The following is a 144,179-nucleotide window of genomic DNA, read 5'->3' as shown; positions in this document are numbered from 1 at the left end:
ACACACTACAGATACTTTGAGACCAAGTGACAGCCAGCAAAAAGGATGAAAAGTTATGGGCCATGAAGTTTGTCGTGCATAAAACCACCTTAAGTCTGTTTTCTAGCCCTCAGCAGAGACACACCCCAAGTGATTTGTCTTTAGATACACAAAGCAATGGATGAAGCCAGGAATTACAGCCAGGCTATAGCTGAACTCACTGAGCCAAGGCTCCTGACTTGCGCGTGGCTTCAACATGTGCTCCCATACACTGGGAGTCTTTGCTGTTACTGCAGTATCTGCAGTGAGTGTGCCTTACTCCAGCACAGCAGCTGCAGCACTAGGGGTTTTGCAGGGAGCTGCCTTGAGCCCATAGTTAAGACCCCCTGAAAGATTATTTACCGCTTGCTTAAAAGCTGCTAAACTGCCCTTGATGGTTTGTTTGCAGCTGCAGTGAAGCATGGGCCAGCAAGCATGAGCGATCAGGGCAGGGTTGGAAGCTGTACCTGGGACAACATTTAGGCTGCCAGGTACCCAGTAAAGGTTATAAAGTGCTTTGAGTGGTCAAATCCACTAGAAACCGTGTTCAGAGGAGGGAGGGAGGTTGTACTTCGTGTATCATCTTCCTCAGCCACCTAGAAATGACCAGCCACCAAACAACCAGTGCTTATTAATAAACTTGCTTAGGGAAATTGGCTGGAGCTTACTTTTCATTGTGCTGAATGAATGGAGCTAAATATAATCCAGAGCTCGTTTTGCTGGATAACAATGCGAAAGAAACTTCCTGTTCTAGCAGAAATCCCTGAGTTTAGAAGTAGGAGTTTCTCTAGGCTGGGTGAAATTCTTCAAATCTCAAGAAACGGTAAGGTCACTCTCTAAATTCCTCTCTCCTCCCAAATAAAGATATTATTTTAATACTCTGCGTGAAGGGTAATGTAGTGTCTTTATTAGAACTCAGCTGAAAGCACAAGATGTTTTAATCAATGAGCACTCAGAAACAAAGGTACTTCTTGGCTTAAGACCCAAATTCAATAATTATTTTTTCAGCTGAACTGGAATAAAGACATTATTTAAACATGTATCTGTCATCTCACACTGCCTGCGGCTTGCTGCTGGATATCTATTTCTCAGGAGCACTGTGGCAGCTCCTTATGTAAAGGGGAAAAAAAATATAATCATTTCCTCGCATGACCTCATTGGGGATTATGTCTCCTTACGTCTCCTTCCGTGGAGTACCATGTCAGGAGAGGGTTTCAGGTGCCGACAAAGCCCGTGGTGGGTGTGCAAGTGCACACTGGTCTTTGCAAAGACGCCTGTTTGTGTTGCAGATTTGCAAAACAAAGGGCCTCAGTGTTTAATTTTTCACTCGGTGCTAAATGAACCACAGGCCTGCTGGGCTGCAGGAGAGAGGGGATCGCTGGAGAACCGGGAGCTCAGCAGCAGCACCACTGCCAGGGCTGGGACTCAGGACATTCAGTGATGTAAAAAAGCTTTGATCCTGCCAGGCTCCTCTCCTTCCTTTTGCCATCGGTTACGCTACCAACCCCTCAGCCTTTCTGATGAGTTCTCCAGGAACAGCTTCGATCCCCCAGTGCTGCCAGTGCAAGCAACCTCCTTGCGAAGACCTCTGCTCTAGGAGAAAAACAAGGAGCTAATCTGTGAGTCCTTTTTAGCTCTGCAGGTTCAACACCTGGTCTTTTCCCTTTGTGACAGTGCCACGCATAATGGACCTGAACCCAGTATTGACAATAAGTACCGACCGTTCCTCAGCTCAGGAGGCTCCTGCGCGCGTAGCTGCAAGATGGCGTTGGGTTGTGTTCGAGCCCCGCAGGGCTGCGATGATTCCTGTTAGAAGAGGTGTTCAGGGAAGCCAGGTGAACCACAGTTGTTGTGAGTGGGGTGGGCACATAACGCCTAATGGGTGGTGGAAGTTTTAGGAGCCAAAGTAAGAAGATTTGGCAGAGCATAGTGAGCCCCTTGGTCCTGTTGGGCTCCACACACCTGGGGCCAAGACACTGGGTCAAGGGGTGCAGGCAAGGAGCAGGCAGGAGCTGGTGGGGTGTAAATGGAGTTTGTCAAGGGTTGAGGCTGGACTGGCCACTAACGAATGACAGACGCTCTCTATTAACCCCTTTCCCCTCCCAGAAGGGGAAGGGAGAGAGAACAAGGGAGGGAGACTTACAGTTTGGAAAAGAAAACTAAAACAGCTTTAATGAAACAATAACCACAGAAGAAAAGATAGTAAGAAGAAAATAATAAAAGATATACGATATGTGCAAATAGATAAAACACCAACACCAAACCCAACTCCCCCCACCCTGATGACGATACGTCACCACCACACTGCAGGGCTGGCACTGGGGCAGTCCCAGGCTGGACTCGGCAGCAGACAGGGACGGGATGCAGCAGCTGGACTCAGGCACTGGATTCAGGGATGCACGGATCGGGATCAACGACAGAAGAACAGACAGAGTCCTCCTCAGATGTCGGCCATCGAAGAAGAGAGAAAGACCCTCGTGATCCCTCAGCTTTATACTGAATATGACGTGTATGGGATGGAACACTCTGTTGTCCGGTTCACTCCTCCCTGCAGGTGTGACCTTTTTAGTGCTTGTGACCCTTTTCACTCCCGGCACCCCAACACGGAGCACAAGATCTAGCAGTGACCTTGGTTGCTATAAGAACAAGTATAAGCCAGGGCCTCTCTGCATCCCATTCCTGGGTGCGAACTATAAACATCAGGCCTTAGCGCTGCTGGGAGCAGTCACTGACTGGATAAACATGCTGCTGTTTCAGAAAGTGCAGTTAGGTAGAGGAGACTTAACTGAAAAGTTAAAGCACTAAAACAGGATTAGTTCTGGTTTAGCCCAAGCCAGGACAGAGGTATACGTTGGGGGTGAAGAGGAGAAAGAGCAGGAGGCCGTGCCATTGGGGTAGGAATGAGAGAAGTGGAAAACAAGAGACACGTTTGGTACCTGATGGGTGTCTGCCGGTGATCTCTTGGGTGTCTGCTGTGCGGGAGCACTCCTTGGGAGGCCATGGGCTTGCTGACCTCCTGTGCCACATCTGTAGGGCTTGTGTAGACAGATACTCTGTCGGCAAGATTTACCATCAGTGCAACAAACTGTTTGCTAATCCTTTGCTTCTGAAGGGCTGCAGGTGTATACACATGACAGACAGATCACCTCACCCCCCACCAGCGAGATCTGGGGTGTTGCTGGTCTTTTCAAGACTGGGCAATAGCCACACTGTGATGGAGCACACCACTTAGGGGAGAAAAACACCTTGGTGGTCTTCAACGCAAGGCGGCAGCACTCAGGTGCAAACTACTGCCTTTGCTGGACCTTGAACAGAATTCCATGTGACCTGAACCTGCAAGAGAAACTCAACATTACCAGTTGTTCCTGCAGCTCCAGCGAGCTGCGTAGTTGGGAGCAGCTTTGAAAAACTGCCTGTGTGCTCTCTATATCTCTATACCAAGTAGTGTTTGACCTCTCAACCTGCAGCATCATCATGTGGCACTTCCCCTCCCTGTCCCGTGGCTGTGGTTCTCCGCAGGGGATCCTCCACACGATGTAGCACTGAGGAGCTTCTGGCATAGGGTATGGGGTGTTTTTCACAGGGGGGGAGTAGGGGGGGTGCACACTGTGGGGCTACTTCTGCCCACTGGGTGATGAATATGTGGGCTGGAGCTTGGGTTGTCTCCTCAGATGGAAGCTGAGATGCTCTGGCTCGACCACGGTCCCTGAGTGTGAAGACAGTTGAGGGCTTGAGAAAGGGCATGCATGCTTCTGTCCACAAGTAACTGAGACGACTTTTTGTACCTCAGATGGGCCCTGCAGAAACCGTCGAGCTCCGAGGAGCGGCTGGAGGACTCAGGAGCATTCATGCTCTCGCCCTGTGCTTTGATGCTCTTGGCTAATGAGTTAATCAGCTGCTTGTTGTCGCGCCTGACGGGAAAATAACAACAAACACAACCAGAGGATGAACTGAAGAGAGCAAAACATTTTCTGGCATGTGCTCCTTTGACTGCAACATCAAAGATCACATTAAGATTTTTGTAGAAGATTATTTCCCCGGGTTTCTTTAGCTCCAAAATTATCTGGAGTGTCAAACCCCATTTGCAGGAAAACCTTCTGGGGAGGAGGACGCTGCTGAAAGGGCAAAGATGTTTAATATTTCACGAAGGGCATGCACAGACTAACGCACAGTTCTCAAAACATCCTCATTAAAATGCTTTAATTAACATTGGTTCAAGTACTAGCAGACATGTAGCTTCGTGTGTCTCAGACACTTTGGGGGTGCTGGGCACTGCACAGGTCCCCAAGGAGCACCCTTTCCCTCTCCCAGGGGAAGGATGCGTCTCGAACCCCCTCCCAACGCCCTTTTAACACGGGATGAGTTTCCTCATCTTGAAGAGCCAAGAGATTTTTTTTACCTGACCACATGCCAGCGCAGTAACCATTCATGCAAAGCAAACAAAGTCAACAGTGTAAAGGGAGCAGCAGAGATGATCTTTTTCCTTTCAGAGGCTATTTCAGTTCCCCAGTGCCATAATCTCATTAACCGTTTACCCAGCATCCAGACCAGGCACCTTCCTGCTCCAGCACCAGGAGTGCTCCTCTGTCCTTGGCGGCCTTGGCCTCCTGTCTGTGTTTTTGGAGAAGGGACAAGAAGAGTGCGTCAGACCAAGCTGGACAGGGGCAGAGCCCTGTGCCCCCAGAGCAGGGGCACAGCCTCATTTCCACAAGGTCATTTTGTTCCTTTTCTCGCTCAGGTTCTGAGACAGAGTGCCTTGCATTTCTGAAGAACTGGGCTGATGCACTAAAGGAGCGATGTAAGGAAAGGTGGGCGGAAAAATACTCCCTGTGTTTACTATTCCTTCGGGACAGGAAGGGTTTTGGGGCTCTCGAGGCAGTGCCCTGCTCTGGGGGTGCGTGGTTAGGCAAGGGCTGAACATTTGCAGCAGCTGTGGGATACCTAGTGTTGCCCACCCTGTCCCTGTTGACGGCGCTCGCTTCTGCTCAGCAGCTCCAGCCTGCCCTGATTCCTGCATCCACGCAGACTGAAGAAAAGGTCAAGGACTAAACGTGCTGCCAAGACCAACCGAATTTGCCGATGGCGAGGAAGCACCCTTTGCCACTGGCTGCTTTATCTGCGTGGAGAGAAGAGAAAGGGTCTGCTCTCCAGGTGGCGAGCTGCTGCCCTTCCCAACCATGGCTGCCACCCCACAGCAAAGCCGCGGGGGAGCTGGGCAGCAGCTCCTTTTGCACAGCCCAATTTTTGCAGTGATTATTAACCTGGACTGGAGTCCCACTCCCAGCAGCTTCCTTTGGTCAGCACTGACGTGGCAACAAGCTACGGTGAGTCAGGTCTGCCGGAGCGTGCACGCCGAGCAAGTGGCTGGACAACGGCACCCCAGCGTGCAGATCAGCTGGACGATGGCATCCCAGCGTGCAGACGGGCTTGCACTTCAACCTGCAATAGATACGAATCTCCATTCTAGAGAAAATGCATTTTAATTATGCAAACTCTATGCGCATTTTTAAAATATAAGGAAAGAAAAACAGGACCCTGTCTTATCTTTTTGTGAAATCATTATTCGGTTTGAAATACGTGGATAATTAACAACATTATCATGCAAATTTAAGTGAATTGAGCTGGATGAATTAAAGTGACTTCACCTACCTAGCCATAAAAATTGCAACACGGAGCTGTCGCAACGAAGCTCTGAGCACTATTTTTAGTGCAGCACTGTAAGAGAGGGCCTGTGGGAGGGCATCTTCCAAAGGAATGCAGACAGTATCTTTTAGGAGGAATTAATCCTTAGGAAACCATTACTAGCTCTCACGAATGACCGAAGGATATTTTTCTGACTGGGCTGGAGTTTATACACAGAGCACCACATGAACTGAAAGAAAATCACGAGTCATTGAATTTAAGGAACAATTTACTGAAGCCAAATTTTCAAGTGGTCCTCCCTCTCCTCCTTCTCCCCCAGCTCGCTGTCCTTGGGGCACACCAGTCCTTTATCAGTGGTAAAAACAAAGTAGAAAATTCTTTTTTATTTCCTCTGAATGGGAGCAGTCAAACTTTTTCAGAATTGCAGCTCTGCAAAGATGTCATCTCATACTTTTAGATGCATGAAGAACACCCACCTACTGAGATCAACTCATTCCTGCTTCCTGTGATTCTACAGCGTTGCATCTTCAACCGACAGGTTTCAGACATCGGCGCTTGAAGAGGACATGCACAAACATCTCCCCTCATCGAAAAAGACCAGGTTAACCCTCCTTAGAAAGCAACCATCCAAAACAGACCCTTAATGCTCTGGTGATTTTTCCATAGACATTTTGGGCAGTTTTTTGGCCTGTTCACATGTTAAATTTGACCTCTGTGAGACAGTCACACACCATACTTAGGAAATACCTCGGCCTGGAGTAGGGTGACCCCTCCTGTCACCCCTCCTGGACACCGACAGGGATTTCTGGCACATCTTCATTGCATTATGGCACCAGTCGCAGAGGCACGACATCATGGCTGATTGCAGATGCTGTTTTAATGAACGATGTCCTTAGAGATTCACAAACAGCTAAAACTGGCTATTTTTTTTCCCTCAAATACCTATAAATACATAAACTGAGTGAAGGCCTGTCTAGGCCAAAATGTTTCATTAGTACCCCTAAAGCATCAAAATCATTGTCACATAAATTCATTGTTCACTGGTATATAAAGTACTTAGCAGCATCGCCTTTGAAAAAAGTCATAAATACCATATAAATGAAAAATTTTAGATAAAGTTTTGGGGTTTTTTAAAAAGTCTCTCCCTCATTCTCCTCCCCATGCATATCTTAATGCAAAAATATTTGACCCCAGGTGCAGTATTCAAGAATCTTTAGATAAAGGAGGAAATTATGTGCTGCTTCTTACAGCAGCAACGGGATCCAGGAGTTCCCATCTCCCTGAAAGCCACTGGGACTTTGTTTGACCATGTGACTTCAGAAAACAAGACTTCAAAGCCTTTCAAAATTGTACATTTGAGAAAAATAAATAAAGGCCATAACCAGCCCAATGTTTTAAAACATTTAATGACTTTATGGAGCACATTTCTATTTATCAACCTTACCCAGTTCTTCAAAGGGCGAGCAGTGGTGGTCAGTTTGGCCGCTCATCCCTAGCACCAACCCTTCCTTGTAATTTTGCCTCCCGCTTGTTGAATCTTGCCTTCGATTGCACATCCATAGGGAAAGACTTACATTTTCCTGTACGTCTGCAAAACTCCTGCCACAATGCCTGAGCCCTCTAGATGCTACAATAATAATAATAAAAATAATAATTATGAGCACGATTCCCAGTGCATGCAGTGTGCAGTGAGGTGGCCAAGAACCCTACCATGAGCAGCCTTGCAGTCTGTCATCTAATTACTGGCAAAGAGGGTGGAGGAGGACTGGCTATAGCAGGGGAAGAGGGAAAGGCTCTTGGAGAAAACATGAGTGTTTTACAAGGTAGAGTTGCTCTCCTCACCTGTGCTTAATGAAGGTGCTGCAACTGAACACCTTTACGGTATCACCCCAGAGAAAACCCTTTTTTCCTGCTGTTTGTGTGGACTTTGAGGTCCTTTTCTGCTGCCAAGGGATACCCACAGGCTGACTTAAGACCTCAAAATGTTCTGAAATGCCAGGAGAAATCACAGGGCAGCAAACATACAGAGACTACCATGTTGTCAGGAAAGGACAGGCAGACCTTAGAATCATAGAATAGTTTGGGTTGGAAGGGAACTTCAAAGGGCATCTAGTCCAGCCCACCTGCAGTGAGCAGGGACATCTTTAGCTACATCAGGTTGCTCAGAGCCCCATCCAACCTGACCTTGAATGTTTCCACCTCTCTGGGCAACCTGTTTCAGCATCTCACCACCCTCATTGTAAAAATTTTCTTCCTTATATCTAGTCTGCATCTCCCCTCTTTTAGTTTAAAACTGTTACCCCTTATCATACCACTACACTCCCTGATCAAGAGTCCCTTCCCATCTTTCCTGTAGCCCCGTTTCAGCACTGGAAGGCTGCTGTAAGGTCTCCCCAGAGCCTTCTCTTCTCCAGGCTGAACAACCCCAACTCTCTCAGCCTGTCCTCATAGGGGAGGTGCTCCAGCCCCTTCATCATCTTCACGGCCCTCCTCTGGAACTGCTCCAACATGTCCATGTCTTTCGTATGCTGGGGACCCCAGAGCTGGATGCAGTACTCCAGGTGAGGTCTCACCAGAGCAGAGTAGAGGGGCAGAATCACCTCCCTCAACCTGCTGGCCACGCTGCTCTGGATGCAGCCCAGGATGCCATCGGCTTTCTGGGCTGCGAGCGCACATTGCTGGCTCATGTCCAGCTTCTCATCCACCAGCACCCCCAAGTCCTTCTCCACAGGCCTGCTCTCAATCCTTTCGTCCCCCAGCCTGTACTGATACCTGCGGTTGGCCCAACGCGGGTGCAGGACCTTGCAGTTGGCCCTGTTGAACCTCATGAGGTTCACATGGGCCCACTGCTTGAGCTCATCCAGGTCCCTCTGGATGGCATCCTGTCCCTCAGGCGTGTCAATCACACCACTCAGCTTGGTGTCATCTGCAAATTTGCTGAGGGTGCACTAGATCCCACTAGCTTATACATTCTTTCAGATGGAAACATGATGCACAGGGTATAAGGGCAGGTGCAGGAGATCTGCCTTGTCCTGAAACCCTCTGATTTATCACACCAGTGCAAAGCATCCTCCTAGCACATGGCCAGTTGACCTGGCACAGCTAAGAAATCCCACGTGGAAATCCAGCAGCCTGAGACACAGGGCAAAAGGGACCATCCTGGTCATAAATATAGCTCTGTGTTTTTGCAGGGAACTGAGCTACATATTTCATTTAGGAGGGAGAGCTGTGAGGGAGCCAGGGGTGGTTTTTTTGGTTTTGTTTTATGGGAAAAATCTGCAATTTTGGAATTTGTTTTCCACTCCAAAGCAGGTAATACATTTGTCATGGATCTCAATTCCAAAATTGTTTAACTACAGGTAAATCAAAATGTTTGGTTTCTATGAAATCTGATGCAGGCCTTTAAAATTATGCATTATCTTTTTTTTCTATAAGACTGAAAGACATTGAACCAAAACATTCCCAAATAGAAACTAAAATTGCTCTTTCTTGTTACCCGTTTTTCCTATTTAAATGAAATTTTGTCCAATTCAAAGCATTTCTACAAAAGAATTCATTTCTCAACATTTCGGCACTTCCAAGCAGAAAAACACTGGTCCCAAAGTTTCCCATCCCTGGTGCTGTTATTGCACCACTGCCGGAAAAGCCCCAAAGCATCCAAAGCTGGAGCAGCTGGGGACATGCAGCCACTTGTGCTGGCAGCAGCTTTTGGGAATGGTCTGCATGTGCTGGCACGGGCTCTGGTTGGACACGCTGGTATTGCCTGGGCTATCTGGAGCAGACACCTAAGCATCCCCCCAGAGCCCTGTCAGCAAGGCACATGTGGCCAGCTGGTTTCTGTCACCACAGGCAGAGCCGGAGGACACAGCAGCCACAGCTGCCTCCACACAAAACAGTGCCCAGCCAGGCATTTCCTTGTCTTAACAAATTGCCCCAAAGTGCCCCTAAATATTCAGTTTGTTGGAAGGAATTGGAGAAACATGAAGACATAGGATGCTTCTTGCTGAGCTGACCAGAAAACTGTTTCTGCAAAAAGTCACAGCATGATCCAGCACGGCAGCAAAAGGTGAGAGGGAGATGAAGGCGTGACAAAGCAAGTGTTTTGCAGTGACACGTTGTCCTGGAGTGTAAATTAGGAGCTGGAAGGGCTCAGTGACAGCCCAGCACGCGCCAACAGCAGGGTCTGTGTGTGCATCGGGAGCCAGAGGCGACAGCCCAGCCTGCAGGACCAGCTGCTGAAGTGATGCTAAAAGGTAGTCTAAAAATAAAGAGCTTATCAGGGCGAGAAGAGCCAAGTATTTCATCACTCCGCCTCGATCGATGACTAGCAAAGCATGGCCTAGGAGGATTTCTGTTTTGTTCAGAGTCATGTTCTGAATCACAGTTTGCTGGGCTTGGGCAAATATCTTCTGTTGACTTAAGCCTTGCGGGAACATTGGTGCGACTGCTTGGCTGCACTGTCCACCACCCACCGGCGTCTCTGCTCCTTACAATGCAGGACAGAAAAACACAGCATTTTCTAGAGAAAGCACATAAAAACCTCGGAGCCATGGCTGGCCCAATGCCTGTAAGAAGCAACAGGTTTGGGGTTTGGTGCTCAGCTCCCCCTTGCCCATCCACCCTGAAGGGAAAAGCAAGCAAAACTTCCCCTGCAAGGGAAAAAAAAAAACCACTTCAGCTCATCTGAGCGACTTGACTGACTCTGTCCCAGACAGATACATTATTTAAGTGACATTTCATTGAGGACTGGGGTAAGTTTGATTCTTAGGGCCTCGTGTCCCTGGGAGACAGGCAGAAAAAGGGCAGGGAGAGGTGCCTGGCAGGGCGAGGGCAGCAGCAGGGCAGCGCTGGTGGCAGCAGCCACTGCTCGACCCACCATCCCCGCAGGCAGGGCTGGCTGCAGGCAGGATCCCGACCACACCGTGCAGCTTCACGCCCAGGTCTGCACCAGGCTGGGACAACCTCCATACCCCTCGTGGCGTCGAGCGACAGCCACTCCCGCAGCTCGGCCCCTCCGGCTGGTTTTACGAAAGCTGAGCTGAAGAACCCTCCAGCCCAGCTGTGCTGGGGCGCCCACAAACCCCGGGGGACGGCACTGGCACGGTGACACGCTCACCGCCGCCACGGGAGGCACGTTGCCACTGCGCTGGGAGCCCTCGCCGTGGGAAAGCCTTTGATCTAACCAGATCTCCCAGGGCCGCCTGCCGGACTCTGCTTCCACTTCGGTACCTGATCTTGTAAACATCGGCGCCGCCGCGCACGCAGAAGCCACATCCTGTCAACCCCTTGTGCAATCTGCAGGGCCATCTCCTTGGCCACGACGCAGGGGGGGTTGCGACACCCGGGGAGCAACACGTCTGCGTGGGGCAAGGCAGAGCTGGTTCCCGTCGGGGCGCGGCGCCGGCTCTTTGCACCCGCACGCACCCGGGGTTTTATTTTTCAAGTGACCGAGGCAGGCTACGTGCATCAGGAGATGGTTTCTGCGAGTAATTCTCCTCTCCGCAGGAACATATATCTGACTTTATAATTCATGCATGCCTGGGAAGTTCAATCCAGTCCCACTGGAGTAGCAAGCTCAGTGGGAGTTTATTTATTTAAAAGAGTGCATGCAGTAGCATGGAAAAAAAAATCAAATCTATCAGAAACCATGAGTCTTAATCCTAAACCAGCTTTGCTTTTCTTAAAATATGGTCTAGGGAAGCTGCTTTTAAAATGTGGCTTCCATAGAGCCTTGGCTTTTGCATTGCAATCCCTACAGAACGGTATTATAGCATAATAATTAAAACATTTACAAAATGAAGATAGTCTATGGCTGATCCAAGTTTCTATGGAAATTTGGAGGCTGTGGTGTATGCAGCTGTTCCCATCTAATGCAAAGGTTGGCTGTAGCTCTACTTCTGAGCCCATTTGCAACTTAGGGATAATTTATCTGTTCTGTTTACACAGTTCTCAGCTTGCACAGCCCTAGAATGTAACTTTTCTATGGTTCCCAAGCAAAAAGGTGTCTTACCCTCCTTGCTCAGCCTAAGCAATTAGTGTTCTCAAACTTAATGAAACGCCTCTGCTGAAAGGTGTGGGTGTCACAGCCATTGCACTGCATGAGATCTATCAGAACATCAGACGCATCAGACAAGTTTTGGTGAGCCCACCCAGACCAGAGGAAGCTGAAAAGAAGGCAATTGCCCCGAAGGATGAGGCCAGCAGCTTAAGGACAGTATAAATATTTTTCTAAAGCTGTGGGCATCTTTGTATGAATTGCCATATTAACACTTCTACAGGCACACACAGATCAGGGGAGTGTGTTGGGTGACAAAGCAAAGAAACACCCAAGGAAGGACCCTAAATGTTACGATGAAGGACTTTTTGGGCGGATACCACTACCTGGTACCTTATAAACCAGGCTGATAAAAAGCTGGACAACCTGCATCTGCTTGTGGGGGAGCAGATATTTGGTACCTGCTCATCATCATGACATGGTGATGTTTTACATTCACAAACTTATCTCCAGTGAGTCCTTGGCTGATCTAAGCAGTTTTCATTTTGCAATGTTAAATTTCTAATGAAGAAAATAGTAATAACCTCTAAGCAAAGAAAGTTTGCCAGTAGAGCAGAGCTCCAGCAGCTACGCAATGGCCCCAGGAGTGCAAAACCTTCAAGTCTCATTGAAACAACAGCGTGAAAATCTGCTTTTTACAAAGCGAGAGGAAAACTCTGTCAGTCAGGAGTGCACAGAAGAAAATCTTTCAGCTGAAGCAGTGCAGGAGATTCTCAGCCTGAACAAAAATTCACTGAATGATTCCCTTAGCGTTGGTTTAAACTCAAAGACAGAAAGACATAAAATCTCAGTGCTTCACAGTAACAATAAAAAAATCTCAACCAAAAAGAAGCTAAAACGCACAAGAAAACCCCAGACCATTATTTTTAATTCCTGCTTGTGTTTAACGACTGCAGGTCAGCTGAGTTACAGTCGGGATGGAGGTGGTGATGGCTCAAAAGTATCATTGATTTTAGAGAGCAGCTGTACCCAGAGGCCCTCAGTCATTTCTCAGTGAAAATTATTTGCAAATAAAGACAGGCATCCCAAGACATTAAAGAGCCAGTCAAAACACAAGGGAACTCAGCAGCTGAGATAAGTCTCACTTTATACAACAGGCCTTCACTTAAGAAAAAAATCATTTTGCCCTGTCGTTGAAGGAGCCCCTGTCTCAGACAGCTTCAGCTCGAGCGGCTCCTGCAGCCATGCTGACGGCCAATGGCCAGAAAGGGAAGGGCACGTGGGGACCCTGAAATCACAGAAGCAAGATCCCAAATCACCTCTTCTAGCAGAAAAAAAAAAAAAAAAAAAAAAAGGCATAAAATGCCTGAAATTGCCCACCCCAGCCTTCAGCCAAGCCACAGATGAGGGAGATAGGGAAAAACTGCTTTGTGCTCAGGGCTCGGTGGGGTCAGCTGCACGTCCAGAGCCTGGCTGCTGATGGAAATACCTGTAGGAAAAAGTGTTTGCTGCCATCCCAATTAGTATCCCTATACTAATTTGGCTTATGAGTGATATTGCAAAGGGTCGTGCCAATGGAGAGAAACTCTGCTGGTAAATTTGTGTGCGGGGCTTGCGGCGGGAGTGCTTATCTTCCCCTGCAAGGGAATGGGCATGGCATTATTCGTGGTAATTATGGGGCAGTTGTTTACTTTACGTCGTTCACTTTACGTTATTCTTCAGTGTTTATAAAAGACATTCTGAGCAGAGGAGTGATGTTGCATTTTTTTGTAGACATCTGAGTATAGAAGTTTCGAATACATATATTTGGTAGTGCAAAAAGATGTCAGCCAGGCTGAGACTGACCTCCGCTTCCCCAAAGGGCAGGATCACAGCTCGGCGTAGCCCCAGCAGACACAGACACCCGGAGATGCTCTGATGAAAAGCAATGCCCCATTGATCCTCTGGCCTCCACTGACTTGTGGCATTGGGAGTAAGGATGGGATTTTGACATGACACAAGAGCGATTTCCTAGAAGACAACAAGATTTGCTGAGGGTTTGTTTGCAGGAGAACAGGTGTCTCTGTGTCCATGCCAGGGTTTGCAGCAATAAATCACTGGTTCACTCAGATGCATTCCTTATTCCCCATGGGAGCCCTGTTGCTAAGTCACACAATTATGTCACCATGGAGCATCTACGATTTTTTGTAGTTTGTTGGGGTTTTTTGTTCCCCAGCAGACGTTCTGGGCATACAGGTTTCCTTAAGCCAAAATCTTACATTTCCAGTTGGATGTTAGCTGGATTTTGGTCATCGTTTTACCTGCAGCCTGGACAGGCCATGAAAACATGTCTGCATATAGTTCTGCTGCTGGGTTATAACACTGGTCACCTCTGTGAGAGCTACTCCCTCTCCTTTTTGGGACAGGAGGGAGGACTGGGCTTTCCACAAGGCTGCCACCCCTCCTGCATCTCCCAGCCCTTCACTGGTCCAAGGGCAGGAGGGCAAAGCCTTGTCCATAAGAGTCAGCTGTGGAGAGGTTTGTGCAGAGCTCTGGGCAGCATGAGGGAGCTAAAAAGGGGCAAGAGACTTTGCTGTCCTTCCCGCACACTGAGTGCTCAGCTTGGGCCGAAACACTGTGCTGAGTCAGAGATTTACCCCAGTGCCAGTTCCTGCAAGAGAACCAGGTCCTGATTGTAGCTCGGCTGTTAACATGCTGCTCCTGTGCTCAGGCAAATCAAAGATAAAATATTACAGGTTTTAGTAGAACTTTATCAATTTTCAGTGATCCTACATCAGTTCCTGATCATCATCATTATAAACTGCAATAACAAAACAAGAATTAAACTCAGATTTATCTTAGATTAACCAACAAGTCTCCTTCAACACCTTAAGAAATCCATTAGAAACCAATTTGCACAGTCTGCTTGCTTTCTGGTTTGCAGGACACCACCTCTCTCACCCTTATGGCCAATTTTGTTGTTTCTGCGATTACACTGTTTTAAACCCGGAGCCTAAAAAGCTCCGCGCATGTTTAAGTCTCTCCCTATATATAAAGGCTTTGGATTATTTTTTTTTTTAATTATTTAAATTCTGGTAGAGTATTTTCGTTGTTAACTACTACTGCTACACACATTAAACCAGCTCTGAAGTTAAACAGCAATTAGAGCAAATGTTAAGATCATCAGCCACTCAGGTCTATTAAAGCAGAAAACTATTTTTGAGGCAATCCAAGAAACACAGCCCACCCGGCCAAGGACAACACACCTTCCTCGTAAAGGCGCAGGTTTTGTGCAGTTAACGAGCAGCTGCAACTGACCGCTGAGCTCAGAAGAGCCCGAGCGCCAGCTAATAACGCAGCTGCAATGTAGATGTATTCCGGGAGCAAACCGCGCTTCGATTTGCTTTCCCCTCCCCAAAAAAGGGGGTGTGCGCTGTGTCCAGCTATACTGTGAGCGCGTACCCCCGTCCAGAGAGACACAAGGGAAACCTGCTTACAAAGAGAAAATTGGAGCCAGACCTGAAACCTTGACAAGATAGGCACAAGCTGGGATCCAGGAGTACACAGACTTCTCTTGCAGAACCAGCCATCCTCGCCCCTTGTAGCTTTGGCTGGGATTTCCCCTGAAAGGGGAGATCCTTTTTCTGTCATGTACAGAAGGCAGAGCACATCCTTCACCAGGCTGTAGCACTTGCAGGGCAGAATGCATTCTTGATTAGAAATAGACACAAATTTCCAATTAATTTACAGCTAAAAATGAGCTTAAAGAGATCTTTAAGACATCTTTTTAAGATGTCCTTTTTTCTTCTTCTTCCTTTGGTCCCCTGGAAATTTAATAAAAGAAAAACCCAGTTTAAACTGCTAGAGTGTTTTAATTCACTTCAATTCTCAAATAAATCCCAGACTTCTAAGAATAGGGGCAGCTGCTGTATGTTCATCCCAGCTGAAAAGGCATCTTTCAGGCCGTACTGTAAACTGCCAGGGTTCATTAAGGAGAAGGCTACACGAACAGCCCTTCTCCCACACGGCTGCTCTCGCCCCATGCTGCCAAGCACCGCAGCCGTGGTGTTGCTGGGACCCGGCCTCAGCAGCCCCAGAGCAAAGGGGTGTGAGGGCAGGAGCTGCCTGGTGTGAGATCCATGGGAGCTCCTTCAGCACGGCGGGAGCCTGTGGCCACGGTGAAAGAAAGGAGGCTTTCTGGTGTGAAAATTGACTTTACAAATAACTGTTGGTGTCATAAATACATTTGCAGACCCTCACAGGACGCCTGTTGGGAAGGAGGAAGGAGCAGGATGTGCAGATGCATCCAGGGCACGCTGGGAGGGACAGGGGCTGAGGCTAACGTAAGCACAACGCTCATGAACATATAGGTTTAACCATATCTGGAGCTTTTAAGCAGCTGCCCTTAAATAATTCAAACCACATTCTTTCAACCCTACATCTATTTTAACATTTTTTAAATTAAGGAATACAATGTAATATGGTGCAATATTTTAACCTATTTCTTTACCGGGGCTCCTGGGTTTGCCTCCTCCTGCCTCAGGCAGGCCCCTGCCATGTTGCCTGGCACTTGCACACCAGGCTCCTTGGAGTTTAGTCCTGCAGTCAGCATCCATCTTCCCCTCTCCTGCTTAATCAACAATTTTTTAAAATACTGATTCTGCAGTGATTTTGCCATTTTTCTCTGAAATGAAACTGTCACATGAAAAGAGTAACTCATCGGTTGTATCAATAGGTGAGAAAAAGGATGGAGACCGCAGAACAGCAAACTAATAAAAAACAAAGACACCAAAACCATCCCTAAAACAGAAGGGAGCAGTATTGGGTAGGGAAGAGATAAGTACCTTGTTCTGTATATTCCTCAAGTGCCTTTTCCTTTGGGGGGGGGGGGGGGGGGGGAAGAAGAGATTGATCTGGATCTTAATACTCTTACAGGGACATTAGAAGATCATTACACTTGTAGACTTTCTGTCTTCCCCAGTCCATTAACATCCCTTCCCTACACCTCATGCAAGATTTCCCTGGAGACGTCACCTTCTTTCATCACATCTGTTATCTAATAAAGACATAAGAGAATTTAATAACAGACTGCACAGGGGAGACTTCTGTTCAAACAGTCAAAGTTGCTGCCGATGTGTTGTTACTAGAGATGCTGAAGGAGGATAAGGGCAACCAGGAAACCGTGGGGTGTTTAGTTTTGGAGGTCATGCCAGTGAAGCCACTGATATCACCCCAGCCAGCCTAGACTTTGTATGAAACAAGGCACAAAAAGCTTTTCCAGCCTTTCTGGCTTCATCTGATTGAGTCTAGTTCCCCATCACTTGGGTCTACACATTTACCCAACTTTTTGGAGGGGGGATACCCAGGCCAAAGGATCCTGAGACAACAGAGCAAGTGAAGGACCACAGCGGTCAATGTGAACTTGCACCCATTTCAATCACATTTGCTGAATTTAACAGAATATTCCTGGATTGCTTAAAAAATCCCCTGCCCTGGGGAGAAACCAGCCCCAAAAGGTACGTGGTTGGTCTCGTACTGGAACACGTACTTGCATGAAGAGCACAGTGCTTCTATGGCATCTCTCTACCAGCTCTGATACGGTTTCCACAGCCAAAATTTTCAAGAATGACCATTGGTTTTGGGTGCTCAGATGGAAACATCTTGAGAAGCTAATTCTTTTTTTCATCTGGAGGTGAGCAAGCATTTTCACAGCAGCGGTCTTGTATAAAATTATCTCAAGTGAGAAACTGAAAAACGAAGGTTGCAAAAATACGTTACTTTTAAAAATTGTGGCAAGCTAAAATAAAGCATGCTGCATGATGGCTGGGCCTTGGTGTTCTTGTGTGGCTTGTTCATGCAGTGCCTGCCAGATCCTTTGTCATGCAACTCTAGTTCATCTTTTACAAATCCATGTTCACTTATTCATTTTGCAGAGACGTACTGGAACATTTTCTGGAAATGCTTTTATTGCTGGTGATGGGCAACCGGCTTCACTGCAAATTGTGTATGATTCTTCTCGGGTGTGTGTTTAAATAGAGAATGGAATAAGCCAAGTATAGAGAGATGCTTTGTTACAAATACATTATATATACCGTGAGGTAAATATAGATGAGAAATGGAAAGTGTCTATTTGCTGAGAGCTAAGCCAGGTACGCTAGGGCGAAGCTGTGCCCTTTAGAGTTCAGCTCCCAATTTTGGCTCTAGTTTGCCGAGGAGCCACGACTCCTGTATTTCACAGTGACTTCATGCCAAGTCTAAATAACAGCAACCTCTTGCTTTCCACAGCCCCTCAGCCCCAGCCATGTAAGATGCAAACCTGAGGCTGCGAGGCTTTCTCCCTTGGGATAAGACCTTTTTGAGTAGTTTAAATGCAGGCAGCAGGGAAGGAGTAAAATTCTGCTTTCAGGATTTCAGGATTACAGTAGAAAAAGTGACACTGTTTAACATAAAGAGAGGAAATACACAAATTAAGGTTCTAAACTGGATTTTAAGAGATTTCGTCTAATTTTCTCCCTGATTGTGTCTGACCGGGAGTGAATTGTTTAGCCTTGATGCTGATGTACATACGAAGCTGTGAAGCTCAAAAAAATTTTGTGGCTACATGGACACTACCAGATGCTCCAATACCACTCTCAAGAGGAGTGACATAAACCACAAAATACCCCCTTTTAGCAATCAAATAACATAGTGGAGCCCTGGAACAGCGATTGCTGGCAGGACACGATGGCCCCTCGCACTCCTGGCAGGGCGCAGTGCAACACAAGGTGCTCAGATAAGGGCTTAGCCTCCATGGAGTTGCAGTCATTGCTGTTTTTCTCCTGCTTAGTGAGAGTTTACAAGTGGTACTGTTACTTTTTAAACTCTTTGACATTGAAGATTTTGGTAATAAGCTGTTTGCTATATCCCATATATATTCAAGATATTGCTGGTAGCTGCACCAAGGTTATTGGTAAGTAAATGACTCAAGACCCTTTCACTCCCCTTTCCCACTAAATCTGTGAATTCAGTATTTACTATACTAAAAACATCTCAACTTTTGCGTTTCAACTATTCAACATAAATTGCCAGATTTCTTACGTGCTTCAGGAGATTCCTTCCAAAACAGAGTAGGGACGGGATTCATTTCCGAGCTGTTTGCTTCCAGCAACGTAACCATGTATTTCTTGTTCCTGCACAGGCTCGTTGTTGCCTCCCTCGTGCTGGTCTCCCTGCACTTGGTGTCCTTATTCTGCCTCTGGAGACCTGTCCTCGTGCCATACAGACCTGCTGCATCACCCACTTCTGCAGCTCCAGAGAGTCCCCATCACTTTGCTGCTGGAGCCCTGAGCCACAGGGAAGAAGACATTTGCAAAGTCCAGAAGTAGTCTTAGGGAGAAGAAAGGAAAAGCCGAGAGTTGGCTACTTGGCAAAGGCTGTCTGTGTGTTTGCTGCTGCTGTGGAAAATGCCTGGGAGGCACCATTAACTCATAAGCTTGTTGCTATGGGCTGGCTGGTGTCCACACCGCTAAGGACCAGCACTTTCTGAAGGGCACTGGCCACCTTCACGCTGTGCAGCACTTGGCCTGGGTCTCCTCTGAGCTCCTGCAAGAGCCCCACGAACCACGGGTCAATAATTATTGTATCAGGGACTTCTTAAAATTTATTTTGGAATTCTCCAAATAATGAAATGACTGGATGGCAGCCTGCCAGCATGATGTTTTTGCAGCAGGATGTGAAGGTGTTTTGGGTTCTGCAGCGTGGCATGGAGGTTGGTGGGCATGAGGTCTCCTGGGATGGCTGGAAGGCTGTCCAGGACAGAGCCTGGTCCAGCTCATGACAGGTTCTTGCGTCTGGCCAACCCTGGAAAAAAGCACCGTCAGTCCTGTCGAGGTTTCTCCTTGAGAGAAACCAGTTAGTTTGCTCCAGAGCAGAGACAGGAGGGAGCTCATATGCATGCCGCAGAGACAGCCGGTGAGCAGAGCCCTGGGGGGAACAGAGGCAGCCAAATTGGCTGTGCAGACGAAAGATGCTTTCATACCCCCAGCGTGGTCTCACCAAGTGAGATGCTAAACACAGAACAAGCAGTGTGAATTTTCCTCACCCATTAAAAGCAGGATCAGCACGGCTGGTCCCCGCTTGCCCGCTGCTGTCACAACCATGGGTCTGGAGGTGTCTCCAGCACGTGGTTTCCAGCTGCCATGAACTCCTAGAGTTTTGCCAGATGAGGACAATCTTTGTGCCTTGGCTCTGCAATTTTTAAAAGTTAATGCAACTAAACAATAATTCTTTCTCTTTCAGTTGCCCTAGCCTTTGATTTTTGGGCCTGTATAGGGATTTAGGCTCAGTTTTAACCTTAAGATGTAAGATACATGAAACACTCCCATAAAAACAAAGTAAATGGCACACAACTGACTGATTTCAATAGCTCCCCCATCCCATTTATACTCCGTGTTTTGAATAATGCAGCTCTAGCTGAAAAGCAGTACGAGACAGCACTATACTCTGTCATACATAGTCTATTTACAGCAATACATGAAGATGTTTATTTTAAAATACAAACGTAATTACAAAGGTATAATTACAGATAAGACTGTGCCTCTTTGAGCCACCTCAAATTATAGCTTCACATTATAACAATAAGACGGGATCAAATTAATGACCTTGATTAATTTCATTATGGAGCAGAGCAAACGCCACTCGGCACGGGATAAGCTTACGCTGCCTGACCTCATTTCATCCGTCCTCTACCCCTGCAACAGAGGAGCACCTGATAATGCATCAGGTGAGCCTTTCCTCCCAAAGACGTTGCTAAGCAATCAGCTGCAGGGTTATAAATGTTGAGTGCTTAATATACAGTACATGGGAGCAGAGATTAACTTTATTTTTTTTTTCTTTCCAGGTATTAAAGGATGGCTCAACTGAACTGCACTGAAATAGTTTGGAATCAGAAATCAGCCCAGATTCAAAGCAGTCATCAGTATTTGTGTACAGACTGAACTGATTTATCATGCGTGCTATGTGCCGAGTTGCAAAACTTGCTATATTAGTGATTTAACAGGAGGAACAATTTGATTTGTCATTACTAATAGGGATGTAACTAAATTAGTCTCCCACATACTTTATGCTGATGAGGTCATGCTTAGATTTCCCTTTGTAGATTTACATTCTCACTAGCTTTAATCACAGCTAAGAAACATATCGCATGAGTAACACTATTATGAAATATTTTCAGAGGGGTTTAGGAACCCAAGAAAATCATAGAAGTCAAAATCAAAGATAAGCTTTAATATTCAACGCCCTGTGTTGTACATTTGATTAAATATTAATTCACAGCAATGTGTTGGTTACTTACAACCAAGCTCTCTTGACCCATTTGAAATGCACAGTCACGTATATAAACTTGGCATTTGAAAAAGGACAGGTCAACGCTGTAGATCCTGCTTAAATCTTTCCTACAGTTCTTGCTTAATTAGTGGCCTAACCCTACCCTTGTAAGTGGTTGACTTGATCGCAGTTGTGGAGTTAGGAAAATATTGCTGTAAGACAGATAGGCAGACTTTGAAAAAATGCAGAGTCTCTCTGGAATACTTGAATTTTACTTTTGATTTTTCTTTAGCAAAGCAATGAGGAATGAAAGAATGGCAACTAAATTCTGGTTTATTCAAAGAATTTGACTTTTACTACCAATGGCAGAACTGCCATCCTGATGGGAGATTTGGCTGCTTTCTAGTTAAAAAGAAGAAAAAAGAAGCAGGAGGCTCATAGCACAAGCTGGGAAGCTGTAACATCTAAAATACAGCAACACACCTCACCATTTGTCTTCATCAGGGAGAAGACATTGCAGGCTAGCAGAGTGCTGTCCCTCCTTCTGCCCTGCACCTTCTCAGAAGGTACATTACATCCTTGACCATGGCCAATACATCCACAACCATCAGTGAATGATTTGCTACCGTCAGCCCCTGCTTTGACCATCAAAGTCAGCACTGGGATGGAGCCACCTTTTCTCCATCCACAGCCGTGGCTCAGTTCCAACATCTTGCACTGAAATTTCTTGAAGATTAGGGAACTGGAACATCTCTCTTATGAAGAGAGGCTGAGGGACTTGGGGCTTTTTAGCCTAGAGAATAGAAGACTGAGGGGTGATCTTATCAGTGCTTATAAATACTTAAAGGGTGGGTGTCAGGAGGATGGGGCCAGTCTTTTTTCAGTAGTGCCCAGTGACAGGACAAGAGGTAATGGGCCCGAACTTGAACATAGGAGGTTCCACCTAAACAGGAGGAGGAACTTCTTTAAATTAAGAGTGACAGAGCACTGGAACAGGCTGCCCAGAGAGTCTGTGGAGTCTCCGTCTCTGGAGACATTCAAAACCCACCTGGACACTGTCCTGTGCGACCTGCTCTAGGTGATCCTGCTCTGGCAGCAGGGGTTGGACTAGATGGTCTCTGGAGGTCCCTTCCAACGCCTACTGTTCTGTGATTTTTGCTTGTGCATTTCATTTGGTATCAGTGCTTTGATCTCCCCACTTAAATTCCACATTAATTCAGAGCTCCCCTGGGTGGATGAGTTCACAGTATTAGTTAACCTCTTCTGCTGGAAGTCTCAAATATGATTTAGAAAGAATTCTATGCATTGTGACAGAAACAAAAAGTCATCCTTAATTAAAACTATTAATAAAAAGGATTCCTATTCTTAGACTAACCAGAATTCAGACACCAGCTCTTTGCACTATTTTTTTCACTGAATTAAAGCAAAATTTCAAATTCTGTATGATCAGCCTAGAAGTCTCCTTTCTGATCAGAAAACAGAGCATTTTCCTCAATACCATAAAGCACTGGTGAGCAACAAGCTAGCTAGATCCTTAAAACATTTAGATTTTGATCCTTCTTTGGGGAATAGAAAGTGAGCTGCAAATTTTGGGAACACACAAATTTCATTAGTGCTGTCAATTTGTAAATGGTTTATTGCTACTTTAAGCTCCTTTTCCTTCAAGGTGTTATTGATTGGATCCACAAAGGGATTGAGCTCAAGTTTTGCAAAGAGCCTCTCAGCTGCTACCCACAGATTTCTGACTTCTTACCAAGAACATGCTTGTGGGTGCCCGACCACCTAAATCCTGGCAGTGCAGATAGCTGGAGCTTGAGCTTTCCACCTCTCTTCCCAATAGTTTAGGTATGCCCCAAGCACAAAAGGGAGTAGATGGTGACTTTATCACCCAGTGCCAGAAGAAGGCTTTTTGCTGGTGGTCACTTCTACATAGGACACCAGCCTATACTTCTTGGTGGTTTTTGTTTTGTTGTTTTGTTTTGTTTTAATCTAATTACATTTTAATGTTATATTTCCAGGTTCCTACCTGTAACCAGTCAATTTAATGCTGCAAGCACTAAGGCCTGTGCTTGGTTTCATGCTTGTCCTTCTGCCCCCATGATTCTTGCCAGCCTGGTCCTGGGCAGGACCAAGGCCGCTGTGGAGGCTGCGGGGTCAGCCCTGCAATCCTCCAACCCTGTCCACAGGCTGGCAGAGCCCAGAGCCCACACCTTCTGGTTTGGGATGAGTCCTGCAGGTGCTGGACCATTGTGTGAAAGCAGGGAGCATCACCACTAGCACATAGAGCATCATCGTACCACCGTGCTGCTAAGGTGCACTGAATCCCAAGTTAATTCCACTACCGATGTCTCCTTGCCACCTCAAGGGAAAAACAAACCCCTCCTTTGAGTGGACAGGGCTGCCACCTGCAGGCACCCCAGTTTTCCTACATTGTCAGTGGAGAGAAGAAAGCGCCTGTGCGAGACAGACTGCAGGCTCCAGAGATGTCGGACCGGTCACGTCGGACATTTATGAAGCCATCTTACGGAGTCAGGAGATGGCAATTTTGGCACCTCAGTTAAGCAGAGGCTGTATGCTGGAGGCCTCTCTGGGGTTAAGGATTTAATCAGGGAGCAGGGTGGTTATTTGCTCCGCAAACTCAGCCAAAGTACTCTCAGGGGTTTTCTCTCCAAGGCCCAGGTTCAGGCAGGACCCTAACTCCCCCCCCCACCACCACCCCCCACCCCCCCCGCCGATGTAACACTGTTAAATAAACAAGGACCTAAAGCATTTCCACCTCCCCCAGTGACCACAGGCACCTCACAGACCCACTCCTCCTTAACTGACTTTCCTCTGGTCAGTACCAGACCCCAGGTTCTTTTTCAGTGCGAGTCTTGCAGAAGCCTTGGCGTTGCCCAACAGCGCCGGGTTCCCACGAGGACCGGCAATGAGCACAGCAGGGTTGCGACAGGGTTTGTGGCACCGCGGTGCTGCATCAGAGCCCGCGCTGGCCAACGCCAGGCGATTTGAGCAAGAGGAAGCAGCCTCAAAAACATCAAATTGCTGCAGATTTCTCGAGAAGTCAGTGGTGAGGCAGAAACGAAAGATGCAACCAAGTACCCAGAAATTCACCCTGTCAGCCTATAGCTGCCTTCAGGCCACCGCCTCTCTCCTGCCTGAGCTGGGGGATCATTAGTTTTATCATGCACAGAGCAGCTCATTTTTTTGCCCGATGTCCTGGGCAGCAAAGTAGCAGAGCGAGAAGGTAGAGAGGAGTTGTGGTGGGGCTTGCTGCTCCTGCCATCTTACCTGGTGTGGTGGCCAGGGTGTTTTCTCCACTTCTGTGACTGCAGCTGTGTCCTGGTCCTTTTGCAATACCTGGAAGCGCAGTTCAGCAGCAGTAAGGAGAGGGGCAAGGAAAGGAGGGAGCCTGCCAGGAGAATACAGGAGGTCTGCGGTAGGAACGAGAAACCCTTCAAATGTTCATGTCCCACCAGAAAGTCACCGCCAGCCTCTGCCATTCAGAGAGCGTCACTGGGAGATGCACCCTGCGCAGCCACCTCTAGCAAAGGGCTGTTCCTACAGAAAGGTGGCTCCGAGGGTTTATTTTTCTTTCCTAAATAACTGATATGGGGAAAAGGCAAGCGTGACTGTGGGATTTCCAAGGTCCATGGAAACACCACCGTTTTGGCATCCATTTCTGTGTCATGTGCAACATGGGGAAGACAAACCCTGATACCTTCACACCTTTTGGGCTGTGCCTTACTCCACAGGTGGCATTTTGGGCATTGCCTGTAAGGAGACGCTCCAAATGAGCAGAGGTGTTATAAGCCATCACCTGGCAAACAAATGAGTGGCCGCTTCTCTGTTTACCCAAAGAACAGATTTATTCTCCCACCCCCAAAATATTGGATGAGTAAAAAGTTTCCCTCAAACCTCACAGTTAGCATGATCTGACATCGACCTATTCCCAGAAGAGATGCTGTTTTAACCCATCTTCTCCTAGCCTGGCAGTAGGAAGCCCTCCCAGCAGGAGGCCTGAGGTCGATAGCCATGATGTTAGCAAAAACAGAGAGAAAAAGAAAGATTTTTTCCAAGCCTGCCCCATTTTCATTTTTCAATAAAAATTATGAAGGACATGAATTTTTAGGCAACCATCAAGTAAATTCACTAAACTGGCTATGGGACTCAAATCTGACTGTTTTACTTGCCTTACCTAAAGCAAATCTTACCTTTCATCTCCCCTGCCCCTTGCCTTGCTCCTAGTTTTCTGTTGGCTCTGGTTTCACCAACTATGGTAAATTTTCCTTCTCTCCCTGAGCGGGTTTCTTGTTTGCCAAGGCTTCTGCTTCTTGTGCTCTGCACTTTTGTGCTAAAAAATTCGTGTGGAGAGAGAGAGCTGAACACAAACCAACCAACCTTGTGGGGTGGTTGAGGACTCCAAACCCAAATCTTCATTTGAACACGCACCACCGCATCTCTTCCTGCAGAAGCAAAGACCTTCTCAGGCAAAATTGCTTCTGGATGTCCCCACTTCGCACCTCGTCTGTGGACAGTCAGAGCAGGGATCGGCCTGACCCCGACATTAAACTTCAGTGGAACTTCAGCTGAAGTGGAGGGCGTCAAATCATAGCATCAAACGAGATAACGGGCTACCCCCACCTCAGTCTTGGCTCAAGGTGACAGCATTTCTCCATCCCCTGGAGATGAAAGGTAGAACCGTATTGCACCAGAGCATTACAGAGTGCGCTTTGCCCACCAGAACAGCCTTTCCAGCTGGTGCTTTGCTACCCTCTTAATCTACATTCCTACGTGCACAGTTCTGCTCAGCAATAATCTTATATACAGTCTTCAAGACACGTTTTTTCCTGTCTGTCCCAGGGTTTATGCAGTATTTCCACTGCTCATGCTAATGGTACAGCTCTCGGTCACACACACACCTCTTCCTTGCTCCCCTCAACGCCGTCACAGTCCCTCTCACACTGAAGAGCCGCGTCTCTACACCCAACAGCAGAATAAACCACTGCCAGCAGGATTTTACCACCTTATGTGCACAGACTGTGAATGTACAAAACCCATTTTCTCCAGTTTGTTTTAAAACATTCAGTGCCCTTTTTTTTTTTTTTTTTTTTTTTTTTTTTTTGATTTCATGTGGTTGTGGCTCAGTCCTCACAACTCAGCTCCATCATCTCACTGGGGCGGGTTCTCCTCTCTTCACTGGTGAGCTCTGTTGTTGCAGCCAGGGTCTTGGTGCTAACGCTAAAGGAGTTTTAAATTCCCTTTCCAGCTGTCCTGAAGACAGAAGATTATGGAGGTACAGAAACATAAAGGGGGTGCAATACACTCAGCATGCAGGGATTTGAAAAGCAAGTATTGAAAGAAACCTTGTTCAGAAATATATTTCTGAAAAAGAAGAGTCCTTCTTTTAAAAGGAGCGAAGATTTCTCATCCCATAAGAGCCTTCATTCATTGCAGATTGGCAGCAGTCCTCCAAGGGGAAATCAGAACATAAATGGCAAAATAAATAATTTTTCTCCACTCAAAATAGGCCAAAGATAAGAAAGTTATCCTTTATCACATCCATGCGGTAAAGGTCGTGCCCAGCCAGTACAGACCTATATGTTCAAGGGACAGTTACACCATTTAATTGGCTGATCTGGAGGTTTAGTCATTTCTCATCAAATGCAGTCATTTCCATAAAATAAAACAGTAATAGAAAAGATGTCATTTTATTCCTGTCTCAGGTTGAGGGATGGGCAAAGTAACGCTGTCAGAACTGTCCCTTTGGGTTTTGTTGAGAGACAATTTCTTCATCCTTTCCATGCCGGGGGGGTGGTCCCTGGGGCAATATGGCCACATCAGGACAGTGCTGGGAGATGAAAACCCTACTGCTGTGCAAATGCACATGCACATGTCTGGAGCTGGGGTTTTAACAGGCAATTTTCCACCATTTTTAGCTTAGCCATATCCACAGGTGTTAGGAAAACCAGTGTGAAACTGTCCTCTGTCCTGCTGGCTTAGGCCATATTCGTTGCTCTGGCTGAGGAGATGTCCCTCTTGCATTGTCCTTGCAGGGGGTGGGCTCGCTGCTTCAGGTTGCGATGGGCAGGAGGAAGAGGGGATGCTCTCCCAGACCTGAGCTGGGGATTTCCCTGAGGAAGGGCAGCTGCGCTGGCCTTCAAACACTTTTTTTAAATAACATATCAAGATTTTTTTTTTTCAACCCTGTCCCCATTTTAAAGAGAAGTCCCAGTGTAATTTCCATGCTAATCAGATGAAAGCTTGCAAAATAAATTTCCTTCAAGATGTAAGGGCATGTATTAAGTTAACTCCTTGCGACCTGTGACTCTGCCAGTGATACACACCATTTAAATCCATGCAAATCAAAACCTTGCCCGTGCCACAGGCAAATTCTTTGCTTTTCCCATGCTGCTTACATGGAGCTGGTAATGTTCCATGAGTGAAGTCTTAGTGATGCATTTCAGCAATAATTCATATGCTATACATAATTTAGGACCTCTCTGCAGTCCCCCCCGTAACGCACGTTGTACAATGTGTACACACAGGGCCAGACGGCAGCTTTAAGGAGGCTCCAGGCATAATCCACAGTATGAAGTTTGATCCATCTCCAATTTGCACCTGCCAGATCATGCAGGGAGCTAATTGGATTAAAATATTGTAATTACAATTTCATTTACGTGCGGTAAAACCTTGGGGAAACATTTTAAATGGCAGAAAAATTGAGGATGCAGTCTCTGAAGTCTGCTTCTTAAAAGCCTAATGCTCTCTCCCTCCTTCGTTGCCTGAGATGGGAGTTTTATTCCTAGGAAAAGGTGAGCTTGATGAGTGATGTGTGTGTAGCCAGTGTAGTGCACAGACCACAAAAGACTGCTTGGTTTGATCACGGTCATATTTATCAAGACTACTTGGATGCCTTTAGTATCATCAGTCCATGGTGACAGGGACCCAACTCTCCCTGCTGCGCCTACCCAGTCAAAATTATCCTTAAAACACCTGTAATGGACTTGCCTCTGGAGTCCAATGGACAGCCGGTTGCAGGGGTGACTGTGAGTCCAGAGGAGGAATGGAAAGACCCTTTTTCTTGGGCTATTTCTTCTCCACAGAGATACAGTCTTGAGTTTTGGGGCCAAGAAGCTGTCCCTGCATGCCCCAAGGAGGGTTAAACCAGGAGCAGCACCCAGCCCCACAGACCTGCCTCACAAGTGGGACACACATCCCCAGGCGGGGCTGGAAACCCACCCACCTCCCAGTGCATCTCCCAGGAGGGCATCCACAAGGTCCACGGCAGCCCAGTGCTGCTGTGCCCTCTGAAACGGCGGGGAAGAGGGATGATGTGCTGCATCTCTGCGGATGGATGTCACCAAAGAGCAGGGAAACTACAAGCACAGGGTGCCACGCAATCAATTTCAGAGCCTAACGAAGCAGAATACAAGAGAGGCCAAAAATAACACAAACCCATGTCTGCTTGTACCTAAGTGGGTGCTCTTTAGGGGAGATAACTTTGCAGAAGGCAGCAGATTTCCTTGGCAGATTTACAAGCCAGACCTGGGCTTTCTCCACTCCCGCATCAGTTGAATACCTCAGCCTCAATCAGGTATGAAGGCACTCCTGTCAACCGGGTGCTCAACAGCAAGTTCTCCGTCAGAAGATGTCTAATTAACTCCCGTATTTCTTCTGTGACTCTGATTCAGGAATAAACAGTCACAGCCATGATGAGAAATAACATATAATGTTGCAATGCTCTTGTTTCCACAATAGCCTCAGGGTCTGCTCTGGTCTCCTGTAGAGCTGCCATGGAGCTACTGATCCAAAACAACTTCAAGCATCACTGAATGGCCAGGCCTAAGCGTGTAGAAATTTCATGTGTTCATCAAGAGCAGAAAGGTGTCAACAGAAGAATAAATATTACCCTTACAAGGAAGAAAAGTGGAAGGAAATTCCATTTTAGGGAATGTATTAATCCTTTACATAAGGACACGAAGTTTTGAAAAGTCTAGTTTGTAACTCAGGCACAGCTCATGTCAACAGTGAAGCACGGGAGCACACCAGGGCAGCTTCAGTAGCTGCCTCAGCACGTTGCATGACTGTTGGCAGCCTGGAGCCTAGCGCTGACACACTTACCTGATCTCAAGGTTACAGGTTTTTTTGCAGCAGCCAACTCAATAGACAATACATGGATCTGATTTTCAAAGGGCAAGCACCCCACCCAGTCTGGAAACTGGAGACTTTGTAAGACATGTCCCATTAGACAGGCAGAAATCAATGCCTCCTCAGTCATTAGTCACTCTGGAACCCTCTGCCTTGGTGAGTCAGCCAAGGCGCCTGGCATACCTGGCAAGCTGGAAGGGAACCTGCTTTTGGGATTATTTTTTTTTCCACCACCCTGAAGTTTCCAACTTGAGCTGCACAGGCAGCAGTCAGCTTCCCTGGGAAACTGCCTGGCAAGGAACATGACATGAAACCCATTTCTGGTCTCACCGTGTCACATCTAATGTACCTAAAGACTATTTGGCTGATGAGTTCCCTCTCTCCAAAAAAATCACAAACAATTCTCACCAAAGCAAATTATTTGATGATTTTCTGTTAAATGCACAAGTCCAAAGGAAAGGAAAAGAAGTCCAAAAAGAATTTGCTCTTACCCATTTTTTGCTGGGATATCTCCAAGAAGGGCAGCACCAAGGACAGTTGTGCAGAAACACACCAAACACCGTTGCTTCAGTTGGATCAGAAACAGTTTCCATTCACACAGTTCCTCCAGGCTTTAAGTCAGCCATGACAGGCCTAGCCTGGATTTCTATTCTCCACCTGGCCATCTCAGAACGTCATCAGGTCTGCCCCTTTCCAACAGGCATAGCCTGCTAAGGACTGCAACGGAAAGCTAAGCAGCGCAGTTCTTGTTACTAGAACAACTGCAGCTGCTGTGGACACAACATGTAACCGTGTCTTACAGCTGTGACCGCCTGCTGTTGAATTCCCTTACCTTAGCTGGACACCATGCGAGAATTTCAGCCTTCCAGGTCTAAGCACTAATACACCTCTGTGCGCAGTCAGTGTGTTCTCCCCAGGCCTGGAGCGTCCACAAATCAGCAACCATTTTATACCCCCGCTCAACAGGCTTTTACCAATTCTAGGCCCCACTTGTGCTATGAACGTACGTTCGGTCTTTCAGGTCTCCACACTTGAACAGTGTTGATACAAAGCTCACTTTGCTACAAAACCCAAAGCAGGTCAATGGAAATAAAACTTCCAACATTTAGGTGTTGAATGCACGCTAATCATGCTGTATTTTTGTGAGCCAAGGGATACGACCTAGGTGGTTCGGAGAGGAGAGCAGCCCATCGTAGTTTCTGTTGCCTTAGTTTCCTTGAGACACAATAACAATTGTCCATTTCCATAGTACAGGAGCTTCTGATTGTCCAGCAGAGCTGCTTAGGTGAGCATCAAAGCATACGAGCAGGCTGACAAAACCCTGAAAAAGCAGGGGAGCTCAACACATCAGGGCTCTCCCTGCTCAGCTCGGCATCACTATGTTGGACCATTCAGTGGCAGAACTGGCTGGGAACCATGATACAGTGGACTCACTGATCATGGGCGGCTGCGGAGCCAATGGCTGTAAAACTTCAATGTGATGTTATTCCAGAGATCCCAGCACCCGTGCTGGTGGTATCCTAAGCATTGTGCTCAGGAGGATATGACTGCTGTAAGGCAGCATCTGAGTTTTATGCTGTGATAAGGTTTCCACCACTGCTGGCCATACTGAGCTCCATAGCCCTACCACAGGCCCTACCAGGATCAAGGAAGGGATCGTTTATTCACAGATGTGATGATGCTGTGCAGGTCAGAGCTTCTTAGCACTGTTGCTTTGCCTCACCAATGACACAGGCCTGCCTGCTGTGCTGGCTGCCAAGCGACACCGGAACAGCTCTTTAAACATCGTTAAGTCTTTAGCACTGCTCAGGAGCAGCCCAGCTCTTTCCTTTGTGCTGCAATATACCTCAGTATTTTGTTTTATGATCCATAGCATTTACTTGGCCATGAGACTTTCTCCCCTCCTCTCCTTGAAGGGTGTCAGGGAGATCCCCAGGAGATTGCTTCCCTGGAGAGGTGCATTTGTATGGCCACCCATGAAACGTGCCCTCCTCTTGTGATGGGACAGGGAAAGGTGGTGGCATGCAACTGAGATGTGAAAAGGATATTCTTTAATGTCGGAAGAAAGACATGGCAGCTAGAACAAGACTTACCTCAGCCTCCCCCTAGGGGTATGCCCTGCTCCAAGCTGCATCAGACTCTTGCTATTTCACAGGGAGAGACCAGCAGGAGGATGAAAATTCTGGTCAAAAGGACATAACTGGCCAACCCTGGTCCTCTGTGCTTTGGAAAGGACACAGACGTGACGAGAGAGCCACTGTCTGCTATCCTGCAGAGGAATTTCACTTGTGGTGTGAACTGTCTGCCTGAGCACTGTGGAACGGATTGCTCAAGGTTAAATTGGATTAAACTGTTACAGCTCCACTTTCCCACGTGTGGTTTAAATTTAAACGCTATAAATTTCATGGTGAGTTATTAAAACCTTCTTGGCAAGCAGAACACATCTCTGAAAGAAAAAAAAAATTTCTCCAAGTTCACAAACCCACAGGGAGGCCTTAAGTCAAGTTAACAGTGGTATTTCCAAGCGGAGGGGAAGGAAGAGCTGAGGTATTTAATCAGTGGCGTGTGAGAGCCCTGCAGAGCCGCCTGGCTCTGCTCTGCCATGTCAGCTGCTCACCAGGTTTTCATGGTCAGCGCCTTGGTCCTGCATGTTGAACCCAGCAGCACAGATGCTTCTGGAGCAGAAGCTGAGCCCTGCACCGTATGGCGCATTCAGAGACAGCAGGACGTTCTGGGCGGGATGCATGGAAATTTTTGTAAATACTTGTCAGCATAAATTAACAAACAAGCACTATGGGAGGCCTTGAAATGCCATTCTTCCAAGAAGTCCCATCCTTACAGTTTCTCCTGGTATCACCCAGCCATGTGGTGGTGTTTGCACGGGGTGGGTGTAAAACGTCACACAGTTTCAGTAGAAGCCACGCAAAGATGATCACAAGCATCATGCACAGGTATGGCCAGTTCTGCATGGCTAATGCTCCTTGCTGAGCTGGGGAAGCCCTCTGAGAAGAACATCTTGCCCTATTGCTCCCTGAACCTACTATCCAAAAGCCATAAGGCAGACCCTGGCAAGTGCAGTAGGAGAAACAAGTGGAGAACTGTAAGGAAAAAAGGCCTAGACCAAGTGTTTGCGGCAGGGCAGCAGAAAAGCCCACCTTTCTCCTGCTGCCCACCCCAGGGGAGGACATTAAATGCCACCAGCCTTGGCAACATACTCATTCTGTGGTCTCCAGGCTCTACATTAAGCCTCAGAGGACTGAACTGCAAAACGTTCAGAGCTGGTTTCTGTTCTCAGTGGTCACAACTCAGCAGGAGCAGCGCTGGCCCGGGCTGTCCTGCTCCACGCACTTCCAAACCTGCCTGATGGGTGCTGCAGTGGGAGCAGATGTTCACAAGCCACAAGCTGGGGTATTCTTGGTGGCTGAGCTGTTTTCTAGCCCAAAGCCTCCAGCAGGCTCCCCCATCAGCCCAGGCGGGCACGGCTGTTGTCTTTGAGAAAGTGAAGTGCAAAGCTCCTGCCCTCGTCCTCACGCAGCCAGCAAGGAGGTGAGGCAGCCCCACGCACGGCTGGCTCTGTGCACAGCTCAGCCACGGAAACCGAAGAGCAACCCCCTTGGGCACCGCGTCTTGGCTGAACATCCTCAACCGCCGGTTTCCATTTTGAGACTTTTTGAGATTGGAAAAACACGAAACCGCCAGCTGTAATTCCAAGAGGATTTGGAGGCCCGGCTGCTGATGGGACTCGCTGCCGTTTCCCCCGTTAAAGGCCGCAGCCAGCGCCGGGGAGGGCAGGTCAGACAGAGATGGCGAGGCACCAGCATGGGCTCGGGGGCTGGCCAAGGACCCAGCTCTCGGGTCTGGGCACTGGCACCCCTGCGCTACGCGAGCCATCATTATTCAGCAGACATCGATCCAGCCCTGCGGTCTGAAGTCACCGAATAGAAAAAACAGCTTTTTGGAGTTTTTTTTTGTTTTTGTTTGTTTTGTTTTGTTTTGTTAAGGCCGGAGGTTAATGGGTCTATAAGGGGCTGCAAGCTGCAATATTTGGGAAATGTTACCCCCTCTCCTGCGTCCGCGGGCACAGCAGCACCCCCCGGGCTGCTCCCCCCGCCCCGGCACTGCGCCGGCCGGCCGCACGGTGTCACACCGAGCCTGCGGCTGCCCGCCCGCTGCCTGCCGCCTGCCCGCCCGCTGCCCGCCCGCTGCCCGCCGCCTGCGTCCCCGGCAGCTGCTGCGCAGGGGCACAAACCAGGCACCTCCACCTCCGGGCCTGAGGGACGCCCGGCGCGGGGCGACGCAGCCGGGAGCGGGGCGACGCGGCGGGGAGGGCAGCCCCCGGGCAGCGGGGAGGGCAGCCCCCGGGCAGCGGGGAGGGCAGCCCCCGGGCAGCGGGGAGGGCAGCCCCCGGGCAGCGGGGAGGGCAGCCCCCGGGCAGCGGGGACAAGCGCCGGCTGCATTTTGCCCCAGAGGGATTAGAAACGAAAATCAGAACTGCGGCTTTTCTCCCACCCGCGGAAGCCGCTCCCTCCCCAAAAGGCTCGGCGGCTTCGCGCTGCAGCTCGCGGTCTCCGATGGCTTCACCGAAAACGTTACAGACCTGCTCACCTGCGCGGCGAGGCAGGGGGGCAGCAGGGCCGGGGCTCCCTGGGGTGGCATCGTGGGGGGAGCGGAGCCGCCCCAGTGGCCAAACCCCGCGGCCGCCGAGCGCCAGCAGCCCCGCGGCCTTGCCGGGGCCGAGAGCCCGAGAGGACGGCGGGACCCTGCTACGGTGGGCGGTGGGAGAGCTTTCGGGAGCTGAACCGCTTGCCTTGGACCCAAAGGTGGTGCTTGATGGTGGAGGACGGAGGCTTTAACACTCCTGAGTGACAGTTAAACGGAGAACGCGAGGACTCGGTACTCGCCCCTCTGGTGCAATCAGCTTCCACGCAGCTCAAGCACTTGACCTAAAAGTACAATTGACCTGGCACAGCCAAAGCCCGGCGCTGTGACAGCAGGGAACACAGGCTCGTTTGTGAAAGCACTGCCTTCTCCGAGCCTGAGCTGTTAAAGGAAGAGAAACTACGATTTAGCAAGAAGACTTGGAAAGAAGAGCTTTGCTGCATTTTAAATGTGAAATGTTTGTTTCGTTGGGAGATGACTTTGGGGTGCCAGGCCAGGCCTTAAAAATACTCAAAGGCCCCAGTGGAGAAACTACAACAGAAAAAGAAATAAACCTCGTAGCTGTTGGAGGCAATGCAAGAGCAGCAGGTCGTGCCCCAGCAGAACAGGGTGACGGGGGCTATCGGTGGAAGTGGGAAGGAGGGAAAACATTTTAGCACATGGCAGACTTGGAAGAGATCACGCAGGTCCATCAGGGCGCTGCAGAGCCTCTGCGTACCTGAAACACCCAAGGACAGCAAGGAGCCATGGTGGGACTCACACACCACAGCAACAATACGCTGACTCAGCAGCGCAACCACCCACTCCCACGGGTATGGGGCCACCCGAGCACAGTGCTGTGCCAGCAGCTCCGGTGCCCGGGTGTCCCCCAGAGGAGCCCATGCTGGCACAGGTACCTCTCATACCGCGAATCAGTGCAGGCAACATTTCACATGGAGGGCTGGTGAAACGGAGATAAAATGTGTTTGGAAAGAACAAAACAAGCCAACAAGGGGGCTGGGAAAGCTGAGTGGCCTGGGAAGTGGGAGATGGCTCGGAGGTGCTTACACAGCCCGGCATCCTGGGGGCAAGCCTCTAAGATGCTTCCCTGAGCAGAAGGGCAGAGCCAGCCATTACCAAGTGCAATTAACTGCTTCATTAATACCTAAGCTACCAATCTCTGCTGTGTTTACCCAGAGAAAAGGCTGATGTCAAGACACAAACATCATTCTCTAGACTGCAGCTGCGACCCGCACCCTCCAGCCTGGCACGGTGGCTCTGCTCTCCAGCCAGTCCCTGTGAGCAGATTTCAGACGTCCTCCGCTGTTTCAGGCACGCTGACACCACACCAGCGAGCCAGCACTCAGCACCCTCGTAAGCTGAGCCACCCTGCGATGGCAGTCAATACCTGCTAAGATGGAGCTGTAGACCCAGACAGGAGTGATGGAGATGAGAGCAGAATTCAGCCTTCAGAGGTCCACCTTGACCACCAGTGCCTGTGCTTGACGTGTCCAGAAGGTCTGGGAAGACTTAACAAGCCAAATGAAGGCCAGAGACCGCTTTTAGGATGAGAGCAGCCTGCCAAAGCAAAAGGGAACCTACAGCACACTGATCACTCTCGGAGGACCAGGAGAAGCTGTGATTTTCAAGCTGGAACCCAGAGCCACCACAGGCCTCAACTGACATGAAGCAACAACCCTTCTTTTACAGGAGCACAGATGTTTCCCACAAGCTCTTTTCTTCCCACCAGACATCTCTAGATGAGGGTCCAGGTGACAGGCAGAAAGCAAAAGGTCCTCTGGCATGCAGAAGGAACAGGGATGATCAACTCCAAGCTTCAAAAGGCCACTAAAACGTCAGAGTCTGGAGACTTCAGCATCTCTAAGACCTTCAGTCTACTGAGATTAAAGGTCCGAGTACAATCCAGAAAACCATACTTACCTCTGTGATGAGGTACAAGCAATTTATGAAAGGCATTATTCATGGTTGGTTGACATAGCAGGATGGGATGATCCAATCTTGTGTTCCCAAGTCCTTTAACTCTTCTGTGGGATGGAGATAACATATCTACAGCGGTGGCATAAGCAGGACCCATGTGATGGCACATTATCGTGCTGGTACCGTGGTTAGCAGGGAAAGATAAGGGGCACTCTACCTTGTGCAGGGTCGAGGAAGGAATTGCTATACATCATCCTATAGACTCCCCTGTGGCACAGAATTGCAGCGCCTCTGCCGTGGGGATGCCCAAACCAATGCTCACTACACTCCCTTCGGCTGAACATCTCTGAAGACATGAGAAAGTGCCCACAGGCTGGGATGGGGGCTCAGCAGAAGCAGCGGGGGGCCAGCAGCCCACTCCCCATGCTCAGGCAGGGGAAAGGCACAGCTTCCCACTCCGGTCCTTCAGGGCTGGGTGAGAATACAAGTAAATCCCTTCGGTGTACGGCATTTCTTACGTCCTCTGTTGTACCTCACCATAGTGTCTGCGCAGGGTTGGCCACTGTGATCCATGCCCGGTTCCTCAGGCAAACGAGCATCATCCTCACTCTGTGGTGGGGAAACTGAGGCACAGGAAGGATTTGGGGCCCTGATGCAGCAGCCCTGGAAGTGGCTGCAAAGGCTCTGCCTGAATCCCAAATCCCAGAGCAGGGAACACAACTCCCAGCTCCCTAAATCCCAGCTCGCTGCCTCCATTGCCCAGGGCCCAGCTCCAAGGGCTGGCTCAGCTAAGCAGAGGAGTCATGTCCAGCAGTTGTGAAGGAAAACAAAGAGGAAGGATCATTTCTTCTTTAGCTGCAGGCTGGGTTTGGGAAAGCGGTGATTTTACACACCCAGCCTTAGCTCAGTTGCCACACGTGGCACGCTGATGGTACCCGCAGCCCAGCTTGGGTGTTTGCAGGAGTGATGCTTTCAGCCTGATGCCAGCCTTGATGAGCGCTGTGGGAAGTCACAGACAGCTCACAAGGAGGGGAGAACTGCTGTTGGCAAACTGGGAAGTGGTTCCTTTAGCTGGTTCTGAATAGTGCATAAGGAGATTTTTGTGGTTGGGGATTTTTCCTCCCCTCCTTTAGACACTGGGCTCCCAAATGGCAGCATGTTTTCCCCACTTCCTTTATCCATTACCTCTCTGCTGATCCTTACAACAGTCCAACGCCAGTGTGACTCCAGCCCCAGCGCAGGATTAACTCCAGGGTGAAATAGGGGAGATGGGGAGTGCAGAGTAGCTTTGCCTGTGATGCTGCATCCCTCCTGCACATCAGCCCGCAAAGAAATCCCTCTTCTTGGTAATTCCTGAATTGATTTATAAATTTGAGACCACCAGGACGAGCACCTCCCCTGACCTCTGACACAGGGCAGCCCCACTGAGCGTTCATTTCTGCCTTAGCCCCGACACAGGAGGCCACACTGCTGCGCCCGCAGGAAGCCCCTGATGTGGTGTTAAATAAATCTACTAATCGTAAGCAGAGTTCCCCACAAATATTAGTTCACTCTTTCAACAGCTGATTATCCGATAACACAAGAATCAGCAGCATCTCTCTCATGTGGATTTGCTTCAGTTGGCTCCACTTTTGCCCACTGGTTCCCTTTAGACACCTGCCAGCCAGCCAGAGTAGCCCCACTTATCAGATTGCAATTAAGTCTTCTCTCTGATACAGTCAATAGATTGCAACCCTCGAAGATGTCCAGTCCCTTGGTCATTCCCAGGGCTTCTCCCTCACAGCAAAACACACCAGGAACGTTGGTTTCAGCAGTACACTAGCTCAGCACCTTCCCCCATTCAGCTACATCTTCCTTTTTGCCAGGTGCTTAAGCCATTTTATAAATATCACAAATAAAAGCAACTCTGCAGAGGCTCACGGAGCTGTCAGCGCTGAACCCCAGCAGCACGGAGAGCAGCAATGAAGATAGGATTTGGCAAGAACCAATTTCCTCTGGCAACGAACGCCGTGACAACATCTGAACCTTGGGAGGGCACTGGAAAGCCTCCAGGAGCAGCATGCCAGGCAGACTGGGTATTCTCACACCGTGCTGGTATTCTCGATAGCTTGAGCTGTTTGTACTCAGAAGAAGGGCTTTTGGAACTGCTTGATTTGGGGGTAATGATTTTTCTGTTTTATACCAAATTAGTGTTATTTAATGATTGGTATTTATTTACACTATGCAATTAGATCACTTTGAGAATTGTTGCATGAATGGGAATTCAAGATTTTTAAAAACCCTTTTCTCTTTTCTTTTTTTTTTTTTTCCCTTTTCATTTCTTACTGCAGCAAGCAAGCAGAAAAAAAGATTAAAAGTGTAATCAACAAGCAAAAAGACAACAGCCTCTCTGTCCCCCTCCACCTGCCAAGGACTAGTATTTCTGTTAACACTGGGTGGGAATATACAAGTAGCATGGATTTTTTTTTTTTTTTTTTTTTTTAACAAGTAGCATGTTTTGGTTTTTTTCAAGCTGCTTGAAAATACCCTCAATGCAGCAGGTAAGACAACACCTCAAGCTCTTCCTGGGATTTAATTTTAGCAAAACAATGGGGAAAAAAAAAAAATCCCTCATGCTCTGTCCCTTGGGCTGGCTGCTCCTTGGCTTCTCCCTTCAGTTTGGCCAGGTCACAGGTCCCCAGCTCAGGACTGGGTGACCTGGGGGTGTGTGCCTATCCATGACTGAGGCTGGCTCTCTACTGGAGTGTTTTTAGCGAGCACCATCAAAAGCCTCTTCCTAAGAAGCCCTTAAGCCTCCACACCAGCCTGATTTTTGGTTTCTTTACTGCAGCAACTACTTTGTTCTTGTTCCAGTGTAAGACAAAAGTTGCATGGAGGCAGCACCGGGATGCAAGATCGCATCCAAAACCTCGGCTTTTCACAATGTAAGTTTTTGAGACGGACACTACAAACAACCGGCCATGTTTCAAATGCTGCCTACTGGGAAGAAATACTGGAAGTATTTTCCCCAAGACTCAGTCCAACTCCAGTATTATTCCTTTAAACAGAAAGAAGTTAGAGAAAAGGCAGAAAGCAGAATGTGGGGAACAAATGTGACAGAGAAAACCTTTTAGGGCTACAGCTGGGCAAGGTTTGCCTACTTTGTTCTCCAAGCAAGGCTGATGTCCTCTCCTGAAACTAACTCTCAAAACCACAGCAATTAGAGGCTATACATTTGGTCACTGAATGTCTTTGTGGCAGATTTGTATTCTGTTCCAACACACTTGGACCAAATTACTTAAAATTTCTTATTTCTTCTTTACATTACATGGGGAGTATAGCAATTCCCTTCATTATTTTTTAAAATTGGGGAAGAGTTATTTCTAGACAAAGGTAAGTTAGAATCACTGGCTCAAACCTTTCATTTTTGTTCCACACTAGAGAGACCATTTCCCTCAGAGATCATCCATCCACATTACCCTTTCCACTAGCTACAAGAAGGCCTCCTAGACAAAAGCAGGTGGTTCAGAAACCAACATCCAGGACTTTTGAACTACTTGGGGTTCACTTTTTCTGTATCATCTCTCAGTGTTTGAGACTCAAAGGATCGCAGGGTAGTTCACTTTTAAATATATTTATGAACTTGCAGAAGTGATTATTTTTCTGTTTATATCTTCAATTATTCATCTCCAGCTTTCTGCAGATCAGTCAAAGAAAGTGAAATTAGTTTTAAAAAACAAAACAACCCCAAATCAGCAGGCTTTACTGCTGCATAATAAACAGAAAAGCTGCTAATGAAGCAACAATCACAAATAGTTTTGGCCAGAAAAATAATTACCTAACAAATGCCTCAAAATTTGATCTCGGAGGCTCCCCAAACACAAAGGAAGACAGCATGGTACAAGTCCTTTACTAATAAAGCCAGGACAGTCTCACTGCTCTTAACATTCCTGACACACGATTTCTCACAACTGAGGATCTCTGTCTGGGACAGCCCAAGGCGGAGCCAACGTCCCAGGCCCTGAAGGGTAAGGGACAACTTTCTCCAGACTGTCCAAAAAGGCCGAGGCATTTCAGTGTCATTTTCAGACACATCTTTTAAAAAAGACTGACGTTGTCAGCATGTTTAACAAGACATCATCTGAGAGAAGTTACCAGCCCAACGCTATTCAGGACTATCTATTTCTTCTCATCACCTTCCCCCACACTGACGAGCCCCTTGGCTTGTCACACAGCCCAGCTCCGCTAAAAAACTGAAAGGAGGCTACTGCTGAAATATTACCTATAAAGCAGTCACCTCAAACACCCTCCCTGCTGCTGCCTTACTTCTTTATTATTAACTAAAGAAATAAAACAGTCATGGCGGTAACAACTTTCTATTGCCCTGTGAAGAACTATGTAAAACTGCAAAAAGATGTAAATCATAGAATCATAAACTTCTAGAGTCAGACAAGAGTTTAGTGCTTGCTTAAGTGGTATGAGTGCTGGGCATGGGGTTATTTTCAGAAGACAAAATCTCTGTAATATCTGAGGTAGTTACAGCTAAATGCAGGCTGGCTCTGCCATTCCCAGGGACAGTGGCCCCTTTGCATCTCAGGCTGCATCAGACACCTTGTGCTCATGATAAAAAGCAGATGGCAGCATGGACGTGAGCAACAGCCCCTTTCCAGTCGCCTCACGCCCACGGGCGCACACAGCCACCCCTCGCTGCTGCTCAGGAGCGTCAGGCAGGAGGCCTGGGGGCCCCGGTGTTGGCTGCATCACTTTGGACGCAGAAGGACCCTCTCTTTTGCAGACAAGCTCAGCCAAAGCCCTAACAGGCTGGTAGTTGTTTGCAGAGAAAAACAGAAGAAAAACCAGCTTCATAACTTTGAGTGAAACATGAGGGAAAAATCGTACTTTACACTTCAGAGCCTTCATGTTTAGTGAAAATAAGAAACGAAATGAGTTCATGAAAGACTAATTGCCCAATCTGTTTTATGCATGAGCCCCAGCATTCCTAGCGCATGCGGTTACAGCTTGTTTTCAAAGAGACCAATTATTTCATTAAAACATCATCTTCACACTTCCAGATTTGCTATAACAAGTCTTCTCCTCTTCATCCTTCTGGCCTAATGGTTTGCCATGTTTTGGTTTAAGAGCAAAGAAAAGAGGGCCAAATGAAAAAAAAGCAGTCCTATCGCGGTATCTGTAATGTACTAACAGCTATTAAAACCTGGGATGTAGGATCCATCCTTTCTCCTCCACAAAGCAAAGGAATACTGCAGGACTTTAAACACCATGGTGCAAGACCCATGGCTGCTCAGGCAGCCAGGAAGGACCTGTGTGGCAGAATGCTCTCGCAGGTACAAGGACACCAAGTGAGGGTTTGAAACGAGCCTGTGCCTGGGAACTTGAAGGACATGATCAGGAAGCAACAGGGATGAAAGCTCCTTGAGTTGTCTAATATTGCCTTTAATATTTCACTATCTGTGAGATACCCAAGGAGGCTACATAAGGTACCTAGTTTAAACACAGCAGAAACTGAAACCTGCATGGGGTAAAGTGCGAAAGAGGGGAAGCTAAAGAACCCTCAAAAGTAGTCAAAAGGATGTTCACAGAGAAGATTTCTTCCAGACAAGCAACATAAAGCGTAATTCAGTAAAATGTTATCATCACAAAATAGAGTTCACAGTAAGCATCTGACTCTGCAGCGTAAATCTTGGTTACAAATGAAGATGTTTGAGCAATCACAGCCCCTCTGACGAAGCACAGAGCAGAAGCCTCTGTGCCTGCCTGTGCAGGAACTGGAGTGCTGCAGTCTTGGCACTCGCTGGAGAGATGCTATCGGGGGTTGCCACGGAAACGGGAGGATGCAGCCCCAGCAGCTTCGACTTTGCATAAACTGACAGCAAGTTCAGCTGAGATGAGACAGTGAGAATGCTGGTGGTTTCCTCCAGCTCCCAGGCAGGAATGTGATGGGGCTGTATTTGAAGCTTTCCTACAGTCAAGGCTCCTGCTTCCACAGCCCGCCTTTCATGCCCCCCTGCCCCCGTGTACAGGCACAACCGCACACGCATGCATCCCATTTTCCTCCTCCTTCCTCCCAGGTTAGAAAACACACAGAGGTCATTTTCCTCACCCATTGCTTCCATCCAGGTTCCTCCTCAGAGCTGCTGTGTGACAGCTTTTAAGTACTTTTGAGCTTTCTGGACACAGGTATTCTCTGGAAGCAGAAGTATTTTTTTTATTGATGTTCCTTTCGCTGCAGAGGGAGCCCTGCTATCCTACCTCCCTTTAGAAACCTGGAGAGAGCAGGAAACGCTCCGTGATTTGTACAGAGCTAGAAAGGATCACTTCAGAGTCCACTATGAATTTTTCTTTTTCCTGAAAACAGCCCTGATTCAGAGGGAACCTGTCGTACAGCAAAGTCCAACACTAGGTGAATTAATGCCACCTTTGGCAATGTTGCTCTTACCGTATTATCCCATATCCCTTCCGTTGTGGTAGCCCCAACAGGAAAACTGCTGTGGAACACAATCTTGTGGTTTGGAGAAAGGAGATCCCCTTCTCCCTCAAAACCCTGAAACAATGTAAATTGAATTTAAAAAGTTCCTTTAGGATAAATTTCTACTATTTATTTATTTATACACACCTTAAGGCAGCATTATTTGCCCATAAATATTATGTATGTTAATTCAAATGCAGTATGTTAAACTTGTGTGTGGGCTTCCCATAAAATTTTCTTGTGGTTGCACCACTGAAGCTGAGATCCTATTGTCACAGAGCTGTAACACGGTTATTCTTCAGTGAAATGGCATTCCAGAAGCCATGCATTAAGTCCTCTGGACAATACAGTTAAGTCTCATAAACCTACAACAGTTGTATCTCATACAAGGAGCAGAACAAAACAGCACTGGGCATTTATGCTTCATGAGAGTAACTGTGCAGGTAGATCCAAGGAGCACCATTTTCAAGGCAGATCTACGGCCCTCACAGAAAAGATTATTCAGATGTGACACAGGCAGATCAAACATGCCTAATGTGTGAAGTGGCCACTGACACAAGATATTTCGGGAAGGGAGATTTTCAGCCGGTGGCAAGAGACAGCACAAGGCAACGTTAAGTGACAAGCTAGTACTCCGTCCCTTCTCTGTACGGGGGCGACTTCCATTTTCAAATTTAAACTCATTTATTTCATGTTATCTGTAAAGTGAGAAGGACTTAAGGCCAGTCTGCTTGACAGGATGGCAGCTGTCATGCCATGTAAACAGACCCCGAAATGAAAGAGCAATCCAGCACATGGAAGTAGAAAGTCCTGACACTTTAATTATCTGAAGAGATTACAAGATGAAAGTCTTTCTTGAGGCAAATGTATATTAGTATTGATATAGTCATTGTGCTTTTCAGTAAGAGAAATAGGAGTCTGTATTTACATAAGAAACTATAGTGTCTGATATCTTTAAATATCATATTTATGGAAATGATTCTGAATTACAGCATTTACAAAATAAAAACAAGCTTGAATAAATATTCAGTCCATTAAATAAGATTTTTTTTTTCCACAGAAGCAACTTTTTGTGCATATTTATTTCACAATTGAAGTTTGTTGTATTTTTTATCCTATAAAAGAAGCATTAAATTTGTTGGGTTTTCTTTTCTAAAAATAAAGCTGCAATAATCATTGCAATGTGAAGCCTGAGATTTAAGCCTGAATAAGTATCATTGCTTGCACCACATTACCCACCTCCCACCAACTGCCCAACTCCATGCCTTTCCCAACTCTGGTGAACGCCGACACTCCAACTCAAGGATTCTGTGGGAAGGATTTCAGGGAAATAACAATTAAAAGAAGAAGGTGAGGATAGCACATCATAGCTGACATTGTCTACAAACAGCATCGTAAGGCTTGTGCATTACACAGAAACTAAGTGAAGCTGTTCCATCTGATTCAAAACGACAGCAGTGCCAAACTGGTTTACCCTTATATGGCTCATTAACACTGAATATTAAACCACTTAACAAAGGCAATGTCCCCCCCAAATAAATAAAAGAAATCAACACTGGCCAGTTTCGCTTTATCATTTTGAATTAGGACCTTCCTTGATGACCACAAACAACTTCCTCATCCTTTTTTGTATTTATCACTTTGAAACAGTGTGTAGCACTGAGAGTCAGGAAAGGGGATACAGCAAAGAGCTCTTGATCTCGTTTCCTCTGTAACCACAGCACACACTGTCTTCCTTTTCATGTGGCTAACTCAAAGCATGTCCAAACGCCTTTGAAACCTTAGTGCTCAGGGAGCTCTTACTGCAAACAGTTTGTGCAAGATCATAGCATGAATCTGTGAGTCTTATTTCTTTCCTCTCCAAGTGGAGACAAAAATTAATCCCTGGTGTTTCAAACACATACAAATGTCTTCTGAGTTGTTAGCATGAGTGAAGTAACGGTACGCGATATTTTACACAGTTACTCTGCCAAATGTGGACAACAAGTACCCTTCTCTGGTTAACCATTCTGTTCGACCTTTTGAATACATCACACATTTTCCCTTCTAAAAACCATTTAAAAAACCTAATTATGGGAGAAATAATTTGTCACAGTTACTGAATTTGCTGCTAAACTCTTTCAAAAATATGTATTTTAATATTAGTTCATTCATTTGGTAACCATTTCCTCTGAAGTTTCTTAAGTTTTAAATGCTGATATAGAAACCAAAGCTCTGTGTTATACTTTTATTAACAGCATTTAGCACAAATGATGCAGATTATAAATACTTCCAGAACTCCAAAATATGGAACTGAAAGTTGTAAAACTTAACTTTTAGAAGACCACTTGGAGTTATTGCTCTGCTCAGTAAATGAAAGGCAATAGAAATACACTGCTTCAGAACCTTCAGTGCTTCCTATGTGATTCAAAGAAAATTTTGCCTTTGGAAATATCAAATACGGATCTGAAATAGTTTTTGCTTTAATTAATCCTAGCACAGGTAGCAAAAATCTAGTAATGGGAAAGTTAAACCGCAGCAGGAGGGAGAGCGCTGACATCCACAGCCATGCTGGTATTCTAGTGAGCACAGAAGTGTCCGAGCTTTGGGACTGATTTGCTGGGATGGACTAGTTAAACCGGCTACTCTGTTCCTAGCACGCAAGATAAGCAGCAACGCTTGTTCAATTCTGAGCCCTATTTCCTTCCACACAGTGCATTTGTTCTGCATATGGCATCGTAACATGAATGTTATAAATTTATGGAAGACTGTACTGCAGCCTTAGAGCTACAGACACTTCATACTTCCCTTTAGCAGCTTAGTAAAATGCAATAAAAACTGTCTGTACAAAATTTATAATAATGGATTTCAAAGCCTACATGCCCTCACAGGGTCCCTCTTTCAAGTTAATTCTTGGCTTAGGTCAAACATGTCCGTCCCCGTAAGACTCCAGAAGACACACCAGTAGTTTAATACGTCAGATACCAGCTTTGTCACTATAGAAAGGAGTGACATGGAACATATAACAGTGAGTGCAAACACGGACAGGCTTCATCTGACCATAACGAGGTAATGGAGCAGAGTGGGAGGAACAGCGGGAACAGAAGATCTGAAAAACAAGAGGGAGATTTCACTTCAGTTCCTTTGAAGAACTGGATGGGACAAAATTGATTTCAAGAGAGGAGAGAGAAGATTGTACGCGCTGGGCTTTTGTGTATTGGCAACACCACCCTCCTCAGCACAGCAAGCGAAAGCCCTCTGCAGGCAATTCATAGCCCGATGCCCAATTAATCTGACTGTGCTGAGCCTCTCTGCCACGGGTGCCCAAGCACTGACATGAGCCAAGGCAGGTCAGTCTAGCTCTGCAGGTCACGAGGGAAGGCAGCTCCCCCAAAGATGAAAAGAAGCATCTCTCTCCATTGGTTTTAAAGACAGACTAGGGGAATATTTGTGATTATCCCTGAAGCTCCTACTTCCGCAAGTCCACTACGAAGTTAACAAAACCTGCTTCTCTGCCCTCTTCCTTTTTAACTTGTACACCAGCAAGGCGAGCACGCGAAACGGGATGACAGATTTCTGTCTTCCTGAGGCACATCACTGCTTTATCCTCCCTCGCTCCCTCTTCCTCCCCCACAAACTTGCACAGCAGCAGCCCTACACACCGCAGCTCTCCTGCAAAGGTTTCGAAAGGAAGCCAAAGGACACGCTGTCCCTGCAGCTGAGCTGTGCATCACCCCTCGCTGTGCAGCCTGCTGCGGCTCGTTAAAGCTTAGAGCAGGAGGCCAGAGTGACTCTGGATTTGGGGTGTTTGTTCCAGGATCTCGACAGGGAGTTCTGCTTTTTAGCAGACAAATCTGTATCGGTGTATGAAAGTCAAAACCCTCCCCCCACACTTTCTAAATGTAAGCTGAGCAGTTGATAGCCAAGACATACAAAACTCTTATGACTTGAGAACCCTGGCCAAGCGCACGTGTTTTGCTGTGCAGTTGAGCTTCTGTGGCATGCATAACTTTGCTGTTGTCTTTGGTGGATTCTTTCTCACGTGTGAGACTGAGTCGTTACCTTGCCACAGCTCCGACAGTGGTGCTTCCTGCGAATGACTGTGAAGGGAGCCTTGCACGCAGTGCAGTAGCTGCACACTTCATCTGGAACCCAGTCAGGAGGATCTGTCAGAAACACAGCAACAAAAGGGAACATAAATCAAAAGGGAATGAAAACAAACATGTGAGTACCAGATCCTCAAGGGACTGGGGAGAATAAAATCTACCAGCAGTCGCTTTCATCTGAGATTCTCAAGGTGCTTTGTGAACCGGCAGCTAGGTGAGCTCAGGATGCCTGGGAGGGCTTGACTGCCCCCTTCTCTGCCAGGCATCCCCCTTTGGGCAGAGCACAGCAGGCACTGAAACAGCACATGGCAGCTTTGGACTCAAAATGAAATATACCCTATTCAAACGAAAGTGGCAGGGAAAAGGAGATAAGCAAAATAAAGTATGAAGACGAGACAGCATTAAAGCTGAGCTGGATCACAGGTGTGTTTGCCAGTGCAACCAGCCATCAAAACAAGCTTAGAGCTGACATCACTCCCAGCCTCTTCAGCCCTCCCTACGGAAAGGCTGACTGCTTTTCTGCAATTAGGCAAGCAATTCTACAGATAATAAACTCGAAGCCTGATTACCGTCTGCTAAACTATTAGGACTCTTACTGGAAGTCACCAGTAACTACAGCAAAACCACAAAATCAAGCGTACAGACTTCGCAGAGGAAGAATTCAACCATTATCCCGAACAGCATGTTTCAGTTGTTTATTTCTCCTGTGAGCTCTCCAACCTCTCATAAAAGCCAGGCAGGGAAATGATTTGGTTTTGGCAAAGCAGAAGGTATTAGGCTCACTTCTGCTGAGCTGCTTCTACTAACGACTGGCTGACATGACCTCAGAGAGTCTAAAATTACAGGTGTAGAAATGACGTAGCCAATCACTTAATTAAGTTGCTAAAAATCTAATGAAGGGCAAAGCAAGTTCTATCCAGAAGGAATCCATGGACACAGTGAACACAAACTGCTGGATGTATTTATCCAAGTTCCCTGTATGCAGCTTCTCTCCCAGTATTATTTACAGTATGCAACCCATGCAATTGCTGATTTATAAACCTGACAAGCAAGATCCCTGCCTCAAGGAGCATATTATCAAACAACAAAATATACGGTGCAGCTAATGCAGAGGTCAAGAGGGCTACAACTACAGACAGAAAGATAATTAAATGAATAATCACTGTATTGTTCAAACATAACCATGACCAGTTTTCATGTTTTTGTCACATTGCAACATTTGTCAAATTAAAAGTAAAAAAGATATAGCATTCAAAGCAGAAAATATTCAAAAAGTAGATTAATAAAAACAAAGAGAACTTCAAATCTTGACTCAGGTTTTACATGCTCCTCTCAGCTATTATAGAAGTTTAACTAGTTGAAGGAAGCAATCTTCCACTTAATGAACAAACTGGTCTGATAAAGGTCACAACTATAGCGCCATCAATCAAACACAAAGTCTGTGTGCAGAGAAATGACTGATGCGGGGGGCGGGGAGGGAAGAAATTGCACATAGCAGCCTTGGCCTCATCCCTGGGAAGCTCACCAGAAAGTGTTCTGTGGGGACACAAGGCTACAAATCCCTACTTCAAAGGCAGGCTTTCCTTTGGCAGCAGGGTTTACCTAACCCTACACCACAATGACTCTGGGGCTCGTTGACAGAGAGCAGCTTTCTTATCCAGTGTTTACCATTTGGGTTTTGTTTTATTTGTGTGGGGTTTTTTTTTTCCTGTTGTTGCCCTTGAACTGCAGTGTTGAAAAAGTCATTTTTTTAAATTGACCATGTATGGCTTTAATTGTCTCCAGTGTTAAATAAAAACTGCAAAAAAACCCCATGAGAAACAGAAATTTTATTTTGATAAATAACTTTATAAACACATAATAGTCATAGTCCGTTGCTGATGGTTACAGAATTTCTTGACTGCCAGATGAATTATTCTGAACTTCGTTTTTATAATTGCATAAAAAAAATAAACCATGTCTTAGTGGTACTCAATGTATAGAAACAGTATAACCCTGTCCACAGAATGTTCTCCCACATTAAAGGGACTGTCTCTACCTCCACATTGGTGTCACATCAGCTGATTCACTAAATTAACGCATCAGTAGAGTGAGCTAAAGGGCATATTTTCCCCCAGACAGTAAGTGACTCAAGAACAGTAAGGCCCTTCGACAGGGTGATGCGGCCAGCCCTGTGTGTCGTTGCTTCTGGGTTTTAGTGCCCTCCTAACATCCCAATTGCTCGCACCAAGATCTGCTGCACTGCAGCACACCCCCAAATAGTAACACTCCGTTACGTAATGGCTTTTAACATTCAAAATGCTGTACAAACATTAATTGCTTTAATCCTCATCACCCAGCTACAGTCAGTAAGACTGGGTGGGAAGAAATCAGGAGAGAAATGTCCGAAATCATATAGCGGTGCAGTCTCGAAATAACATTCAAAATAAGAAAGTGTGGGCCGTTAGCCCTATGCCTCTGCTTCCAGTTGTGACTGAAAAAGTCCTGACGCTGAATACAAGCACAGAGGCTTCATTTTGAAAGTACGCACTTAGAAATTAAATGCAATCCTGGATTGGAGCTGAAGTGCTCACACTGGCAGGGAGGAGGAAGCCCTGAATGACTCAGTCTTTCTGAGCCCAGGCAACCCCCAGTGGTAACGGGATCACACCCCGAGGTCCCCTTCACAAGCCTCATCTCGCTCAACCTTGGGAGCAGCCTTTCTGACTTGCATATATTAATGATTGAGTTATCAGGCTTTTTATAGAACAGGTTTTTGAAATATCCTCTGAAGAGCAGTCTCAGGAGGGGATAAAGCTTCAATACGAGGAGCAGAGCGAGTTATACAAATTAAACCCCTAGCACAAGCCTGAGGACGTGCTGGAAGCAGGGCAGCAGCACCGCACCCCTAGGCTCTTTATGTTGCAGTCCTCCTCCGGGCTCGCTGCTACATTAGCTCTGCATGCAGCTGCAAATGGAAACATCCAGTCTCTAAAGCACTATCTGCCTGTGCTTCAGGGATTTCTACAAGGAATGGAGGGAAAACCTTGTTCGTGGGCTAATTGGCCCACTGCTTTATCATGCAATGAGAGCTAAGAGAATTCTGTTGGGAAACGGATGAAGACCACAGCACAAACATCAAAGAGGAGGAGGAAGGGAGGGAAGGGATTAACGAGACAGAAAGACTACAGAAATAAATTTTAGAAGAAAACATTAAAAGCATGTACAGAAAAAAAGGCAGAGAAAGGAAGAGAAGTATTTGAGTAAGAAACAGATCTAGAGAAAGGAAAAGGCACAAGATAAAATTAAATAGTGTGAAGACTGAAAAAGACATTTAAAAAGGAAAAACAGTATTCCCAACTCTTAACTATCCCAAAATCTTGCATTACACTCTCCCATAAATCATGAAATTTTACAGTCTTTATTTGTTTTATGCTGTCACTATTAGAATTCACCTTTACATGTCTCTGCAACTTCATTAGCTCAAAAAGTTTTCTGCTCTATAAAAGTTAAAAATCTCACATAAATCCAAGGTGCTGGTGCTTTAAGAAAACCACAACCATGAAAAAAATCAGAGATGCTGTAACCACTGTCAAAAGCACATGCAAATTCCTTTTGCTTAAATATGTGCAACAGATCTACTGCAGTCCCACCTAATCTTACAAAACCAAGAACAACATTTGGTGTCCCAGAACACAAGGAGAGAAGAGCTTCGACCCAGATCCATCAACAGTATTGATTCGAACAACGTTAGACCAGAAAGGTCATTCGGTGGTGCTAAGACACAAGAGTCTTGGTTGGGAGGTGTGGGAGGGAAATAATCCCAGAAGTTGTTTGAGCTTGCAGACAGTCTAATTTAGCAAATCTATACTCTGGTAGAAAACAGATCAGAAAACATGCGTGCCACAACGCCCTGTTGAAGAGCAGCTACTAAACCCTAAGCTTGTGGTGGTGGTTGCATTATGGCCAGACAATTCAGAGAAAAGATCCTTTCTGCATCTTTTGTTTCTACCCAATACTCCTAATGCAGAACTCAAACTGAAAGTTCCTCCTGCATCAGTGTGTGTGAGATTCGAGACCACATCATGCATAACCCTGATTATGCCTTTACCAAACTAACCTTAAGAGGGCTGCTCCTACAGCAGCCTGTGGAACTTAAACCACCGCAGCCATCAAAGTGCATTACCCTCACAGCTGCAGAAAAGGTCAGATGGGCTTGCTGTGGCTCGTCTGATGAAAGCAGGAATTGTACATTCTCACAGTTTTAAGTATGGAAAGTAGAGAACAACGGTGACACGACTTTACCCCTCATTTCAACTGCCACAGCAAGATGAACCTTTTGGTCCCTTATCACACAATTTTCTGCATGTCATTCTGAGCAATATCTCACTTTTACATAAGATTCCTAGAAGGCAATTGTACCAAAGTAATCTTTACCATTTTTCAGTAGATTCAGTGTTGATTACAGCTGGCTTAACATTTTCCAATAAAAATAAATTTTCTGCTTCAACAATATTATTTGATGAACATTTCAGGGGTGAGCAAGAAATCAGAGGTACAGATGTATTAGCTTTAAGTATAACTCTTGTCAAACAGTTTAGGATGGAGTTTCTGTGCAAATCTGGAAAGCTTTCACCAGAGCACGGAGCTTTCAATACAACCTAAAACCTGTACAAAACCCTATTATTTTACATGCATGATTAAATACATTCAGTTGATTATAAATCATTGCCTCAACATGGAATACTTGATGCTAGATTCTCCTCTCACACAGTGTAAGCAGAGCTGCTGAATAAGGAAAAAGTAAAGAGTTACGCAGACAGAGTATGTTTGGCCACTGAACTGTGCAACAGTAACTTCTCTCATTTAGAAAGTGTTGCTGGTCATCATTGCAAATAATGGAGTGGCCATAGGCATAGAGAGGACAAAAGAAAAACTGACGCATTCAGCTAGGGTTGACAGCTAATTCTAGACTCACAGTGATTAGATTCTGCACATACAGTAGCATGGGTGGGTTTTCTTGACCTGGTGACTTCTTAGTGCAACAGGATCAAGAACTTGAGCCTTGGGACCACAAAGTACTGAATTATGTTCCATGCTGCTGGTTGGAGAGCAGTGAGGACTTGTGGCTAGACAACAGTGGGTGGGCTGGAATATTACGAGATGGAAAAGGATCAAGGAGAAATAGCATGCTGTTGTGCAGCAAACAGATGCTAACATTATTTGGCACAAACTGATATTTGTACTGGCAGCCACAGCAAATCCATTATGGCTGGAGTTATAACTAGGTGGTAGCAAGCCAGGCAGTTCTGTACGGATGCTAGAGGGATAAGGAGTGAAAATGAATGTATGGTTGCAGAGAGAGCCGAAATGCTACAGCAAATCTTTTCATGGAGCACCAACAGCTTCATAATGCTTCTTGGTTTTCCTTCCAAAAATCTTCCAATTTCTACCTATCTCATGCTTATTCCTAGACAAGAAGTATAACTTGCTTTCTTAGCCAGCCTGTAACTTCACAACATTGACAACTAAAAATATTCACCTTCACTCAATCACAACAGATTAATCTTCCTGACTAATAAATTACCTCAAAATACATGTCTGGTCAAAACTCAGATTTGCCAAAATTCACTATTAAAATCATCATGCTCATAAGGATAAACATTATGCTCCCAAATATGGTGAGCAGGGACATGCTTCATCACATTCACAGATTGGTAAAGAAATGAATACATCAAAATCCTTACCAAGATAAGAAAAAAGTTACCCTCTGTGTGTGTATCTATGTATGTATATGGGAACCTGTTGGCAAATACAAAGCAAGTTCTGTGTTGGGCCTAAAAACATTATCGCAGACACATCAATGGCAGAAAGTCAAACTTTAACTTCCCTGATGTTTGTTTTTTCAAAGCTGTAGTACATTTTAAGAATGATGCAGCTCTGTCCCGGTCTGTGTGTGACCCACGCTGCCCACTCTCAGGCCCACGCAAAACTTCTTGGTGGGCTTATTACCCAACAGCGATTTGTCCCAAGCTGGAGCTCAGGAACTTTGCAGCAACCTTCTCCCTGTGCTGGCTCATAGCTCACCAGGACACAGGGAGAAAAGGCAGCATCACAAAAGGTCCCAGGACACAGGCCCCTTCTGCTGTTACTGCAATTCAGAGCAAGCACCACTGGTAGCAAAGAGCCCAACCTGCTTTTTTTCTGAGCAGCTGGTGCTACAATTTACTTTGAATTTATACACAGAACTTCGTCCCCAGGGGGAATCTTCTCCATCATACAACCAGGGCATGAAATTTTATTGTATTTAAAATTGATTTATGGAATACTTTATAAACTCATCTTATATTCTAGGAAAATATAAATGTATTTGCTTTACATTCTCTCCCTATATAGTGCTTTTTATCCTCTATGAAGTACAAATACATATGCTTCCTTGAAAAAAAAGTCCTAGAGCATTAGGACAAAGATGAACGTATACACCATAGGCTCACCTGTACTTTTGAAAATGCTTTTGTTTTGGAATGCCAATTAATCTGTAGTTTATTGTATTTCAACCTTCAGAAGGTCACAGGATTTAACTCTTAGACACTTGCCAATGTCAGCTGGCTCATAATAAACATTCATATTTGTTTTACAACCCAGACCAGCTGGTGGGTTTTATATACAGTAAGAATGAGAAGTCTGACAAAACCAAAGTGATTCATCTTCATAATCTCAGAGGCTGGAACCTTCAGTAGAATCTTAAAACCATTTATTTGTTCAGGTTGCTGGGCTTTTTTTTTTTTATTACCATTGATTGGATGCAATCTTAAACATTCAGTACTTTCAGTAAGAGGGATTTATTTGATAATTGGCAGAAGCTTTCCTGGCAGGTACCTTGTTGGACTTTCTCAATTTGATACATGCTCATGTTCTGTCCCTATGGCAGAAGGGCGGAGTTACTGATATGCTCATTTGCTTTAAACTGTTTTCACTTTCAGTTGACATCATTAAGAGTGACCTGAAGTGCAGAAATGATGTACAAAAAAAAGGATATAATTAATTTTGGTGCAGTGCTGTCAAAAGATGGGTGCAACGCTCTCAGACTTTGCGTTGAATCCATTTACAGTGATAACTGCGCTGTACTCTTGTTGGTGGCCTGTAGCCCAGATTTGGTCTGGAGAACAAACCCATCAGGCTTGCGGCAAGAAATCAGGCACAATGTTCATGCAGCAAAGGTTGCCTTAACCACGAGACATCATCTACCTGCACCCAAAGGCAGGGGCTGTTGCTTCCATGGTGGCCAGCAAAAATGAGGTAGGTGGGGAGGTGTTAAAAGGGGGAAAAGGCACATGGCTGCTGAGGTTAAAATACTGCTGTGAGTTTATGCCTCATGCTGGATGCCTTAGGGATAGCAATCCCATTAGCTACCACTGCATACCTCCATAGAAAAAAAGACTGTAGAGCATTGCCAGCAATGACAACTTGTGACATGAAGGGACAGGGGCCTGGAATGTATGGGAGGTGAGGGAACAGAATGGGTGTTTCTACAGATCCCACAAATTCTAACTGACCCACTTCAGATGCCCCTTTTGGTAGACCTTCTGTGGTTTGTTCTGGTTTGGAAGGTGGAGTCATCTCCATGCTCCCCAGCACCCTCCATCTCTGTGATACAGCAAACTCCTGCCCATCAGCAAATCTGAAGGCTAAGTAACAGCAGGCTACACTAGTAGCTACTCCTACTAGCTACACTAGCAGCTGTACTGATTTCTTCAAGTAGGTATTTACAGCATAACCACTTACACACAAGCCAAGTAAGACTCCCAGAGAAAGTCTACAAATAGATCGATTCAGACATGCCCAAGCCTTCCCAGTGAGCGAGCATGGGTATCAAAAGCAGAGTACCTGCAGAACACTGGCTAACAGGCTCTGTTTTCCCATGGGTCAGCCAAGGCAGTCAAGCTCATTCTGGCATCCAACTCTACTGATTCAAAAGGGACTTGGTTATGTCACAAGGCTCTGCTTTCCATCACACAGGCATACATGAAACACCTGCTATTTCGGAACAAAGGTGCAGGCTGGGGGCTGTTTTTGCTATAGTTACCGGTATATGCTATTAATACTACAGGTTAGGTTTTACCATTCACCTAGGGCAGGGATATAAGTGATTCACGCTGTCTGGGTGCTACAGAGGCCCTTGTAACTCCAAAAATTCCACTTTACTGCGCATGCAGCCATAACATCACCTAAGCACCCAGACTGTTGTCTTCTATTTCAACAAATAACATCCCAAGCCATACGCCACACTTCTCCAAACATAAAACTTTCCTTCTGCCAATAGAAGATGCCATGAAAAGCCGAAGAACCTTAAAAGCTGAATAACGTGCCAGGGAAGTGAAGTGACTGCCATGACAAAATGTACATCCACTGCGAGCAGGTTATTCAGCATCCTGCAGTTCAGATTAATGTGCTTTCAAGTTCGGCAAGACAAATTCACTGACAGCATCAGGCATCGATTCAAAACAAAAGAATATGAACTAAAAGTGGTAGAGAATGAATAATCTCTCGCATTCTTTTCCAATACAGCCTATAAGTGGTAAGGATTTTGCTTAAAGATTTGTTCTTTACTGCACCTTCTGTGACATTCTGAATTATGGCAAAATAGAAAAATCAATTAAAACGACTACTGAATAGTTCTTTATCTGACACCAAATCTTCCTCCAGAAGAGATAATATTTCTACAGTGCATTATACATGAATTAGCTCTGCTGTTCTAAATAAATAGATTAGATTCGAGATCCTTTAGCCTGCAGCTTCAGAAGAAGGGCAAGCAAGCAGACCATGGTTTTATAAAAGTACAAAATAACTTATAAATGCACAGCATTACTCCAAAATCTCATCTTTAAGGTTCTCCCCCCACCCTCCCATGATTTCTGATCTTCATTACAAATGACATGAACCAACATTTCTTTTCTGTTGGTCACCCCCCTCTGCTTATCACTCAGTTCTCAGTCATCCTGCATTCAAAACCTCTCACTGGAAGAACAGCAGTGTATGAGGACAAATAGACAGCAATAGATGAAAGTTTTAAAGCACAGGGAAATTACTGCACACTTGAATTTCTGGGAAGTTCAGATACATTTTCACAGTTGACAGTTGTCTTGTGTTTCTCACCTGACCACAGAGATACCAAGAGCTCATTTATTGGAGCACTGGTGTGCTGAAACCACCACTTAGCCTTGAAGACCAAAGCTGATGGCTTTCTTGTTTTCTCCATTCCATACATGTACTTTCTCTTTTCTTATTCTTTGACTGCAAGTGCTCTGATAACTTCTAATCCATTTTTTCATACCATGTTTACCATACTATGGCTATAGTCCATAACTGATTCATAAGCACTTGTAGAAGCTCATATCAAAAAAAAAAAAACAACAAAAACTTCTGAGCTCTCAGAAGGCTTGAATCCCAACCAAAACTTCGACATTTACATATGTACTTTTCTCACTCTTACCATGTATTCAGTGAGACTGTAGTAGCCTCAGCAGATTTACCTAAAACTAACTTTTTCTTTAAAGTAATATCATGAATAATATGAAAATAACCAAAATACTTTGATCAAAGACAAAAGTGAAGAAAATATGAAAGGTACTTCTACTGTAGGAAAAAGTAGCACCTCCACATATAGCAAATGATATAAAAGATCTCTCTAGGTTTTGGCTGAGACTACCTTACTTAGGACTTTGTGTTTTACACAGCCCTCTGAAACTTGTCAGGTGTAATGTCACACACACTGTATTAAAGCCTGTATTATTCAGAACCTTCCTCCACTGCTACAAAGGAACTCATACTGGGTATGCCAATTTGTAGATCAGAGTTTCATGAAGCAGTTAGAAAACATTGGAAAGAAATATGCTCAGTTTATCATCTGACTTTGTCTCTAAACCATACTACAACAACATTTTATAGTCATTTTCCAGACTTTAAAAGAGTTTTTGTTTTAATGATTTTTTTTTTTTAAATACATCAATGTTGTCTCATTTTAATTCTCAGAAAACAGAAAGTACCTTCAAAGTCCCCATCTCTGGCTTTTGCTGCAAGTTCTGAGGATGATATACTTTCTTGACATAAAGCACAGTCTTCCAATGCTGCAGTCCTTAAACCCTGATTAACTGTAAAACAAACCAAAAAGTAAAAAAAAAAAAAATTGTATTTTTCCAATTTGCACTTAAAATATTCATGTTATGACTTCTGGGATTAGATTACAGTAGCATCTATATGTACCTTCTTAGACTTCTTGCTTTTTCTTTACATGACAAAGTGATTTAAAAGTCTTCTCTAGTCATCTTTGGAATGACAACAGAAATGAAAGATACAGTCCTCTTACTTCTAGCAGTTTAGCTGCATCCTATATTTTATTTCCCAATTCTTAACTTGGATCCTTTACAAAGAAGTAGACTATAAGAACAACCAGAGATTTCCCCTAGATGAATCACACACATCAAATCACATATATCAAAGAGAAACTCCATCCCAAAAGTCCATTTACTTGTATTCACTCATTTTGTTTATGCTTGCTTTTGTCAATTTTTTTTAAAATGTAATAGTTCACCCATTAGAAATGATTCCAACCAAGTACTGTTGACTATCATATATTTCCTAGTAATAATTCGTTACAGCTCCAGTTTCTTTATTACTCTTATTGAAACGTTCAGGAGCTCTTTGATCCTTTCTTTAGCAAGTCTGTCTAACCCGCGCCCTCCTCCCCCACCCTTTTTTTTTTTTTTCAATGAAAAAAACCAGTCTTTTTTCACATCATAACATCCTGACACCATAAAAATGTTGTGGAAGTTTCAACCACAAGTAACAGAGGACTGTAATGCATGGTATGAATTATCCCACTGAAGAGTTGGGTTGGATTGGAGGTTTTTCCGCTAACTTGAACCAACTTTTAACTTAGTGTTTCATATAAACCCCTCAATGCTTTCAAACTAAACTGGGAGAAAGGGAAAGCACAAGTTCTCAATCAAGAGGAATGGGAGGAAAAAAAAAGAAAGCGCTCTGATCACCTTCACATGCTGATAGTTCTAATCATAACAAAGGACAAAGGTAATTGCAGTCTTGCTAGGATGACATGGTTATTTTTAGATAAGTTGGCAGACTTGCCATTTTGAAAAAGAAATAATCAAAATGGTGTCAGACAAAAAGTTTCTTGCATTGGCTCATGATCTAGTTCTGGTTCCATTATCTTAATTATCTAGAATTCAAAAGTGGATATTTTTCTATTTTGAAGCCAAATTCAAGCATTTCTTCAAGACAGGCCAGATTTCAGCATCTTACTGAGCATTCTCATCTTACAGTCTGCTCTTGTTACATCACTATTTAAACTTCAGATTCAAAGATACACATCTTGGTAAACGAAATGTGTCGAGTGTGAATCAATACCATGGGGGGGAGGGGGAAGGAGGAATCTATGAAGTCCCAACCTCGCATTCATTATGTTATTACTATATGGGCTACAAACACCGTTCTGTTACACACAGGAATATGGTAACGAGCAGATGCACTCTGAAGGCTTTAACGCTTTCCACATTTGCCTCAAGGTGTACTCCTGTGTACCTGTACTTCCAATTACTTCAACCTGTTTAAAGTCTGCTTCCATGACTTGTTTTCAAACTCGCATGAAATCACTGTACATTGAGTCCCGTCAAAAAGTCAACAAAATGTTAAGGAATTTTTTGTTAAAGAGTTCATGGATCCCCAGGGGGATACCAGCAGAAATTCACTATAGAAAACACATGTTTAGATCTCTTTACCTTTCTTTTGCTTTTCCTTGTCTTCTGTCTCAGGTTTTGTTGCCATAACTTCAAACAAGGTCTTTAAGATACTTCTTAGATCACTAGCATAGTTTGTCTGCAGCTGGTCAGCAACACCTCAGAGTTTGAGAAAATGGGTAAACCGTTACTAGACTATTACACCACCATTAAAAAAAAGTATTTAAATTTGCCTGTTGCTACCAGTAATGGCCTTATGTTTATTTTTGAGGGGATCACTTGCTCATGTTAGGAATAAAAATCGAACATTTAATTAAACTATTTTCCATAATGGTCAAGTTACCTTCTGGCCTTTATGCTACCTGCAATTTGATATGTATTTTCCCTGTCTTTTGGCAGAAAACATGAAGAGATTCTTTTTGCATCAAAATACAACTGCTGCATCATATTTCTTCCCTTGAACTCATAGGTAATCAAGCACTTGGAAGTCAAACCTGTTGCATGCCCAAGGTCTTCATCACTACAGGCCTAAGACGGCCACATCTCTGACTCTGTAAGTTTCCATCAGGTAACAGGTCATTCTAGACCAGTCTGCAACTTGAGCCCCAAAACACAGTCTTCCTGCAACTTCGTCTCAAGTCCATTCTACCCTAACGTTATGTGCACAAAAAAAACCCCAAAAGGCATGCATAGTGTTTACACTCAGAACAAAAGGCTACTCTCATACCTGAGATACAGACAAAAAGGCGGTGAATAAGATCATTACTGCCATGAAATCTGGATCTGATCTTTTCTCGTGTGGCAATTTTAGCAGCCTGCAAAGCGAGCTGGATTTCTTCCTGATCAATGTCATCAGATGAACAAGAACTCGTCATTAAACTGCTGTTGGAAGAAGAAAAATGTAAAGAAAAGTAATGTAAATCTTTGCTTAGTTGTTCAGGATGTTCAGCAAATCCTAATTGATTTATGACTCAGGCAAGACTCTATAGCATACCAGAACTAATTCCTGTAAATTCTTGTTGAAGTTAATCAACATGCAACCAATCACCATCACGTTTGATTTTCACCCTGTGGCACAGCTGCAAAAAAACTTTTCAGCAGAAATTTATTTGTCTGTATTTTATTGCATTTTCCTTGGCTATTAGCAAGTGCTGTGCCGTTTTTCACGTTAACTTCTAAAAGGTTAGTCCTGAGATCATAACTCCACCGAAACTCTGAAAAGGGAATATCAATCTGAAAATGAGAAGGTCAGTTCTGAAGTCAACTTAGAAATTTATTGATGTGGAAGTTCATTTGAAAAAAAGAATTTCTGAATTATGTTACCTTAAAATAGTGAGAATAGAATCTAAATATAACCTTACATAAAAAAAAACAGAAAGAAGAGTGCTAAAATACAATTTACACAGTAAAGAGGTAGATTAGTCCCCTTTATACCTAACTGCAGAAACTGCTGAAATGTCAAACTACTGTAAAAGAACATCTCATCAACTCCAAAGAGATTAAAATATGTCACCAAATGTCTACTAGAGATTTAATTTTAAAAAACCAGACGCACAGTTGCCAGCCATTTCCACCCCCTCACCCCACTTTATGGAGAGGAAACTTGAAACAACCTGAGACCACAGGGAAGCTCTGGTGGGAATCCAGCTTCTTCAAATATCAGGAATTACCTAAACTATTTGTAAATCAAGATGTATTTTTTTAAAAAAGGAAGTATTTAGGGGGAAAGTAGCACTTGGTCAATGAAAAAACCCTTAATTGGGAGCAGAGCGCAGGATGTAATTACACTGAAGTCCTAAGGATTCACTGTTGCCCAAAGGAGGCATGCCTTTTTACTCTATTACCTCCAGAGGCAGAGGAACACTAAATTATTGTCCCCACATATGGGAAAGAAATTAATCTCACCAATGATTACAAAAACCTAGAATATTTTACTTATAATCATACTTTGGCTGTCCAAAATGCCAGCACTCTCTACTACGCAGACAACTGCTGTGTTAAAAAGTTACTGACTGCATAAACAGCATCCATAATGAAGTAAGTAGTTTCTAACACATCCTGAGTTCAACCTGCTTTTATTAGGTGCTGAAACGTTCACCACCTCGCAGATCCCATCCCTATGGCAGTATGCATGAAGAGTTACTACAGGATAAGACGCATAGGTAACGTTTATAATATAACAAAATTTTATGGGATATAGTTTTGAAATTCTATCTGTAGGCTATACAGGTAATCCTTTAAAATGTAAAAAAAAAAAAAAAAAAGAGGCCATACAAGCTTAAAAGCCCTAGTAAAAACAGAACTGAAAATAAACAAACACTGGAGATGAGTTATTGATAGAAATAACAAAGCATGAGTACATTAACTGGCTTCCCTTCTTTCAAAGAGAGTAAAGAGCAGGTTTGCAAGAGACTCATTTTGTTCATGTTATCTACTGCTACTAACAAAAGCAAATTCTTGTAAGAAGATGTCAGTTCTATGTTTACAGTTTCCTTAGCACAATAACTGACTAGGTTGATTAAAGATACTGAGAACTGAGTCAGAATTCTCTCTCTCAATTTTTCCTTTGCTTTTCCATACGGGATGTTTTTAATATATATATATAAATACAAATATATAAGATAGCAAGCCTGTCAAGTGTGGAAAGGTCTGTGTTCAAGACAATGAAAAGGTCACGTAAGAACATGGCTTACGAAGGAGTAAACTGAAAGGTAGTAAGAGCCATGAAGCGATCGCCGATTCGCAATGGGGTGTGGTTAGGTGACTGCCTATTGGCACAAATGCTCACATACACAGACAAAGGAGTTTGTCGGCCTCATAACGTGGCCAAAGGAGGTCTACTTCTTATTTTTAAAAAAACTGATCTGACAGTCATACACACATTTGCACTACAAATTGCTCTCCAAGGCAAGCACGGACCCCATAACCGAGACAAAGGGAGTCTGTGTGTGTAATTATATAACCTTAATACAACGCCTCTGTGAAACTCCCAACAAGCAAAAGCTTAGTGCAGGGGAAAGCAGCAGCGCTGATTCAAGGATGACTCTTGCCTCCAAATCACAGCTGCAGAAATATTTCAAAGCAAGGTGTTAAGTGGGCAGAGAGCTGTGAAGAGTGCTTTTCAAGAATATAAACTTAGTCCCTTCTCATTTTACAGAAAGGAAGAAAGGCTCATTCCCCTATTCTGACCAAGCTCTGACCAATTTTAATACTGATGTTTGCCTTTCCACGTTTCCTCCAACTGGGAGGAATGCAGTTTTACCTACTTGCTACTTCCATTACTCCAAGGAACATGGTTTGACTTTCCTGACTGTTCCAGGCTATTCTGTGTTAGATTCTGTGGTGTGTCATTAAGACTGGTCATGTCCCACCACAAGACTGGCTGGAACTTTTTTGTCCTAAAAATCCCTAGCACAGAACACGTGAAAATTGCTTCAGCACTGTGGGATGGAAGGCCAGCATGTACACACAATCCTATTTATAACATACTTTCATATGCACAATCACACATAAAACACAATATCCACATACAAGAGGTTCAGAAAAGAGGATATTTTGCATTCAGAACTGCTTGTGCCATGGGAAAGAGAAAAGTGAAGGTGTCAGAATAAGTTAAAACTGGACCTAAGAAGAGTTAGAAGCAACTACTCTACCTTTACCAACAGGACCAAGTCAGATTTAGACAAAAAAGACACTCAAAGAATAACCAATGACCATCTGTTCTTTACTTTACAGAATCTTACTGTTCAAGAATCTAGCCAGAAAATTAATACTGTAGAGGCTGTCAGAAATACTCTAAGAACAGAAACATAGCAATTGTTTCGGATAAGCAGCAAAACAGACAGCTTTTCTTATAACAGGGTATCCCCACAGCAGCGATTGCCTCTATGCAAATATTAAAGAGTCTCTTCACGTTTTAAATTGGTATTATCAAAAATAAACTTGAATTTTTATCTATGGAGTTCAGCTACCTTTTCTACAAATTATTCTTTCAAACAAGTTACTTTCTTAGTTCTATAAGGAACACCATTCCTACTTGGCTTATCTAACATGCATAATTTGGCTCAACTCTCAGCTGATAACACATGTGTAGGAAGTATTTCATTAATGTCAAACTACACTCAGATCTGGAATGTTTCACTGCTGATATCTGCAAAATCAATTACCACTGCAGAATATAAATAGCCATACTAAGTAGCTAGAGAGAAGTCCTCATTTTCTCCACTTCTTGGTTGAAGGGAACCCTGTATAACCCAAAGAATTAGGTTAAGAAGAGATAAGACCAAAATAAGCGTAGAATTCCCCTTGTGAAATGTTTATCATTTAAACAATACTTATCATGTATATACTTTTCATATCGTAAAAACACGGCATAGTTAACAGGTCTGAAGGTGAATATCAAGAAATAACACATGTAAAAATTTGATTCCAAACAGTAAACCTGCTTACACATTATAAAGGAACAGATACCCTTTGGCAGACAAAATCAATTAGCTTTTTACCTAACCTGGCCAGCATTTACCTAGCAATTTTAAAATTAGTCTCCATTTCTCATTTTAGAAGAGTAGCAAGACTTGTTCAAACACTTCAGAGATATATCTCTAGAACAGTTGCCTGGTGTCAAAGCTTGACTGTGAAATTTAGTCAAGTATGTACAAACAAACAAAATTAAACAATTCAATTGTATACAATATCATCTTTCACCATAAAACCATGCTGCTTTATACTTTTAAGTATCCTTTGGAACTTAGTGAGCCAGGTCAAGCAGTAGTGCCCCTACAAAATGGGTAACAGGACTGTGGAAGAAGAAGATTGACTGACACTTTCAGAAGTGGGCAGTCATTTTAGGTAACCATCTGTGATACAGATGGCCTTGTGCTGTATTTGTTGAGCATTGACACTCATCTAAAAACAGTAAAAGCAGCAAAGTCTAAAACTGAACAACCAAAGTTAGTTGATTCGAAGTTGGTCCAAATTTAAATATTTTACATTAGTGCTCAAAAAATAGTCAATAGCAGTAGAAATCTGTGACCACTCACAGATGTTTCCTTCTAAACTTGTCTAGAAGTGTTTGGTTCATTAAACCTGAAATCTGCTCTGAACTGAATGCAGAATATATGACATTCTCTGGAAGAATTTCTCATTACTCACAAACAAACCCTCAGAGTATCTTAAGTATGCATTAAATATACAGCAGTGACAGATAGAAAGAATTTAAAAGCTCATTGAATTGAATATAATGCATACAAAGAAATCAACTGAATTACGTTTTCAAAAGTCATAAAAAAACTTTTTAAAAAGTGGTTTTCTTTTAGTTTTGTCTTTAGAAATCTTAGATCAAAAGCAATAGGTGGTCACTACTTGCAAAGGAGAAAACCCAACATACCTATTGTACTACATATGATGCAATTATGTCACCAAATTTAAAGGAAAGACAACGCTCAAAACCTCTGATTTCAGGCAAGGTCTTTGATTACAACTAATTTTCAGGTGTAGATTTCAGAAAATTGTCAGCAGTGCCTTTAAACTGAGAGGATTCCAGCAGGACAAACTCATCTCAAGTCCAGAAGCAAAACATTTAGAAATGCTATGAACTATACTATAAATGTTTTCTAGAAAAGTGTTAACCCATAATTCAGTGAGTATCCTTACACCATTTGTGTTACACAAATACCTGTGACATCAGTGATTCCTATTCAGTTGCTCTGGAAATCTCCAGCAAGCTACAAGCCCAGGTAGAGTAGGCCACAACTATTTGCAACAAGTCATATAACACCTTCCTGATGTAGTGTGAATTTGAAGCTTCTGTATCCACTTTATAGTGAATTCAAAATTCATGTATTAAACGGTACTGTTCTGATGCAGAGGTTTACCCACTTTGCAAAACCAGAGGGATGTATTTTGAGACAAAATTGCAATCAGGAAAATTTCCTACATGCTATGCAGTAGAGGCGAGACCCCTTCTACAGGGGGGAAATGTGACAACTTTGCAAAAGGTTTTCTATGATTAGACACATTCCTATTTACGTAGAAGGATGTTGCAATTATAAACCACGCTGAAAGTTTTCACAAAGGGACAGCAGTCCAATTCTTAAATATCAATTATAGCTCATTAAAAAATTGATGAAAGACTCCCCCAAAATTATAAAACACTGCAGTGACTTGGACTTAAATGACAACAGCTCATTTGCACTAGTTGGCCTTAATGAATCTCATTTTCATTACCTAAAATGTCACACTTTTTGAATAACTAAGATGTCTACATGTATAGCTATATCATGTACATGAATTTCCCTATATATATATGAATGTATGTATGTTTTGAATATTCTAGTTCTTACAATAATTTCTAAAAAAAACATTATCATGAGCTGCTTGGCTTTCATTTTTATTCATACAGAATTTAGCACAATGGCCACCCTATACTCTGTGTACAGTATCAATAACATTCACTTTTTATCCAGTCTACAATATTTAAGGTTTTTCTCTCCCATTCGAATTTTTTCATATTAAGTAAATTAAAAAAAAAAAGCCTCAAAACTTTTGCAGGCAAATCTATGTTAGTGTCCACATAGAATTTCTAAAACTACTTCAGTAACTAGGACCTTCATCCCACTGATAGTCATGTAGGCTGTAACTGGAAATCACACCACTAACCTGTCATCCTGTCTCTCCCAAGCTATGACTCTTACTTTTATTACTCTTACTTTTATACTTCCTAAGGCTGTAGTCAACTCTGGGTTCCAATTTGCAAAAAGAACAACCAACTACTCCAAAGGCCATGAAAAGGATCAGGCACTATAGCTCAGGAAAGACAAAGGTTGCATACATGAGGAAAATGGTAAGAGTTTGGGGAGAAGTAAACCCTATGCCAGTAAGAAAAAGAAAAAAAATTATTACTTCCCATCCTGCTTTTTGCAGGACCTCTGGTGTTTCTTTTTGGATACTCTCACAAGAAACACAATGAACAGCAGGTTAAAACCCTTTGGTTTCCAAAGTGCTAGTTCTGATAGGGTTGGGAGGAAAACGATGAGATTAATGGCTTCTTACAACCATTTTAAGTGAAGCGGGGGGGGCCATACACACAATTCTACAGTCATTTAAACCAAATCCAGAGCAGGTCCTAGTATTTGGGTAATAGTGTACAGTTTAGTTAAGGACTATATTTTAAGGAATGACCCGAGAAGCTATGTCTAAAGCAGACTAAAAAAAGCTTTAATTCAGAACTTTATTTCTTGACTTTTTAACCCTAATATTTCACTAACTCAAGTGTGTTTTAAAATGCAATTCCTTAGGTATTTTCTCTCTATTTTAAGAGAAAAGGCTGAAGAGAGAAAACACCTAAACCAGCCAACCAACCCTTAAAAGAGTTCTCAAGGCTTCAGAACTTTGTCTCGAGAAACAAATAATACAACTGCACGCAAATCCCTCTATCAGGAACAATCTAGCTACACACCACCAAGGAGGTGGACTTGACTAGACTACAGTATTATCACATGTATTAGCAATTCCCAGCATCATACATGGTAGGACATGTGCTAGAAACCCCGTCTGCTGTCAACCTGCCGAATTCCTCAGTAGGGGGAATTATTTCTCACGCACTGAAAGATTTGCAGAAGCCCCTTCCTAGCTTCTTTTGCCCCTGTGGAGGGGAGCAATCTGAGGTTGGCTGATTAAAATAAGGAATTTGGCTAACAGGATTAGCCATGTGTCCTAAGTGACACCTTCAATCAGAAAAAAACCCTGAGCATTTTAGACTAAGGAACTTTTGCTCCTCACCCTGGCAGTTTCTGTAGCTACCCACTCCATCAGAAGAACATCTTGAAGCCTTCCCTCAGCTCTTCAAACCTCAAACTGCAGAGCATTCTTGTTGTACTTACCATGTCAGACTTTTCAAAAACCACAGCTGTTAAAGCAGCACCTTGCTAAATAGATCCACCATAAGAAACTCTACCCAGACAACTGGCTTACTCAAACTCATTACCACTCTGGCCTGGGTTTTCAGAAGAATACAAAGACACCATATTTCACATGGGAATTAAACAACATTGCCAGTACAGGATTTATCAACTTTAACAGCGCTCTCTCCCAAGTAGCTTTTTTCATCATTATAGATAAAACTTCTATGTTTTCTATGAGTGCCTATGAACAAATAACTTGAGCATTAGTAATCAACAGGGCTGCTTTCTATCAAATTTAATGTCAGATACTTGCATTTACTGTTTTTCTTAACATTTAAACCAGAAAGGGATAAACCTGCAAGACAAAAACATTGTAAAATTCAAGAAAAAAATAGAACTCAAAATATAAGAAGTCAGAAGATTGCTTTGGTTCTAACTATTTTTCTCAATTCCAACAAAATGACTTTTTTTCCTAATACTTCCTTGTAATCAAACATGCATTTAAAGCTCTCAAACGTTCACTCACACTGCAAAAGGGCAAAGAATATGAGATTAGAGCACAGAGACATATAAACTTCAAAAATAATCCTGAACTGGAAAAACTGGATAGAAATGCATCAGTTTCAGCTTTTATGCCTCACCCAGAACTTGACACAGGACAGAGAGAACCTGGATACCTGATGCCGGACAGAAATACTTCCAAGGACAAAGTGGCATTTCCTGTATTTCTTCAGCAATGTCCTCTGTGACATGCAAGCAACTATTCTGTATGGCACAGTAAAAAGTGAATTAATCTAGTTCCAGCAGGTACTCTTCTGAGTTGCAACTCCTGTGTGTGACAGAATGAAGATGGAGAAGCTGAAACATTTTCCCACAAAAGGAACTCTTAAGGACAGGGAAACTTACTAGCACAATGTTTTCGTATCGCCTCCATCAGTTTCCTCAAAAAGTACCACAGAACAACTAGCTGAAGCATTAAAGCATCCTAGGGTCTAGGAGAATCCTGCAGGAATTCAATATCAAGCCGTGGGAGTAAAAGCGGAGAAAAACAAATTTAAGTATTAGGTGCAGACTTACAATTTTAATTCGAAAAGAAACTTTCTCTTCATTTTTCACCATCAATGCAGCCGCAAGAATGAGGAAATCTCTTTTCTTCCTTCAATATAACCATGGTTTTACAACATTACTTGGTTTTAGCCATTGCCAAAACCTCTGCAAAACCTGAAAACCTGAAATTACTATAGTGATTTTAGTTATTTACACACAATCTCAGGACTCCCAAACATGCTATTCTAAGGGGTTTCCTGCGAGGGAGGGGGGAACATGACAGGACACGGACAGGACACTGTAAAATAAAATCTATTTTCTGAAAGCTAGTAATTTTTGTTCTACTATTAGCATAGGGAACACCAAGTGACATTCAACAACAAATTTTTAAACATCATTAAAATGAACATGATTATAATGTGACCAAATGACTAAAAATGAAAGTTACAAGTGAGCTGTGTATAAGAACACCACCAACCCATTATGATCACACTTGTCAGTCTCCAGCCAGACGATACGCCACCTGGAATACAGCCCCCAAATGGCAAATTTTGGGGTGTCTACCAGTTTTGCTAAAATAGACTTATTGCCTCTGCCACTGATGCTAGCCAGCTTAAAACGTCGCCCTATTTCACTTGATTTTCACAGAAAGGAATATAATTTAAATCTAATTTACTTCAACCACACTTGATATTTTAACATCATTAAAATACGAAGTTTATAATTTTAATAGGGAAAGACCAACAAGCTTCAGAAAACTGAATTTTCTCCTTCCCACTGTAACAAGGGCTCATTAACAAGTAGTTCACACAAGCTGCCTGGGTTATTCCTTGAGAAAATAAAATCTGCATCAGTTACTTGTTACTGAAGACAAAGATATGCATATAATATACCCCAAAATACCTTGTGGAATTTCCTAAAAGGGAACACTATAGCTTAGAAAATGCTGTACCATTTGGAGATTTGATTTTTTTTTTTTTGTCTTGCAGGGTGAAGAACAAGATAGGCATGAATACATCAAGACAGCAGTGAAAAACCAGAGACATCTGCTTCAGTCACATATGTCTCGCTGACTAAAATCATAAGCAAAAGATGACAGACCTTATCAATGCTGACATTTTTGTTTTGCTGGTACTGCTCAGCTGGTTGTTGGGGCAAGGGATTTAGCAGCAAAGCAAGAAGATAGTACACAGTAGCCTGTTTATGACTGTATTCATATGCATATTAATTGCCCTCACACTGCTTCAGTGACAGAGCCATACAAACCAGCACCAACTCACAGTCCCTAAAACATACACAAGCAATTCAAAATCATTAGGTAGTACCAAACATTAATGCAGAATTAATCTGTCATTTTACATAGTTTAAACAAATATAGGCTGACCAGGATAACAATGGTAAAACTGTAAGAGAGGAGATGGGGAGACACAGCTGATCAGGTAGACTGTGACACATCAGTCAAAATACATTATTAACATATTTGTTGTCCTCCACACTATCATCTACAAGATCCCCAGAGTAGTTGTGAGCTCTTTATTAAAACTTGTGGGCATGTAATTTGTGCTGTACCTTTGACAACACAGATTAATGCATACCTCTGGACCACGAGAACTGAATTCTCCTAGTATAATTCACAGTTCTGCTGAATGACCGAGTTCCTTTTCCTTCTTGCATCCCCTTCAAGGCACTGAGTTCTACTGATGAAAAAAGCACAGGATAAAACCTGGTTTTGTAAGAAACTGTACACCCACAAGAACTTGGCCTAGTCTCTGAGATGGGCAAGAAACTGGCTCCTGAGTCACACTCAGAGGGTGGTGGTCAATGGTTTTTACTCAAGCGGGCAGACTGCCACAAGTGGGGTCACCCACAGATTGATCCTGGGCCTCACACTGTTCAATATCTTGCTAAATGACCTGGATGATGGGATTGAGAGCACCATCGCCAAGTTGGCTGATGACACCAAACTGGGTGGTGAGGTGGATGCGTCAGAAGGGAGAGCCATCTTCGAGAGAGACCTGGACAGGCTGGAAGAGCGAGCTAGCAGGAACAGGATGGAGTTGAACAGAGACAAGTGCAAGGTCCTGCACTGGGGACGACACAACCAAAGAACGTGGTACAGGCTGGGATCTGTGGCTGGGGAGCAGCCTTGCTGAAAGGAACCTGGGGGTTATAGTGGACAAGCAGCTGAACAGAAGTCAGCAGTGCACTGCTGCAACATCAACAGCAAATTGGATCCTAGGTTGCATCTGCAGGGACTTTACTAGTGGAGATAGAGATGTGATCATCCCCACCCACCAAATGCTCATCAGGCCACACCTGGAGTGCTGTGTCCAGTTCTCATCCCTGCAATTCAAGAAAGACACAGACTGGAGAGGGTCCAAAGGAAGGCCATGAAGATGACTGAGAACTTGTCCTACAAGGAAAGACTGAAGGAGTTTGGTCTTTTCTCTCTGGAGAAGAAAAGGCTCAGGTGGGACCTCATCACAGTATTCCCACATGTAAAGGGCAGCTACAAAGAGGATGGAGACCCTCTCTTCACAACGGGCCACATGTAGAAGACAAGTTGCACCAGGAGATGTTTTATCTTGATATAAGAAAGAAATATTTTACACTAAGAACAACCAATCACTGGAACAACCTCCCCAGGGACATGGTAGAGTCCCCATCAACAGGAGGTTTTCAAGATGCGATTGGACAGGGTGCTAGAAAATCTCATCTAAGTTCCCCTTTCCCATGAGAGCTTGGCCCTGATAATCTTTTGAGGTCCCTTCCCGCCTGGGCTATTCTATGATTCTATGAACTGACCGGCAAGGTAGCTTCGAATAGTCTTCTGCAAAAGGCCCTCTATTTCTGAAGCAGGTAATCAAAATTTAACCTCTTCTACATGCTAAAATAACCTTCCCATCCTTGTTTCACATGTGTGTTTATACTAACAAGGAGATACTCGAAATACGCAGTAAAGTAAGCAATATCCTTCAACTATATCCACCAAGCCGACGACCTTACATTCTGCCCACATATATACAAATGCAGGTATTCTAACAGAAACGGCCAGATAAATACCTCACTATCTGCTGGCAGAGCCTCACTGTGTTGGCATAGACTTGAATCATAATACATTGCAGCTACCTCATTTTACAGGCTTTAAATAACATATGGTAAAACTTTATCATCAATTTCTGTAAATGCCTAAAGACTGTACGAAAATATAGCGCAAACCACCAGAATTTAAGCCACAACAACGTATCTTAAAAAAAGTAGTGACTGCTGACCAGGTAAGGCATCTATTATACCATTAAGGTTAGTTTTAGAAGTTACTATTCGTATTTAAAGATGGCATTTATTAGTTTAGCACAACCTTAAAATGAAGATGTAGGCTTTACCATGTGCTCTAGGCAGACAAATGCTTTCATACAGATTCATCACTATTCATTCCTCCCTTGCACTGTCCTACACCAAGAACTCCAACAAGGCTTGAAAACAAGTAATTGTAACTACCTTGTTCTTCTTTTGTCTCACTTTTCCTCATCAGTCCCAAAACAACTCTTTTCTTGCCATTTTCTAGCTCCAGTCTTTCAAAGAACTCAGGCTCATTCTTGGCTTTAAGCATATCAAGTCATCTCATCCTCTTAGCATATGAATAGCCTTCACTCCGGTTTCCACTCAAATTAACGACTCTCTCAGGATCCTGCCCAATAATTCTAATGGATATTGAAAGGTGACAGAAAAATTCCTGTAGTTTATTTTTAAAAACTATTGACTTTACTGCTTCCAATACTGAAATGGAAAAGATTCCAGCAGCATATTTTATTAGCTGTCTATTTAAAATTCAGTAGGTTACATTAAAACTAGTTCTAAAAATTACATTCATGAAAAGAAACCATTAAAAAGGAGAAACTCGATGGATTGTTTCCTGGAGCTAATATAAACAGTGGACCAATTGTTACTTCCCTGCTGTAGTTATAAACAGCTCATTTTCACTCCAGTCAGCAGTATTATTCCACAGTCACATTGATGTAACAAAAAATTTCTGCACTCTTGCATACTTCTGCATAAAACCACAGTTTCTCTGAAACCTTCTGAAATACATGGAATACATTTATTCTTTGCTGAGACAGCTGACTACTGGTATGGGCACCTCAAGTCTGGGCACGGCTTAACAAACATTTTGCAAAAATCATCATCCACATTGGGCTGAAGATTTGAGTTCTTGACCATCAGACCTCCAAGACTTGGAGGAAAAACCTTCTACACAGATTAGGTACCAATGAAATAATCAGCCTTTCCTTAGCAAAAGCAGCTGAGAAGCCCTCTGTAGCTTTTATTTCCTTAATTTCTGCTCTAGAAAACTCAAGCAAGGTTTTACAAGGCTTTTCAAATTACTGTGTAAGCACAGTCAGTAATCAAAGTATGCAATCATAGTTCTCATTTAAGACTGAAAATCTTTGGCCCAGATGTATTTCAACAAATTACGCACTTAACTGAGGTTTCTGCTTTTCTCCATTGACTAAACAGGGAAACTTCAGCAACGACACTCTTAATTTCGGTATATCAGTTTGGTGCCTAAAATTAGGTGGGATGAATATAGCTCAAAAAATTACACAGCAGTGGTTGATGATGGAAAAAGTCTAAGGCAGTATATCACAGGCTGCTTGGAAGCAGCCTCCTTTAACAGGTCCCAAATGGTTCCTACAGTCCTAACAGCTTTTTCCTCCCAGTAAAAAACTAAATGGCAATGACCCATGGGTTGAACAGTGCTCTGGGACCCAAGGCAGGGAATTTTCTCCCTGGTTCTCCATATGGAAAACAATACATGTATACATATACAAAATTCCACATATACAATACTTGATTGTTTCAAATGCATTCAAGCCTACGCTATTTAATACACTAGTAGTTTATTCAACACTGTGCTACTCTGCCTAAGCTGGTTTTGCTGCCTGAGCCAAATTGTTTGAAGGCACTTAGGTATTTCCAAAACATGCTGCAATTTGATAACAGGACTGTCAGCCTCAGTACTGACTATTTAACAGCCAAAGGAATTGTTTATGATTCATGGGAAGTTGAAAGGCCAAATGAATGCATTTCAAGAATTCCATGTTTAGCTAATTATTTTTCAGATAAAACTGCAAATGTTATATTTAAATTTCTAATTGTTAAGGGAAACCAGAAAGAAATTAAGTACATTAAAATGGCATATTTCAGACGAAAAGAAACAATCAAAAAATGTTTTAGGTATTATTTTGGATAGGCACATACCATCAGGGAGAACTTAGTTATCTCAGAAAATAACATTTTGTAGAGATAGTCTTTGCAAGGAACACGCTTGTTGTAGGAAACAAATGATACAACTCTAGAGAAGTTGTTTAACAGCCAAATAAAACTCTTTAGGTAATACAAGATAAAAAGAACAGGGGAGCCCCTTGAAAATAACATATCCTAAAATATAAAATAAATAGATGTACTGAATATTACATTTCTATGCACACAGAAGCAGTCAGACTTCTGAGCTTTTTATTTTTCTTCCTTTATTTTATTAACTTGTTAAAAAGAGTTTAAACTTCCTTTAAACCAACTATTTCAAAAGGGGAAATTCATATCAGTATAGTCAAGCAGCCACTTGGCTATTTTTTTTATTGGACCATTATCTGCAATAGCTAGACCTCCAGTAATACAAATAAGATACAGAAAAACAGGCAACTTAGATTTCTTGCGTGACACCCAGGGATGTTATAAGGCTATAGTTCAGTGGACAAGAGCACAAATGCACATTACTAATACTGCCTTATAAATCAAACTTCAAGCAAAACAAAATTTGCAAAAAGGGAAAAGGCAGATCTAACATACCTATGCATCAATACAGTGGCAACTACGATATAACATACAAAGGCAGCACAGTAAGGCCATAAAAAGAGGCGGTCCACCTAACAAAGACTTCCCTATTCTCACTGCTCCAGTTATTCCTGAATAACAACTGAGGTTACTTCAATTGCCCGTTCAGGCAACCCTGTGTGAAACAGTCTTTGATGCGTATTTAGAAGAGGGCAATTGTTGCATGCAGGTAAATTGGGTTTTGTTTGAAGAACAGTCAAGAGGAAATTTATTTCAAACCTAAAACCATGAAAAACATTTTTTGTTGTGTATTTCTGCCCTCATTTTAAAGATAGGAAACTAAAACAAAAATGAGCCTGAAGATGGGCACATCTTAAATAAAAATTTAAAAAACTTAATATGTACTATTTCCTTTATCACTATTAGAAAGGACATTTTGACCCCACTTTCTATACCCAAATCTAGACAAAATTTGGAAATACTGAAGTTGAAATGAAGTGCTGGATAGAGATACACAGCTGAAAAAGGGAGGACACGCAGCAGTGGAAGATCTACCTTGACTGAAATAGTGGTATTTCAATCTGAGTTTCAATTTTAGAGTAAAAGCGTTATTGCATACAATGTATGCAATCCACCACACACGTATGTTATGCAAACACTGAAAAAAGCAAAGAACTCCTATTTCTGCTTTAGTTACATTCCTCTGCCTTAAACTTTATTCCTCTATTATTCTCATTAAGTGCTCTGAACAAAACTAATTAAACTTAAAACTCTCATGCGGTTTCAGAAGATGAGAATATAGACTAGTATTCTTACCAGTTTTGTCCAACACCACTGTGGAAGTTAAGATATTGTTAACTGGAACATTCCTCATTTTGCTACCTCATTTTACTAGGTGAGACAAAATGGAAAAAACATGTTTTCTAGAAAGCAAAGACCTAGCTAGGACAAACACTTGGTACTTTTCAAGCTAAAACCTGAAGTCTCTCAAGAAATATTATATAGACAAATAAAAGGCAGATCACAGAGATATATAATTCATTGCTGTATTCACTAAAACTTTTCTGTAAACAGTTGCCTCTCAATTTCCACAGCCCTGAAGAAACCTGTTAGAAAAAAAAGCACCTGCTGTTCAAAAGGAGGAATACTCAGAAGTGTTGCTGTCACTTGATTGTTAATTCAATGAAATTTTTTTAACCGAACAAAACCCAATACCATTTGTCAAATCTGACTGCGAAGTGATGTTATTACCTCAGAGCGTATATGCTGGAGAGACTACATGTAGTGACAGAAACACTCTCATAGTCACTGCTGGAGATGGAGCTGAGGGGGGAATCACGTAAGCCATCCTGAGAACTGAAAAAACATATGGAAACAAAATGAACTGCTGAAGCGAGCAAAGGTAAAAAAACAGAGCACTGCGATAACTCACGGCTTGTCATGGATTACACAGAAATAAGAGTAAAGTAGCAGATATATTTTTGTTCTTCAGAAAATGATACAAACCTATTCTGTTTCTTCCCAAAAGGACAGACAATTTGGCAAAGTCACGAGCACACATCTTATAAAAATCTACAACTTAATTCATGCCATACAGTTAAAACATTCAGGAAAGAACTGAGGATCTTGCATTTTCATAGAGGGAATAGCATGCTCACGCTACTAAGTGTGGTTTAAAGTCATAACAAAGGTAGAACAAAAGTCACTGTGTGTTTCAGGCCAGGACACCCTAAACAATAAGCTCCAAGGACTTCTGAAATACCATGACAAGTTTGATTTAACTTTCCTTCCAAAGAGAAGGAAAAAACTCTGTGAGAAAACAGAAAGCTGACTCTTCAGTGAAGGAGATGAAGATAACACACCTAGCCCTAAATCTGCTCAGTCCTATAACTGCCATATATGTACCTCAAATTTTGTGCTTTAAACAACTGATGAGCAGGAAGGAGCAGTCCCATGGCAAACCACTGACACTTCATTAGAGGAAATCCACTAGCTACTAAGTAAAAGCACATGAATAATTTAAATGAATGGTACACAACTTGTCTCTAGTATCCCTGGGCTAATGAAAAGCCTTTAAATAACACAGCGTTTTAGATCTTACATCACATTCTCAACATAAACTAGGATTAGAAATATTGGAAATAGTTCCATAAGCACCACAGAACTACCTTGGAAAAAACAATTTTTTGTTTCAGTAACAACTTACTGCTCAGCTACTGCAAATTGCACAAGCCGAAAAAAATTAAATTATGCTAGATAAGGAAATACATGATATTGAGCAGAGGTATCAAAGCTGTATTGGCTCTAGGCAGTGCGGAAGAATCATTTAAGTCTGAACTCAAACATTCAGTCAACAGAAATCTTTGGACAATGCAGAGAGAAACCTAAGAAATAACTTTAGTTAAGACGTAATTATATAGGTCACAATTATTTTACCTTACTTCTCCACAATTACTAGCAGGTATTTTATGCTCTTTTGATTTGTACGACTATACAGGGTAGATATTCAAACCAGCTATGTTCTGAATTCTTTTCTTCTACCAAATTTACTATTGTAGCTATTTTTGCAGCTAGAAGTCTGGAAGAATGCTTAAGGGGAATTCTTCAAAGCAGTGTATGGAAGGTATGTGCTCTAATCCCACTAAGAAATAATAGGATTTGTTTGCATACCTCCCACTAATCACTTGGAAAACGTACCCCTTCACGTCCCTCATTTCTGATTGCCAATTTGAAAATAAATCCCAAGTGCACTACAATTCCTTAGTTGAAAGGAGAGCCAGCCATCACAACTGGAAAATAATTTTATCAGACTTGAACAAAAATCTATTTTTCATTCACTTTATATAATTTCCCTTGCTAATTCTGCTCATTACGGAAAGATATATGCATTTAAACAAAGACTTACTCCTTTATAGCTCATCACTTTTACCCATCCAATCTTACAATATGGTCATGCTCCCAAAATGTACTTTTACTATCTGTTTTATGGAAGCTAAAAGATATTAAAAAACCATTAGCACGTGATTTCACAGCACGATTGAGCAGGAAAAGCTGTCTTGCAAAGATGAAATGTATTGTTCAGAATAAAGCAATCTTTGAACAGCAGAACCAGAAAACAAGAACAACTAGCAGACTCAGCACCTTCTTTTATTCTCTCTCACCCCCCCAAAATCTCCAAATTTTTCCAGCTGATTTGGGTAGTAATACTTTTTCTGTAAGATGTCACATTTGCTGTCCTTCAGTGCTTTCTGTGAAGCTCTGCCTGATATATATGAAATCCAGGCAAAATCTCAGTTACCAACAGTACATAAAACAAAACTACGAAACTATTTAAGAACTTAAATACATTTAGGTTTTGCTTTTCTAGATTTTTTTTTTGTTCATTTCGTTTGAAAGAATTTGAGGTTTTCAGTTCTCGTGCATAATCCAAAGGGCTAACACTGTTATTTCTCATACTTTTGGGGGAAGTTAAACCCTCTAGGCTAAAACAAACCAAACCACCACCCTAAGTATCGTGTCTCTATTAAAAGCAGATATTATTTATTGTCAACACTGTCCCTGTTGGGAGGTAACCACTTTCTATTCTGAGCTGACTTTGTGGATCGGACAGTCTAAGCCAGAAGGCAAAACAATAAAGGAGGCACAAAGTGCTGGACCCCGATGGCAAGCAAACCTGATGAACATAATGGCACACAACCAGCCTACATGATCAGCGACCTCAGTGCTACCTTGATTTTCATCTCCACAGGTGATCTCTGACCAGCTTACAAGCCTAACCTCATACCTCTTCTCCATACTACTTTTCCCCTCATGGGAATCCTCTCTGACCTCTATCCAGTCGCTATCAGCATAACTTACCAGCTCCACTACCTCTCTCTTTTCAAGCCTTGTCTTAGCACCGTTTGCCACTCTAAACTGCTTCATAAATGCCTTTATTTTCCACGACTCCATCTTTTACTTGGTGCACAAACCTGGCCACGCTGAGCCATCCACTGATTTCAGGATTAGATTATCCATCTGGTCAGTCATCACTTGGCAATATGAACTGCTTGGACACACTCGAGACAAACCATGCTCACAGAGGTTAGTTTATTGTCATAAGGGATGTATAGTTTAGACAATTACAATGTGTAAACATTTTTCTCACTCCTGTGTACGAATAGACATTGAATTTGTGAACCAAAAATAACATTATCTACAATGTTTATTTCTGATCATATTCAGGCTGTAACTCTGCAGAAATTCTGTGTTTATTTAGTACCGAGAAATGAGAATCCAATAATAACACTGTTGTATAACTTCTGAATGTTATACTAAATAGCTTTTTCTTAAAAAAACCCAAACAAAAACAAAACCCAAAAAAGACTTCCAACATACTGCATTCCTTCCCAGTACACACACAGACTCACGATATCTCTTTGTAGAATTTTCTTCTCATTACCGTCTGCCTGAAGATTCGCTCAGCTTTTCTAAGATGCTGGTAGGTCCTGAGGTGAATTGACCTGCTTTTCTCATGATTCCTGTTTTCAGCTGATGGTAGCTGAGCATGCATGTTCATTAGCATCATTATAAGAAGCGCAGGTATGTGCATACAGACATATTCTGTAGCTGATAGCAGCTAACCCTTTCTTCCCACAGCAGCCCACAGGTGACCTGAACTTCACCGCATCTCATGGTCATTTGAAATAAACACTGTGTTGGATAGGGATTCATAGGACTGCTTAAACTGTGTTAGGTGGTGTAATGGGTTTGTGTGGCAAGGTTTTGGTAGCAGGGGGGGTTACAGGGGTGGCTTCTGTGAGAAGCTGCTGGAAGTTTCCCCTATGTCTGATGGAGCCAATGCCAGCTGGCTTTAAGATGGACCTGCTGCAGGCCAAGGCTGAGCCCATCAGCGATGGTGGTAGCACCTCTGGGATAATGTGTTTAAGAGAGGAAAATAAGTTACTGGGCAGCAGTAAGTGTAATGAGAGGAAGGAGTGAGAATATGTGAGAGAAACATCCTGCAGACACCAAGGTCAGTGCAGAAGGAGGGGGAGGAGATGCTCCAGGTGCCAGAGCAGAGATTCCCCTGCAGTCCATGGTGAAGACCACAGTGAAGCAGGCTGTCCCCCTGCAGCCCATGGGCAGTGGAGCAGATGACTGCTGGAGGGCCCCACAAAGACAGTGGATGCCTGAAGGAAGCTGTGACCCCGTGGGAAGCCTGCACCGGAGCAGGCTCCTGGAAGGACCTGTGGCCCATGGAGAGAGAGAAGCCCACCCTGGAGCAGGTTTGCTGCCAGAGACCCCATGAGGGGGCTCACGCTGGAGCAGTCGGTTCCTGAAGGACTGCACCCCATGGAGGAGACCCACGCTGGAGCAGTTCATGGAGAACTGTAGGCCGTGGGAAGGACTCACGCTGGAGAAGTCATGGAGGACTTTCTCCAGTGAGAAGGGACCCCACATTGGAACAGGGGAAGAGGGTGATGCGTACTCCCCCTGGGGAGGAAGGAGCAGCAGCAAACCGTGTGATGAGCTGACCCCAACCCCCATTACTTGTCCCCCTGCGCTGCTCGGTGGGGAGGAGGGAAAGAAATCAGGTAACAAAGTTAAGCCCAGGAAAGAAGGGAGGGGTGGGGGGGAAGGTGTTTTAAGATTTGGTTTTATTTCTCATGACTCATCCTCTCAGATAATTGGTAATAAATTACATTTTCCGCAAGTTAATCTGTTCTGCTTGTGATGGGAAATGCTGAGTGATCTCCCTGTCCTTATCTCAATCCCACAAGCCTGCTATATTTTTCTCTGCCCTGACCAGCTGAGGACATGGAGAGTGATAGAGCAGCTTTGGTGGGCACCTGGCATCCACCCAGGGTCAAACTACCAGAGGTGGCAAAAGTTTGTTTCATTTGTGAGGTCTTAAACATCAACAGTGCTATTTTAAAAATTACACTCTAGCATAGGATAAAACCACCATCCACACTCATCAAAACAGAATTATTCAGCACTTCTGATACAAATATAGAATAAAGATATAAAGCAACAGAGCAGAGCAAAGTGACATAGGATCACGTGGCTGCCTCTTGTCATGGAATACTGGCAGACTGAACTAACGAACCATTTATTTAAAGTTGTTGTCCATTTTTTGTCACTATTCTAAGTAAAAGAATTGAAAGCCACTTATATCCTGGTTTGCATGCTCTTTTCTACTGGAATGTGTTTCCAGCCTCTTACATTCAATTAAACCTCTGGTTGTTTCTGGGGATGGTTTCTTCATGAATGTTATTACTTGAGTTACAATTACATTCCATGTTACATCAGTTAATTGGCACAGATCTGATCTTCTCTGTCTATCTTGCTACAGGAGAGCTAACTCTAAAGCCTCATGTGTCAGCTACACCAAATCCACTCAATTAAACGGCTTTTGAAACTCTGTTTTACCTACTATGTTCATTTCAGGAATCTCTATGTTGAGAGTTAATCCAGTTCATTGTTGCTGAATTCGATACATGGACCTAGTAAAAGGGAAGCTGGTATAAAATACCAACACCTTTTATTTGCATACTAAGGCTTCATAACAGCAATCACATTATCTGATACCGCACAAAATCAGTGTTCAACAGACAAGGTCAAACACTGCCACTTTTAATTTGAGACTTGTATTGTTAAAAAGAAGAGGAGGAGGGATTGGAAAAAACTAATTTATATTGATTCTGAATGTGGCCAGTAGCACAACGCAACAGAGTATCAGAAGGGGAACAGAGGAATTTCAGTCAACAGCCAGCTGAAAGTTTTTCAGTTGAAAGGTTGGTATTCAGTTCACCATCAACTACTATTTTCCTTCTTGTGGATGAGAAGTTTTCTTGCCTCTGAATAGCTAGTTAAGAGACTAATCCACAGAAGACACAGTTTTGTTTCTGTGAACATGCACAGCTGTCCATTAATTTTTTATCAAAAAGGCAACTTTGTCATGTAAACACACACACAATTTTCTTAAGTCTTATTGTGATGGGAATATTATAGGTAAAGCATGAATTTAAGGCATTTAATCAAGTTAATGTGCATTGCAATATCAATTTAGTTTTGATAAAGGAGCACTTATAGAATCAAACGCTATAAACTAGAAGACAAGCTATGAAGGCAATTTGTGTGGGTTTTTGGGTTTTTTTATAAATGTAAATGCTAGCCATCCCCAAAATACAAATGCTTCTTTTCCATGCATTTATAAAGGTGGAATGACTTATCTTAAAGTTGCTGTACTGAAAATGTGCACATGTCACCCGTTGCTAAGGAGTGAACAAAATAAAATACAGGTAGGAAAATATCAACATTAGAAACCAACTGTATAAAACAGATGTTAATCTTTTTACAAAGTCATTCTAATACGCTGAGAAATAAGATTTTAAATATATTACAATACATTATTGTCTATATAAATATCAATAAAATAGTTAATAAATTTAATATAATTAATTAATTAAATATATTACAACACATACAATTTTAAACCACAGAACTGCAGCACTAAGAAAAGGCAAAACTTGAATACCAAGCTAAAGAATCAATTATTCATCTTATTCTAGAACTGCAATACAGATCAGCAAACAGCAAAACATGCTTTTCCAAGGATGCCTCATTCCTCCTCCTTACCCTGCAAAAGCATATGGCAAAATAGTCTATTTTTTTAAGCCCCCCTCAAATAAATGCAAACAGAGCCAACATCTAACAGCCGATGGATACAGCTAGAGCTTGAAGAGAAGTTCTCCTTACTACCAATTTCAGCTCCTTTTGCCAGTTCTCAGGTGCACTGTAAAAGGCTTCATCAAGAGTACACTCACCAAACAGATCAAAGTGGGGGAAAAAAAAGTAGAATTCAAGCTAGATATAATACACCTGCAGTGGAAAGAAAAGAAACTATGCTTAAGAATCCTTTTTTTATATCAGAACTGTTTTAAGGTCAGTATGTAGATAAACAAACATGCAACAGAAATAGGTATTTAAGACTAAAACACAACACCACTAGCATTGTGTGACAATATGAAACATGCTGCCCAACTTCATAACACACATAGAAGAATTAGCAGTTTTACAGGGACTCTTCAACTCTGGAAAGAACAGAACGCCAAGAATTTCCAAAACACCAAAAAACATAATCTTCACTCTTTGTCATTTTCTTTCCCCTAGAGATAAGCAGGCAGAATACTGTGACAGAATGAGTATTTAAAAAAAAAAAAAAAACAACTATGTAGCTTGCTTCCAGATGAAAAAGAAGGAATACTAGATACAGATCTAAAGCTTGGGTTTGGTGTTAACTTATGTCCTTTTTTACCCCAATACACCAAATGCTGCTTTGTCATAGTTTTATCAACTTCTGTACTATTCTTACATTATTTCCACCCTTTAACAGTTTTTTCGCTACATGACAGCCTTTACTTATCACATTGTCCCTCAGCAGATCAGATACTGACTACATCTTTGCTAGCGCTTTTCTCATATTTGCATCTCATTACTGCTGCTGCCCAAGACTCTGGGTGCCCTTGGTGTTTTAGGTCTTTGAGATACTTAGAAGCAAATAATGGAGAAAACATAACATCAGCTCTGACTTAACAGAATAGTAAAGACATGTCAATACCCAAATCTTAAGTAGAAGAATTTAATCTGTATTTTTAAACTCCACTGAATAGTGAGGCTAGATAGAGAAGCCTGCAATACCAGGTATTTCAGATTTAAGGATTAATTACAGTGAACCTGACTGGATCATTGAAATTACACCTATAATGTCATATCGCACAGCATAAGAACTGATTTACTAAAAAAAAAGTCTGTGTTGTAACATACACATTTGACAGCTGCTTGATTCAGACAAGGGAAAGAAAATTTTCTTTTTAGTTGGTGACTTACAGTAACTAGAAAGTAAATACATTAATCAATTTGATGAATGAGTATATCCTGCAGCTATTCCATGTATACTAGATTGCTTATTGTTCTAGCTAATGGGTCCATCATTCTGAAAATAATCTACTGTCTCCAACATTTCCCTTATGGTTAAGTTGGCAGTCACAAGCACGTAACAGGGAACAGTTGCAGAAGCCTAATGTGATCTTCCAATTTAAAAATACCATTGAAAAGCAGTGATTAGTCACCACCCAGGCAGCATGAGTAAGAAAAGGTCCACAAAGTTCTGTTTTGTAACTGAATTATCTCCTTTACCAATAACATGACTAGTGATTCAGAGGCAAGAACCAAATCTATATATAGATATATGACAAAAGTAAGAATCTACACATATATAACTTTTAAATCTAGTCCTCAGTAGATCCCCAGCATCTCTGACTCTCAGAGTATACTGAAGGAGTTAGTATTAGAATATTTCCAAATAAAAGAGAAACAATCTAGTAACAAAATACCACCATCCCTATTTCTCCACTTCTGCAAAGACAGAATATTTGCCATCTAACAACAGATGTACCTAGCTTCAATAGCAAATAGAATTAGATGTGATCAACCAAGTAACTGTGTAAGAGGCTATGGCGAAAACAGACACAACCCACTAACTTGTTAACAAAGTATTTAAAAATGTTCACCCAAGCATTTTAAGAGAACTCAAGAATGAATCAGACTAAATATTAACCTCTAATTTAAAACCTCCTTGATGCCTGGAGTTTAAAGCTGGCAACCTCTAAAAATAATAAAGGACTCCAAGGCAAACAACTCTAGTTCTGTGAACCTGATGTTTGTACCAAGCAACTTAACAGAATGTATCAAAAGCTAAAATAGGTAGCAAATAATGAGAAGGTCTCCTGGGAAGAAGTAACATGGCTTCTGCAGAGGGAACATCTTGGGAGCTCTCTGAAGAGGTCAAGAAGCTTGTGAAGAATGGTGATCCAGCTGGCAGCCTCTGGATTTCCACACAGGTTCTGTCAAAATACCTCACTAAAGGCTTTTAAGAAAACTAAGGAACTAAAACATAAGAGGAAGAGGCCCAAAATGGATAAATAATTCTTAACCATAAATAGGAATGAGCTGTTGAACGACCACTTCTCAGAAGAGTGAGATGTCACCACTAAAACTCCTTAGAATGCTGGGGGTTTTGTTTTGACATACAATCTGCAAAAATGGGGAGAGTACTGAGGTCTGAAAGGTTGCTACTGGTGCAAAATTATTCAGGGTAATAACAAGAGCAGACTGAAAAACTGCACAGGATCTTAAATTCTTAATAACAGGTAACAAATGGCAAGATGAGATTCAACTGGTAAACACAGGGAAAACAATTTTAGCACCAGAGACTGACAGCATCCAAGCTCACGTGCAGGATCTTGGGGTTTTGGCAGACAACTTGAAAAAAACATCAGCTCACCACTCGGCAAAAAATCCCAAGTGAAATATTTGGAGCCATTGGGAAAACAACAGAAAACAACTATGCCACTGTGCAAATCCATGGTTGCGCATATCTTGAGTAAGTGTATTTCTGATTCACTTATCACTAAGAAGAAATAGTATAATTGAATAAGGTTTAGAGCAAGACAAAAGGAATGACCACAGCTATGGACAACTTCTGATCAAGTAGGCTGTGACTTTTCCAACCTGAAAAAGTAACCACACAGGTGAAGTGTGACTGAGGTCTGCAAAATCACAACCAGCGTGGAGAGGCCAGGCAGGAACTAAGAGCTGTTAAGAGCCAGATCTAGAGCAAACAAAAGGACAGAGGAACACAGACCTACAGAACTCTCTATAAAAGGACAATTCTCATACAAAATTTTTACACAATATTAACAGAGGCTGGACAAGTACGTGAAGAGGTTATTACATCCACAAACCACGGGAGGCTGAAAAAGAAGCTTATGTGTATTCTTTTATTATATTTCGCAGACCTGTTCCCACAAATTTCACTTAATATACTACCGAAGCAAAAATTAGTAGACAAATTGTCTAAGTTTTGTAAAAATGTATGATTTACCACAACACTAATTAAACATACAGTAATCACTTTTAGGCAATATTCTACCGGAAGTAGAATGCAAAAGCATGAAACGTCAAAGGGCTTTGTAAACTACTTCTTAAAATGAAGTCCATTCAGAAACCCTGTTATAAGGCCTTGAATATGATCATGCTTCCAAGCCTAAGACTGCAAATACTCAGAATAATGAGGAAGATAAAATTACTTTCTCAAAAGTAAACTTTTGTGCACATCAAGTTGTTTTTTACCTGTATAAGGAATTAACTCCAGTGCAAAGAACTCCTGATTCTATTTCTACCACCAGTGAAATATTTCATAACTCAATTGGTATGTTATTAAGCAAATGTTTATTTCTGCAGCCTTTATATTGTGGTAATGCTTCATGGTTCAAGCTACCCCCACTGCATTATCCCGAACTCTATACATATAACAAAAAGAGATCCTGCATCACACACACACAGTCTCTGCAGTACTGACACAGTAAGGCACAAAGGAAGAAAGCTGTCACAGAACTACAGAAAACCACAATAACTTCTGTTTAATTTCTTCCCTCTGCTTTATGATATTAATACTCGAGGGAAACTGAGGAAATTACTCACTACAAAACAGGTTATCCTCTAAACAGTAAAACAAAATCCTATTGATGTGTGTGTACAATTCCTAATGCCTAATCAAAGTTGAGTGGAAATATGGCATTTTCTTTAATACAACCATTATTATGGTCTCTCCCTGTTATCCAGTTCCTTATTGTCATGAAACATGTAGAACCTTAATCCATGACCCCTATTATTCTATCAGCTTTGGTTGAAATGGTCCAACAGGTTTAAAAGCTGATTCTGCACTCTATTAAGCTCCTTCAGCACACAGACATTCACCAATACATTCGTGCCCACAGGCAACATGATCAGATCAACCCCGTTCCCTCAAATGAATCTAAGGTAAGATGTGTTTAGATACCAATTTAATCCTGTGCACTGATGCAGAAGTTAACTTTTTAGTATCTGCCAGGTGCACTTTTCCTGCAAAACAGCAGAGTACAACAGAAGTAATGACCCAGGTAATGTTCAACAGCAATGTACTCTGTTATATTAAACTGGTAAGATTGGTGTACTTTATTTCAATGATATAGAGACATTATATGATTAAAATTCAGGTGTTCTCCAAATGTTCTCCAAAAAAGCTGATGTCAAATAAAAAGCTACTTGCATTAATAAAATGTATATTGAAAAAACTCCTTAATCCTGCAACACACTGTTTTCTTTAAAATCAACACTAATTATACAGCAATCACTGAAGTACACTGATAGAGGAATTTATTTACAATGCAAATTACTACCAAACATTGTTGCTCTTACCTTGAACTAGATCTTGACTTCACATCTTCCTTTGCTGTCCTTTCACTAGTAGCGTCTTCATTGTCCAGTTTTTTCTCACACAATTGTTTTCTCTTCTCCCACTTCTGCTGATTTGAGATGCTTTCTGCTTCTCCTTGCGAGTCATTTTCTGCTCCTACCTGTGAACCTGAGGAACGTGCCAGGCACTTAGAGGAAATTGGCAGGTTTTGCTCTTCTCTGCCAAAGTCTCTTTCTGCTAACAAAGCAGAAGTTTCAGGTTTTAATGTTTCCTGTGCAGGGACTGCATTGTCCAAGTTCTCTACGTGGTCCATTTCCTTAGACTTTACTAACGTGTACGAAGCATTTACAACACCTCCTGCAGAATGTTTAGTCTTTAAACCTTCAACACTGTCCTCCCTGCTGTCTTCACAGCTGCCACAACACACACAGGAATTAATTAGACAATTTGTGGCAGCTATACTGAGTTTATGGGATTCATCCTCCTCCTCATTTGCTAATGGATTAGCAGATCCAGGAACACAACTAACAGCGGCTTCTGGAGTTACTGGGGATTCTGAGCTAGAGGGAGATTTAGGATTGAATATTACAGTAGCAGATATTTTCATTCCCCCTGTCCTGTGAGCTATCACTTCTGCCATTTCCGCATCATCAGCGTATGCATCCCAGCCATTGAGGTATAACTGCGAGTCTGGACCTTCTAGGCAGCTGCATGAATTCTGAACTGAAATGCCAGACATCTGTTTGCTATCTTCAATATTGTTATTATTGCTTAAGTCACTTTCAGCATCTTTTAAAAGCAAAGTTTCCTCTGTCTGATGGCCGTTCTCATACAGCAAAGCATCTCTGTATTGCAGGTTCTGTTTCGAATCGTGGCAAGGGTTATTCACCCAAGCAAAAGTATCACTTACTGAATCCAACCCAGCAAGAGCTTCTCCTGCTCCATCTAGGTCATCCATAAAAAATACTCTGTCCTCTTCATCAGTTAAATTGTCAAGATGGTGTCTTGTTGGTGAAGCTTCTGTGCTAGAACCGTTTCTTAGGCTAGGCCTGTGAGCCGGAGACTGACAGATGCTTGGAGGGGAAAGCAGAGAAGACATTTCATCTCCAACTCTGTGTACCATCCTATTCAGCTGTTCCAGCTCCTGTTCATCATACTGCATAGAACAAGCCAGCTCAGCCTCTGTGTTTTCAGCTTTTGCTGAAAGCTGCTTAGCAGGTAAAGTTGCAGTTATGCCCGGTGTAATGACAGAGGGTACTTCAGGATCTGCTCTGACAGGAAAATCCACATCTTGAGAGATGCAGAGGTTACGTTCCAGTGTGTGCAACTCATCCTCAGTTAATGTCTGAAGTAGATCCCTGAAAATGAAGAAATACACACATCACTGCATTTACAATCATAGGAGGCACTGATGTTACAGATTTAAAAAAAAAAAGCTTTTGCTATTAGTACAGGGATCCAGAACTTGGGGGCACACAGTACTTTCAGCTGTGTAACTGAGGGTGCATTTGGCATTGATACTCAGAACCCAGACTGCTGATAGCTGAATTTGAGATTACTCACACAAATACAGAGTACCAAATTATTTATATACTTGGAACGAAGGCCCAAAATTAGTCAACACACTCCCAAAAAAAGGATCTTTCCCCCTCCCCATCCACTTATAGTGAAGGTGTTACCCACAATAAGATTATTTTGTCATTTTAATTTTTTAGTTAATAATTTTGACTTATATTAGCAAACCAATCTGCCACCCTTCATACTAGATTCTCAAAATTATTCTGCAGAGGAGTAACGCAGAAGTTTTACACCATTATATTGTCAGATTAAAAAGAATTCATTAAAAACAGTACTATCACTTAAGTGACACTGATGTCTTGGAAGCCTGTTCACTGAAAAAAGGATTGGAAGTTGGCACTCTCCTGCCTCAAAGATGTAACTCAGTCATTAGGGAGTTAAGCTTCTGCATGATGTTAAGAATCAGGCAGGCCTAAAAGCAAACATTTAGGTATTTACTAAACTATGTTTTCTAAAGACAGGCAGCATCTCCAATGCTGTCAAGAGTCCTCAGTATTGCAGTTTAGGACTATGAGCACCTAAAACCAAAGTGTTGCTTGAGGCTGTTTAAGTATTTTATAACGTTAAAACAAACCCATAGACACAGCAGCACTTAATGTTAGGTCTGAATTTGATTTACACTATGCTTCTCAATTGGAAGCCACACAAAAATATCCTCTGTCAAGAACTGCTGTCAACATTTTCAAAGACCAGCAAGTATATTTTAACATAAATGAATGGATGGGAAAAGCAAGACCATCTGCTTAAACAGAGTCCCTTATTCCTCTTGTGTTTAGAAATCATTGGCTAGCAGGTGACATACATGCACAGTTGGCATAATAATTATTATTAATAATAATAATACGCAGATGTGAAAATAATTCCCTTAAAGGATTAACTTCAGTCTAAACAAGATGACCAAAAAACCCTCAAAGAAACATTCACCACATCTCACATCTTGATTTCCAGTCAATGGCTTGCATTCTTAACTTAACTCAAAGACCAAATATTTTTCCAAATACTATCACTAAAAGATTAAATCACCCAAAAAAAGTACATTACTAGTATCTGACTTGTATGTCAGCTACCCTACAACTTCAAAAAACGTAACAGTTTAGATAAGCATCCTGAAGTCCAAATAAGTACAGAACATACATTTTTATGGTTATATACATGCCATACAATTAACATCTTTATTTTTTTTTTTAAATCATGCTTTTATGTAAGAGTTATATGACTCTGAAAAACATTGTAAGCCTACAGAAGCACCTTAAGAACAATTGTACCATCATATCCTCCCCTTTTCACTTGTTTCTGCATTCTTTAAATAATTTCAAATGCATCTTTGCATCTGAAGTATGACAATTTTTTCTGTCATAAATGAGAAGCAAGGGAAACGGGCAGTCTTAGTCACTTACCTAATAAAGTTGTAAACCACTGTTGCTATCTGGCACACTAGAACATTTTAAGATACCTATACATTTCTTTCTTTTGTCTAAACAGTACATAATGATACCATCTCATCACTCAGATGTTTTATTTAAACATTAATCAGTGTGATTAAACATTTTAACATCACCATAAAACCAAACTGACAAAGAATGGTTTAAATTTTAAGGTCAACATGAAAACAGCTGTATTATTATTTATTCTTGAAATTTAATCAATAAAACTATAGAACGACATGATTTTTGCCATAAGGCTTTGTATTCTGAATTTTCAGTTTGTCAATTTTTACAGAAATGCTGTGATGTAGGATTTTATAAGCAGAAACAAAGTAATGCGGGATTTTAGAAACAGTTGAGGTTTTAATTAAAAAAAAACACAACAAATCGAGTAAGCACACAAATGCAACACGGAAGAGTTTAAGCTTGTCCCTCACCTATGCAAAGATGCTAAAAACATAAGATATTTCTAGGTCAGGACAGGGTCCATCAAATGGAGAAGCCCATCTCTGACAATAGATCCTAAGGAAGAGCACAAGAACAGGACAAGGACAGAGTGATCTCTGCTGAGCGCATCCTCCTGACTTCCAGCACCCTGTAGCTCAGGGATTTCTGAACCAAGGTGGCATCCTTGTCTTCAACAATCCTCAGAGAACTTTTCTTACATGGATGAAAACATGCATGTCAGGAACCAATCCACAGTCAACTGCTTAAACATCAGCCATGCTTCTCCGTACACCACAGTCATACCCTCTTCTCAAAATCCATGAGTTAAGAATTAGGGACTTCTACATATACAGGCTATATCAGCAACATTGAAAGGAATTTGCTTTCCATCCAAGCTCATCAGCACAACTGGGAATCAAACAGGTCCAGGGAAAAAAATCTAGGATTGAATCTTCCGACTTTCAGCATCTTGTCTGGGGATTTGAGTCTTCAGAAGATCGCACAGCAGTGCCCAGGATTCCTGGATGTCTGGGTGGCCAGTGCTGCTCGGCTTCCTTTTTGAAGACAGAGTCCAACTGCTCAGACTGAACCAATACAGGTTTCACATATTCTTTATAAATAAGCACTGGAAATAGATATTTACTTTACGCTGGCTTCATTGACTTGAGTAATGAATTCTGTTTCTGCCAATAACACCACCTCAAAATTTAAGAACAATTGTGTGCAGTTTTGAGGATAAGTAAATAAAACTTGATTAACTAAAACTAATGAAATCAGCTGACAGTTCTTGTGTCTTTTTAGGTGAGTCAGATCCATGTTGCCTTGCAAGAGCTGCTATATATAGTCAGTTGCATTACATGTGGTAGTCCACCAGCTCTGTTATTTCAGTAGAGAAAAAATCCTGCTTTACATTCAAAAGAAATATGCTCGTTTTCCCAATTCAAACACAAGAAATGTTGCTATTAACAAATACAGCTTGTTCTAAAAGAGGCTGAGACAATTATCTTCACTTCTCTGCATAAGAAAACCCCTAGACTCACCAACCTGTTTTAAATACAAGTTTCCTTGCAAGGTGACAAATCTTTGATCAACAGTTATCTTGTACATTAGAATATACAGGATTCACCGCCAACATCAGGAACATGGCATGTTTTAAAATGCCTATGTAGATACTGAGAATAAAATTCATGACAATGAGTATACGGAAAGAAATGCTAAAACCCACTACTGAAAGTTTAAAACTAAACATCAAGCATCATTATTAAACCATAAGGTTTAATTAAGCTGTAGCAACTTCCATGGTTCATTTCCTTTCTGCTGAAGCATCTGTAACTCATCATTGGATCCAGGCAAGTGCTACACTTTTACGGAAAAAATAATTTCTCACTCTGCTTTCATTATTCAGAAGCTGCAGGTAAAGAGAGCTTCTGCAATGCCCCCTGACATCAGCAGTGCGCTTCCTTCTCAGAGGCTTTAGAAAACACTGGATTTGAACAAGGCATATGCTGAGGTATCACCTGCTTTTCCTCTTTTTGCCATAGTATCACAGGAAGGCAATCTAGCCTTGAAAATATAAGGAACATTTTTCTTTCAGTGGATACAGCCACTGGCACAAAAACAAGACAGGATCTTAATATGTACTCAGCTTCTCACAAGCAGTAGTAGAAATTTACTCTGCCTATTGCAAAACTTATAAACATCTTTCACTCTACTGCCAACACACAGGGTGCAGAAATTACTTCTTTGAACATCTGAGGCCTGATGTCCATTTGAAGACAAGTTTGGCTAAATAGAGGACAGGGCCACAAAACCCCAAGTGCGCTCATCTCGCACACTCTCCAGAACTCCTTCACTAACTTTGCTCCTATTCTGACCAGAATTTTAAATCGTCTGTTTTCAGATATCAGCACCATTGCTATTGCCAGCTGTGCTTCAGTTCATGCCCTGAAGAGAGCATAAACAGCTGTCTTGACGGAGCTGCCAGCAGAGGAACATGATGCAGGTACAGGAGTTCAATTTGCACCCTCCTGCTTCTGCAGTCCTGAGCTGAGTTCAGCACACCGGAGTCCGCAGCTCTGCTCTGATACATCAACACTGAGAAACCAACACTGATCCATAACAAATATCACTGGTACACCCTTACTGCAAGTTTTAAACCAACTCAAAGTTTTAAACACAGCCATTTCAGAAAAACTAACCAGTTTTCACCCAATCACTGTGTACACTTTAAAAGCATATGAGTTTCACACCCACCCACCCACCCCATTCTTTAACACATTGACAACAGGTATACCTGGCATTTGATTTCTAGTCAATGATGCAGAAAGGTTTCAGTGTACTTAAAATAGTACGATCCTCTCATTCTGCAATATTTAATCTGCAATCTGCTTAATTCTGCACCACTAAAATCCACAGGGACCCTGCCATCAACTGTAACGGTACAGAAACAAGCACCAGGCAAGCAGAGGGCTCTGAAAAAAGGCCACAATTAAGGAATACTGCAAAATCCCAAGTTTGCTCATTTCTGAAAATCTCTGTATAGCATCCTCAAACGTACATATAGTATAGGTAATATTTTATCACAAGAATGTTCAGTGTCACAGGCGTCTAAAATATCTATGCATGTACCAGATTATATGCCTTGTAGGCAGATTACAGTAGTTTGGCAGGAATGGTTCAAATGTCTTACTTCAAAGGAACAGAGATAACACTACTATATAATTACGCATTAGTAGATGTATAAAATACCAATGTTGATATTTTACATCTAAAACAAAAATCAATACAAGCACATGGTTTAGGTATTAATTAAAACATTCCAAATCATCATTTGCTGCTCAACCTTACCAAAACCTAAACAAGAACCCTTATGGCTTTTGCTCAGTCTCCACAAACGCCATTGTTTTCCAAGTTGCCAGCCACCCATAGGACATCAAAAATTTTCCGAGCCAATACATATTTTTATCTGCTAGTTCTGATTTAATTAAGTGGATCCACATAAATACAGTACTTACTATTGCCTTTAACAGGAGGAATATTTCAGGAGAACACATCTTAAAAATTACCTATAATCCTACTAAACAATCAGTCGTTTATTTGGTGTTACTCTAAGTTAAAGTATTTAATTGGCTAAAAACGTTACAGAACTTTATGGAGAAATTCACTGGCATGTGATCATATTCTGCAGTAAGATGTTCTGTATTCTTATAACAGGCATCCAACTACGATAAGAGATGCAACTATTTTAACAGAAGACTCCTTCAATCTATTTTCAAGCCTTAACTATTGGTGATTGAGACTGCAGAAGACCTCTGGAAAAAATGCTTCCTTTTTGCTGGGGAGCAGAAGTATCAGTATCAAATATCTCTTTCAATCTTTCCTTATAGGGTTCTGTGAACATTCTCAAGGGGTAGGAATTGCAGCCAGAGGAGTTAAAAAAATCTTTAATACCAACAATCTAGACAGTTTAGGTACTTTTAAAAGTAATTTAATTACCCTACATGAACTGAAGACTTATTTGCATCTCATTGTTATTTTCATTCAAGGATATTACTAAAGGATCTTTTTGAGACCAGTTTTTTCAAATATTCAAGTTCCCTGATACTCCTTCAATTCAGAGATTGATAGATGTAAAATTTTCACATTACATCTTGCTCAAATTTTTGCTCGGATAAATACTATGTCACTGCTGTGGTTTAACCCCAGACAGCAACTAAGCCCCACACAGCTACTCAGTCACGTCTCCCGGTTGGGATGGAGGAGACAATCGCAGAGGTGAAGGTGAGAAAACTCATGGGTTGAGATAAAGACAGTTTAATAGGTAAAGCACAAGCCAAGCATACAAGCAAAGCAAGCCAAGGAATTCATTCCTCACTTCCCACCAGCAGGCAGGTGTTCAGCCATCTCTGGGGAAGCAGGCCTCCATCATGTCTAACAGTTACCTGGGAAGACAAAATGCCATCGCTCCAAATGTACCCCTCTTCCTCCTCCTTCCCCCAGCTGAACGTGACATCATACTGTGTGGGATATGCCTTTGGTCAGCAGGGGTCAGCTGTCCAGGCTGTGTCCCCTCCCAACTTCTTGTGCACCCCCAGCCTCCTCACTGGTGGGGTGGTGTGAGGAGCAGAAAAGCCCTTTGACGCTGTGCAAGCGCTGCTCAGCCATAACTAAACCGTCCCTGAACTATCAACACTGTTTTCAGCACAAATCCAAAACCACAGCCCCATACAAGCAATTATGACATATTTGTCATATACAAATACAGATGTCAATATACAAGAAAGTTAACTCTATCCCAGCCAAAACCAGCACGCTCACCAAGAACTCGTTGCAAACTTTGTTTGCTAGACAATTGAAATCTCATTTCTTAATGCTCACTTCACTTGACAGAATAAATATGTTGTAAAGTATATCGGAACTTTTCCCAAAAAGAAATCTGACTCTCTTCATTTTTCTTAAGTTCGCATTGAAAATTGTAGTTATTGAACAAACAAGCATTTTACTAATGTGTTTTCAACCCAAGCTTTAAGTTCAGAGTAACTGAAAATTAAACGGACTAAGCAATAAACTGACTTCATTGATTTTAATCTTCTGTGTTGTAAAAAGTACAGAGTAAGCAGAAAGAGATTATGAGAAATATATTAGCTTTTAAATATTTCTTTGGCTTTAGTCAGCCAGTGGAATGCTGGTGAAAATTTCTGTGATAGCCATATATTGGGAATAAGGTATTTTAATGTAAACATCACGTACTTTTTAAGCTTCAGTACCACTATAGCTTCACTCCCCTCCCCAAACCTAAGTTTTGCTCCTCAAGTCACATAGTTGTTCTTTATCTAGTGTTTTATAAAACCATAATCACTCAAAAAAACCCCAACCACCCTAAACATGTTGATTTGTCAATTTTAATTCTGAGATTTCAATAAGAATGTAATTAATGTACCTAACACTAAAACTATACCACTTCTAGACAGAAATACTGCAAAATCTTCAAGAGACACAAAAGGATGTAGTCTGGATATTTATAAAGCCTAACTTCTGAAATAGGCTCCTCTCTGAACCATCCCTGACAGAGCTTGCATTCTCCCTCAGGAGATGCCTCACCTCTAACGGGCGAGAGGAAATTAGTCTGGATAAATTTATCTACATGAAAACTACTCTTACATCAAGCCATCACCATAACATATAGGGAAGGCAACAAACAAGTGAAAATTGAACTTCTGCCAAATTATCTCTAGAGATACCTAGATACAAAATTTGCAGTTGGTATACAAATTTGAATTCTAAGAAAATAACAGGGCTTATGGATTTAGAAAACATTTTTTTAACACCTAAATAAAATATCTTAAGGGTGAATATAAAAAAATGAATATAAAGATCCTTTAAAGATACAGCTTGATTTCTCCAAAGTAACAGATCAGTCTAAAGACCTCAATTAAGAATATTTTAATGCTCTTTATACTTGAGCCAAAGCCCACACCTCCAATGGTTACCAAGACTAAAGCACTGTGAAAACAGGTATATATAAAATGATCCATCCTGTTAGAACAGGTCCACAATATGAAAAACGGATAGTAATTTCTATTAGATTAAGAATGATCTGAGTATTGAATCATAACATAATGAGATAATGTAATAAGCCTAGTTAAACAGAAACATTGATGCTAATTGGAAACAGGATCTCCCAAAAACAAACTGCAACTTAGTACTTCAGGCATCATCCAACCATAAGGAAAATCTGCCATGTAATACAACAATATTCAGAAAAAAGACACTACCATGAGGAGATGAAAAGTTCAGAAAACGCCAATGAAATCAAAAACTACATTTAGTTATCTCATGGGTATATCAGGCACACGAGAATAAAATGCAGTTTACCGTTAACATAGCAAACAAACATTTTTCTAGGCATTTTTGGGTTCTTTTTTAAGCTTCTGATTTTCACTTCAGAAGAGAAGCAGTTACAACCATCATTCACTACTTACCTTATTTTTCTTAGCAAAGTGTGAAAAGGCCTGAAGAGTTCAGACATATCTTCTGGTTTATGGTCCAAGTTTAATGGTCCCTCAGAGTACACAACAAGGCCACTGTAATTCAAACACATGCACGAACACACACAAAAATGAAAGTTTCATTACACAGAGCAACTACTGAATAAGGAGTCAGAAACGCAACTGTACATGAACATTAGTACTACAGTCAAGTTACACACTGTTATCTTATTTTTGTCTTATTCACCCACAGTTAGAATTAAATGCTATTTAAAGCATCAGGAAAAAGATCCCCTCCCTCTGTCTAGCCCTTAAACATGGGAGAAAAAGCAATGGAAGCATAAGGTGAAGAACATGAATTTATTTCGTTGCTGCGGCCGACCCACAAAAAAACCCCCAGAAACTGATTATCGAGGAAGTTGGGGAAAGTCCACTGACTTGAGACAGATTGCAAATGGCTTTTTCTTTCCAGTCTAAATAATTTCAATGTAAGATAGTAGACTCTTGAGTTCCTAGTTTTCTACCTCTAAGGTAAATAAACCTGATATTAACGCGGTAAAAAAGAAAACGTATTTGCTAAATGACGTAAAAGACATTTTGATAATACCATGCTTCTAAAAGTACTTGTAGAAATTTCCCTGGAAAGAATTTTGTTCATGATCCTGAAAGCTTCCGTGTACCTAACTGTTAGATATCTCAACAGTTCCTCCTGATCGAATCACTACTGCCCAAACCTGGCAGAGTTTGGCAGTTTTAGCATACAAATTTTATGTCACAAATTAAACAAAATTCACCTTCTTCACCATATCTCCTGCATCATAGCAGACTGTGTCTGACAGAGTGGATCCCACCCACCAGGCACCACTCTGCTCAAGTGTTTAATCCTCTGCCCACTACAAAAACAATCTAAGTTTCTCAAAGGCAAATGGATCACACCTTCTCACGCTTGAGATGACACTGGTTTTCTTTTTCCCAGGCCATTTTCCCCTTCCTTCCCCTACAGTCAGTGCTCAGTTACTCAAGGTATTTGAAAGGTATGTTCGTTTTCTGACAAATTACGTGTTGTTGCAGAGAGCTTTCTAGGTACTCTGCATCCAAATCATCCAGAGTAATGGGGACCCTCGACTGACTAACAAAAGACTGTTGATGTCTTTTGCTCACCAGCTGTTCAGTAGCAAGCATCCTGCATAACCACTGAAGGCTCTCTGAGACACAGCAGCAAAGCTGATGTCACAAGTTACATGAATCCCACTGAAGTATTAAAAAAAGGGACCACTTACATTCTGTTTACCATCTGGGAAATACTGCTCTTTTTCTTCTGTTTATAAACCCAGAGTCTGGCTTATGCCCCGGTACCAGGACAGTACCGTGGTCTCCCATCAGGCTGGAAGATGGCCATCAGAAAGTTCAGAATTGGCAAGGTGACAGAGGGCCCAAGCAATCAGACTACTAAACTTGATCAACATTGCTTTGGGGACTAGGGTTTTGAGGGTAGGAGCAGTGAAAGGGGAGAAAAGACAAAGAGAGAAAGCTGCTTCTTTGCAAATCACCTTTTTTTTTGGTGGCTTAAGACAAATTATCCTGTTACCAAGGATACAAACTTCTATTTTTTCCTAAGCTTGCTGAGCTTCAACAAGCAGGCTGCCATGAAGCGAAGTAGTTATTGCTGACTCACATCCTACATTCTGCCTAAACGCATGTTACTACTTTGCTGAGCAGAAGCTCAAAGCTGCTCTCATCGAACTTCTGATGTGAAACCACCATTCCTTCGGCTTTCAGGTATAGTTTGCTCTCCACAGAGCTTAACTCAGAAGAAATTTTAAAAAAAAGTGGGCTAGATCAATTTAAAAAAGTTATTATGAAATGGCCTCTGTATACGTACGACTGAAAGAGTTCTGAGTCAAAGCTTGAATATAGTTGTAACACGGAAAAAATAAAAATTGGGAAAAAGCGTGTCTTAATATTCCCTACTAGGTTCAAAGTTCACTGACTCCTGCTAAACTACTAGGCAACATACACTATATAACGTGTACGGTACACTGATGTCTGAAAAGAAACTTTAGACAAAACTGACTTCGAAAAGTATTGTTTTCAGAGTTAGAGGACCAAGAGGATCCAGAACTTCTCCTTGCTGCAGACCCATGCTTCTCATTAACACACAGAGCAACAGCATGACAACTTTGCACTGCATCTGTCTTGCATTTAAACGTTTCTACTTTCACAGTCACAGTCGAAGGCCTGCATTTCTTCTAGACAACACTATAGCTGGATGGTGTACTTTTATTGTGGAACTTGACATGGCAGCGACTTATTTTCAAATCACTGGGTACTCAGGAGCAGTTAAATTGATTTTCTCTTCTCCCTCTCTGTCCCTCTTTGAATTTGGGATCGACATGGTGTGTTTTCCAGAGAGCCCTTGGTTTTCCAGCTAGTCATGATGCATCCTTCTTTATTGTGTTTTCCAGCAGCTTCAAACTGAGTTCTCACACTCCTGCTGTCTTTTGATAATCAGATTATTACTGTTATTATTTTTAGAATGACAGTTACAGATAATATCCTATTTAACAGGAACAATGGGCCACAGGGATTTCCTGAGGAGAAGCGTATTACACTTAGGGTTTGAGGTTTCTTATTTCCCTCAATTATACTACTTATATTAGCTAACTTTAAAACATTCACCATGGTAAAATATTAAAAATATGCTGGCTTTACTCCAGAGAAATTGCTGTCTTCTAAATCATGAGACTCATTAGGAAAAAATGCATCTGATTTGTTCAATGTTGCAAAACCACATGAAGCAAAGGCACTGTTCTAATTTAGTTGTCTTGAGCAGTCAATACAGGGCACAAATCTACACAGAAGTCAGTATTTTCCTTGAAAAAGGTTTAAGCGTAACTTAGTGCTCCCAATGCACTTTGTGATGACAATTCCTTTTGAACTAGAGTCATTAAAAAAAATACACAACTCCTATTGAAAATTTTCTGTTTTCAAGACTTGTATCCTTAGGTCATATTTCTGAGTGACATAAAACGTGTGCTTTCAAAAAACTTCTCTGACAATTGACATTCCACAGACTGATGTTCTTAATTTTTTAATTAATTTCTAGAGGATGACTGATCAACTGTTCCTGCCTTCTATATTTAGAGTTCTACCTTCCGTTTTCTTTTTCACTCTTGATATTCTACATGAAAATGGTAATGACTTAAAACAAAATAATCCTCTATAAATTTTTTTAAAAGAAAGTACAAGCAAACCCAGGTGAAAGAAATAACGCCAGAACTCTGAACAAAGTTTTTGAAATCTTCAAATCTTTAAATCAGGCAGGGTGGAAAGTTATTTAAAAAAAATACTTACCATACAATAGCTAATCTTGGAATTGTAAACATTAAAGCTGGCTCATAGTCATCTATCATATCTTGAGTGAGGTATCCAAGCCTTAAGGCTCTAAACAGAAGAATGAAATTTAGTAACAGATCAAACTCTTAGAGAATACATTTCAATAGGAAAAAATTTGAAAAAATTGTTATATTTGTTACCCAAATCATAGTATTTAACTCACAAACTATTTTTGTACAATCTACAACACTAGGTATACAACTGACTGTAGTCTCTGCTTTGAAAAAAATATTGATATAAGAAAAATATTTAAGCATTTAAAGCTTTTATAAATAGCCAAATACAAAATAACTTTTATGCTATTTTCCCTTTTCATTTCCTATTTCATGCCATGCATCAGCTTCTCACTGAAAACCACTGGTGCTTAAAGATTTTCAACTAAAAAAAACATTTTTAAAGTAATCGGGGAAACTATTTGGTTTCATTTTCAAAGAACATTTGCTGTAATAATCTGTCAACCCCCCCCTAAACTAACAAACCAAACTGAAAAAAAATCCAGTTCTATACAGCAACTAATATAGATATCTACGGATGCCATACTTGGGGGACACTTCATTGTCCTCTAATAACTTTTCAAATACCTTAAGCCTCTTTTAGACAAAAACCCAATTAATTTATACTTTTCACTTGGCTGTGTTTTCCAGGTTTCGCCACAATTTCTTTATTTCCTCATAAGTTCCACAACGTCCTCAAATTTCTTCTCTGAAATGGCCACATCAGCATCTAAGCTAACACTCAAAACTGCACATTAGTCCCACTGAGATCTGATCAGTCCCTAAAAGAATGGAAATAACTTTCTTATCCCTTGTGAGTTTGTGTCTTGCCAATACTGCTGCTGGTGGACAGCAAAACAACCACAAAGCAAGCACTGCTTTGTGCTCACTGTAGAAGGACTCAACAGTGCAGGGCCACTCTCACTCCCTGCTCCTTCCTACAGTCCAGTACTAGATTATCCAAACCTGCAAATGAGAAACCATCTTTTTCCTCTTACTGGGCATATGTGTGTATGTAGTGGCTCTCTGACAGATGGAAGGTAATCCCTCCTACTTGTTGTGACCATTGTGAGTTGTAATCCTGTCTTTTAAAATGCCTGAAACACCTCTGACCTCAGTGTCATCTACAGACCATGGCAGTGTGCTCTGTACTTCATTCTGTAACGAAGGTATCAACTACACCAGAACCAGAGTCCAACTTCACAAGTTCTCCTAATATGACAGTAAAACCAACACTTATTTCAAGCGCATTTTACAGTCAATTGGTCTCTAATAATTCCACCCAGAGTACGGTTCATTAGTTTCCTTTTGAGAACAATGCTGCACTGCTGAAAACCTCACTATAGCCGGGTATTTCACACGCTGTTCCCCTCTACTGCCCACCCACTAGGCTAGTTACTGCATCACGGGGAGGGGGGAAGTTGTTCAACTCAGTACAGTCCAAACAAATTCACCTTTTACTTATCACCTCATACTCCTAAAAGAACTTACGAATCACTGATTATTTTTAACATCATCTCTTCATACACATACAGTCAAGCTCTGGTCCTCTAAGCTTTTAAACAGCCTTTACAAGTTCTTTATGATAATCACTAGAGGTTCAGATTATTTGATTAATCTTCCCATGTATTTGTGCATGAAATACCATTAAGTCTTGATGTCTTAAACAGATTTAGCTTATTTAAATGCTTAGACTTCACTTACACATTTATAACTAGGCATACCAACAACATTGCTATTGTTGGATTATTACATTTTGGAGGTTTTTTGTCCAGAAAACAAAAAAGCATATGCTTGTACCTGGCAAGCATGCTTGATGCTTTTTAACTTTGTACTTGGACACCTACTAGAAAAACAGAGTACCTGGTGTTTTATGGTGCTTCTTAAAGACTCCAGTTAAAGTATTTCTACAAAAGCAAAGACTGAAAGTAAACACAGAAATTACAATCTAGTACTTAAAATGCTTACCTCTCCACAGTTTCACAGAAAAGTACGATTACCTCTTGCTGTACATAATACTCTTTTGGAGATTTCACAGGTACCATGGCCGACACATAACTAAAAAGATTATAAAATAACTTACTACTGTTTTACACTCTTTAACAAATCAGATTATAAATATAAATAAAGCTAGGACAAACCATCATAGCAACCCAAACTTTCCTGTACCATTTTGTATTTATTTTGACAGCACTCGTTATGAAAATTGTACAGTGTGGGAATCTATAAGGAACGCAGCTGATTTACTTATTGCAGATGGAGGCAGTGTATCTCAGCAGTAATTTAGAAATATTATTACACACATTGAGCAAACAGAGCTCCATATTGCATGGCACAGGGAGGTAGGTCCTAGAAGGATTTTTATTGCTGCATCTTGAAGATAGAATAGTTGACTTTGCATGTCCTTAAAAAAAAAGACTGACTGCAACGCACATTTTATCCAGAAAAGTTTTACTTGAAATCATATTGATGAAATTCAGTTACCCAGCAGAGACAATTTAGGAGGCTTCAAAGTTAGCCTCGTTTCCATGTGGAATTACATGCAAAAGCACTCATTCACAAGGTAAGAAAAATTTGTAAAAGTGGTTTTCTGTCACTGTATTACTTCATCAGTCATTTGTAGACCACAAGTAGCACAGGAAGGGAAAAAGTTGTTTGCAAAACAATGGCAAAGAAAAGCGCTGTATGTAGAGTTGGTATGGATAGGCCAGAAACTGTGCACAGGCACTGTCAAGAACCAGTTACTGATTGTCATCGGTGCCTGCACTCAAAGGCACACTTAAAAACCTCGCTTTTAGCCAATGTTTTCAATTAAAATCTTTTTCAGTGTAACAGTAAAATGATGGGATTTTTTCTTGAACCAGAAAAAATTGTTTACCTAAGTAAAATAATACAAGAGAATATGAATACTGAGGAAGGGCAAATAGTAATGGGAGACAAGACAGTTTATGGATTATCCCCAAGAAAAACTTAACACATTACCCCATTCTAAAGAAACCTGTTCCGCTGAGGGTAGGAATGGCTGTGTTATATTAGATCCATAGATTATCTTGTCCAGTATCCTGTCTGTAACTATGCCCAGCACCACAAACATCTAACAGACATGCAAGATGCTGGCTTAAATTCTGAAGTACAATACAAGACTTGGTCACTGTGACCTTTGATGCAATAAGCAGTTACTTTTCTCAACCCCAGAGCAGTTGTTTTTATTTTTGCTATAAACCTCTAAGACATTTTTCAATCAAGTTCTTAAATCAGTGAGTTCCTGCAGTTAATTATGGCTTGTGTAAAAGCACTTCCTTCATGAGATTTCAATTTGCCTTAAATTCACTGGGTACATCCTGCCTGTATCTCTAAGCACAAGAGAACAAAAACCTCATAATCTCTAGACTATGTTATACTTTTTTTTTTTCAACATCTCTTATTTGCTGCCTTTCCTCTGATAAAGAAAACATTAGGGAAAGAGATTTATGGCTTTCTTTTGTGTCTTGGAAAACCTCCCTCAAACGCCATATGCCAATATGCAAATGGAAGATTATAGTTTAGTTGAAGACAGCAAATGTTGACTGCTAAAAACCTATTTAATTTTCTTTTCATTACTGCTACACTGGAAAGAAAAAAAATCTAACAATAAAACAAATTACTGAAGAATTCAAATACCATCATAAAAAGTTACATACTTTTTCCATAAAAAGAAAACAGAACAAAACAGACAACTTCAACAACCAACAAGCCCCACAACAGCTGTAGTAGCCAAGCCAGTGTTCACAATGCATTTACTTCAGATCTTTTACCTTAATTCAAATTCAGCAAAAAGGACATCAAAATGCTTTAGTGAATCTTTCATTTTCTCCGTGTAGAGGTTCAAATCCCTTAAGGCCTGGTCACGAATGATATTTCTGACTTCCTCTAGGCTTCGGGTGAGATCCTTGGCCAATGGCCTCATAGCCATACTCTCAATTTCACGATTCATAATAATTGAACCAGCAGCCAAACACTATGAATTACATTAAGAGAGAAAATATTAATTTTTACAAAGTTACTTTTATGTTTAAAAAAAGCATAAGATGTGATATTTAATACTTTGAACAAGGACAGCACGTAGCCCCAGTTTGTTGCACATTATTGAAGAAGTGAAAGATTTAAGACTGATATGCTGAGAGTCATAAGCCTTCAAGAGTCATTTAGCTCTGCAGAAAGGGACCTGGGAGTTTTGGTGGATAAAGGGGTAACCATGAGCCAGCATTGTGAACTTGTGGCCAAGGTGGCAAATGGCATCCTGGGTTGCATTAAGCAAAGTGTGGCCAGCAGGTCGAGGGAGGTTATGCTCCCAACTCTGCTCTGCCCTGGTGAGGCCACACCTGGAGTGCTGTGTGCCCCCCAATTCAAGAGACACAGGGAGCTACTGGAGAGAGTCCAGCAGTAGGCTACTAAGATGATGAGGGGACTGGAGCATCTCCTATGAGGAAAGGCTGAGAGACCTGGAGCTCTTCAGCCTGGAGAAGAGAAGATCAAGAGGGGACCTTATCAACACTCAAATATCTAAAGGGCGGGTGTCAAGAGCATGGGGCCAGGCTCTTCTCAGTGGTGCCCAGTGACAGCACAAGGGGCAATGGGCACAAACTGGAGCACAGGAAGTTCCGCCTCAACATGAGGAAAAACTTCTTTACATTGAGGGTGGCAGAGCACCGGAACAGGCCGCCCAGGGAGGTTGTGGAGTCTCCTTCCATGGAGATATTCAAAACCTATTCAAATCTAGATGTGTTCCTGTGTGACCTGCTGTAGGCGAGCCTGCTCTAGCAGGGGGGTTGGACTAGATGATCTCCAGAGGTCCCTTCCAACCCCTGACATTGTGATTCACATAAAAGGTTGGGGAGCAGCTCAGTCAGGGAGACACGAGAACAGCAGAAGGTTCAAGTCTAAGAACCACACAGCTGACAGAAGAACTTGAAAAAGCTCCTCTCCCACTAGTCAGGCAGTAAGTATTGGTAGGATACATACTCTGTTTACTCAGGGACTGCTTGCATAAGAGATGTGAATCCAGCCAAAGTACAATCAAAGGACCGTTTTGATTCAGGCTAGACTGCTGAAATAAGTATATTCCTGACAAAAAGAATAGAAATTCTGCAACCATGATGCTTTTGCAGCAAAACTGATCACACTGGCTATCAGACCAGGGGTCCTACTAGACCAGATCCTGTCTCTCACAGAACATATTTTATAGGAAAGAACATAAAACCCAGGTCACAGAGCAGTTCTGCCCTTTCAGCTTCTGGAAAGCAGCTACTTAAGAGACTCCTTGCCCCAAACAGTTATATATGGGCTCCCTCTGACCAGCTCACAAAGACATTAAGAATAGTTTTTTACTGTAACACATTAATAAAAGACTTGTTAAAAATCTTGCTATTGAAACAAAGCTATTTAATAATCTCTGCTGCTGGCTTTATTCCTTTATGGATACATTTGGAAGACAACAAGCACTGATGTAAAACATACTTGCTGTATTAACGGAAATATTTGTATTAACTGAAAATATACAAGATTGTTCTAGTCTCAAAGTTCCCAATTTTTTTCTTTTAATTTGAATCTCTCTGCAGCTTTGTATCCCTCCCCTCTCCCCTGCACTCCTCTGGATGGGAGGAATTTCTGCAGCTCTGTATGGGGGACCTGCAACCCCAGCCCTTGCTCAGCAGCCTGATGCATTGACTCATGTTTTAAGGGCACTCAGAGAAGATCATGCTCTCACCTCTTATCTGCCAAAGCAGTGTTTATGGGAAAGTGTGGATAATGCAAGTCTTACCTGTTGATAGGTACTCAGACTGATAACTCTGGGTGATTGCACTGACAAGGACACAAGTATAAATTCATAACAGTCCATACAGTCTTCCTTACTGAATGAATTTACAGGACAACAGTGTCTACAGCAGTATGAGTTAGCATTACTTCATCACTGCATATGTTACTTTCTCTGAAACCAACAGGTCTCTCCAGTCTGGTGGTTCAATTTGGAGACAGTGAAAGTTTGATTTGGAAAGAGTAAAAGCATTAGCTTATGTAAAACAAAAAGTGAATAAAAGAAGACTTCATTTTCTCCCAGAAGATACTGGCTGTCTCTGATTCCCTCGAGCATTTTCTACAAAGCAAGGAAAAGTTACTATATTTGCTGGCATCTTTCCTGTTGGTTTATTGCTGTAATCCCGGTTTGTTAGTCCCTCCGAGTAAGAAAGAATAATGGAATTCAAAGGGATTCATCATGGGCGGTTGCAGAAAGAACAAGCCCATCTTCTCCTATCTAACTACCACGGAAGCACCATTAAGCCAACATGTCAGGCTCTCAGCATTTGAAAACAGAGCATGGCATCACCTGGATGACTGTAGTGAAGGTCACACGATACTGAGAAGAAAAACTGCTGCTGTTTTTGCTGAGCATAGGATTATACAAACACTGACATGTCAAATTCATTGTATAAATTCCACCCAGGACTTCCCTGACTCAGAGAAGCCTACAATTAACTACTGTCAAAGTTTCAGAAACAGAACATACGGAGGTATGTTGGACTGAACAAGACAGGAACTACTGATGGAGAGCATGGACTTTAAAAAGAAAGGAGGAACAGCTAGAAAAAAGAATGGACAACAACAGGAGCCAAATGATTGCTTCAAATACAGGAAAAGTAAAGCTGAAAACAATTCAACACACTGTTGTGTGGTGGGATGTCTAGACTACTCCCCCCTCAACTCTCAACAAATCCATGGTGCTTAATGTCACCCTCATTTGCCAACAGACATTAGTACTAATGAATGAGGATCCTACGTATCACATCCTTTTTTCTGACACTTCAGGCATCCCTTGGTTAAAATAAACATTCACTACAAAAATCCCTTGTTCCTACAGGTTGCTGTAGAGGCATGTCTGAGAGAAACCAGGTAAGAGAACAAAAGCAGACTTGAGAGTTATGCACTGAAACCATTACAATTTTACCATACACATAAAACAAGTGAGTTAAGTGCAACAAATGTCAGCTCGAAGTTATATATGTTTAATATGAGTTACAGCATAATACAGCCATTAAAATGAAGTGACAGCATGCACTTATATTTGTTGAAGATAAAATTTTATCAGATAAAATTCCCTTATATATCTTTGTATAAGATACACCCCATCAGGATTAAAACAAAAAACAATCAAGACTACTAATCAGATGCTAATTCACAAAAAGTAGTTTTTAAGAGGTGGCCATAATGGCAGCAGACAAATACAAAAATCAACAGGTATGCTTTTAATCTAGCCAATACCAAAACCATAGTTAAAGAGTACCATTCCACTAAGGATCCAGAGCAAGTTCTCAAAGATACTTACTTTGCTCTGTTATTACATGTACCATTCTCAGAAAAGTCTCAAGATGTACTTGGAATTTCTGGCTTTTTGCCACAAAAAATTGTCCATTAACCCCAAGTAACAGGAATGCGAGAGACTTACTTCTGCTCCAAACCAAAGCTGTCCTGCAAGGTTGTCATGGCGTATTTCCTCTGGAAACTTAACACAAAAGTCTCGGTTGGCCCGTTCGTGTGGAATGCATTCATCCATGATTTGATTTATGATGTTCAAAACATTATCCTGAAGCAAAATATAGGATAGCATATAAACTGTTCCCACAGAAATCACACAATTTTTTTTCCTAACTTTTAATAGAATTTATTAATGAGGCAGCAACTAATAAGAAAGATAGAAAATGCAGTATTTAACTCTCATGGCCAGCACACACAGAGAAAATAAAGAGGAGAATATTGCATAGAAAGAAGAGTAACAAATTTAACTTTTTCCAGTTTTCCTAGAGACTGTTTCTCAGATTCATCACATTGAACTTTGACTACTTTAGTGGGACTTCTGATGAGGAGGCATGATTTAAAGACCTCCAGCTATCTATCTGTAAAATACCTGTAAATAAACTAGAAGTACAAGTAAATTGGACTTATCTCATTTCCTCTCACCAGCCCCAAAGATATGCACTTCATCTTCCCCAAAACAATGCCTGAGAGAACCTCGGAGACATTAGAGATTGAGTTATATTGGGACCATTGGGGCTGAATAGACTTAAACTCATCCTGGGATTCTAAAGCAGGTAGTTTCCACATTTGAGTCCCCAGTGGGCAAGGCCTGGCACACTCACCAGTCACCGCACCCCGTGGCCATCCAGGAGGATAAGGGGACACCACACAAGCTAGAGAGTCTTAATAACTGCTCAGATCTATGTCTGCACTGGGACAAAGATCAAAGACCTATAATCAGCTTCTTGATATGCAGTAAATAATCTGTATTCATTTATTTGAAAAGATAATTTTCACATACCCCTGCTGGGAACTGCACGGAATTTGATTAACATAATAAAGGTAGATTCAGAGCATGAAAAAGGCCAACTGCTTTCATTAAAGATGTTTTGCCTGTCTTGTGCTTCTTCCACTATTTACAGAATTCATGTTCTATTTAAAATACTTTTCAAACAAATAAAAACAAATCTGTCTGTACAGAACTGTTTAACAGACAGAATTGCTGTAAGCCTACACTTAACGATTTTATTTTCCTCTGCATTTAAAAAAATAATAGAAGACAAGAATTTTGAAAAAACCTGCCCCCTTAGTATGTTTCCCACTGAGGAAGACAAAACCCACTTTAGGTACAAAAAAAGATTCACATTTCCTGTCATTTCAGTGCAGACTGCTGTAACTGCTGTTGCCACAAAATACTCTTAACATTAATGCTGTAATCATAGTTGTCTTAACCCAAAATAAATAAACAAACAAACCACTGGCAATATTTATTACACACTGGTATAAGGTACTTTATACGTTACTAATTAAAACATTTTTACATAAATGTATTTTTTGTATGACTGTCATGAGGTAACACATTTCATTTCAATAAAGTTTTTAAAAACAAACCACCTCCTACATTTAAAACACTGGCATACATAACGTTCAGCCATCTTCTCTAGAAACACATCTGAAAACCACATGCTCTACAGCTCCTCCAGGGCAACACAGACCATGGCCAGCAGTTTGAGAAGAGACAGGAAAACAAAGCTAGAGTCACTGACATAAAATCTCTAATTTTAGGGACGCGCCCCTTGCTCTGCTGGGTATAATATACTGCCAGGATTAGCGGGACACTTGGATCTGTAGGAATCCAAAGAGATGCCCATGGTAGAAATAGAAGGGGAAAGACAACCTCACAGTATTCCTCAGTGTAACTGCAAGGGGAACTGAAGTTCAAATCCTGGAACGTGACAACAGAGTGAAGACACCCACACTCTGTTTCAGCACCATCATCTTGAACCACTGGCTGAAGAACAAGCAAGACTGCCACGAGTTCCCTTCTCCAGGATAAAATGGAGACAGTCAAGGAATCATGTGCAAATTAGTATGCTGCTTTGGAGTGAGAAAAAGCAGACTAATAGCAAGTTTCCTATTTTCCTTCTTTCCATTTCTTAATTCCTGGTATTGAGTATACTTCTGTCATAATTATTTAGCTAGATCTAGCTGGAGAACCAAAATATTTTGAAAGTTTGTCCTGTAAGAAAACGACTTAGTTACTACCCAGAGTCACAAAGCAAAGACTAAAACTGAGGATTAAAGCATTTAAATTGTAGAAGGGCACAAGTCACTCATTATGTATTTTAAATCCATTATTACTGATCTCTTTTGAGACCAGGTGCTTTGCCTGTAGCTCCCACTTTATCACCAGAGCAATATAAGTTGGCACATTAGGATGAAAAACACAGATTCCTGTTTTCAGGGAAATAAAAGTTTGCAAATGTCTTTTAGCACTGCCAAGATACAGTGCTAAAAAGCAATCCTACCAGTTAACTTTTAGAAAAGCTGCAGGAAATACAAAGAAACATTAAGGCAGAAAACTCTGAGAAGAATTATGTTTGAATTTGATTATATCAGATTTTAAATAATCCAATCCCATTTTATTTTAGGACATGATATTCCAATTTATGTTACTTGCCACCAAACTTGAAGATGGGAAAACACAATTTTCAATCTCTTGCTTTTATTTCTAAAAAGCTACACAGAATAGGATGAGACCCATATTGAAAAGTCTTCCTCTCTATTTTTTTTTTTAATTTAATGCACTACTTTTCAAATGCAATCTTATTTTACAGCAGCGACAAGACAGATTGAATTGCCCTGTTACAATCACCTAAATACTCAAAATTCCTAATATATCAAAGGACGTTTTATGCAAATGGAGTAAAGCAACAGGACTCGTACCTGGCCAAGCAACTGTACTCTATTTTTGTTCTGGTTTTCTAATCATTATACCTGTAAAAAGGTACCAAGATTCTGTCTAAATCATCTCAGGAGATTACTATAAGCATCATGAAGTTTTGTACCTTAACACACTTAAATCAAATATTGCAACTGAAAGTAACAGGATCTAATAACAATAATTAAACTTTTTACAAAGCAAGTATAATACTTATTTTTCAGTACATCATTTGTTTACCACCTAAATGACATTTAATATTCTTCTTCACTTCTTTAGTATTCCTATAATCTCTAGATGCTTCTGCTGCAGAGCACCCAAGATCTACCAACTTCCTGAGTCAAGTTTCTCAAAAAAAAAAGTTATTTGTAACTTGTGCAGTACTAGTAAGTTAAACCATAGGTAATTAGAATTTTACTATACACTTCCCAATGGAGATAAATGACAATAGCTCAATCTCTGGACTAGCATCAGTTGTTTATAGAGTTACCTGGCTTCACATAGGCAGCTGGTCATTCTGTCAGAAAGCTAAGTGAAAATGCCAATTGAAAAGATGACCATCTTTTCTTGCATACTCTAGTGGTGATACTGGAAGATTAAGGAAAGTACAGTTGATGGAACTTTGCCATTTAAGGTATAAATGCCGAAAGATTTCTACAAGGTGAATTAGTTTTCTGTTTAAAGATGTGCAATTCCCCAAATTCTACAATTTTCTACAGGGTTTATTTTATCCTACTACAGAATAAAAACCAATTCTCCATCACTTCCCTTCCCTCTTCCATTCCTTCTTCTTATGACACCCAGAATAGAGTAACATAAAGAGGAAATCCAGAATACTTGCTCCCATGATGATCTCAGATCTCAGCTGCTTTGAACTGGAAGGATGCCAGCCAATTTAGACAGACCATCCAATGCATTGTAAGCAAGTCAGTCTTTTCTTTAAAACAGCTTCAAGAAACATTCAATTTAGTTAATTACAGTATTCTACTTTGTAAGCTAAGAACGAATGGGCTGAGATACAGGGTAACACTGAGGTTTTGCTCTAATTTAAGCAACAGAAATCAATTAGTTGGAATTGAAGTAGTAAATTTTTTACTTGATCCATCTTTCGACATAAACGTCTCCGGATTTTAATGTATCCTTTGGTGGCTGTACCTGTCATCTTTTGGTTCATTTACATATCGGGATGAGAGCAGTTTGGTTTCAGCTGCTCCGTTTAGGCTCTCCAGCAGTATAACAGGCAGCCACTGCAGAGATTCAGCTTTGGCACTTACTCCAGGTTCCTCATTTCCTGGAAAACAGAGCTCAGTGTTTCACATAACAGAGCACTTACATTTTATTTTGATAGGAAAGATAATGAGGGGTAGTGAGACAATGTATGGAGTTAGCCACAGCAGAGGAAGTTGGTTTATTTTTGGCCCAGCAGTAATTGGCCATATACTCAATAATCAGAGAATAAAGCTAACAGCAACTGCCGCATTAGCTTTCAGAACAGGTACAAAAAGTAAAGCCAATTAACTTCATCTTACTTATGCTTGAAAACATGTTTAGATCAACAAAAGGCAGACCTATCTACCCTTTCATACAAGTCCTTGATAAAATCTCTGCTGCTTTTCCATGCTATTAAATTTAACATGACCTTCCTGAGGCCTTTTGCAAGATTTCGTCAGAGGAGATAACTTCCTGTGTTGTTCAGTACCTCTTTAATACCAATTTTTTTGAATTATTAGTAAAATCTAGCCAAGGTAACACAGTCTGTGATAATATCACCATGACCTTAATAGATGGTATTTTAGCCTCTTCGTTTAAATACAGCCTTCACTTTTAGTTTCTTTTTCTAGCTGATGCAAAGTTTCAGACCTCCTTGAACATCACATTTATGACAAACGAAGCAAGTGATGAACACAAATTAAGGCCAAACATAAAGGAAGATTTTGTTGTAATTAAAGCAATTAAGCAGTATTCAAGTTTTCATGGGTCACTTTCATTAAGAGAAGAAACCAGTAATAAGGTGACATACTCTTTGATGCAAGTAACAGGAATCCAAAGGACACCCAAAAGTCCCAGCTTCAGAACCCAGCAGGGTCTCTACAGACAGCTGTTCCATCCAGAGATCCAAAGTCTCTTTCCAGACAGCAACAATTCCCACGGCTTTCTCTCCAGCCCATCTTGCACAGATCCCAAAGGCCACGCTTTCAGTCTTTCTCTTTTGGCTGATCAGCTATGTGACTATTTCCCACTGCCAACTTCTTGACGCTCCACTTCCTAAAAGTAATTTAGGATTTTTCCATGTATGAACTTCGGGCAGTAGCTCCTAGTTTAACCTAGCCCACTATAAAGCCATGCCAAAATTCATCATGAATTGAAGGCAACTTGGATCTCTAGCAATTTAAATGCTATATCGCTCCAGTCCAGCTAAGACAACTGTTGCAGTTTGTGTTGAACTGCAATGTCAAAGCTTCTCTTCCTGAACTGTCTTGCTAGTGTACCCTCACAAGGGCACTAAACACTCCAAACATCACAGGTTTATTAATGGAAATTTTGATCTTACCCCCTGCATATATTCAAAATCTATTATGCATACACTGAATAATTACACCTCCCCAAGCAGATGTTATATATGAATTGGTGAACACCAATCTTCAAACAGAAGAGGTCACAGACACTTGATCACAGCTTCCAATAAAAGTGGTTCTTCAACAAAGATGCAGTATGTATTTATTGGCTAAAATGACATTTTTCACTAAGCCAGTGTGCACTCTCTTTAGACAAATCACATTTAAATTTAACTTGCATCTGTTCTGAGCGTGTCTCTAACACGAAGACCTAATCACAGAATTCATTTCCCTCTTTTCTTACTACCTACCCAAATATAGCTCTCAGTAAATAACAGACAAATCCCCATTTACGGAAGGGCTGTTTATAACTAAGACCAACTTGAGAGACTACATTAAGTACAGCATTGTTACAGGGCATCATCCTTCGTCTGCACAAAAGAGCGTTTTCAGATCTCAAAAATCTAAGCGTTCCTGATGCTACCACAAGAAAAAAACCTGTTTTACTCCCCACACCAATAAGCCATTAACTAATATTACACACGACTGTCTTACTGAAATGAAGTATACCCAAGCTTGTTCTGAAAGACTGTCCTCAGTACAGAGCTTTTCAGCCAAGCTTCCCTTTATCAGTAAGAGTGCTAGATACATCTATATCGTACAGATGCGGTGCTTAGGGACACGGTCTAGTGGTGAGCTTGGTCGTGTTCAGAAAATGGTTGGACCTGATGACCTTGAAGGTGGTTTCCAACCAAAATGATTTTATGATTCTATAAAAGCACAACAAAGTGGGCATTTAGAACATGAAGACTATATTCTGATTGTTGCCTCAGGTTAAAATGTCAAGCAGATTGGAACGACTTAATTTTAAACAGGACTGAGATTATAAAAATAAGAGAGAACATATTCTGACAGCAGAGTACACATATTTAAGCCTTTTTCAAAAGACTCTAATATGTTTATTTTATATTAAAACACATTTGAAAATAAGTCAGTAAGTAATCTAGTATACTAACATCCCCTTTTACATAGTTTTATAGCAACAGAACAAGAAGAGACATTCACTTTGAACACAAGTATCAGCTGTAACAAACAGAACAGGCTTTCTACTCCACTTGTACCAGGCAATTGCCTTCCTACCACTGTACAGTGATCCCAAAACTGCCCTAAATTGTACTTGAAGATTTCCCAAGCATACAAGAATTTCAGCCTGGCACAGAGCTGGCACCACCTTCTTTGTATTGCTCCAAAGCTGCTCCACAGCTGAGGCAATGTGATCATGACTTAATGCCACCTTTGCTTTGCCTTCCCCTACTGCAGGGTGATAGCATCCTGCATCCTCAACAAATTCAGTCCTGAGCTGGCGTGGAGCCAGCTTTCCTCCCTACGGTTCTCTGCTGCAAATTAATTCCCTGACCTGCAGTGCACAGCATTTTCAATCCACTCTGCCCACAGCCTTACATGACAGGCAGTTTCTCTGAATGACCTATTTGATCCATATGAGCAAGTGGAAACACATGAAAAAGCTTGTTAACATGGGAAAATACTATTTAAAACCACAGTACTACACACTATTACAATCCTTTTTGCAAAGAAAAAATCTTACAATAACAATCACCCCCTACATAAGATAAAATATGAAGCCAAAATGCAAAAAGGGAATAAAATTCTTGTTAATTGATAAGAGTTGTACTGATGGCCCATCCTACAGTACAGCATTTCATATTTTCTAGTCATCATACAAATCATTCTGTAGTGAAAAATAATCCAAGTGTCCAAAAGTTTCCCAACAACAATGAAAAAAGCTGTTAGACAAAATTGAAAAAGACACAACTAATTATTTTATTTACTAATTAGAAGTGTTTATTGCTGCACATTTGTTTTCTAGCTAGCTATATCAATTCCACTGGGGGCAAAGAGGTAAATTTAAAATCTGCATTTGTAGCCTGAGACCAACAGAAGAAGTATCAACTCTTCTGATAATTACAGGCTATTTAGTGTATTTAGCACAACTACACTCAAGTTCATTTTCTTCATTCACAGCACTCTGAAGTACAGTAAAAACAGATGAAAGGGTTGACAAGCCTGTATGTTTTCAAAAGAAATGTTACAAACTTTCACTCAGTTGCATACCCAAACAGCAAACAGGTACCTGACACGAACTGTTTGAAGATGTCAGGCAGCAGAGACAAGACATCTGCTGGAGCAATGCAACTCACAGAAGTAATCACTACTAGGAAAACGAAATGACAAATTCTGTAATCAATTATAAAAACTGAACTGGAGACAAAACTCTATACAACAACTTACAAGCTCTAGTATCACAGTACATCAGAAATGTTCGTTGTCTGGAATTTAAGCTTAATCTTGACACCACCACTTAAATAAAAAATTTCTTCAGTTTCAGTTTCTTTTCTAAACTGGCACTGTCCCCACTAACATTAAATTGGAAGAGACTGTATAAAAGAGGTAATAACTTTGAGCAAGGCTTGGCTCACTCTCCCATCAGTCAACTGCTCAATCCTTCTGGCATGAATTTGTCTTTCCTACATCTGCATCAAGTCTCTTAAAATATAGACCTTATGGGGTTTTCTCCAGAGTCCATCAGCTCTGTTATATTTCAGAAAAAGCCTCACAAACAGGTACAATTCAGAAAATGAGCAGGATTCCCTCCTCACCACAGATCAATAAGTAACACCCAAGCATTCCGATAAAACTAAAGGGGCTGGAGATGATCTGCTTTTTATTCCTACTTCTTCCCTCTACTGCTAAAAAATACATTTCCCTACTACAGTTTCTAAACTTTTGGAACATGAAGGCTTCTTTCGGTCAACTTCTTCCCTTGATCTCAATAATTACCCTGCTGTCTCCTTCATTGACCTCCACTAACATAACTAATATAATGATTCAAGGGTTGCAAATTAAGCAGACTAGAAAGACTTGACCATTACTACAGCTAAAAGTACTCCTGGCTCAGTCCACACTGTTTAACCTTTGTATCAATTAACAAAATAACATTAGGAATAGATTCTTGCCAACTTCTAACAAATCATTCGGTTTCAGAATCCAGTGGGGTTTCTTACAGCTTTAGTATAACTTGTCTCATTTAATGAGACCTATTTCTGCCTAATTCGACAAGAAAATGTTCTTGGATGGACAGATGCAATCAAACATGAAAACGTTGCACCTCTGAACTGCCTCATTGTTCACAGTGATTATGGTACATACTCCCAGTTTGCTCTTGTCAAGAAAGTTAATGAACGCAATTAGTATTTCTTAGATAACTCACTGCCAACCCACTATGACACCGGCATTGTCCTATAGAGTTATTTAACAGCTCTTCACAGATGCCTCCTTCATCGACGGATGTTCATTAATGACTTCCTTTTTTAAAATTGCTTTCTCTTCAGTATGGATACAATGAAGATAAAGCACAGAATAAAAGCACGTTTTTTTTTTTTCCTAGAGATTCCTTTTTCTCATACCACCTAAACTCACCAGATAGCAGGAGACACCTTCAGACAAATTTCTTTTGCATCTAAAATAGAAAGCCACTTTTCATCAAAGACGGGCAGCAAATCGCATAAGGCCATTTCGCAGCGTAAGCGTCACGTAGCAAGGCCAGCTTGAGCAGCCAGCCCCTTATCTCACCTACTTCACATTTTTTGTTCCCACCTCCAGGCTGCCACAGCCTGTCTCACCAGCACTCGCAGCTTACTTGTGCAGGGGGCATACGTGAACAGTTTCAGTGCACTGATCCACAGTAACCCAGGTCATTTTGCTGTTAAGAGTTCACAGAATGACTCTGGAAATACGTGCATCAGTACACCTGAAGAGGTGGTTTCCTAAAGGTCTAAAGCTGACCACAGCTTATTTAAACTGGCTATGGATAAGGATCCTCACACCCACCACTTGCTCTCCACTTCTGCCTGCAGACACTCCTCCAGCTGTCTATCAGCACTTCCATGCCATTGTGCATCCACACAGAGTGAACCAACGTGACCATTTGGCTGAGAGTGTGACCACACCAAAGCCTCCTCTACAGCCAGACTTCCAGGTGATCCCACCCACTCCATGGCTGGTCACTCACTACTAGAACAAGAGATGGGTTCCTGGAGCACACGGACTGGTGCTGGAAGGAAGGACAGACAGGGCTACCTCTTTTGACAGCAGCACAGTCTCAAATCAGTTTAAGCTAATGGGAAGCTGTGCTTTGAGGGGGTGCCATGCTGAAGTGTGAGGATAGGAACAAGAATTGTGTACGTCTGGAATAAAAAAAACCTTTAAATTGACACTGCCAATGGACCATGGAATTATGCCTAAGGAACTCTGTGTGATAACACAGAAATACATGTTTGTTCAGATTTTTTATAAAAATCAAAGTTTATCTTATTTGCCCATACACAACCACATATCCAAGCAATAAAGCTAAGAGATTTACTGAAACTAAAATGTTTATAACATTTCCACCAAATGCCCAAGGGCTTGCTTGAATCAAAGACTGGACAATCCACATGCACAGCTGCACAGGACTCTGATCAAAACCAGTCAAGTTCACATAAATATTTTTTTTCTGAAATCACGCTATGCATTTCCATTAATAGAGTTATAAAACCCAGCAGTGTTAATCCATGGCACTGGTAGATTTAAAAGCCTTTACCTGCTAGGATATAAAGAACATACTTTGCATTAAAACAATAGAAAAACTGATTTCACTGAATACAGAGTTAATTGAGAAAGTTATGTTGAAGTTCTGCAGCTGTAGACAAAAGACAAAGAAAGGTCAATGTGCTATAATATCACCAATAAAGAGTTAATACCCAACAATAGCTCAACTCAAAACTGCAGAGCCCAAATCTTTGGAGACATCTATTCTAACACGGAGTGTTCAGGTCTAGGATCATACCTACTATCTGTCTACTTTAAATGAGTGATTTAAGTATCTCCTAGAAGTTAAAGATAATTATGCCTTCCTCATGGAGGAAGGCCCCCAAAATTTTCTTTTCTCAATTATAAAACATGATGTGCTTTTAGACTGTTATTTGCATTGCAGAACAAGCCAGAAAACCACAAAGATGTTAATTAGATCTGGGAGAACTCTTCACATTCCAGCTACAGGGTTAAATTATTTTCCAGTCAAATTTGCAAAATCCCTATGGAGAACAACAGGACAAATAATAAACAGGGCTGACACTGAGGCTAGAGGTTTGGAGGAATGTGTGAAAATGGAAAATATTTTTTAATCCCAGTTATCATGTAAGTCAAAAGTAGACATGACTTTCCAAGCCTGCTAGAACTCATCCTTGTTTATTTATAAGAATACATCAGATCTAACCAGAAAAAAAAAAAACCACACAAAAAACCCAAAGAGACCTTCTCACAGTATTAGAACATTTCTAAAGCAAAAATTGCAAGAGCTTACATCAATAAGACTTCATCTCAGTGCCTCAGTTGCACAAACCAAGTCAACAAGCTTTGCAGCCTGAAGATGATCACTTACACTTCTACATGAACTACTACGCTGTTTTATTACGAGCACTATGCAAGTGGAACAACAACGAGCTTAGCAGTAGTTACAGATACCCTGGGGTAACTCAGAAATCAAAGAATACAAATATCTGTTGCCTATTATTTGCTTAAGTAATCTTCATGCACAGAAACCTTGAGAACTGAAAATGTATTCTCAGGGCAAAACCAAGCATTTATATTGTGTACATCATACGGTAGTATCAAAAGCACTACATTTTAAAATCAAATTCTGGGCTTTTTTATGAACTATGGAAGAAGGAGCTGTATCAGTATATAAAACAAGTTAGCTTTATTTGCATTGCAGTGGAAGAACTGTGTATTTGGGGTAATACTGCTGCTGTTCACCTCAACATTACTTTTAACAGTGTTGAAAAAATAGCACTACTCTGGAAAAGCTGGAAATCCAGCAGGAGAGTAGATGGCATAAGCAAAAAGAGAAGCATTCTTGACCAACACAGCACACTTTCTGCATAATTCATTTCACACAAGTATTTATTTCCTAAAGCCTTTAAAATGGGAAGTTTTTATGTGTGCAAGTAGTGCAAAAGCATGTAGTAGCAAAGCCTACCATCCAGTGCCTGCTCTCCAACAAACTTCTTACCACAAGCTGTTTTCATATCAACCATCTCAAACTTCTTTGAAGCAATACAAACTCACTATTACATGTAATTCTTTCAAAAACAAATATTTTTTTCAATTACTGTTTTAAAATCTGCATTTTTTCCACTAAGAACATTGTGCTGCAATGAGCTCACCCAGAAATTCTTTCCAAAGCATATGTTTGAAGCAGAGGACAGTCACTGTATCTTTACGCCACAAAAGGAACTTGGAGTTCTGAATGAACTATGTAAGCTTCTCCTTCTCTCTGCCTAATTATAAAGTTACAACGACTAAACAAGCTACCCTAATGGGTAACAGTATTTTCTTTCCATCACCTTGAACTCCAGCCATTCAATTAGTAGTTTATCATTAAATTATACACTAACAGTAACAATAGGGCAGTCTAATTTATTTTCTCAAAATCCAAAATGTTTTGTAATCCCTTCTTCTGTTCTGTAGAACCCCTTGTTGCACCCAACATGTAACACATTTAGATGTAGATATATATGTAGATCAACACCTAAAGGCTTCCTTTTTTTTTAATGAAAACTCATGACAACCTGACACATAAGAAAACAAGGTTGCACAATATTCCACAAAATATTCTTCACAATAATCCATTATTCATATTTGAAATGTATATATACACACAGTATTATAGTATTGGTATTATATCCCTTGAAAATAGATGAAAGTTAACAATTTATGACTTAATTCATATAGAAAAAGCCAGCTTTTAACTTTCAAGTATCTTAAGGTCACAATGAAAATTAAATTCCACTGCTAAGAACCGTCTTTAAAAAAAAATAATTTGCCGCCTTGTCTTTCTTATCATACTGCCCCAGCACTAAAGAAAAAATAAAAGAAAGAATCATATAAGAAAAAAACCCTTTAAGTGAAAAAGCTTCTAACAGAAGAAAACAGACTTAATCCCCAAGTATGGAAATATCACCACACAACTAATTTGCACATATTGTTAATCTTGCTAACATGGTGCTACCGCATGCATATGGAGGAAAGAAGGCAAGCTGCAGCATATTTAAGTCATGAGACTACATAAACAATTCAGTAGCTGATACTAGAATTTCTCCTTCTCTGCTACAGTAAAAAAAAATTAAAAAGGAGAAGTATAGCAGAGCTGACAGCAATACTCTGATGGCACTGTTGAAGAATGTGGAAGTAGTATAAAGCCCCTGATAGTCAGAAATGTCACATTACATTAATTCCTACAGAACAGGATGTAGTATAGTCTCATACTTCACAAATGCTGAGAAAAGTCAGTTTTAAAATTACCTGGCCCCACTGTCCTCATTTAGCCTTCAAATGCTCTGGGAATTATACCAGTGTGCTCAGGTCCACAATGTCAATATTCAATCAAGACTCCAATGTGTCATTTTTACTTAATTAAAAAATACTATCCAGGGCAGATAATCATGCATTAAGAAATGAAACGTCATCTTATCTTCTTAAATAGAATGTCAGAAGACAATATAACCACAGAAATTAAGGTCTTTCTATAGCCAGGTTCTCTTTCATAATGAAGACAATACTATATTTTTTAATTTGAACAAAACTTGTGACATCTGGACCAAAAAAAAAGAATGCAGTTCTAACTAAAGTACAGATAAAATACTAATCTTGCTCCTCTGTTATCACCTCATGTTTTAAATGGATGACTACCTCATCTTCCACCAAAGACAGGGTTTTTCCATAGGAGTTCACATGCAATGATTGCAGTCATTGCGAGCAGATGGTGCAGTATAACCTACCATTACAGTCCCTTCAATAACAACCTATGGCTTCTCCAGCACACTATAATCACATCCCTTTTTCCACTGATTAAAAATTAATTGTATTTTGTATACAAATATAAGTTCTCTTTTCATTATTTAGCAACTCAGTGTAGCTTCAGTTTCACCCTTGTGCATTATTGATTGCCACCTGTGTTGTCATTCCATGATACACCAACTTGTATTTATTTTTAAATATATACAAAAAAATTCAAAAATCATGCTCTGAAGATCATTTCCATCTCCCACTACAGAAATCCACGCATGCTCTGTGACAGAGTTCACTGCAGCTCAGTCATGATTCTCCTCCATTCAGGAGACTATCAGGCATTCTGCAAACCCTACAAGAACTTCAACATCATAGGTAGTGGTGCTGTGGTGTTTGGTGGTTCTGGGTTGGGTTTTTTTTTTCAAATTAAATAAAAAAGCAATCTATAAATCTGCCCAGCTACACGGTCCAAGCTGAGGTGAAAGGCAACTGGACTGGTTTCCCTGTATTGGGCTGAAATTGGTAACCACCCCCTAAAGTGATCCATTATCAAACACCATCCACTGCTTGAACGAGACACTCAAGTGTATCAGATTAAGACCTTCCCCCACTTACAGACTTCTCTTATCCATCCATCTCCAGCTTCAGAAAGCAAAGTTTTTAAGCTTTTAAGATACGCAAAAAGCATATTTCAAAAGATGAAGAGTATATATATACACACACATTTCTTTTAACTAAAATATTAATTTTGATTCAACAAGGTCAAGTGCAAGCTTCTGCACATGAGTCAGGTTAAGCCCCAACATCAAAACAGGCTGGGGGATTCAAGGGATTGAGAGCAGCTCTGGAGAAAAGGACTTTGGGGGTGTTGGTGGATCAAAAACTGGACATGAGCCAGCAATGTGCGCTCACAGCCCAGAAAGCCAATGGCATCCTGGGCTGCATCAAGAGAAGCGTGGCCAGCAGGTCAGGGAGGTGATTCTGCCCCTCTACTCTGCTCTTGCGACACCCCACCTGCAGTGCTGCATCCAGCTCTGGGGCCCCCAGCACAAGAAAGACATGGACCTGCTTGAGCAAGTCCAGAAGAGGGTCATGAAGATCATGAGGGGGCTGAAGCACCTTCCCTGTGAGGACAGGCTGAGAGCGCTGGGGTTGATCAGCCTGGAGAAGAGAAGGCTCTGGGGAGACCTTATAGTGGCCTTCCAATACCTGAAAGGGGCCTATAGGAAGGCAGGGGAAGAACTGTTCACAAGGGCTTGTAGCAACAGGATGAGGGGTAATGGTTTCAAGCTGAAAGAGAGTAGATTTAGATCAGATCTTAGGAAGAAATTCTTTCCTGTGAGAGTGGTGAGGTGCTGGCACAGGTTGTCCAGAGAAGCTGTGGCTGCCCCCTCCCTGGCAGTGTTCAAGGCCAGGTTGGATGGGGCTTGGAGCAACCTGGTCTGGTGGAAGGTGTCCCTACCCATAGCAGGGGGGTTGGAACTGGATGATCTTTGAGGTCCCTTCCAACCCAAACCATTCTAGGATTTTAGCGTGACACTCTGACCAAGGAGATTCCCCAGACAGCTCCCAGCAGCATTTTACTCTCTGCTTATAGCTCCACACAGCTCATTTTTACTCTCTTTCCACCCACTACAGTAAGCTCCTTCAGTCTGTAGGGTCAAAGCACTCTGTAACATGTATTCCTTTACAACAAGGGTAAAGCTTTGTTTTCATTGACACTTGAATCTCAACTTATAGTGATGGTTTCACTTGTTAAATTGAACCGGAAGAAAACAGGGAGATAAGACTGGTTGAAACACAGCTTTTGTTTTTTATAACATTCACCATGTATTTTATATTGCCACAGAAATTGAGACAGACAAGTGATAACACAACACTGAAATATGCTTCAGCTTTCTCTAAGGGCTCCAATTCCTCAGCAACATTAACTTACACTGCGATAGATAATCACGTTCAGATTCATAGGTGTCTGCTTCTCACCCACTATACAGATGGGTGACCTATGCACGAAGTAGCCCACTAAAGGCTACATTTGAAAGCCTAATGTGGCAGCAAACTGAAACTGCTGATAGCTGACTTGACAATGCTGGACTGTCAGTTGCAGTAATTCAAGAGTTGCTTCCCAAGCAGGCAAACAGCAGGAAAAAAGAGCCAGTATAATATGCTACTAGCCAACACACTGTCAGTCACTCCTACTGGTGAGCCAGTAACAGTTATGTCTCACAAATATTCTAAGTTCCCCATTTTACTACTCTGTGGTACAGTGTGAGGGGTAACACATCCAGGCAAGTCTACGGTTTGCTTCAGGTCAGCACCCTGACAGTGGCAAATTCCTTCGTAGTGTGCTGTAGCAGACCAAATTACACATTGCTGAGACACAATCTGCAATTCAAGAAATAATTTTGATAAAACCATGCTGGGAACTGACTCATATGCTATTCTGAGACCTCGCTACTGTACACAGAGAAATAATTCTCAGCATACTGAAACAGCAAGTACTATGATCCTGAAAACATTTTCACAGTGTAAAGTACTTATGCACAGGTTAAACATTTACCTACCAAGTCCTAGCAAAATCTCTGGGTTAGAAACAAAAGGGTTTTCTAACCCTTACTCTTAAGGAAAACCGCTGAAATTCTGTAATATGCCACAATAAACCTAATCCTATTTCAATAGCTGAGAAATTGTTTAAAACCAGTTTATCAACTTACGTAACAAGATATTAATCAACGTGAAAATAGCAATGTTAAATGCAAATTAATTTAGAAAAACATGCGTGACCAACTAGAAACTACACAAAGTACCATCTCTTCCTAGGAAATGCAATACCATGTGATACTGGAGCAGCATAGAAAAGCACACTTTATTATACCACTAATACAAAAATACTTCCATGAATTATTTGTGTTGCAGGGGAAAAACCCTCAGATGAACCAGCACTGCATATTACTCGAGACACACTGATGCAAATGTGTTTTTCTTAAGAAAAAAAGAGTACTTTCCCTCTATTACCATCAATCAAGTTGAACAAACTGAAGTATGACATCCTACCTACCCTTTTTAATTTAAGAAAAACTTACGTACTTTTCATGATGAATCTCTGCACACTTAAATTACTGTTAATTTTAACAGAAACCAGTAGAGGAAGAAGTGTTTTATTCTGTTGGATAGGTATCAATCACGCAATAAATGGAAAATACTGTATTAATAGGTACGTTATGTTCTTAGAATATTCTACTACTGACATGCAAACAGCAAAGCAAAATGAGGGATGTCATTTTTATAACAGGCTACTATAAGGGGAAAAAAGTGTTGTATCACATTAATGTGAAAATGAAAAGTGAACCTTTGAAAACCATTACCTTGATTCTTAGTCATAGTTACATGCTACTCAGCATCATGCTGTACAGTCAACTCAGCATTTGAAATCCAAGTTTCAAGATCTTTGGAAGTTTTGAGAAGTTAATTTACTGTAACATGTGTGATTTTTATCATCAAATAGTACTACGGCAAAAACGGACAAGACAACTTTCAGAGTTGCAGTTCTTTACTAAGGAAGCATCAACATTCTTGAAGACTGGAGTTCTCTGCATATCCATGGGAACACCACAAGGCACCATACCTTCAACTTGCCTTGACTAACACTGCCCATTTTGTCAGCATAGAAAACATTTAAGCATGTCCACTATAAAGCATTACATCCTTTAGGCAGCATCCTCCCGTTCTGTCTGAACCTGTTCACACACTATAGTAATCATGGAGCTCTCCAAAAATAGTACCAAAAGTTGAAAATACAGACAGAGATACAAAACTTAGCTCCTCAGATATGGTTAAGATCCAACAGAATATAACCTCTTTCTAAAAATAATCACAGTTTGTAAGACTTCTTGGCCTTTCAGAAAAATCATACTAATTTAAAGACATTTCTTTAATTGATAAAACAAAATAAAATTTCAAAACATCGCCTGCTAATCAAGCAGACACTACCAGTAAATCATCTGAAAATAAGCAACCGAGGAACAACTAATTTCAAAACAAGGAGAAAAGGCAGGTCAAGGGATTTTAGAAATCTTGGTCCCCAAAACCCACTAAAATCTGATAGAAAGACGATGCTTCTGTAAAGTTCATGGAGCTAAAAATTAGGAATAAACTGGAAACCTTAAGACACAGAAAAAGAAGGACAAAATAGGAAAAAAAAGAAATCATGCAAAGACTGGGAGTTTGGTAAATTATGTTCTGTGGTCACAAGTTTCTTTTCAAAAGCATTGCTTGAAGAGTCAGAAAGAGGACAATTCTAAAAAAAATGAATAAAGGTCACAGAATTGTGTGATTGTTGCTGCAGATATCACAGAGGTCCTGCACAATGTAGCTGCTATCCTACTTTTACATGCACCACCTTCCCTTACAACCATTTTGACCCAAGGGCTGGCTGTTAGTTCTCCATCTTCCTCAAACTCCACCACACCTTAGGCTAAAACCGATTTTTCCTCTTACCAAGCAGTATTTGATTAGCTAATACCTAACATTCTGAATCCTTACTAAAATACCGCTTCTTCTCTGGTTTGTCATTTACACAACAAATTCTTATAAGGAAAAACCAAAACACATTCCTTTTACACAAAGTACTACAAAATAATTTAAGTCCTAATTAGCAAAGCCATTTTTGACATGACATTTGAAGATGATCTGACCTATTCTGCAGAACTTTGAAAGTCAGAAATTACAAAAATAGCTACGTGAAAAAATAAAACCATCTCCATCTTTTCTTTCAGCTTTAGCAACAGATTGTTTCAGTAACAGCAATCTGTTTGACAAACGAAAAGAAGAAATTACCAGGCATCAGAAGGTATTAAGAGTCACAGGGTGGTGAGTCACTATATTAACAAGCCAAGCAAACTGACCAAGGAGCTATCAGAGCCTGTGTTTCTTACATTCCTATAGGTGAAAAATTCAGAGAAGCTTTTTTTTTTTTGAACAGAACACCTCCTCAGGTTTGCCTGTACTACAAGAAACAAATCAGGAAGCCCATGTGCCTGCAGACAAAGAGGAAATAAATTGTCATCTCCAGGGATAAAACAACAAACAAGAAGATTATCTTGCATCATGATATTGTTCACATGTTTATCATCAGAAAAGCTTTCCTAAAAAAAACAGTCTGTAAAGAATTTGCCTTTATATAAAGTTTCTGGAATGTCCATTACTGGAGGTTTGTAAGAACAAGTCAGATAAATATTTGTGAAGAGTGATTTAGATACAGCTGATCCACCACACAGTACGGCTAAAGTCAATGAGCTTTCAAGACAACCCTCATCCCTATTTTTTTTTCACTCCAAGTGACTGAGTTTTGACTGTTACTAAACTTGCAGTTTCCAGTGTGATAAGCCCTTAAACTCCACATTTTTCTCTAGGGACAGTACAGTAGGAAATTGAAGATATTCAAAGTAGACAGAAGTATTAAAATTGTTTCTGACATAACAATACATTGCCTGTCAACTCTTGCTCTGTAAGCACTCTTCAAAAAAACCATGCACTTTTGAAACAGTTTTCTTTCAAGCAAGCACATAGTACCTGACTTTTATGTTTTCAAACAGACTGAGCATTTGCTACAACGATCAGGGCACTGTTCCTCAAACTCATCTTAATTAGTGATGAAATTTTTCCACATAATAAAATTTGGTGCATTTTATTATAGTAACAGTAAGAAATTCTAATGATGAGTAAACCAAAATACACCCTTTACACTTAAGTGCCATTTTTTACTTGGTGGAGATATAAATGAATCTTTATTACTGTAGTCTTTCCACTTAAAGTTCTCCTGAGTTGACAGCAAGTGTTTGCTCTTCATACAGAAATTGTCCTACCACCTGAGCAGGGTGTATTCTGGACTTGAACCTACTTCAGCTTAATGGGTTTTCCTTGGGCGTGACTGGGAGAAGAAGTATCAAAGCATTCATGCAAGTATGAAGCGTACCACAAAAGTAATTTCTACCTCTAAAAGTTTAAATTTCATTACTGAAAAACTTGGTGTAGAATGGCACACAGCATGGCAGGGAAAGTTCTATTTTCTTAATTGTTTTTCAATTTCTGAATTGTTTTTCTTGAATCAAATCACAAAACCATCCAAGTTAGAGAGCTAGAGTTAGCCGAATTGGTTTTTTGTAGTCTCTCGTTCTTCTCCCTTCAAAACTCATTCAAAGTATAGCCATAGTTGCAGCAAATACTCTCAGAAATCTCTTTTTAGGTGAACCATATTACACAACAGGAACTCAGAGACAGATCCATACTTTCAAAATAATTTACAAGTAAAAACCCTCTTTTGGTTGGTTCCTCGGGAATTCCCCGCATCTTCGAGACTATTTACATGAAGGAGTAATATTCTTCCCAAAAAATAAGCAAAGGTACCAGCTGTCTTCAGGTAGTTTACTCACTAATGAAAAGCTATCAGATTCATGAGGTATTCATGAACAGCAACACAAGACATGACTACTTCATACTGCCTGAAATTTTGAAATATTTCTCATGTTGTAGTAAGCTCTGTATGCTTAATACATATAAAGAAAACAAAGTGTTTAATGTATGTTCTTATTTAAGGGAAAGCATCAACAGTCTTAAATGAGATGTAAAAGATTTAATTTATGGATAGTGATTTCAAAAATATGCCCTTTAAAATAAGAAAAGGCATATATATACACCAAAGGCTGATTTTAAAGGGATTTGACAATAAAAACTAATTATTACAATAAATAACACTGTAATACATTTAATGTATTCAAAACCGTCAGTGAAGTTAGGAAGGTGCCATTTTGACTACCTGACAAGAGCGAAACTGGTTGACTAGCAGTGTACATCTCTGTGGGTCTTTCCTTCCATCCAAGCTGTCCAGTTCAGCTGCTACTTGATTTAGTTCCTCATCAGCATAGTAGAACTGAGCAAGGAGCTGCGGGTCTGTTCTCTGTATTGAAGACAAAGACACATACAGTATTACATTACTTTCGCAAATAAAAATCCACTTCAGTAAATTATGTTTATTGGGAGTTTTTTTACAGATAAGCCAGATAAGTACTGGGGCAGCACAGGAAAGAATGACTTTGAGATTTTTTACGAACACTTACAAATTTTTTCTATCTTGAAGAAAAAAAAAAATCTCCCATGTAACAAACTTGGGGCATTACTCAGCTACCATTATGTCTAAAACCATCCCAGTGTTCTCACTACTTGTGGCACAATTATTTGGTGGAGCAAACAAGTGAATCACAAGTTTTGTTTGTTAAACAGAAGTTCACATCAGTTCTAGGCAAAACAAGACAAAGTCTCTTTCCAAGTTCAAACCACAAACAAAATCCCCAAAATCTATCAATCACTGTGATAATCTACCAAGCGCTGTGCCAACCCCTGCAACGTGATGCACACACAGTCAGAATCCTCTCTTTGAGGATCACAAGAATCAAGTCACAAAAGGGAAAGGTACTGAATCTACCAAATACATTATAAGGGCCAAATAGATGTATAGTCATAACTTAGAGAAAACTACACCACGAGTCTTCCAAGTAGCAAAGAACCAAGTTGGATTTTTGGCCATATTAAAACTAAATACCAATTGTAAGAGAAATTACAGAAGAATAAAGGAATGCATAACCAAAAATATTGAGAAATATTAATAATAAAAGTTAGATATAAAGGGATCTTTTTTAACATTAAGAATTGGAAATTCTGATCCCTATGAAAGCTTTTATCAAAATATTGGAAAAATAACAGATCTCCCTCTCAGAAGGAGACTGATTGTTAAAAGAGAGAGTGGAGATGCAAGTGGGGGAAGAAAATGAGTAGCTTTTTGCAGGTGCCAGCAACATGGTGAAAGATTCACAGGCTCTTCATAACCACAATCGCATATTATTCTCAAGAGTAGTCACTAAAACATATACAAGACTGACGGAAACATGTATAAAATGAAAATAGTTGGGTTTAAATCGCAATATAAGAAACACTAAGACTATACTAACTGTAGACTGGGAACTAGAATTAGTTGTCACTGGAAAAAAGAAAAAACACCCGATACTGCAGAAACCGAACAGCTGTTAAGTATCTTTAATTGATTCTTAATGCCCTGAAGAATGAAACAACACAAAAATACTTTTAGAAGGACCAGGTTATATATAGAACTAGTAAAAATAAACACCAAGTTGCATGGAAGCAACTCACAGACTCAAACTTTGGAAGAAAAAAATTAACAGGGAAGAACTTTCAGGTAAAGGAAACCATCGGGGAAAACAAAATCATTGCTTTTATAAACCAAAAAAAATATCAAAAGCATAGAAACTACCAAGCAGCAACACATTTTAAATGACATCTAATAAAGATGGACAAAATAAGTACAGAGCAAAACATGTACCAACAGAAACAAGGGTAATACAGTTAGGAAATTAGTCAACAGCAAAACAGAAGATAATATCACTTTAGAAGACACCACCACCAAATGCAACCACCACCAAATGCAACCACCACCAAATGCAACCACCACCAAATGCAACCACCACCAAATGCAACCACCACCAAATGCAACCACCACCAAATGCAACCACCACCAAATGCAACCACCACCAAATGCAACCACCACCAAATGCAACCACCACCAAATGCAACCACCACCAAATGCAACCACCACCAAATGCAACCACCACCAAATGCAACCACCACCAAATGCAACCACCACCAAATGCAACCACCACCAAATGCAACCACCACCAAATGCAACCACCACCAAATGCAACCACCACCAAATGCAACCACCACCAAATGCAACCACCACCAAATGCAACCACCACCAAATGCAACCACCACCAAATGCAACCACCACCAAATGCAACAACTGGCAAAAGACAAAAACACTGAGAGTATAATGAGGAAGTATGCTGTGAACCATAACATTTTCTGTCTGAAACACAAAACATTTCCACTATTGTAAATGGATAAAATCCGAAGTTCTTAAGGGATAGGCGTATGGATGCAGTGGGATCAGATATGCTGCCGTTAGCAAATCACAGGTTTAAAGCACTAAAAGGTGATAAAGGCACACTGGAGAGCTGAATCTCATGCTTCTCACACACACAGTCCAGCAACACCAGTCCAGAACAAGAGCTGTCTGCGATCACATAGAAAGGTCAGTAGCAAACCTCTCCCAACAGCAACACAGGTTCAGAAGTAGTAAGAGCACAACAAATGCAGTCAGGAATACTTAAAAAAACCTGAAACAGTTATTTTTGCTTTATATTTCAGAAAAAACCCAAAACTTTTCACAGAAGGTGCCACAACATATTGTTAACCTATTTTAGTCTCCACAAGATACATATCCTGCAGAAGAATCCTTTCAGACCTTCGTAGTACCACAGCATTAAAACCTGTACAGCTGCTATGTCCCTGAAAAGGAGCAACAGTGTGTTAATACCTTCTGAAGAGAACAGTATGCATCCTCCACACTTGACAGGGTCAAGGAGTTAACTACTGCCAACATTTTATTGTCATAATATACATGGAAAAAGATTTAGACTTAAGCAATGCTAAATATGCCCTCAGTGATACATGCCGAATTGGTTCTCAGTCCGCAATTTAATGAGACGACAATTCTCCCTGAAAACAGAGGCACTGACTCCTGTTCTTACACGCCTTATTTGTGCACAAACACAGTGAAGTTAAGGCTACCTTTAACATCGCTGTGAGCCATCACACTGCCCAGCAGCTTCCTCCATCACTACTCTGAACCACCCAAACTCTGATGCAAGTCAGAAACGAAACATCTTTTCAGGCAGTTGAAATATAGTAACAAAAGCATTCGGGTTTTTCTTCTGTGTAGCAACTTTCTACAAAATAGAGAGCCTTTCCAACGATAATCACCCTCCTCTTAATCCTTTCAACATTGTCTTTTACTAAGCAGTTTGAGTACCCTAAGTGTAAGCTGTAAAAAATTTACAGTCTCAAGCAATGTCTTCACTACAACCTTGATATCCAAGGTGCCCAGGGAGAAGGATGAAGCTTGAGATATATCGTCAGGGAAAAAAAACAAAATTCAATGAATGATAATAAGAGGTAAAGCCTATAATTGAACTACTAAATCTCATTTTGTTTAGTTCCAAGTTTCTATATTTATAAAGTAAACCTTAGCAACGCATTTCTTTCAGCATTTCCCCTACTTAACTGTTTTTATTATTTCAGATTTTTTACATTTTCCTTCAGCATTTATCTACCTTCATTAAAACTTTCTAGACAAAGCCATTAACCAAAGATGCAGGAGTTTGTGTGGAATTGTGGCAAAGCATGACTGCTGATTTATAAGCATCTAAATTCCAGTGCAGCAGCAAAATAAGGCAATTTATTAAGACTGGTCTCAAGCAAAACAAGTAAGGCTGAGATACTTAGCTCCCATGTGGCTGATCTTTTAAATTGGATGAACAAAAGTTTTAATTGAGTTCTCTACTGTGTTATGTTTGGTGTGGATTAGTAGTGTGATCTTTGATTAATTGTGTCAATCATATGCAGTCCCCAGCAAGCCAAAGCTGCATGAAACTCTAAATCTCTTAGCAGGGGGGGGCATTTAAAGCACATAACCCTACAACTTCACAAATTCAATTTGTTCCAATTGGTAGCAGAAAAAAAGAGATAGCATCATACTCAGCGCCAATTTTTATTTTCAGGTTACACAAAATATGGTTCAAATAATTCCATCCAAATTACTTATTACTCTTCAGCAGAATAAGAATTAGTAACGCCCATCCTCAGCTGCTCAAATTAATAGAAAGACTTCATTTAAAAGCACCTAACAGAGACCCTACCACTTATCCTGGTAGTTTGTTTCAGGAAATCATCACACTTACCATCAAATTAATGCATCTAACACCTTGTTTTGATTTGCTGGACTTCAACCTCTAGATAGTGCTCATTTTCCTTTTTCCACTAAAGCATCGAGTACTTACGTTACTTCTATTTGCCCATTTCTGTATCCATAGACCACAGTAGCTCCTTTAACCATATGACCACTGTAGGTTGCACATACAGTTTTGGGATTTTGGGGATAATTTTTGTTTGGTTGGCTTTTCTGGTTGGGTGTGGGGAAGTTGGTGTGTGGTGGTATTTCAGTTGTTTTAAATCTGTTATCACCGCAACAGCCTCCTGAGTGTGAGCTATACAGGTAGGAGTCGCATTCTGCACATACACCTGGCATTCCTTCTAACACTTCTTTATATTCCACATCTAACATTCAAAAACATTCAGCCCACCAAATGGTCCAGGTTATTCTCTGTAGCTATATTACCAGTGCATAACTTACCATACCAATGGGTACATCCTCCACTAATTTGAAATCACCACTTCATATGTGGGTCACAAGGTACTACCCCAATTTGTATGATACACATAGACTATCACTCCAGTCAGTACAAAGGCAGGAATCAGCACATGATCAGTTACTTTTTTAAAAAACATTTAGCCATATCCTGTAATACCACATTATTCATCTTGTTTTATGAAAGATCATTCACTAAATATTTATTTTAATGGTTTTTACTTTTTATTAAGGTACCACTCTCATTACATCAGAGATCAAAAATCAGAAGACTGCCTGCCATCCACAAGGTCTCTATAAAAGTGTCCACATGAAAAAGCTGTATTAACTATTTTGCCCATGAAGTCGTACCAATGAATAGTGACAAGGGTTAGGTCAGTTCTGTTTGCTGCATAATTAATTCTGATCTGATTTTTCAAACAGGATTTATATGGACTATAAGAGAATGGTAAAAGGAAAACATCTTAATTGAAGAGACCTGTTAGCTACAGGTTGTTAGGTAAATAACAGGTCTATGAGATTACTTATTGCATGTTATCAGATGAAAAGATGCTATTCTCACACCTTGTAAACAAGCTGGTCTATCAAAACCAGAAGCTGTCACTAAAAAGTGTCAACTAACTGGGAAAGGAAGAAATTCTAGCACAGACTTTTCAACATGGGACAGAATAGCTAGACTGAAAACTGATACTACAAGGAGAAGCCAGGGTGCCAACAGACCGATTTCAAACCATACAGTAATTCTGGAATTTAAGAATCGCCTTGAAAACCACATTTCCAGAAGTAAGGATTCTTCTTGAGGAAAATTTCCTCCTTTTGAAACAGAATTGTAAGCATCTTATGTGATTTTTAATAACAGCTTTCAAGCATCAATACTGCTTCTTTTTCAAGTAATACATGAAATGTCATTTTCTGAACATAACTGACAGCAGCGCATAATTTGAACACTAAACAGAACGTTTCCCCCAGGTTTCCATGATCCTTTGTAGGGAAGTAAATATATTGATCAGGCTTTTTCTTCTACTGACAATGCAACAGTAATGGAGATCCCACCATACCCACAAAAAGAATCACAGAATCACAGAATCATTAAGGTTGGAAAAGATCTCTAAGATCATCAAGTCCAACCATCATCCCAGCACCACCATGCCCACTAAACCATATCCCGAAGTGCCACATATACACATTTTTCGAAACACCTCACATCACCATCCCAAATGCACCAAAGAACAGACTGAAGCAAGGGAACCATGCAGGTGAGCAAGATCCCAGCTAGCCATATAACTGTCTTCTGATGTCTGTCAGTTATCTTCTGGAAAACAATTTTATTAAGTCTTGAATTGCTGATCTAAAGGCTTCAGAACAACAGCTAAACCCCAACCCTGCTTAAAAATAAAATCCATGGACCCAAGATGAAAAGCTCCAGATCTCTCTCCTTCACTGGCGCTCCTCCAGCACTAAGCATTTGTGTCTCTCCCACACGCTCAGAAACCCTGACTTGATCCCTGTGGAAAGAAACTGTATGGAAAATCATTAGTTATATGCATTCCGCTGATGGTAAATCCAGATTGCTTTTTGACAAGGCAACAAAGTAAACCTACATCCATTGAGGTAACTTTTCAAGTAGTACTTGGTAACAGTACCAAAAAGGTGCATTTTACACAAGCAGATGTGTTTTAGCACACATTGCAGCAACTGCAGTCACAATCACAGGACAATGCTGGGTGACAGTCCACGTGCGATACTTTTAACTGCTGTAGGTGCCACACGACACAACCCTTCCCTTGCCAGGAAGGCTAAAAAGCATCAACTGTCTGCTCAACAATTTCTGTTCCGCTACAACTAACTCCAACAGCTGAAGTGCAAAGTTTTAGAGAAGGGCCATGGCATTCACAATAGTGGAACTGTCTTTCATCTACGTAGCTTCCTTTACACCCCCTTTGTAAGGGAAAGGGTGGTATAAATGCCCCTCTTACTGAGGGCCCAGTTGTTCTCAGTCTAAATCTGTTGTCTACTGTATTTTTGAAGAAAGGAAAGAAGCACATCGTCACATGCCCAAATAAAAGAGGATCAACCTCAAACTCTCCATTCCCTGAAATAAATGTTGCCGTTATCAGACAGTGCCAAATAGGAACAATTACCGCATAGCACAGAAATCAGAAAAGGGACTCCACACATGAAAGCACATTCCCTTTTGAGATGGGAATTTGGAAAGGCTATAGGTTAAGAACTTGATCCTACTCTGCAGCGTACAGAAAGCACCACCTAACATTTTGGAAAACTCCTCATTGTTATGAGTTAACAACGTTTTCTGTGCACAAGGCAGAATTGGGTCCTAAACATTTTAAATATAGCCAGTGATGAGGCAACGTATTTTTAAAGCTTGTAGCTGATGTTGCATGTAACTAGTTTTAAGCTAATTAAATGTAACTAAGGTTTATGTAACATTATCAGAGGAAAAACACAAACGTTTTGTTCAGGAGTAATAGGACTTAGGTGCAAAGTCCCAAGTCTATTCACTGCCAGTGTAAAAAATAACCAACGTGCAGCAACAGAAACTTATCCAATTGAAAACTGACTACACCAGTCACATTGGCACTTGTAGGCTTAAATAGCAGATGACAAGTTCAAAAGATTTAAGGTATTTCTTCAGAAAAGGATACCAGCAAGCTGTTACATCAGTTCATTTTTCACCTCCCATGTAATCAAATGTACTCACATCCTTCTTTTGGACAGGTCCTTTGAATTTTTCGTATTTCCAAATGCTAATAAATAACAATGAGAAAGTATAATTTTTCTAACATGCAAGTTTGCCAAAGTTTCTGATAGGTAAAGTCAAATACCATAGTTTTTAGTAGCAAAAGTATTTCTTCATACTAAATGCAAGAGAAACTCTGCTACTCCAAGTACACAGCTGTTTTGGGGCTTCTTTGGGTTTTAGTTTTTTTTCCATTTAATCTATGACTACATGAATTGCTATCCATTAAGGGAAAGAATTCTCTCAACATTCATACTTTGTAGAAAGTAATGAAGTCTTAAACTGTTGTTGCACATGGATAAAAAGAAAAAGGATTTCGAGATGAATGTGACAATTGGTAATTGGTCATGAGGATACATAAAAAACAAGCACTGTGAGAAAAGCTACAGCCTGGTTAAAGCTTTGCCAGCTGCTCTGTATTTATCTACAGAACATCAGACAGACCAGTGAACAGCTTGTTAAATGCTAGCAGCACCTTAAGCAAAATAATCAGTGAGATGATGATTTATAGGACAACAAAAATCAGGTGGACGAGTTCTTGCAATACTAGCCTGCTCTCCCCAAACTCATTTAAATGCTTTGTTTCCCCTGCAGAATGGTATAATACCAACCCCACAAAAAGGAAAACCTGATAGTGGTTACACAGAAATAGAGTAGCAAATACTGGAGACTACTGTGCAGTTGGTGTTCACTCATGATGGATTAAGTCACCATACAAGTTTCTATTTTTGACTGTTCATAATACTAATCTAGAAAAGCATGTGCTCAGATCCATATTTTCTGGGGGAAGCACATAAGCATGTGCTGAACACATTATTTAAGCTTTCGGACTTTGCTGAACAGGAGTGCCCTGCAGCTGAACCACAGCTTTGATTTGTAAGAAAGAAGATACACCCTAGGAAGAGAAAGGGGTCTTGCTGTGGGGAAGTCAACACACTAAGTAGGCGTGAGAAGTGATGGAGCAGCCACTTCCTCTATGTCAAGAGTGGGTAACCTGAAATGCTACCTCTGTGTCCAGCATGTGGCAGGCTACTTTTAATTAGAAAGAAATTAACCTTCCCCAATTTGAGTCTGTTTTGTCCATGACAGTAACTGGCAAGTGATCTCCCTGTCTTTATCTTGACCCACGAGGTTTTTCATCCTGTTTTCTCCCCCTGGCCTGTTGAGAAGAGGACTGAGAGCACAGCTGGGTCAGCACCCAGCAGCCAGCCTAGGTCAGCCCACCCCACTGGACTTGTAAAACACTTACCCAAAGCAGCTAGTATCTCAGAGTTTGACCTTAATATAATCGCATTTCATTCTCAGCTGATGCAAGAATATCAAGATTAAGGAACAAACGTTTACTTAGAAACAGCAAATTCAGCTTGTCAGGATACATACTGAGATGGACAAATCACTCTTAAAACACTTTTATGCAGTTTGCTTCAGGTTTGTCTAGACATTTGTATTCAAACTCAAACATTACGCTATCTCTTCAAACAAAACAGGTTTTGCAGTGGTTTTAGTGATTTGTTACCTATCAAGAGGAAAATAGCCAATTTAGCTCCCTGGGCTTGTTGACCAATTACATTCAATTGCAGATCTACAACCCTCCCTTACACAGAGGAACAGTGGGGCATTTGGAAGCTCCACCCTACTCTTTTTCCTCCAATAATGCAAATCCTCCATGTGGCTACACTACACGTCTTCACAGCTTCCTGCATGAGAGGGCTTTTTAACCCACTATAGTTATAACATGTTTTATGGATGTGTTTAAGTATTTATAACAATTCCTAAACATTGAGGCAAACAACTACCTCTTCTTGGGCATATCCTTAATGTTAATGTCTTTCTAATTATTAGTTTGCGATACCCTTTCTTCCTTTCAGAATCAGACTCCTTATTCAAAAAAAAAACAACCCACAAAAAACCCAAAACAACAGAAACTCCCCAACACAACCAAAACCAACAAAATCCCACTTTATGCAGCTGAATAATTGCTTTGCAACCGTTCAGCTCCATCTTGTTTTAGCATGCACATGCCTAACAGGATTTTTCTCCCCTCCCAGGTCTGTAGTTCCAGTATTTCGCTCATGCTTAGCAGCCCTGGTAGAACACCAGTTTTCCCTTGCCGTTCAGTACTGACCTGTTTTGAACAATCTGCCATATACAGCATTTTACTTCTGGATCATAAAATAAATGTCTTAGTTAATCGGGGCATAGACGGAACTCTAGCAAGAGGGAAACCTGACCCAGCAACGAGTTCTAGCCTGCTGACTATGAAGACTTACTCCACAGTCTCTCACGTAGTAACAGACATAGCACATTCCTTAGGTTTCTTCATATTGAAAGTGCATCTTTATTTTTCTTTGCCTCAGCAAAATTGGTTATGATGTGTCCCGTATTGTATTTTAATAAAAAGCACAGTCATCTGCATAAAGCTGCTCACACAACCTCATTTGCCTTGTAGGAGGCTTGCAATAAGCTCAGGTTGAACACCTTGCCAGATGTTCAGGATTTAACTACCTTGGCATCATATCACTAGCACAGTCAATCAATGCAACAAAAAAGATTTCATCAGAACTTTGTTCTCAAACGCATCTGTTCAAGCCCAGTGATGAAACAAACTTCTCTTATGGCCCTCAGCACAAACACTTTTCCCAGCTTTTGCCTTCTGACACTAACCTCAAATGAACATCTGCATAAGTAAATGTTTTGATCTTATTTCCACTGTTTCAGCTATATCATAAACAAGTAGCTTTGAGTGCCATCAATCAAACTGGGTTTCCTATTCTGTTTTCCAGATAATAGCAAGCTTCAGTTGGTGTCTGCCCTTGCTAACCACAGCACTTATCTGTGGACAACTCATCTATACCTAATAGCAAGCACGCTCTGACACAGTCCTTCAGCTGGAGCATTTACCATGATCTCTCTTTGCAGAAACTCCCCAAGGAGGTGGGGACCTGCCTGAAGTTTTAGGGAACTTTTAGTAACTTCATTGCTTTTAAGGACTTGATACTGAGATTAGTATCCTTTTTCCAAGCATGCTTCACACAAATAGTGGCTTTGAAAATGACCAAAGATGGGCAAGAAGTGAGAGAGGAGAAATGCACCAGACAGACCAACAGCAAGACCACAGAAGACTTTCAACCATGCTAAAAAAAATTTGTAACAGTCCATCAGGAAAAAAAAAATAATTCAAGCACACAAAAGGCATGTATTTGCTGGAAAACAGTAAAACTAACTGGATGTCAGTGCACAGGAGAAGGCTCCCCTGCATCCCTTGCTGAATTGAATCTTTTTTGCTCAATTAGACATTCTTGGGTCTTTTCAGACAACATCCTCAAGATCTGTCCTTGGTCTCCTGGTCACGCAGAAAATCTCTCCTGGGAAACAAATGGGTTTGTACAGCTATTCCTGTTTTCTGTGCTAGCTCAGCACACAGTTTCAGTTTGACCATTTCTCCTCATCAGCATGCATGCTCGATAAGCTTTGCCAGTCTTCAGCTACTCCCTGCCCCGCTTCACCTGCCCCCCTGCCCAAACTGGTTCCTTTTAAATCAAGACACAGAATGATCAAAAACTAAGCAGAAGTTAATACAAACATGAATGCTTTCCTGTTACCTATTTCCCTAAGCTGGGTAGTTCTAAATTCATTTACTGAGATGGAAAATTGAAAAACCAACCCACAAAAAACCCCCCAAAACCCAAGCCCTGTAGTCACTACATATTAGTGATTCATATAGGGATTTAAAAATCACATACTGTCTCTTCTGGCAAGATTAAGTTTCTCAGACCTATTTGCTGCCTATTTAGATAAATATAAAAAAATCCCAACACAATTATGGTACTACCTATTTAATGAAGAGACAATTCTTTTCCCACATTCTCAAAAAATGCTGTCAGAAAAGCCTACTGCCTATTACCCTATTGATCAGCAATATCACTTTCGCTTTATAAGTATATGCATTCAGGTTCTCCCCAAATGCATTCTGTAAACTTTTGGTTGCCAAGTATTTTCTGTAGTATGCTAAATGACAGAAGAGGCAAAGGCATCAATTACAGAACTGCTGTTAAAAGCATGGAAATGCATTACCAGTAATGCTATCGTCATATTTACAATGCTTCGGCAAGAACACGATTCAGACTAGTTTTCCTTTGTTATATCTGATAATAGCATCAAAAGACATGACTACTTAGGAGACACCAAAAAAGAAAGAGAAATGTGACCTTTGAAAAATGAAGCATGCTTAAATAACGCACAAACATTAACTCATAAATGTACGATTCACTTTATTTTCAATGTAGACAGCTACTGCAGATCATCATCAGACAACAGTAGCCTTTATCTTCCACCACAGCTGAACTTCCTTTATCTATCATGCTCTACACGGGCTCTACACGCCTATCAGACTCCAGAAATAAACACTGACTAGGGACCATACCAAAATCAGAGGCAGATTCATGACTTCTCACATATAATGAGGCAAAGAATGCCAGTGCTTCCAAAGCCTTAAGAAAGATCACCTGCTGGAGCTGGAGCTTACATTTCAATGGCTTAACAGGTTAAAAAGTTAATTTGCTTTACTACAAACACTGCATTTGAGAGAAGGTTCAGTATACATGCCGTCTTGGATCAAAGCTATTCATTGCTTTTGAATTGAGAAACAGTGAATATTTTTTTCTAAAGAAAATAATGAACATAAAAGTTTCTTGATATTTTGGAAATCAAAGTTCTTAATTATTCCCAGTAACCTCAAGACTACTCTGAAAATAGATGGTAATAGCTGCATCCAGCCTGACTTAAACAGCTGTCTGACCTACATGATCACACTACTTGCCTAACACATTGGAATTTCCTCCAAAATACAGAAAATAACAGTTGTCTCCCACCCCTTGGTTCTTCCCTGCATTGTGTAACAATGCAAAGTGGAGGTCAGAGGTTGAAAGTACTTTCCCACCGTGGTCTTGGCTTGAAGCAGGGAAGTCTCCCTCCAGCCCAACTAATACTTTGTTGTTCCATCAAAAGGTTCAAAGACTCCTCTGGATTTGCCACAAGTATGGCAGTATAATTTCCTTCTGCAGGCGACAGACATCTGTTCAAACCTACTGAACTAAAAAAAAAAACCCCTCTCTTTTACCCCCCCTTACCTTCTACCTTAAAGACAAGCTGCCTTGCATCTGAATTTACTCCAGTACCTGTAGCCTTTCCCATTTTGCTCCCTCCAGCAGCGGTCACTTTAGCACCAGACCTGAGCCACACCTCTGACTCTAACGTTCAAAACCCAGTATGTTTGATATGGGCACGCCTGCAAACTGCAAATGACTGCAGAACTTCAGGGACTACCAATGGTGACCTAAAAAAATCTCAAGGTATTATTAAACACAAAAAGCCTGCTTTCATTATACATGACAAGCAACTGCGGAAAAATACTTAAAGACAAATCATATTTTGCACTTTCGTGGCAATCTGCAAACACACTCAAAACAATTAAAAAGTCTTACAGTAAAATGCTTTAGGTTGTAATTCCTCCAAGCAGTTAACTTATCTAGTCAGGCAACAGTTTCCTCCTGTACTGAGTATTTTACAACTTCTAAACCTACATTGCTTTTCCTTATCAAAATACAGGCGAAACACAGCATTCCCTCTCACAGAAAGTGTTGTGGAAACAGATATGGACTTTTTTTTTTAAACAGCAAATATACATGTCAACATAACATAATACAGATTTTTTTTGTACCTGCTACACGTTTTCCTTGATATAGTTTTTACATTTTTTGTAATTATCAATGATATACATGGAAAATCATTACAAGTTAGGTTAAAACAGAATATATCCAATTAAAGGCTTTGTTCAGGAAGACTCTAACTTCAGAGGATGATGTTATTGGATCCCAAAATTGCAATGTGAACACAAACATCATACAAAACCATGACTAACATCCATAATTATAGTACCTCTGGAGCAAATTTTTATTCATTTGCTTTTTTTCTTATTTATTTGAGAGGAAAATGGACTTCCAGAATTTATCAACTGGAAATGACAGGCAGAGAAATATAGCCTGGTAAGTTTGGGGATATGCATCTATTTTGGAGTGATATCAAAGATTATTTATGTTCAGCAAAACACAGTTGTGTTTTTGAAATGGACTGAAAACATATCAACATAAATCAAGCTAGCATTGTACTTCTACTCTCCAAGCAGATACTGCTCGATTGTTCATGTTACTACCTACAACAGCCTAAGGACTAGGCAGGTCCAAATATAACCTAAGACAAAGGAAAGGGCACTAACTCTAAGGGGGGTGTGTGTGTACTTACAGTAAGATGGTAAAAGTACCAACTGATACAACATGACAACTCATTTCAGCTACATGCATTTATATATTTATTCCTGTCCTGGTTTGGGCTAAACCAGAACTAATTCTGTTTTAGTGCTTTACCTTTTCAGTTAAGTCTCTTCTAACTAACAGCACTTTCTGAAACCAGCAGCACATTCTTCCAGTCAGTGACTGCTCCCGGCAGTGCTAAGGCCTGATGTTTATAGTTCGCACCAAAGAATGGGATGCAGAGAGGCCCTGGCTTACGCTTGTTCTTATAGAGACCGAGGTCACTGCTAAATCTTGTGCTCCGTGTTGGGGTGCCGGGAGTGAAAAGGGTCACAAGCACAAAAAAGGTCACACCTGCAGGGGGGAGCGAACCAGACAGGTGACCCGAACCTGACCAGAGTGTTCCATCCCATACACGTCATATTCAGTATAAAGCTGAGGGATCACGAGGGTCTCTCTCTCTTCTTCGATGGCTGACATCTGAGGAGGACTCTGTCTGTTCTTCTGTCGTTGATCCCGATCCGTGCATCCCTGAATCCAGAGCCTGAGTCCAACTCCTGCATCTCGTCCCTGTCTGCTGCCAAGTCCAGCCTGGGACTGCCCCAGTGCCCGCCCTGCACTGTGGTGGTGACGTATCGTCATCAGGGTGGGGGGAGTTGGGTTGGGTATTGGTGTTGTATCTATTTGTATATATTTGTACATATTGTATCTATTTCCTTATTTCCTTATTCTTATTATCTTTTCTTCTATGGTTATTGTTTCATTAAAGCTGTTTTAGTTCTCTTTTCCAAACTGTAAAGTCTCTCTCCCTTGTTCTCTCTCTCCTCTTCCCTTTTGGGAGGGGAGAGGTGTTAATAGAGAGCATCTGTCATTCATTAGTGGCCAGCCCAGCCTCAACCCGTGACAATTCCATATATAGCAAAATAATCTGTCAAAAGGTTATGGCAAAAATTAGTTTCCAGGAGGTATAGAATACAGGTGATTTCAGAAAGGCCAGTTTGAGACAGGCAGTTTCCGCATTTAAATTACACAAAATCCACATGTGAAATATAGTAGTCATTGTTTAAGGCATCCCTGAACACTTAAGTACTGCAATGAGGAAGGCAATAAAAATCTGAAGTACAGGATACAAAAAAGCACAAACAAAAGCACCCGGATTAAGACAGAAGCTAAACCCAATACTACTGTTAAGAACACAGCAAATATAGGAAAGAAAGGCATCATTGAAAAGATGGATTTATAAGCCAAACACAGACCTCACCTCCTTGAAAAGCACCTCCAAGTTCCACAGTAAACCCAGCCCTTCCCCTCCTTTGTAATTTCTGAGCATCAAATCCCAAAGCTAACTCGTAAAGCTATGATGAATGCAGGCCTCCTAACAAGATAAATCCTAGAGTAAACGAAGCAACTTGAAGTAGGAAAATGACATTAATAGCTCTTACGTGTGTGTGTATATATATATAATTGTCTTTGTAAAAGACAATTTCAAGAAAGCTATGCATGTTATCTCATTGCATAAAGGAAAAACTACATTACCTGTGAAGTGAGACTTGCTAAATTACCAGAAGAGCCATTACAAACATCTCCACTTCCCAGGAAATAATTTCATTAGACAACACATGAAAAACCAGGAGACTGCTAGACTTCCTAATGATTATATATGCTTGTTACCACAAAACTGTTCGCACTTCTGGAGAGCAGATGTGTACGTAAAGAGCCTGTCTTATATACCCCAAGTTTCTACAAAGGAGCCTAACAAGGCTATGGATTGCCACCCCACCATTCCTTCTTCTCATGTAGTACCTGTGTGGCTCCGTGTAACTGCCCCAGCTGGACCTGCACTCAGCCGAGCATTCCAGGTGGCCCAACAAAGCCTTGTTACTCCCAACAGAGAACAACTTGGAGAACTTTCTCTTTAATTTTTCTCTGGACAACTTGTCACATAAAAACTGGTTGTACAGCACTTAGAGGAAGATACACTGCACCAAAAACTGAAAAAGAAAAAACAGAATTTCAAGAGAAGAGTTCCTTTTCTTCTTCATTCTGCCCAGGCCAACACTGATCCAACACTCCTCCCCATGTATAATCCTCCGCAACACATGGGAAAACTCTCTAGCAGAGCACCGTTACACACTTCAGCAATGAATTGTAGAAGACAACATGACTCTCATACATTTTATGTCACACGCTGAGGAATTTATTCTGACTTGTAATAGATGATGCTACAATAAAGCCTTGCCTTAGCGTACCCTCACCACAAGCATCACTGAATACAGGAGACTGCAATTTGGAAAAAGACATTGCCCTTCCTTACCAAACCCACTCAGTCACATCAGCTTCCATGAAAACATTGGAGCCAAAATACCATCATCATAAAAGCTTACTGCTTTTATGAGAGCAAAACAGGTGAAACCGCACAAAGCAAGCTTTTCACTCCTTCTCTGGAACACCCCAAAGTGTGTCTCAGGCTGCTAGAAGCCAGATGCAACTGGACTACGTGCAGCCACACCACGTATGAATTGATTTTGGCAGACTGGTCTTCCTTACTCGCTGAACCATCTCTCTCTGCATGTATGAAGCCTATCTGCCTGCATTGTACCTCCAAGCCTTTCTATGGCACACTTCCATTTTCCAACCATCTTCACCCTGCCAATACAAAAGCACATTGCTCTTCACTAAAGAGCCAGGACATTCGTGCTGTAAAGGACTTGACAAAGTAAACTATGGAGGGGTACTCCAGTATGTTTAGCTGGAGGTAAGTTATTGAAAAATCACTTCCTGAAAAATAGTACGTACATTGAGAGCAACAGTTCATGAAAAGCAACATGCCAACTGAGGATGGGACCTACAATGTCAGACTTCAAGAGGGAATAAGACAAGCCAAACACTTACAGCACTTCACACTGAAATTAATTTCAAACCTATTTTCTCTGTGTCTATTCTTAAAATCAGGCCAAACCCCAGAATTTTATTCAAGGCAAATGTTCTGTATTCACAATAATCTAGCCAAGTTTAGGATATTCACCCCAAAATCTGTTATTATCCCCAAGGCTGTTTTTTTGCTAGCGTGTCTAGCCTAGAGAGAAATAGGTTACATTCACCTCAAGGAAAAGTTAAGGAACAAAACTATAATAAAACATGGTATGAATTCACTTATCTGATTACAAGAAATATTTTAATGCGTAAGGTATTTACATATTAAGGGTAACATGCTCCTTGCCAGCCCACATCTGGGGCCTGGAAGTCCTACAGCAAACTCACACAAAGTTTAAATCTCTTATAACAAGATCCTCTTCAGTAAAGACGTACAAGATCTCAGCCACAAGAGGATGTCTAAGGCCCTGGCAGCATTTTAGCTGGATGAAACACAGTAATTGGCAATTTAAAAAACCCTAAACAAAATGAAAACAGTATAGTTCTCTTCATCTTCCATCACATGTCACTACATAGGGCTTCATCAAGCTTTGTACCATTCTCTCCAGTTATCTCAAAATTACTAGAAAGGCCCAAAACAAATAAACAAGCAAAAGCAGCATGGATTGACTCAAGGGAGACACAACTCTAACCGGAGACAGCAACTTGCAAACTCCAACAAAATATGATTGGAAAGTTACATATTCAAAGAAGTGGCCTTCCACTAAATACATGGCTGGTACAGGAACCGATAAATAAGATGTTCACTGGGAGAGACGCATCCCAAGTGTCAGAGCACGGCTGACAGAATAGTGGGTAGTGTACTGTTAGAATTGTAGTGTCTATGCTTTTGCTGTTTAAAGGACATGGGGAGTCCCTTTCCCTTAAGTCAAAACAAAGTTTGGATCCAGTGCTCTACAAAGTTCTTAGTTCTCAATCGCAGACTATCACAAATTTACCATCCCAGTCACTAATATTCTTTTATATACTTTGAAGATACATTAATATACATGCTTGGTAGCACGAAATTAAATCTGTCTGGGTTTCCTGACTAAGTTGGTAGTTTATTGCTTCACATTCCCACCTGACTTACTGAGTCCATGCAAAAGTTTCTAGACCCTTATCCAGCCCAGCCAGAAACACGATGTAGACTGGAATAACACACTCTGAGGATTTTCTCCCCATTCATAAAATCAGCACGCTTCCTAGCTGGGAAGAGAGTCAAAAGTAGCAGTTTTTTCAGACTGTTTCTTAGGTTTGGCTGTCAGCTTATGCCAAGAAAAATCTCACTTAGGCACAAACAGCCACAGCACCCCAGGAAGACAGGAAAAAGCGTAACACCAAGCAGTCCAAAGGGAAAACAAAGTTTGGTACAGTCAAATCGCATCACATTCCCTTGAACATTAAGGATCTGGTCTAGTTTTAGAGTGTCATATCCAAAGACACTACACCTCTGCAAGAGAAAGGCTGTCCAGCCCCACACGGGACCATGAACGCAAAGTATAAAGATCAATTCTGCAAAGGAAAGTATAGCCAGGAGCCAACATATGAAGACATTGCCTTCAAAAAGTTTTCAGTTCTGTGCAGCAGATGGCTTAGCTATGCCCAAATACTTCTTAAGTAGAAAATTATCTTTCAATATTTTTCCTATAATTGATGGAAAAACCTTGGATTAGAACTCCATTCTGCCTGTAATACAGCTCCATTGAACACACTAAATGCATTCCAAAAAGACCCAATCCTTGTACCTTGACAACACTGTATTCAAGACAATGCCAATGTTCTTGCATAAAGCCAACAGGCAAAATAAACAAACAACAGGTCATGATTATCACTGTGGATTCATCAAGAAACCAGCAATTACAACATATATTGCTTTGATTATCATAACGTCATATGAGAAAACTGAAAAGGACCTGTACTAAGTGCAAGTAGTTTTAGTGGTAACATATTGCAGGATGCATTCATTTGAGCGTATACATTGATAGATTTATTTTCTCCAATGCCTTGAAATCACAGAGTCTCCTGGACATGATGGCAAATGTTATGCTGCAGCAAATTCAGAGGACTAAGATGGAAGGAGAAGTGGGTGAGCCCTGTTTAAAAGGGAAGAAAGTTTTCACAAATGCTTAGGTTTATTTTTGTGGTGGTCAAAAATTTTTTCCTTAAAACTGAAATCCTAGTAGATGCTCATCAGAACGGACATGGCCATAAAAAGCAAATATATTTTAACATATACATTTAGAATATGATAGCTGCAAAGTAATTTTAGAGAACCAGACAATCCTCTAATCCTACA

The 144,179-nt window shown here is 41.3% G+C and overlaps 1 protein-coding gene across 2 annotated transcripts; it reads right to left on the bottom strand.

Annotated features, from left to right (window-relative positions):
- Positions 1-45,084: 45,084 nt before the first annotated feature.
- Positions 45,085-105,436, bottom strand: ZFYVE28 (zinc finger FYVE-type containing 28). Of its 2 annotated transcripts, XM_086464185.1 has the most exons (13): positions 105,314-105,436; positions 101,628-101,830; positions 99,802-99,891; positions 97,799-97,888; positions 94,439-94,540; positions 85,011-86,366; positions 73,977-74,081; positions 73,851-73,853; positions 58,673-58,827; positions 57,988-58,104; positions 56,239-56,343; positions 46,170-46,273; positions 45,085-45,216 (listed from the first exon to the last, which is right to left on the bottom strand). In XM_086464185.1, the coding sequence occupies exons 1-13, from the start codon at positions 105,419-105,421 to the stop codon at positions 45,085-45,087; spliced, it is 2,670 nt and encodes an 889-aa protein (XP_086320311.1). In that variant the 5' UTR covers positions 105,422-105,436. The 2 variants fall into 2 exon arrangements, with proteins under 2 accessions (XP_086320311.1, XP_086320310.1); XM_086464184.1 differs by lacking the exon at positions 73,851-73,853.
- Positions 105,437-144,179: the final 38,743 nt, after the last annotated feature.

The sequence above is a fragment of the Leptosomus discolor genome, chromosome 4 (genome assembly GCF_034619465.1).
Source record: "Leptosomus discolor isolate bLepDis1 chromosome 4, bLepDis1.hap2, whole genome shotgun sequence".
NCBI classification, from domain to species: domain Eukaryota; kingdom Metazoa; phylum Chordata; class Aves; order Leptosomiformes; family Leptosomidae; genus Leptosomus; species Leptosomus discolor.
This window is presented reverse-complemented; position numbering and strand designations above follow the sequence as displayed.

What these genes read in the sequence shown, in the direction of transcription:
- ZFYVE28 (XM_086464185.1), bottom strand. Translation starts at nt 105,421, where the DNA reads ATGGATGAATGCATTCCACACGAACGGGCCAACCGAGACTTTTGTGTT. An exon ending in TTCTGTGAAACTGTGGAGAG is followed by an intron (nt 97,889 to 99,801) that starts GTAAGCATTTTA and finishes TCTTCTGTTTAG; the next exon opens with AGCCTTAAGGCTTGGATACC. An exon ending in CCTTTTTGTCTGTATCTCAG is followed by an intron (nt 58,105 to 58,672) that starts GTATGAGAGTAG and finishes TCAAACTCTGAG; the next exon opens with GTGTTGCTGACCAGCTGCAG.